This window comes from Sturnus vulgaris, chromosome 28 (genome assembly GCF_052056855.1).
Source record: "Sturnus vulgaris isolate bStuVul1 chromosome 28, bStuVul1.hap1, whole genome shotgun sequence".
Lineage (NCBI taxonomy): Eukaryota > Metazoa > Chordata > Aves > Passeriformes > Sturnidae > Sturnus > Sturnus vulgaris.
Window position 1 is genome coordinate 5,568,760 of NC_142270.1, and position 141,721 is coordinate 5,710,480.

Genomic DNA, 141,721 nt, shown 5'->3' on the forward strand with positions numbered 1-141,721 from the left:
TCTGCTTTGCCTGGGTGGGCAAAGAATTGGGTGAAACAACAGTGAAAACAGCAAAGAAATAATTCCTCTTGGAGGAGGAATAATAATAATAGTAATTATAATTAGTAATAGCAATAGTAATAGTAATAGAAGTAGCAATAGTAATATTAATTAGTAATAGTAAGAACAATAGAAATAGTAATAATAGTAATAATAGTAATACTAAATCACAATTGTAGCAATAATAGTAATAGTAGTAGTAACAGTAATAATAGTGGTAATAGTAATAATAATAACAACAACACAACTGTAGCAATAAATTTATTTTTATTTTTATTTTTACTTTTGTTTTTATTTTTATTGTTATTATTCTACAGAGGTTCAGGAACACCCCAGGCCGTTGCTGGAGGTCTGAGACACCTGCCCAGGTGAGTTCTGCCCCCCAGCCCCTTCCCCTGACCCCTCCCACACAAACCCAAGCCCGGCTTTATTCTCGTGCTGCACAGAAGCTGCTCCAGAGCCGAGCTCAGCGTTTGGTGCTGCCAGCCAGAGCCTGTGCCCATGTTTTATTCATGTGCCACTCTCCTGTTCATTGCTAAGGGTTTACAAATGCTTCATCAATTATTAACAGCCTGATACCTGCTCGGGGCTTGTTGTTGTTGTTGTGTCTCTTTTGCTTTTATTTTTTATTTTTTATTTATTTTTTTTTTATATATAAAGAGGTGTTGGGAGGGTGGGTGGGGGGAGGGAGCTACAAATGTAAGAAAACAAATGAAAATAGGAATTCAATAATTTAATAATTTACAGGCACTCCCTGCGTGCTTCCCAGCGAGTTTGTGTTTCAAGGAGAGCAGCTGCAGCTGAGATAATTGAATTAAGGGTTTGTCTGCAGAGTCTGTGGGATCTCAGCAAAGGGAAAACACCCACAGGTGTTTGGGGAGAAATCCAGGAGCGAGTCCTGGGTCTCGGGCTGGGGTGAAACTCCAGCGGGCTGCAGTCCTGGCATGGTCAGAGCTGCCCATCGTGACAAAAACAACCCCAAAAATGCCAAAATGCTGCGAGGTCCTGGCTGCTCCTAATGCTGGCAGAGCCCTGGGACAGAAATCCTGATTTTATTTGGATTTCTCCCCTTGGAGTTCAGTGAGTGATTCATTCCTGGGGTGTTCAGATCTTCCCATCCTGACAAAAACAACCCCAAAAATGCCAAAATGCTGCGAGGTCCTGGCTGCTCCCAGTGCTGGGAGACCCCTTGGAGCAGAAATCCTGATTTTATTTTATTTGGATTCTCCCTCTCAGAGCTCAGTGGCTGCTGTAATTCTGGGGTGTTCAGAGCTCCCATCCTGATTAAAACAATTCCAAAAATTGCAAACTGGGCCGTGCTGGAAGGTCCTGGCTGCTCCCTGGCTCTGAGCCCCCCTGGCCTCAGGGGTTTCCTTTTCCCTGGATTTCCCCTTTCCTGGATTTCCTTTTCCCTTGATTTCCTTTTCCCTGGATTTCCCTTTCCCTGGATTTCCTTTTCCCCAATTTCCTTTTCCCTGGATTTCCTTTCCCGGATTTCCCTTTCCCCAATTTCCTTTTCCCTGGATTTCTCCTTTCCTGGATTTCCTTTTCCCTGGATTTCCCTTTCCCCAATTTCCCTGTCCTGGATTTCCCAGCCCCGTGTCCCTGTGGGATTTTTGGGGTGCCCAAACCCCAGAGCTCTCCTGGAATTTCCCTGCCCTGGTAATTTCTGAGCTGGCAGCGTCTGTGGTGCCATTGCGCTAATTGCAGCAGCCAATTAGCAGCAGCTCATTAGGGGACACGTGAACCCCCCCCGGCCCCGGCCCCATCCCACTGATCCCATTTCCAGCTCCCACCTAAGCCTGGGTTATTTTTTATCTTTATTGCTTCCCTTACCGTGCCTGTCTCCAACTTTTAAAATCTGAATTTTTCATTTTAACTCGAATTGTGGTTTATGATGTATTTATATCGTTTTAAACGAACTTTTATACTTACAGGCAAGCAATTACTGCACCAGAGGAGCCCAGAGTTAATATTTTTGAGTTTGAAGCCTCACTTTATTTGAGACTATATAAATAAGGTTCTCATGAAGTATTTATACAGCCTGAGCCAGCTCTGGGAAGAAAACAAAAGCAATGAGTAAATAATGAAGAATCAGATTTGTGCTTTTTCATTTTCAGAACGATGTGAATCTCGAAGTTTTGAGAGGCAAAGCCGAGCTTGGTGCTGCTGGGGGCTTTCCCTCTGCCAGCCCTGCACTCCTGAGATTTTTGTGCCAAATTTTGCCACAATTTTTCCTCTTCCTGCCCTCATTTTGCAGAGTGCCCAACACCTCCAAGTCTTTGTGAGCCTTTCCAGAACGAGATTTAAAATAACCCAAATTCAGCAGTGTAAACAACTGCCACTCCAGGCCAGGTAATCTCGTCTTCTCGAGATAATGTCATTTGCATATGCATTTATACCTCCGTGAGTGTTCTCCGAGACTTTAATTAAAAATTAGGCTTTCATTTCCATGATTTCATCCCTTTCTGCTACTCCCACTGTTTTTTTTTTTTTAATTTCATTTCAGGGGCCCTTTCTGCACGGAGGGGTTTTTGATGACCCTTCAATGTCTCCTGAAGACATTTCTCCTGCAGGCACGGGGCGTGATTTGATTTAGCTCCCCCCCTCTTTCTGGGTGTAGCAATAAGCCATGATTCAGCACGTTGCCATCACCTAAAAAAATAAAAAAAAAATAAAAAAAAAATAAAAAAAAATCAAATTTCCGTGGCTCTGCTCCCTGCTGCTCGTGCTGGGATCGATATCTGGGAGCACCCCTGGAGCCAGGAGTGACCCCCACGTCCTCCAGGAGCAAATTCAAAGCAGCTCCTGGGCTGAGGGGCTGTTCATGCCTTGAATAGAATTATATTTTTTTTTTTTGTGGGATTTTTTTTTTTAAGGGTTTTTTTACCTCACTTGACACAGACTGGGCTCCTCAAAAGGCTCCGGGTCCTGCAGGGCTCGTTCTCTGTCACTGGGGGGGGTCTGCAGCCACATCCCTGACCCCAAACTGAAAAATCCTCAAAAAAACAAATTATCTTTTCATTTCTGCACACTCTGAGACCTGTGGGCACCCAGGCACTGCCCAGAGCTCAAAAAGGAAATTCTCTTTTAATTTCTGCCCACTCTGGAGCTCTGAGACCTGTGGGCATCTGGGCACTGACCAGTCCTCAAAAAACAAATTATCTTTTCATTTCTGCACACCCTGAGACCTGTGGGCACCCAGGCACTGCCCAGAGCTCAAAAATGAAATTCTCTTTTTTATTTCTGCACATCCTGGGGGCCGTGGGCACCCAGGCACTTCCCAGGGCTCAGAAAGGAAATGGCTGGAATTCTGGAATGCAGATAAAATTGGGAGTTAATGCATTTGCATTCATTGCTATTCCAGGTTTCAATAGCTTATTATTAAATATTATCTCATTATCACGTGGAAAATGAGAAAACAGTGAAATAATGAAATTAATTGACTTCAGTTCTCATTGCCCTTCAGACACTCCTGGATGTTCCCTCGCTGTTCTCCCCCTCCCCGGGGATTTTGGAGCCCTTGGTCACTGTGGGTTTCTCTGAGAAATGAGATTTGATCCCGGTTCTAAGCCCAGGGATGTTTGGTGTGGCACACTGAGCTGTGCAGTAACAGCTGTAAAATCTCCTTGGTGACATTTCTGCAGAGGGGAAAAAGGAAATCTGCCAGGGGAGAGATGCTCACAGGCAGCAGCTCTGCCCTGGCTGATCCCCCACGGCATCTTTGGGATCCCCAGGGCAGATCTTTTGGGATTTGGGAAGAGGAGACTTCTCCCTGTTCCCAAGGTGGATCTGCTGCTCCCTGGGAGAGCAAGGAGGGATTTGTCTTCCCAAACCAGCTCTGGGTCTGCTGGGACATAAAAACCAGCACTGAGAGAGAAAAAAACAACGGGAAGGATTCCACTGATTGATGGATGGAAAAATAAAAATATAAAAATTTGCCTTCACAAACAAACTGCAGGGTGGCTGATCAATGAAATTGGATATTGAAAGGTGGAAGAAGCAATGGGGGAAAACCATGAATTCTGTAAGAATTAAAAATGCCAAGGGAGGGCTGTACATTAGAGGGGAATCTCAGGGATCAGGGGTTTGGGAAGTCTGGGCCTCTCAATGATCTCAGCCCATGGGGAAAGAGAGAGGGAAATTGGGATAAAAAGGGAGGGGAGTCCTCCAAAAATGGGAGAGAGCCCAGGGGAATGTCCCATGGCCTCTGCCTTTATCCCAATAAAGCTCCAGGGCTCCTCTGGCTCCTTTTGGACACTCTGGGGTTTGTGGATTCATTTTCCTGCCCCTCCCTGGTGCAGAGCAAACCCTGCAGTCCTGGGGCTGCCTCTCCTCAGCCAGGACCTGGTGCTGCTTAAGGATTTCGAGATAAATTTCACCTCTGGGAAATCTCCAGGTATTCCATTCCAGCTCTGGAATAATTGTCCTCCCCTTTTGCTCATTTCTAGGGGGAAAGATAACACCTCTCCTTCATTAATGAGCCTCCTTTTATCTGAATTATTTCAACACCAGGCGAGGTCCCTGCTCATCCTGCTGCAGCGTGGGCAGCCCTAAACTCAGCTGAGGACACTTCTAAATGAGATTTAATAATCTAGCAGGACATTTAGCATATATTAATTAAATCTCAGCAGATGGTGAGGAGAGCCCTTGCTGGGAGTGAGCACAGAGGAATGGAAGTGCCACGAAATTACCCAGACCTGCAGAAACAATGCAGGTGCAATTACTTTTTTATTAACACATTACACCCGTGTGCAATGCCCAGGAATTTAATTACTGCCCAATTCTACTCCAGTTCTGTTCAGTGGCAGGGTTGGGGTGGAGAGGAGCAGTGGGGAAGGGATTGGGATCTCTGGAAGCCCAAGAACTGAGAAAAAAAGCTGGGAATGAAGTTGGGAATAAGGCTCTGGTGGCCCAAGGCTGCACTCGTGGAGTGAACCTGGAAATCGGTGGGAAATCTGGAAAATTCTGAGTGTATCAGCACAGAAATGTGAAATCTGGAAAATTCTGAGTGTATCAACACAGAAATGTGAAATCTGGAAAATTCTGAGTGCTACCAGCACAGAAATCCCTGTGTGACATCTGCAAAATTCTGATTGTATCAGAACAGAAATCCCTGTGTGACATCTGGAAATTTCTGATTGTATCAGAACAGAAATCCCTGTGGGAAATCTGGGAAAATTCTGAGTGCATCAGCATGGAAATGTGAAATCTGGAAAGCACAGGAATCCTTGTGTGAAATCTGGAAATTTCTGAGTGCCACCAGCACAGGAATCCCTGCTGGCCCCATGGTGGCAGCCACACACTGGAGTTTTTCCAAGCCAAAGGGGATTTTTTTCCTTCCCTCCAGCCTCCCCCTCCAAGCCCTTCCTGGGTGTTCCACCTCTGGCTGCACCACAAAACTTCTTCCCAGGATTAAAATCCAGCTCTTAGGAGCATTGGCACCAAACCCCTGCAGGTCTGGCAGGATTTGGGGTTTCCAGCCCATTTTTCCAGCTCATTTCCCAGCCCAGGGAGGCTCTGAGCACCAGGGAGTTCTCGTGGAGGTTTTGGGATCCAGGTTTGTGGGGCTGCTGCTCCGGGCTCGTGATTGCAGCAGAGCTGAGCTGCCTCCCCTGGGACAGCAGTGCTCACACAAAAATAAATTAAACCCTTAATCCTGCAGACCTCTTTCCCTGCAAAATCCTCATTTGTGCCTTTTTCCAGGGCAAAGCAATATTTAGTGGCAGAAGCAGCTCTGTTAACTTATGTTGGTGGAGTCCCTGTTATATTCAACCTGACATAAAATGCCAAGAAATGGCCAAGAATGACATTTAAATGCATGGAATCGACAGCCCTACCTCCAGGTGTGGGTTTGCTGGAGCTTTTTCCCCCCTAAATAATAATGTAAAGCTACATTTGCCATCCAGTCCTGCTACCTTAAAGTACCTTGTTTGACATTTTACTGTGATGAGTGAACCTTTAACAAGGTCATTAGCTTTGAAGGATTTTTCTCCTGGGGCTGTGGCAAGCAGTTTATTCTAAATAGCCAGGAAGAGAGAATAAAATATAAATAAAAATAGCACCGTGTAACTGTGAAAGATTTCATTTGTGGAGAACATAAAGTGGAAGTCTCCACGAAATAATCCGGCCCTTCAAGAAGCCAGCAGCCATTGAAAGGAATAAATCCAGGCAGAGCAGAATAACTCCATAAAAATAACAGCAAACTCCTCCAGGTTTATGGCACAGGAGGGGAGCTGGGGTAGCTCTGAGCTGGGAGCATTCCCAGAATTGCCACTCTGGAGAGGGAATGGGAGCAGGGTGATAACAGGAATAAAAATGGACAAATTCTCACTTAAAATGGCAGCGGGGTGAGATCCTAATCCGCGCTTTTCTTCAGTGTCTGGGTTGTGAGCTCCTCGGAGCTCCCGGTTCCCAATGACAGGCCAGATGTTCCAGCTGTGGGCTCACAGCTGCAGGGCTCCAGCCACCCCTGGCTGTGCGCAGGGACCCTCCAGCAGGGGCTGGAAATGAAATCGTGCAGGAAGGAGAGGAAAGGCCAGGGAATGAGGGGGGGGGATTCCTGCCAGCCCCCAGCCCCTGCTGGGACCAGTGGGATCCCAGTCCCGCAGCCCTGGCCTCGGCTTGCCCGGGGCTTCTGCCTTGGCCACAGCAGCCCTGGGTGGTTTGGGATTTGTGGGGCAGCAGAGGCACAGAGCTCGGGGGCAGCAGTGGATTCCAGGCAGGGATGAGGGCGGCGCTGGGAATTCCTCCTCGCCCAGGGGATGCTGGCACCGCTCCCGGCTGTCTCTGCCCTTACAGGACCTGCCGGGCCCTGGCAGCTGAGAGGGAGATCGGGGAAATGCTCCAGGTCGTGCTGCAGAGTCTCTGTCAGCTCCTCATCGTCCACAGCGAGGAGCTCAGCCTAATTGGCTGCTACCTCATTAATTGCACTGTTTAGCCGGTCTTTATCAATCAGCACGGGGAAGGAATTCTCAGATATTTATTTGCTGCCTGCAGGACAGGAAACATCTCCCGTTTAATACACAAATATGTTGGCTTATCTCGCCCCACAAGGGATTTGTTCAACCAAGGCTCTGGCTGATACGAGCAGGCTTTTAAATTGAAAAATTGCAATTCATTCCTCCCCCCCCAAACTTTGATACAAGTCTTATCAGCAGGAGGAAGTGACAAAAGCATATCTCTTCTCCAAGACAGAGGAAGGATTAGCTGAGCAGCAAAGGAGACTTCATTTGGTGTCTCAGGGAGGAGAAGAACGGCAGGGAAGCTCTGTCCTTCACCGAGACAAAGGGCGGCTGCTGGGCCTGGCTTTGCAGAGCCTTGGGCTCCTCCTCAGGCTGGAATTATTGCCACGGGAGCTGTGGAGTGATGGGGAGTGCAGAGGAAGGGCCGGGCAGGAGATCTGGGGACATTTGCTGTGCCCTGGAATGTCCCCGAGAGCCCCTCAGTTCCCTGGAGTCGGGGAACTGGGGACAGGAGTCCCCAAAAAATGGATTTTTGTTACTTTAACCCCTTCCTCCCAGAAACCCCCGCAGGGTTCCAGTGGTTTTAATGGGAGGAAAGTGGGAGGAGGAACAAAAGCCACGTTTGCTCCTTGCTCTGCTGTTTGATTGAGCCCCAGGCCCAATCAAGCCTAATTAAGCCCCTTTGCTGCCCTCCCTGAGCCCTGGGGCTCCGGAGTCGTGGTTTAATCATTCCAGGGATCGATGGGGGGGGATTTGTGGCTCAGCCCGATGGAAACCTGGCAGAATGATAATGTGAAATATTCCCTGATAATCAATATGTGATGGGAAAAGGGGCTTGAAAGTGCAGAGCTCTCCAGACCTGCTGCAGGAGCTGAATTTAGCAGCTTTTCAAAGGGATGGTGGTAAAGACTCAAATCAAGAAGAGGAGGCTCTGAACACGAGTTGCTATCTCAGATCTGTCAGTCTGAACTTGCTTGACATTATTTGGAGGTTTGAACTTAATTCCAGCTCCAAGGTGTTCCAGCTCCAGGGTGTAACATTTCTGGACAGAGTAAATTCAGAGTCTTAATTACCCAGACAGACTTTGAGGATGGAGGGAAATTTATGTGAGATCTCCATTTCCCCACTTAAAATTCCACGGCTGCACTTGCAGGGGAGTGGAATTATTCCCCAGCACGGAATTGCTTCAATCCATCCCAATCTGGATCAGTTTTGCTCTCGTTTAAGGGAAGAGCAGCAATAACTCAATTAAAGTGACACCGTGCTCATGGTGGCTCGTGCCAGCTAATAAATACTGAGAGCTGCCGGTGCCGGGTTTGAGGAGAGGCACAATTTGACATTTCCCGGGTGTTAAATCTTCCCTGGCAGCCGCCCTGAGCCCCGCGTGGAGACTGGAATGTGCGAGGAGGGATGCGGGACTGTAGATGGTTCTTAAATCGTTGATTGTACCCGGGTGATTCAGCGATTTGTTTGTTAATTAAAATGCTGTTTGTTGTGTCCAGATGATTCAGCAATTCACGGGTGGGTGACAGAGCCTGGCCTAAAGCTGCTCAGCCACAGCTGTAGCTTTGTCTGAAGCCACTCCGGTTTTATTTGCAATGCATTATATACTTTTCTTTACTGAGCATCTTAATACATAAAACCCCAAAAACAAAACAAAAAAAACCTAAACCAAACCAAAACAAAAAACCCCCAAGACAGCAACAACAACAAAAAAGATTGGTTAAATCTATTTCCTAAAAAAAAAAAAAAAAAAACATTCAAAAGTTTCCTCCCAAATTTACCCTAAACCAAACCAAATAAATATTGGCGCCCAATGTGGGGTGCAGTTCTTTCTTAGGTCAGGAAGGTTTTTCAGGGAGAATGCTGACATTACCATACCCACGTTACTATTTCCAATCACCCAAAGTCCCTTTGTCACAGTTGAAGCTAGAAGTTGTTTTTCAGGGTTTTTTTTTGCAGTGGAAAATTCTGAGACCTTTTTTTTTTCTGCTTGCCACATTGGCTTTCCTGTTTGCCTGTGGAATCTTTTTGCTTGGTTAAAACATCTTTTTTTTTGAGATGGGTTTATCCTTTGCTCTGAGCCATGAAAACCCTTTCTAACTCACACACCAACACACCCCTTGGCTTCTTAGTTACAGAAATTCTTTTTTTCTGTATCAAAATTTGCTTTGGTTTCTATTCCTTCTTCAGATTCTGCATTCAAAGATCTTTTTGCTGTGCACACACCTCTGAGAATTCCCTGTCCTGGGGAGGGTTGGGGCAAAACCCCCTTTGAGCACCACCCAGCAGAAGGAATTTGGAATTCCTCCCAAATCACTCTTCCTTCCAGAACAATCAGCATTATTTTATATTAATTACCAGCACCTCTGTGATTGAATAACCTGGCTGAGGAGGGACGTTCCCTTCCAGCTCCCCTCGCTCCTCCACGTGGAATTGCTTCACATCCCAAATCTTTTACACATCCAAAACGTTTTACACATCCCAAATGTTTCAATCCCCAAATGTTTTACACCTCCCAAATGTTTCAATCCCAAAATGTTTCAATCCCAAACGTTTTACACATCCCAAATCGTTTACACATCCCAAATGTTTCAATCCCAAAATGTTTTACACATCCCAAAATGTTTTACACATCCCAAATGTTTCAATCCCCAAATGTTTCAATCCCCAAATGTTCCCCAGGGCTCTGGCACGCACCTCCCCGTCTGTTTGGAATAATAATCAGCATTTCTATTCCGACTGTGCCCTTTGTGTGCCTGACAAAGAACTCACAACCATCTGCTCGCCATTGTCAGAATTCCAGGATTGGAATTCCGTGCCTTTGGAACCAGGGAGGTTTTTTTCCAGAGAATTCCTGGCTGGTTTTGCAAAGCAGGGGCTGGGAATGAGTTCCCCTGCCCCACGTGAAGGTCAGGGAGGGAAATCCCTGGATTAGAGGGGATCTTTGTTCTTCCTGCTGGTTTTTATCTCTTCTCCAGAGGGGGAAAAGCAAAGGGGAGATCTCCAGGGGCTGGTGCCAGGCAGGTGAGAGCAGAGTCCATGGAAGGAACTGTGTGGGTGAAGAATACAAATAAAAATAAAACCAATAAATATTATTATCATATCACTATCCTTGTTATTGTAATGATACTATAATGATGATAATCATTCTCTATTGATTATCATTAATGAATTATCATTATCTACTGTACTACTATGATCTATATTGATATGGTCTATTGTATTACTATTATTTTATAGTATAAAAGTAATTATAATATAGTTATAAAATAATTAATAATATAATTACTATCATCATCCTCCTCCTATGTACTGCCAGGCTTTCAGCAGATCTTCCTGTGGCTAAATCAAATTAATAATTAATTAAAACCCCCTGGATCTTCCCAGCTCCCCCTCTGTGCTCGAGGTCTCTGCTGTGGCAGCAGGGAGGAGGATTCACCCTGGGGGGTTTCAATTCTCCCCTCCCGGGTCTCCCATTCCTCTTCTGTGCCTTTCCTGCTGAGGGAAATGCAGAATTTTCACTGCAGCTCTCAGCAGATCCATCCAAAGCTTTAACCACAAACCCAAATTTCTGCTGTGACGTCAGGAGCTGAGAGACACAAAAGTGCCCCAAATTTCTGTGCCTGGAGGTCAAAGCCTGCACTCAGCATCCTTCACCCTAATCCTGACCCTGACCCTAACCCTGACCCTAATCGTGACCCTGACCCTAATCGTGACCCTGACCCTGATCCTAAACATAACCCTGACCCTAAATCCTGACCCTGACCCTGATCCTGACCCTGACCCTGACCCTAATCCTGACCCTGACCCTGACCCTAAGCCTGACCCTAATCCTGACCCTGACCCTAACCCTAACCCTGACCCTAAATCCTAAACATAACCCTGACCCTAAATCCTAACCCTGACCCTGACCCTGACCCTGACCCTGACCCAGCCCCAGGCTGGTCCTGCTCTCAGCAGGGATGGGACAAGGGGCTCTCCAGATCAAAGGAATTCTCAAAGGAATTATTGGATGGATTCTGGTAATTTGGGGTTTTGCTCCATCCAACCCTTCCCAAACCCTTTGGCCTTTGGGCTCTGCAGTTGGGGGAGGTGAAATCAGGGCTGAGCCTTCACTCCATTCCCTGTGCTGAGCTCTTGAAATGAAGAACAAATTCTCCTAATTGGGTTGTTGGTTTTTTTTTTCCGTTGGTTTGGTTTTTTTTTGTTTTTTTTTTTTTTTTTGGCAGATTTTCCGTGACAAATTATTCCCTGACTTTGCAGCTCCTTAACTCGGGGTTTTGCAGCGCTGTTTACAAACCCTCGGAAAGTGATGCCCGAGCAAACAGGCAATGAAAGGGATCCTGGAAAATGCATTTGTGTGGAATTGCTGCCTGGGAAGTGTCCACGGGGGAGACAAAAATCCTTTCCTGCTCTCCCACGTTTGACATTCAGAGCTCAATGTTTGCAGATCTGCCTCTTCCTTCCCTAATTATTTGTTTGTTTGTTGGCGCCGGGAGGGTTTGCAGGGTGTGACAGCAGCTCGGAGAATCTCTCCGGGTGTTCCTGGGAAATTTGGGATATTCCAGCCCATGGATGGATCAATATTTTGATGTTTTTGTGGTTTGTTTTTTTTTTTTTTTTTTCCCCCGAGCTCTGTTTTTGCTGAGTTCAATCCTCCCAGGCTGGAGCTGCCTCTGGCTCAGTTCTGCCCCTGCCAGCCTGGACCAACCCCACCCCATGGAACTCGAATTTCCGAAAACCATCCCAAAATTGGCCAATTCCCCCGGGATTCCCGTCCAGAACAAAGCCCAGCAGCTCCTGGATGTGCAGCTCAACCCAGCCCAGGACGCCTCTCCTGCGGGCACAGAGTGGCAGGGTTGGTAATTTTGTGAATTGTATCATTAATAAAAATATATTTTATTCTATTTGATGCTGGCTTTGGAAGGTTCCTGTATGATTATTGCATTTTTAAGCATGAGATTTTTTTTCCCCCCTTCTTTTCTAAAGGCTTTACCGGAGGCTAAATTGAGATCTAATACAAAATTCAAAGAGGTTCTGCTGAAATGCCATTAAAATTTTAACTTTATGTTCTTTCAGGGCTTTAAAAGTTATAGAGGCGAAGCAGCACGAGCCAAGAGGAATTTAACTACCAGATTTCTGCACTCTATTACGGGCAGAATGTCCAAAAAAAAAAAAGAGATAAATTTGGTAAAAAAAAAAACTGCTGAGGAGCGAGTCCTCGGCCCAACCCTGACTACAAATGACACAGAAATGTCTGCGGGTGTTTTGAGCCTCCCGGGATGGGTTTTAATTCCCAACCCCGAGGTATAAAAGCCTGGGGAGGGGAATCCTGGTGGGCACCATCGTTCCCATTTAACACCCGCGGCCCCGGCTGGAATTCTGGCTGGGGCAATTCTGCTCCATGCAGGGAAAGAAAAAAAAAATAAATAAATAAAAAAGAGAAATATCACAGCCTGCCGTGCCTCCCCGCAGTGCCTGCTCAGGGCTTTTAATTCCAGTGATAGCCGCTGAAAAATTCATGAAGGAGCTTTTTCTGCTGCCTCATGGAACGCGGGTGGTGGCGGGGAAACGTTCCCCGGCTCTGGGAGGGCTTTGGGTGAAGCCTCTCTGCTTTTAACTCTTATTTAAGGCAGCAAAAAAAAAGAATTTTACAGTGCCCTGGTGGTGCTGTGCTGTTGTTTTGGGTTGTTTTGGGGGGTGTGTATTCATTCCTGGTTTTTTTGGATGGAGGGAATCAGCACATCCAATGCTCCGGGTGGTGCTGTGCTGTTGTTTTTGGGGTGTTTTGGGTTGTTTTTGGGGTGTTTTGGGTTGTTTTGGGGGTGTTTTGGGTTGTTTTTGGGTTGTTTTGGGGTTTTTTGGAGGGGTGTTTATCCATTCCTGGTTTTTTGGATGGAGGGAACCAGCACATCCAGGAAATCCCAGATAAATGAGAGCAGTGGGAAGGGCAGGAGCCAGAGTGGGGATTTTGGCACACAGGTAAATCGGGATGTGCATCCATGTCCTCACATCCAAATTCCTGAATCCAGGGATTTTCTGGCTCGTTTTTGGAGCTCAAACACAATTTCCCTCTCTCCTGCTCGCTCTCCATGGGTTTTGTCCTACTTGTTCACACAACTGCTCCTTAAAAATCTCCGTGCCTTTGCTTTGACAGGGTCGAACATTCCCCAAGGGGGTTTCAGGCATTCGTGTGGAAAAGGGAAAAATCAGTTCCTTGCTGCAGCAGGAATGGCCCAAAATTCCTGTGTGCACCACAGAGCCCTGGGGTGCCTGGCCTGGCAATCAACAATCAACTGGTAAATAAAATTACCAGCTTTAATTGAATTATTGCCACGAGGTAACGGGCTGATCCTTGGAGTCGTTTTTAATCCTTTTGTTTTCATGACAATGAAATGGAACAGGCAGAAATCAAATCTATTTTGGATAAAGGGAGTGGGAGGGGAGCAGGGTCGCGGGCAGGGGGAACTGCTCAGGCTCCTTTGGGTTCATTCCTTTTGCAGCCTCACATCTGCATTTCTGGTAAAATTAAAACACAAAATTGTTGGTTTTTTTTTTTCCTGGCACAAAATGCTCTGGTGTCGAAGGCAGCGTTGGATGAGCTGAGGCATTAAATAGAAGATTTTGCAATATATAAATATATATAAATGTTACATCATACATCCAATATAGACACAGATCCCAAAACTGGAACTCCTGAAGCTCTGAACTCATTTCCTGTCCCTCTGCTCAATGACATTCAACTGCTTCACTTTGTCCTGCCCTTCAGCTGAGGCTCAGTGGATCCCTGGACCCAGAAGGGTGGGCTCAGGAGGGAATCGTCCTTCTCAGACCTTGGGGTTTTTTTTTTTTTGGGGAAATCATCAGCAAAATCCGTGGTGGGTGGCAGGGGAGGAATTGCATCCATGGAAGGACAAAGGGAGGGAGCAGGGCTGGGGCTGCAGGAGCTGGGGATTGAGGATGGACGAACTGAGCTGGTCCAGGCAGCAAATCCTGGGCTGTGACATCACCTGTGACATCACCTGTGACATCACCTGTGACCTGGGCTGTGACCTGGGCTGTGACATCACCTGTGACCTGGGCTGTGACCTGGGCTGTGACCTGGGCTGTGACCTGATTCCACCTCAGAGCTCATCCTGACATAACCCAGCTCCTGTTCACCCAGCTGGAAAGGAAAAGAAACTGGGAGAAGAAACTGGGAAAGGGAATTGGGAAAAGAAATTGGGAAAAGAAAGGAAACTGGAGCTGGTTCCAGGTGAGAGGCCACGGAGAGTCCCTGGTGCTGCTGGTGGCAATTTCAAGTCCCCAAATTTACAAACCCAACTTTCCAAACCCAACTTTTCCCAACCCAACTTTTCAAACCCAACTTTCCAGACCCAACTTTCCAGACCCAACTTTCCAAACCCAACTTTCCAAACCCACCTTTTCCCAACCCAGTTTTTCCTCACCCAACTTTTCCTCACTCATCTTTTTTTTTTATCATTCTATATATTCTTTATGTTATGTACATTATTTATGTTATTATGTATATTATTTATGTTATGATGTACAAATCCTCTGTTTTAGGGAAATTATTTTTGCAGGACCCCACTGCAGCCACGGCAGCAGAGGTGGAATGTGCTGAGCTCCCCTGGGAGGAGCAGAAAAGTCTGAATATCCTGGCTAATTATCCCTTGGGAATTGCGTTGATTTTCCAGAGGAACCCGCGTATTCTGCAAAATCTTCCTGCTGAAGGTGACTTGTTTTGTTTTTTTGGAGCACGAGCAGAATTCTCTCCTTTCCATAGCAACTGGAGTTTAGCAGCAGAAATGTCGGATGCCTGGGGAGATGTTCGGCTTTGCTGCAAGATTTCTGACAAGCAAGCGTGGTCGAAATGGAGAAGTTCCTTTTATTTGCGTCAAATAAAATTAAATATCACTTCGGGACAGCCCGAGAGGAAATCAGCAAATATTCCTTGTTGGATTTTCCGGGCGATACGAATTTAGGGGTGAGGGCAAAAGAGAGGAAAGGTTGCTGTAAGAAATGGCTGTTGAAAACAAAGGATGTGTGAAAGCAGGACATTCACAGCGTCCTGTGGTGCAGCTGCCACCAGGAAATCCCTGCCAGGCACGAAGCAGCCCCTGGCAGCCCTGAGCTCTGCTGCCCTGTCTTGCAATCTCGCACTTCTTTTGAGAAGATTTGGGAACCAAGTGTCTGGAGAACGCACGGCTTGTGAGCTCGTCTGAAGGGGATTTTTATTTATTTTTTTTTTTTTTTTGTTCTCTCTCCTGCGTGTGAAGTGAGAAGAAAATGCTGCCAATGGCAGGAGCTGGGGGTGCCAAAAAAAGGGATGAACTGCACTGGTGGGTTTGGGGTTTGGAGGGAAAGATTGCAGGGAAATATCCGTGGGGAAGGAGAACAAACCCAGAGCACCTCAGCAAACACACAGGGCCTCAATTCCTGAATTTAAAACAAACCCAGAGCACTCCAACAAACCCACAGCACCTCAATTCCCTCAAAAAAAAAAAAAAAAAACACAGCACCTCAACAAACCCACAGGGCCTTAATTCCCTCAAAAAAACCCCAAAACTCATAGAACTTCAATTCCTGAGTTTCAAACAAACCCACAGCTCCTCAATTCCTGTTTAAAACGAACCCAAAACACCTCAAATCCTCATTTAAGACAAACCCACAGCTCCTCAATTCCTCGTTTAAAACAAACCCAAAACACCTCAATTCCCTCAATCTAAAACAAACCCAGAGCTCCTCAATTCCTGTTCAAAGCAAACCCGGAGCACTCCTGTTCCCTCGGGGTCTGGATTTAGGGCACAAAGGCCACTGAGCTCCTCTCCCTCTCCCTGCTCTCCATCAATAGATGGAGCTGGCACCACACAAATCCTTGGGAAGGATCCTGGGAGGCTCCTGCTGCCCCCGGGATGAGAGGAAAACATCAAACAGAGCTGGCACCCCTTTCAAATTGGACGTGTAATTGTTATCCCATCGAGATACATATGCATGAGGAAGATAAGGGGACTTTTTAAGGACCAATTCATTAAATTCTGATGAATTTCCATCCTATACCTGCTACAGTGCTTGAGTTTATTGGGAATAACGTTTTTATCAGCTGTCAACTCCCTTTGGTGACTTTTCTTTCATGATTTTTTTTTTTTTTGTTTTTGTTTTGAGATAAAACAATGGATTTTAGAGGAGCTACTGATGACTGTGACATTTGCCCAGAAATTCTTCTCCCTTACAGCTGCAGTTTGAAATTTATTTGGGGTCTGGATTAATTCCTCCTCGTACAATCCCACCTTTTATTACTGATTTAACCATTATTACTGATCTGAAACGTTTTAGGTTCATTTGGAAGGGCTGAATTCCCAGAAATGTTGGGTTGGGGTGAGCAGGGATGGGAGGGATTTTTATTCTGCTGGTGGCTGAGATGGTTTTTGGGGGAGGACAGGAACAGCTGGGCACATCTGGGCCACTGAGAAATAAAAAGTTGGTTTGGTGAAAAAAAAACCACAGAAATGAGAGAATCACAGGCTGTGACAGCTCTGCTGGCCTGGAATTCTGCACAGAGCCCAGGAGCCACCTCGGGCAGCTTGGGATGGAGCATGGGATCAGGGCTGTGGAAATTCCCTGCCTGGAGTCTGCTCCACGGGAGATCATCAGCCCAAAAATGAGAAATCATCAGCCCAAAAATGGGAGATCACCGACCCAAAAATGAGAAATCATCAGCCCAAAAATGGGAGATCATCAGCCCAAAAACGGGAGAGGATGATCCCTTTGTTCCTGGCATCCTGGGAAAGGGTTTTCCCCTGCATTTGGGAAAGGTTTTTAATTTTTGGAAAGAGTGACAAAGGACTGGAACAGTCTGCCCAGGGAGGGCGTGGAGTCACCACCCCTGGGTGTGTTTGAGGAAGATTGGAGGAGGCGCTGGGGGCTGGGGGTTGGGGCTGGGTTGGACTCGATGATCTCAAAGGGCTCTTCCAACCCTGGGATTCTGGGATTCTGGGATTCTGATTCTCGGATTTCTGTGATTTCTGTGATTTCTGTGACTGTGTGATTGTGTGATTTCTGTGATTCTGTGAATTCTCTGAATTACTGACCCATCCAGGCAGGCACTCAGGAGTCCATCACCCCCCAGGAGTTAATTAATATTAAAATTGGTGTTTCTCCCCTAATAAATTGCAGCAGAGGAGCAGAACTTTCCCGGGCGAGGCAGGAGCAGCAGCTCCTCCTTTCCCCTGGGGGCGGGAAGGATCCACGGAGAGTGAGTGGTTTTCATCCCAAATCTAACGGGGGGATCTATTATTGGTTTAATTACATCCCTCTGTTGTGGCAGGTAATCATGGGCTGGCCCCGATAGCATCACAAACTCTGATAACGGGATCTTTATCAGGGCCGGCCCCTTCCAGGATGTGCCTTTAATTAAAATGACAATGGATGAGATTCCCTGGGCTGGCACCTCAGCACCAGCCCGGACAGCCAAATAAATGACTTTTATCTGGTACAGGGAGAGGGGAGAGAAGAGTTTGCTGAGACATTAATCAGCTTTGCTGGATGGAACTGGGAAAGGAAAGGAAAGGAAAGGAAAGGAAAGGAAAGGAAAGGAAAGGAAAGGAAAGGAAAGGAAAGGAAAGGAAAGGAAAGGAAAGGAAAGGAAAGGAAAGGAAAGGAAAGGAAAGGAAAGGAAAGGAAAGGAAAGGAAAGGAAAGGAAAGGAAAGGAAAGGAAAGGAAAGGAAAGGAAAGGAAAGGAAAGAAAGGAAAAGGAAATTGTGGCACCTGGGCTCAGGAGGGGTCTCTGAACTCCTCCCTGCCCCAAATCTCTTCAGACCTTTGCTTCCACAAAGGCAGGGGAAGGCTCCTCCTCATCTCCATGGTGCTGCCAGGGAAACCAGGGCGAGCCTGGCCTGATCAGGGGCTGCTGATCAAAACATCCCCACTCCTGCTCCCCAAATTCCCAACCCTGCCAAGAGCTCCCTGTGCCTCCCTTTTCCATCGGGGAGCAGCAGGGGCCGCGGGCTGGGGGGGGGATCAGGGCCATGGAAGGGCTGTGGGGGCGAGCTGGGACACCCAGGGGTGCATTGATGATGGAGGAGCTGCCAGCTCATGGGTGGCCTCAAAGGTGGCCAAACTCCTTCATGTGGCCACTGCCCTGCACAGAAAGGACAGGAAAAAAGGCCAATTTATTGTACAGCCAGCCCGGATTGAAAGTGTGTCAGTGCAGCCAGGACAGCACAGGAGCTCATGGGACAATTGGGAAAAACATCCTTGGGACAGCACCTCAGGATGTGTCCCACGGGAAAGACACCAGGGGTTAATGTTGGTGATGAATTCCACTCTGTTTGTCACCGTGTTGTCACCCTGGGAGACTCCTCCCTAACTGAAGCTGCAGTCAGCTTGTCAGCCTGGGAATGGAGCTGAGAGTCAGGAGAAATCCAGAATTCCCAAGCTGGGATTCCCCAGCTCTGTCAATGTGTGTGTCCACACCTTCACTCTGGGATTCTCTGAATTCCCTCCCCAGGGTTCCTTCCAGCAGCTCTCCAGGGAGCTCCAAACCTCGTTTCCCATTTTTTGAGGTTCCTCACCTCTCCTTTGGGACCTTTGAAGGTGTGGGGGGAACAATTCAAAGCAGGAGCTGCCCCCCAGCCAGTGCCAGAACTTTTCCAGCCCTTAAGCATCTTGGAAATTGGAATTGCATTCTCTGAGCTCCAGAACACAATCCCGGCCAGCTCTGGGAATATCCCAAAGAACCAGAGATGACAAAGGGTGCAAAGGCACCGGGATCAGCTGACTGCAGGGGGAATAATGACTTTTACTCAGCAGAGCTGAAGTCGATGTTTTTGCAGTGCTGAGCTGCCCGATGGAAACCCCCTCAGAGAAGTTTTTCTTTATTAATCTCGGCTTTTTCCCTGCTTTGTTTAATTGCTTTGCATGAATTTTGTCGCTTTTAGAAGCTAAATGGAAGTGTTTTATACCCTGCCATGACTGGCTTGGCAATGAGAGGGGAAATCTCTGCGTGGGTGGGAATTTGTGGGGTTTATTCCCTTGCTGGGGATCTCAAAGCTCTGCCTTGGTGATATTATGGGATGCACAGTGATGGGATTGGCTTTAATTTCTTTTTTCATATCAAGGTTGTGTCACTTGCAGTGCAGATTTCCCTGACACCACGCTGCAAGAATTGGGTTTGTGTCTTACTCTGCAAAATTCCCGGATTTATTAAAATATGGGTGTTGGCCAGCATGAGAAATACAAACTTCCTACTGAAAAATAAAAAAAAATCTGTATTTTGATCTGAAAGCCCCCAGTCCTGGAACCTGAGAGAATTTTATTGCAAGTTTCAGCCTGGCTCCAAATCCAAGAGCAATTTCCTGGCACATTCCCACCTTAAAATATAGCCCTGGCTTAGAAATGTGAGTGTGTCTTAGTTCATTACAGCCACCCTTTAAATAATCAGTAATTGCCAGCCTTTAACCTTGAGTTCCAACCTGAGACAGCAGTTCTTTAATATTATTTTACCTTAAGTGTTGAGGAAAGGGAAAAAAATCTGTATTTCAGAGCAATTTATTCTTACAGGTTTATCACAGGATCTGGGCTTTTAACAGCTTCAGAATTATTCTTACCTGGGCTGGCTCCTTCTGCCTCCCTTCCCCCAAATCTTCTTTAGAGCAGCACCAGGGAATTGTCTCCTGCAGCTCCCTGGGCACGGGGCAGGGAGGGGAACTGAGGAATAAAATGGGAATTGAGGAATTAAAGGGAAATTGAGACAGGAAGGGGAACTGAGGAAATAAAGGGGAATTGAGGAATTATATGGGAATTGGAGCAGGAAGGGGAATTGATGAATTAAATGGGAACTGAGGAATTAAATGGGAACTGAGGAATTAAATAGGAATTGAGGCAGGAAGGGGAATTGAGGAATTAAATGGGAATTGAGGAATTAAATGGGAATTGAGGCAGGAAGGGGAACTGAGGAAATAAAGGGGAATTGAGGAATTATATGGGAATTGGAGCAGGAGGGGGAATTGATGAATTAAATGGGAATTGAGGAATTAAATGGGAACTGAAGAATTAAATGAGAATTGAGGAATTAAATGGGAACTGGGGAATTAAATGGGAATTGAGGAATTAAATGAGAATTGAGGAATTAAATGGGAATTGGGGCAGGAAGGGGGGCCTGGCTCGAAGCTGAAGGGAAAATTCCCTGGAAAACGCTGGAATTCCCAAAGCTGTGGCCCTCAGCCCCTGCTCTGGGGTTTGCTGTGTCACACCTCTCACAAATCCATTGTGCTGAGCAGTGCAAACACAGCAGGGATGGCCTGGGATGATTTACCTGGGAATTCTGAGGAATTCTGGACCTCGAAGCCCTCCTGGAGAGGTGGGGTGGGAGCAGGGCAGGTAAATCCCAGCCTTTGGTCCAGGATTAAATCCAATTTCAGTGTCCCTGACCTGCCTGGGAGTTGTGCAGGAAACTCCTCTGGGGCTCTGTTGCCTCCTATAAATGTGAAAGGAGAATTAAATGAGAATTAAATGTGAAAGGAGAATTAAATGCATTTAATTCCTCTGGTTTTGGGGGATGACAAACACCGGAGCTGTGGCAGAAAAGGCTCCAAAGATGAGTTTAATGCAATGTTCGGTTGCTGTGGGAAGGTAAATCACAGCAAAACACAAAATCTTCATCTTTCAATACTTCAAATCTATTTTAGGCAAAACTCCCCCTCCTTTATCTGCCGGCAGGTGAAGCATTTCCATGTAGCAGAGCAGATTTATGGGTCCTTGCAGCGAGCCCCGAGTTTTGGGGTGAAATCCAAACATTTTCCTTTTAAACTTTTAAATCTTTTCCGTTTTCCATCCCGTTCCGGCGCCGGCTGCTTCCCTCTGCTGCCCGCAGCCAGAAGTGTCGGGAATGCCCAAATTCCGGCCGGGATTGGCAGCTTTGGGTTCCATAATTCCAATTTTTATTTATTTATTTTTTTTTTTTTTTTCTGTGAGATAAGATAGGATTAGGAGGAAGGCAAAGCAGGCTGAACTTTAAATGGTACAAAGAGAAACTTTATTACTAGAAGCTATAAGGGGGAAAAAAAAACAGAATAAAAATTTAGACTATTTTTCTTGTTGAACTTTAAATGGCACAAAGAGAAACTTTATTATTAGAAACTATAAGAAAAAAACCATAATAAAACTTTAGATTACTTTTCTTCCTCTCTCCCCTTACGCTTCTGTTTTTTTTTTTCCACACTGAAAACGTACAGAAAATAACTTAGTTTATTATCTTTGAAATAGATTTTTTACTAATTCACTTGGGAGAGGAAAATTTCTTTTTGAAATCCTGGTTGGGATGGAGATCGGGACAGGGAACCCCTCACTGCTCTCACCTGAAATGATCGAAATGAACCGAAATTGAAAATTTTGGCACTCCAGGAACACCCGGTGCCACCTCCAGGCCTTCCTGATCTGCCCAATTATCCACAGGATTGGGGAGCAAAGCAGGGATTTCCATGGACAAATCCAGAGAGGGCCTGGAATTAAAGAATAATTAAATAATCATTTGAAAATAATAATTAAAAATTTAAATAATAATTAAAAATAATTGAATAATAATAAAAATCATTAAATAAGAATTTTAAAATAATTAAATAAGAATTTTAAAATAATTAAATAATAATAATTGAATCATAATGAATGCTGGAGTCAGGATTCTGCCTTGCCCCAGCTGGAGGAAAAGCTGCAGGTGAAATTTCAAGTGTGGCTGATTTCCCCAGTTTACAAATCAAGGAGCAAATTAAGTAGGAAGATTTTGACATTTTCTCAATGCCTGGGTGTTCTGATTCCCAAAATCCAATGAGTGAAATTCAGATTTCAAATTTGTTGTCTCCCCCCCGGCAGGTTAATCCTGAGCCACTGCAGCATTTTATTTTTGTAAAATCATTTTACTTTTGTAAAATCATTTTATTTTTGTAAAATCATTTCACTTTTGTAAAATCATTTCACTTTTTATCAGATCCACTTTGCTCTGCGCTCCTTGCAATGAGCAAACACTGGGAAATGCAAATAATTGCCTTGTATTTCATCTTGGATTAATGAATTAAAAAATAATATCGATTTTCAGCTCATCAGAGCTGCTGGCTTGTGACAGATCAAATGGGGACTTCAGTTGAAAGCAAGTGGCTGGGAATTGTTTAGAGAAACATCAGGAGGGGTTTTAAAGAGTTTTTTTTTCTCATCTCTGAGGAGGATGAAGTTTATCCTTTGAAATAAAAGGGTTTCTATTTTTTTTTTTTTTTTTTAATTGATATGGGAACAACACAAAACTTGAGGGGACTTCAAAATGCAGATGGGGGCTGTTCCCAAGGGCAGCAGAGTTAAATTCTGGTTAAATTCTGGTTAAATTCTGGTTAAATTCTCTCTGCCAGGGCTCCTTTGGGGGCTGGATCCATTTCGTGTGCTGCTGCTCGGGGCAGTAATTCCTGATTTTGTGAGATTTGCAAAGTTTTTCAAGGACCCAGACTCACAGGAGCCCCTCCTGGAAAGGGGTGGGGAGGAGGGAGGGGCTGCACCGGAGGAGAAGAAAATGATAAAACTTTCCTTTGGTGCCGTGAATTTTGAAAATTCTGCGTTGTGAATTTCGAAATCCTGCCCTGGGAGCCGTGGGGATGCAGAGGCCTCACCTGGGAGGGGCAGAAAATTCGGGGGGAGGCTGTGGGAGCACAGAGCCCCTGGGCTGGGGGACACGGGACCCCCGGCCGGGGAGGAGATTCCAGAGGCAGCGATGGAGAAAGGCTGGAACAGAATATCCAAATATCAGAATATCCAAATATCCCAATATCCAAATATCCCAATATCCCAATATCCCAATATCCCAATATCCCAATATCCAAATATCCCAATATCCCAATATCCCAATATCCAAATATCCCAATATCCCAATATCCAAATATCCCAATATCCAAATATCCCAATATCCAAATATCCCTATATCCAAATATCCCAATATCCCATCTGGGCTTTTATTGTCAGCTTGGCAGAGCAGGATCCTGGGCAGGTCTGGGATGAGGAAATGTGTTCAGAACTGATTTCCAATCAATGTTTTTATTTCTGGCCTGGCAGAGCAGGATCCTGAACAGGACAGGGATGAAGGAATGTGCTCAGAACTGATCTCCAATGAATGTTTTTATTGTCATCGGGCAGAGCAGGATCCTGGATGGAACAGGGATGAAGGAATGTGTTCTATAAACACCAGGGGATCCTGAACTCCTCCAGCTCTGCGAGTCTGGGGCAGCGGGGGCGGCTGGAGCGTGTCCCGGACTCGAGGGCAGAGGAAGAAAAAGCCGAATTTCCGCGCTTTGGGATATTCCCGGTGTCCCGACGATCCCGACACTTCCATCTCCGCACGATCGGAGCCCGACGGCGGCTCCCGATGGCCGGGCTGGGTCCGGAGCCCTCGGCGCTCACGGAATTCCCGAATTCCTGTTCTTTGTCCTTGCCGGGGATGTTCTGCTCTCTCTGAACTCTTTACCTGCCGCCCAGGTGTGAACCCTGGCAGCTGCTCCCAGCCTGGTGCTGTCTGTGACGAACCGAAGGTTCAGGTGCGTTTATTCTCTTTTATTTCTGTTCACGGGAGGGTTCAGGTGCGTTTATTCTCTTTTATTTCTGTTCACGTGCAGAGCAGCTCTGTCACATCTCGGGGAATTTTACATTTGTGAGAGCAGCAGAAGGAGCAGCTGCCTCTCACCTGCGACCCCAGCCCTCCTCTGGTGGAAACCCCGGTGATGGGAATCCTGAATCCTGGTGATGGAAATCCTGAATTCTGGTGATGGAAACCTTGGGGATGGAAATCCTAAATCCTGGTTATGGAAACCTTGGGGATGGAAATCCTGAATTCTGGTGATGGAAACCCTGGTGATGGGAATCCTGAATTCTGGTGATGGAAATCCTAAATTCTGGTGATGGAAACCTTGGGGATGGAAATCCTGAATTCTGGTGATGGGAATCCTGGTGATGGAAACCTTGAGGATGGAAATCCTGGTGATGGAAATCCTGATTTATGGCACAGGTGGGGAGCTCCAAGGGCATCCACCAGACACTCTGTGCTCACCTGAGCAGAGCCAGAGCTTTGCAAGCTCAGCTGGAACGTTCTGCTGAGCCTCCAGCGTTTATTTTTTTTTTTTATTTCCCTCCCCTCCTGCACTCTCTTTATTGACAATGATCGAGGTCTTGGCGTCTCCTCTCCACAAAGATTTCCTTTCAGCTGGAACGTGTTCACTGAGCTCCCGGAGGCTGCAGGGATCTCTCCAGAGCCCAGCTGAGCAGCACAAGAACAAACCTGAGACGGGGAAAGGGAGCCCAGAAGTTCCTGTGGGGTGGAGATTTTGGGTTCTGGATCCTCCCTGCCCACTGGGATGTGGCAGCTGGGTCAAGGTGCTCCGGGAAGGCCAAACCAAAGCAACTCTCTCCTCTCGCATTTTTATTTTTTTGTGGGGTTTTGATGCAGCTGCCTGAAACTTCAGGCTTGGATTTTCCAGGAAATGCAGCTCCAGATGTGGAACGTGGGCCAGGCCTCCGTTCCTGGAATCACTGGAGTGCCCTGCTGTGCACGGAGCCTCATTTCTGATCTTGTTCTGCATTTTTATTTATCCTGCAGCAGCGCTTAAAGGACGGATAACTTCAGCTTGGGCTGCACTCCACCCGCTCACGAGAAGCTGCCTCACCCCGAGATTTTATTTTTGTGGAATATTCTGCTTATTTCCATTTCCAAGTGCGCTGATTGAAGCCACAGCTGCTGCCCTTATTTCTACTTCTGCTCTCTCCTTCCCCATCAGAGCTGTGTTATAAACTGGATATTTTTATCTGAAGCACCAAACACAGACTTTGTGGCGTAGGCAAAAATCCATAATTAGTGGGGCTGGAGGCACAAGTGGCTCCGTGTGCTGACGTGGGCAGGCTCGGGAGGACGCTCTGCCACGTGAAAACTTTCCTGTGCAGCTGCCCAGCTCTGCCCCTCCGAGGGGCTTTGGTTTGGTTTGGGGTTTTATTTTAATTGTTATTATTATTATTATTGTCATTATTTTTCTTTCCCTTGGCAGCGTGGAACACAGAGGAATGACCCAACAGGCTCTTGAAGGAAATGGATTTTTCATACATTTGCTCTGTGCCTTTGCAGCTCCACTCCTCGTTGTGAGCTCCAGCCTGGCAAACACTTTGGAGAGGGAATAAGGAATCTTCTGATGTGATGCACTCACATATTGATTTTCCTTTTCCCTCCTCTCTCTTAAAATTCTGTTTACAAATTCCTTTTGCTTTAATTATTTGTTTCCTCCTGCAGCCAGTCCAAAGCCAGCCTGCAGGACTGAGTGCCAGCCCTGGAACTGATCCTGCTGCATTGTCCCGGCCCCTTCCAGGCAGGGATCCCAAAAACTTTGGTACCTGAGCCCCCCCTAAACTTGGGAATGGGTTTGGAGCTGGGATGGGCCGAGCTCAGGGCATGGGTGGGCCTCGATGGAAACGGAGTTTATTTCCTAAAGGGGATGGAAATGGAATTGATTTCCTAAAGAAAGGGGATGAGCCCTGAGATCTGCTCAAAACCTGGTGGGAATGGAGTTGATTTCCAAAAAGGGGATGGAAATCGAATTGACTTCCTAAAGAGGGAAGCAAATGGAGTTTATTTCCAAAAAGAGGAAGGAAATGGAGTTCATTTCCAAAAGGGGGGAGATGAGCCCTGAGCTCTGCTCAACACCTGGTGGAAATGGAGTTGATTTCCAAAATAAAAGGGGAATGGACACAAAAATCGCAGCGTTTTGGCCAGGAATTCCACAGCCAGAATTCCTTGCAGGCACCACGATGCAGACACGGCCCAGCTGTTCCTGCCCTGTGTCCTTGGAATCTCCACTCCTCAATAGCAAATCTCATTTTGTGCCTTTCCTGCGGGGTTTGTGTCCCACCCAGCTCTGACACAGCAGGCTTTGCCCCTTTCCTCTCCCCACTGCAAAGAAAACACCACAAATTCCCCAAACCCTGTGCCCAGGCTGGATCCAAGGACAGAGCCTGGCTGCTCTTTACCAGCACAGCTCCTTCCCCAGCCTTGCCCTCTCCCCCTTTGCTTCCAGCCCTGTGGGATTGATCAGAGCAGAGCAGCCCTGGTTTCACTCGGGCAGAGTTTTGGGACCCTCGTGGTGTGTCCTGATCAGGCGTGTGATCAAAATATTGATGTGCAACGAGCTGGGGAAGGGAAACTGCTGCTGCTGCTGCTGCTGGCAAGAAACAGAATTTTAAATCACAGCCCGCTGCAATATTGATAACAACAGCCCAGGGTGGGCTTGGGGGGCTTTGGCATCCCCTTCCTGCTCGGAGCTCACCTGGGCGTGTCCCCAACCTGCACACCTGGGCATGTCCCTAAACCTCACACCTGCTTGTGTCCCTAAACCTCACACCTGGGCTTGTCCCCAACCTGCACACCTGGGCATGTCCCTAAACCTCACACCTGCGTGTGTCCCCAACCTGCACACCTAGGTGTGTCCCTAGACCTCACACCTGGGCGTATCCCAGCTTACCTGGGCATGTCCCAGCTCACCTGGTTGTGTCCCCATCCCGCACATCCAGGTGTGTCCCAGCTCCCCTGGGCTTGTCCCAGCTCACCTGGGCGTGTCCCCTCGCACCTGGCTGCCCGTCCCCCTCCTCACTTTGGGGGGGGGGGGGGGGGGTCTCTCGCGTGTCCCCATCCCCCCCCCATCCCCCCCACCTGTGCGCGCGCCGCCGGCAGGACCCGCCCCGCGCGCCGCTAATTGGCTGCGGGGGGAGGGGCGGCTCATTAGTGATGCGGGCGCGCGCCGCGGCCCCGGAGTCGGCGGCGGCCGGAGCGGAGAGCGGAGCCCGCACCGAACCCCCGGGCCCCGAACCCCCGGGACCCGCATCGGCAGCGAGGAGGAGCGGGGAAACCGCCCCGAAACCGCCCCAAACCCCGGCGAATTCTCTGGCTTGAGCCCGGCTCCATCCCCGGTTCCATCCCCGGGGCTCCGCATCCCGGGGCTCCATCCCCGGTTTTATCCACGGGGCTCCATCCCCGGTTTAATCCCTGGCTCCATCCCCGGGCTCCATCCTCGGTTTTATCCCCGGTTTTATCCTCGGCTCCGCATCCCGTGGCTCCATCCCCGGTTCCATCCCCGCGGCTGCGGGCTCACCATGGGCGGAGGAGCCCCGCGCCTGCTGCTGCTGCTGCTGTTGGGGCTGTGCAGCCGGACGGCCGCGCTGAGAGGTGAGCGGGGCTGGCTCTGCCCTCCCTGGGGCGAGTGAGGGGCGCGGGGGTCCCACCGGGTGCTCCGGGGCCGGGGGAGCGGGGATGGAGGGGCGGGAGCAGCGCGATGCGGGGGAATGGCGGGGACCCGCCGGGATAAACACCCGCATCCCAGCGCTGGAAAAATATCTGCTCTCCCACCTCCGGGAAAAATCTCCGCTATCCCAGCGCTGGGAAAAACATCCCTCAGTGCCGGGAGAAACGCCCGCATCCCACCTCCGATAAAAACATCCGCTAGCCCAGCGCCGGGAGAAAACACCCGCCCCGCCGTGGGCACCGGAGGCGACAGCGCTGGGCTGCGCTGCGGGGTCCCGGGCTGGTCCCAGGGTGGTCCCGGGCTGGTCCCGGCTCGTCCCGGGCTGGTCGCGGCCGTTCAGGTCCCCGGGGCGCAGCGCATCCCCCGCAGGCTGCGCTCTGGGCACGGAGCGCTCCGCGCTGCAGCAGCCCCGGGCATCCCGCGGGGCTCGGCACCGGGACTGGCTCCGGTTCTGGGCCCGGGCACCGCTCGGGCTGTCCCGGGACAGGGCTCGGGAGGCTCAGGGACCCCGCGGGCAGCGCGGTCTCATCCCCTGGATGGATCTGTTCTCTATGCGCGCACACTGGAGATGCTCCGAATCCTTTTTTGTTGGTAATTTTATGGAACTTTTCGCTGGTGAATCACCGGGGGGCAGTCACCTCCTCAGGGCACCCAGCCCCAGGATGTCACCAGCCCGAGGGTGTCACCAGCCCTGCTCGGTGTCCCGCAGGCTCGGCGGCGCCGCTGGCAGCGCGGGCTGTGCGGGCCGGGCTCTGCTCGCCCCTCGGAGGAGCCGCTCCGTGCCCGGGCTCTGCTCTGTTCATTCGCTCCCTCACAATCACAATCTGCGGCTCCTCACGGGTTCCTCTCCCTCCCCGCACCCGCCGTGTCTGCGCTTCCATTTTCCTCTGGATGGGATTTATGGGCTCTGCTCTCTGTAGCCACCGGCTCCTGCCAGCTCGCCACAGGTGCCGGAGCCTCCCTGGCCACCTCAACCTGCCCGGACCTCTCCCAGAACTGCGGCTCCAGCAGAGGCAGAGCCGGGAGGGTTTTGTGTAACAGAACAAAATGCGATGTTTTGGGGGAGGGAAAAACCCCAACCGACCCCCAGAACCCCCCAGCTCACAGGACAGTGAAATCAATGCAGAGAGGAGCATGGAAAATAACATCTCCTATTTTTTATTGTATTCTGATCGAGCAGCTTCGGTGCCTGCACTGGGAAACTGGTGCCCGAACCCGTGCTGGGGGTGCCCGAACCCGTGCTGGGGGTGCCCGAACCCGTGCTGGGGTTGCCCAGACCCGTGCTGGGGTTGCCCAGACCCGTGCTGGGGTTGCCCAGACCCGTGCTGGGGGTGCCCGAACCCGTGCTGGGGTTGCCCAGACCCGTGCTGGGGTTGCCCAGACCCGTGCTGGGGGTGCTCGGTGCCTCCCACCTGGGAACCTCTGGCAGCTCTGGCTCCGGGGGAAGCGTGGCCAGGATCTGGAATTTCACACCACGGAGCTGGAGGAAGCTTCTGCTGCTGCCAAGTGACAAATTCCAGCTCTGTAACTAAAACTGGCCCGGTTGGAGGTTTCAGATTCTGGGCTGGGGCAGAGTTTTGGGCAGAACAGCGGTTTTTTGGTGCTGCTGCCTGATGCTCACTGGCAGCTCTGGCTGGAGCAGTTAAAGCTCAGCTGAACCCCGGAGCTGTGAGGTTTTAGTTTATGAAGTTGTCCCAAAGCTGCCTCAGAGACAGATTGTGCTCAGATTTCTGTTCTGAGCGGGGATTAAAGACAAATGGAACGGTTGTAGAAACCCCTGGCATGGCATTTGAAATCTGCTGGAATGAATATACACAGATAGCTCCGGGCTTTTGTTTTCACAGGAAAAAAATTGCACAGACAGGCTGGGAATTGGAGGAGAGAGCCACTAATATTCAATATTTATTATCTGATGCCTCCAAACTGATTCTGAGTTGTGCATCTCCGAATGAAGAGCTGAACACGAGCCTTAATTCTCGGCTGCGTCTTGATCCCCGAGCCCGGAGCTGAGTCTGACACAGTGCTCAGAGATCCGAGTGGATTTGGTGCTAAACGAGCATTATTTGGGGATTTTCCAGCTCTGCTCGGGTTTGTGATGATAAAATGAAGCCACGCCAAGGATGGGGCTGCTCCGTGGAGCTGTTGGGGCAAAGATCTCCGAGCATTGCTGTGGGCTTGGGCAGTTTTTAATTGTTTTAATCGCTTTTTTTTTTTTTTTAATTTTTTTTTTGCCGTGATCACGCACTCGGAGAGCTGTGTGTGTACAGTGGTCTGCAGGAAGAACGCTCAGTTTGGGTAAAAACAGCGATTTCTGCTGATGTGGGGATGAGTGTGGCAGCGAGGGCAGCTCGCTGTGCCCAGGCTGGCCCTTGTGTTTTGTATTTAATGATGTAAATTAGATGAGCCCCCAATTAATTCAGCCTAAAGGGGCTGGGGTGTGCCTGGGGGGCAGCGCAGGAGCCACCAGGGCCACTGTGGCTGTGCCCATCTCTGCTCCAGGGCTCTGGGGACATCGAGCAGCTCTGGCTGGGACATTGCTGCAGTGCCAGCCCCAGCTGTGGGCACAGGTCGCATTGATTTATTGATTACTATTGATTTATTGATTATTATTGATTGATTTCTCTCCAGCCCCCACCCTGGGCTCGGCACGGGATAAACACAAACCCAGGCAGGACCCGGGTGCCGCTGGAGCCTCTCCCGCCTCTGCTCGAGTCTCTCCGTGCAAATCCTGTGTTCGGATCTCGTTAGGACAAAATGTTGATTAAAATAACGAGCACGCTCTGCTCCGAGCCGCCCTCCCACTCCCGCAGTGCCTCGTGTGGGCTCTGTCAATATTTATGTTATTTAATTTGTAACTTCCCAGGAAATGAATGAACTCCCTTCCCTGGTGGCTTTAGGAGCTGCTCGGGCTCCCGTTCCCGTTTTTCCAGGTGTGGGAGGTGCTGGAGCTTTGCCCTTTCCAGGCAGGGGGGTTGGAACAAGGATTGATTTCCCGGGGGGATTGGGGGGCTCTGCAGAGGACGCAGGAGTTCACGTTGGGAATTATTTCATCGGGGCTTCTCTCTCTGTGTTTTCCCTGCATTTCCCGCTGTGGCTGGAATCAGAATTTGGGAGAGAATTCCCAGGGAAAGTGGCAAAGCCCGGCGTGGGCAGGAGCGTGCTCCAGTCTGACCCTGGTGCTTTAATTCTCTGGGGCGTGTTCCGAACACAAATAATGTGATTTATGCTGAGATGGAGAATCCCAGAGCAGAGGAGGCCTGGGGGCCGCTGGCTGTGCCTGTTCCGGATTTTATTTTTTTATTTTTTGTGGTTTTTTTAGCGCTGCTCCTGGCTGGAGGGGGAGTGTGAGGGAAGGAGCAGGAGCTGACACCAGGGGCTGCTGCAGCAGCAGATGGTCACACTCATCTGCCTCCAGCACTGAATAAACTCTTCCTTTTCTGTTTCTACCATTTCTTTCTATTTATTCCATTTTTATTCTCCTCAATGGCCCCGGGCACGAGGGTTTGTGTCCCATCAGCTCCCACGGGATCAATAAATCACATTTTGGGAGAATTTACCTGCACAGAGGTGATGAAAGTTCCCAAAACCTTCCCCTCCCCACTCAGCCCCCTGGGGCCTTTTGAGCCACTCAAAAATGTTCCTAAAAAAAGAGATTTTTCTCAAGTCCAGTGACTTGCCCGATATTGTTTAGTGCCAAATACTTCTAGGAATTTCCATGCAGGGAATTGCACTTAATTACACCTTGCCATCATCATTTCTAATGAATTTTTTTCTTTGCTGGCTGCTGCTGTGGGTGGTTTTTGGCTCTTGCAGAGGACAGGGAGGTGTTGAGTTTCTTACACATGGCTTTATTGTGATTTGGAAAAAAATCAAAAAAAGGGATTTTTAACCAAACAAGGGTGCTGTGAGCTGGCTGCAGGTGGGGCTGATCTCACCCAGGGGAATTTAAACTTTGAAGAGCGTCAGGAAAATTCAGGTTCCACCAAAAGTTCCCTGAGCTGGGGGAAACCTCGGCTCCTGCTGAGGATTCCTGAGGCTGCAAAGCCTCGAGTCGGGGCAGGATTTGGGGGATTATTGCTGTGAGATTTCTTTAAGACCTGATTATTCTGCCAAGACTTTTTTTTTTTTTTTTCTCCTCTGTAAAATCACACACTAACTGCTTGGATTTTTTTTTTTTCTGTGTAAACATACCCAACGTGTCTTTTGTTCTATTTTGATTTATCTCAGCCCCAGAGAGTCCAACATAAATCATATTTCAGCAGGATGAATTCCACACCTGGAGGTGATGCCCTGAGTCCCTGCCCTTCACCTGGGGCTGTTTTTATCAGACTTTTCTCTGTGCCAGCCTGGCCCTGGCAGATAAAACCCCCGGAGCAGCTCTGAGCTCTCCAATTCCTTATCAGCAGCACAAATATCCTGTGCTTGGAAAGGGAACTTCAGAGAATATTCTTTGTCTTCTCTGGCCTCTCAGGAAGGGATGAAAAATCTCGTGTTGGAGCCTCCAGTCTGCCCTGGCAGTGTTTAATTATTATCAGTGTTTAATTATGATCAGTGTTTATTATCAATGTTTAATGGCATTATCAGCACATCTGGGCAGGGCTGAGCACTGGGAATTCTCCCCCCCCCGAGTTCAGGGAGTTCATCCTGCCCGGGAAACATCTGGATTTAGGGCTGAGCTCCTCTGGGAGAAATCCCCAGGGGCCAGGGCTGAGGAGGGGGTGGAATAAAAGGGTGCTGGGGGTGGAAAATTGGGAAATTTTCCTGGGGAAGGCTCAGTCCCCGTTTTCCTGCTCTCACCGAGCCTCTGCTCTCCTCACCCCAACTTTTGGGGAAGGGTTTTGGTGTTTGGGAGATGAGAGAGAAAAAGAAAAGTTTTCAACGCCCCAAAATGTGATTATTGAACTCATTCCCCCTCCTGGCCAGCAGCTGCAGGTCTGGCTTGGGGTGTTGGGAATAAAACACCCACAGCTGCTTCTGGGGGGATTCAGGATGGGAATTTATTTCAGCTTTTATGAAATAGCCTTAATTTAAATCAGCAGACACCTGTAAGTGGCCATCACTTGGTATAAAACAAAATAAAATCGGTTTAGAAGCCCCTGGCCAATGTTCCCGTGGCTGAATTAGGGCACAAAGGCAGAGGAGGAGCTGAAGGATTTTTTTTTCCTTTTTCCCAAAACCAATCCCTTGCACCCTCCAGGAAAGCTGTGGGATGTTCTTGCAGCTCCCTTTGTCTTTCCCCCGAAGGCAGAGGATATTTCTGGTTTTGCAGTGATGGCTCTGAGGGTTCACAAAGCCCCAGAATCCAGGGAAGTCGAGGCAGGGAGAAATGTCCCAGGCCTGGCTGTGCTGCTGCAGCCTCGGCAGGGATGGGATTGATGCTCCCAGGGGTGAAAACCACAGGAACAAAAATCCACCGTCCTGCAGACAACTCTCATTCATTTCCTAATAACCTAATCAGTGTCGGGGAAGGTGAAATGCATCAAACCCTAAATTAGGAATTTTTTAAATACAAATAATAAAACCTCAGCAGAGCCTCCCTGCAGGCTGAGGGGCTGGGATGGTGCAGAGAATCTCAGAGGGGCCCGTTCCAGTGGAAAATCTGAAATCTCATTAAAATCCGGGTGCAGGAGCAGCCTCTCCTCAGTGCCAGCTGCACCGTGTGGCTCCTCGGGGTGATTTCCTCATTTTATAAACCCTGCCCAGGCCGGGGCTGGGGGTGGCCGAGGCTTTTCTGTGATTTGGTGAGAGCTGCTGATGTCACGGGCTCAGCTGGGAACAAAAGGCATTTCTTGGGAGCGTTTGAGCAGAACTTTATCCAAAACTGGTGAATGAACACAAGAGATGGAGCCCAGGACTCTTCCCACTCGCTCTGCAGTGGAAATGCTGAACGGGCACATTTGTGTTTCTGTTTTCCTCCCTCCCCAGGGACTTTAATCCCTGTTTTCCATCATTCCCAGGGATTTCCATCCCTGTTTTTCCCCGTTTCCATCCCTGCTGATTTTCTTCCCTTCCCAGGGATTTCCATCTCTGTTTTCCTCCCTGTTTCCATCCCTGTTTTTCACCATTCCCAGGGATTTCCATCCCTGCTGATTTTCCTTCCCCCCCAGGGATTTCCATCCCTGTTTTTCCCCGTTTCCATCCCTGTTTTCCTCTCTTCTCAGGGATTTCCATCCCTGTTTTCTTCCCTTCCCAAGGATTTCCATCCCTGTTTTTCCTCTCTTCTCAGGGATTTCCATCCCTGTTTTCTTCCCTTCCCAAGGATTTCCATCCCTGTTTTTCCCCCTGTTTCCATCCCTGTTTTCCTCTCTTCCCAAGGATTTCCATCCCTGTTTTCCTGTTTTTCCTCCCTTCCCAAGGATTTCCATCCCTGTTTTCCACCATTCCCAGAGATTTCCATCCCTGTTTTTCCTCTCTTCCCAAGGATTTCCATCCCTGTTTTTCCCCCTGTTTCCATCCCTGTTTTTCCTCTCTTCCCAAGGATTTCCATCCCTGTTTTTCCTCTCTTCCCAAGGATTTCCATCCCTGTTTTTCCCCCTGTGTCCATCCCTGTTTTTCCTCTCTTCCCAAGGATTTCCATCCCTGTTTTTCCCCCTGTTTCCATCCCTGTTTTTCCTCCCTTCCCAAGGATTTCCATCCCTGTTTTTCCCCCTGTTTCCATCCCTGTTTTTCCTCCCTTCCCAAGGATTTCCATCCCTGTTTTCCTCCCCCTTCCCTGCCCGGAGCTGCAGGCCCAGGTCAGCCCTGGGGGATGGAAGTTTGGTTATCCCCAGGAGGCTTTGCCAGATGAAAAGCAGATTTTTATTTACAGAATGCTGCACAGACAGCAATCCTCTGTGGTTAATTAGGCTTTGGATAATTGGCACAAGAGTGCAGCTTCACCTGGAGGTGGAGGAGCTCGGGGTTTTCTTTGTTCACACACCCTCAGAATAATAAATTAATAAATGAAATCTGCTGCAGGTTCCTTCTGCCAGCAGCTGAGTGACTGCAGGAAGGGTCTGGGGGCTCTCAGTGCAGACAATTAACACACTCAAGGCTGGGAGGGATTGCCCAAACCCAATCACCTTCTGTTTAATTAGCCCCAGAAATTTAATTTCGTGCTTTTTATGGAAAAAAAAAAAACCCAAACCCTCAAAGGTTTGGGGTGAGCAGAGCCCTTCCTTTGCCAGCCAGGGAGGTGAGAGCACCTCTGAATTCAGCCAGGGGCAGGAACTCTGTGGGGGGAAATCATCAGGAATCTCCATCTGGAATATTCCAGAAGTTCCTGGTGGGATCTGCCTGTTCCCAGAGCTCTTCTGGAGCCCCTAAAATCAGATTTCCTGTCCTGGCTGTGTGTGTGTGCAGGACCCACCCTGTGCAGGAGTGGGATCGAGGAATTTGGGGGAGCTGAAGGGTGGCTGGGCTTTGGAACCTCAAAACACTGCGGCTGAAATTCCCAATTGTCTGGGGGAAGAATTCCCGAGCACAGCCCCAGGAATGAGGGAAACTTTGGGGTAAAGGAGCCCGGGGGGTGACCTCCTCCTTTGGGATCCGTGTGAGACCCTCAGAGGTTCCCCAGAACCCTCCTGGGGCTGGCAAGAAATCCTGCGGGGGCTCTGGAATGGGAAAAACTGTGAGGAAAACCGGGCAGGAATTTGGAATGGGAAAACATGAAAGGAGAACCTGGCAGAAATCTGGAATGGAAAACCTTCAAGGAAAACGTGTCAGGACTCTCTGTGGAACAGGAGAACCTGACAGGAATTTGGAATGGGAAAATCTAGCAGCAATCTGGAACAGCAAATCCTGCAAGGACTAAGAATGGGAAAACTTGAAAGGAAAACCTGTCAGGAATCTGGAATGGAAAACCTGCAAGGAAAATCTGGCAGGACTCATTGTGGAACAGGAAAACCTGGAAGGAAAACCTGGCGGGAATTTGGAATGGGAAAACATGAAAGGAAAACCTGTCAGGAATTTGGAACTGGAAACCTGGCAGGACTCACTGTGGAACAGGAAAACCTGCAAGGAAAATCTGGCAGGAATTTGGAATGGGAAAACATGAATGGAAAACATGAAAGGAAAACCTGTTGGGAATTTGGAATAGGAAACCTGGCAGGACTCACTCTGGAACAGGAAAACCTGGCAGGAATCTGGAACAGGAAAACCTGAAAGGAAAGCCTGGCAGGGCTCTGGAACAGAAAATCTGGCAGGAATCTGGAATGAAACCATCTGTCAGGACTCACTCTGGAACAGGAAAACCTGTCAGGAATTTGGAATGGGAAAACCTGAATGGAGAACCTGTCAGGATTCTGGACTGGGATAACCTGAAAGGAAAGCCTGGCAGGAATCTGGAACAGGAAAACGTGGCAGGAAAAATGCCAAGCACAGGCAGCTGGGATCGCTGGCTCTGCTGCCAGGACACAGCGAGGGGCTGAGCAGCACAGGGGGATTCTGGTGAGGTTTAGATGAAATAATTGAAATATTCCTGAGTGCCCGGGGACACGGGGGGACACGGGGGGACAGGGGGGGACACGGGGACAGGCTCAGTGCTCTGAGGGACAATCAGGATTTCCCCCGGTAATGCTCCAGGTCGGGGAGGGAAGAGGAGCAGAGAATTCCAGAGGAATTGCTCCCCACAATTGTCATGCGGGATGACATGATGGGGTTTTTTTTTCCCCTTTAAAGAGTGATTTAATCGCATGTGAACTGAGGGGTTTTTTCCGCTGGATTGGTGCTGTCAGTGGATTTCATCAGCCCCGACCTCTGCCCTGCTGTGCTCCCCGGGGCTGGCACAAACCCCGAACTCTTTAACCGTGACAGAATTGTCACCCGCGTCACTGTCCCTGTGCTGTGACTGCCCCCGGCGCTGCTGCCACTTGGAAATGTCACAAAGTGCCACCACGGCCCTGCATCCTCCACTGGGAAAAAAAACAAAATAAACCCAAAATAACCCTTCGGTGCCTCGTGTCCATCAGCGCCCAAACCCCTCTGAGGCAGCTCCAGAGCTCAGAATCCTTCAGAAATGATTCGGAATTATTCAAAATATTTCTGAGCTCCAGAGCTCGGAAATGATTCAGAATGGGCTCTGTCCTTACAAACAATTCGAAATAAAAATGTTCAGAGTGCTCTGGAGCTGGCAGTAATTCCATTTCCTCCAGATTGGGGGAGCAGCCCAGGAACTGTTCTGCAGGGTGAGAAATTCGGGATTTTATCTTTCCCCCTTTCATTGTGGTTCTGCCAGAGGATTGTGCCAAAGTTGCTGCTCTGCTGCTATCTGCTATTTTTCCCTGGCATTTTTGGGGTGGTTTTTGATGGCATTTTTGGTGTGGTAGCAGTGACTCTCGAGATGCCAAAGCTGAGGAGACTTTTCCAGGTTTATATTTTGGCTGGATCTGCCCTCTCTGCCTCCTTATTTTATTTAGGAATATTTCCTCCTTCCTGGCTTTTTTTTTTCTCCAGGAGGTTTTCTTTGCAGGCTGATTTCTGAAGGGTTTTGTGTCTTTTTAAGCTCTGGTTAAAATCTCCTCGCAGCTTCCAGCCCTGCAGTGGCACCCTGGGCTCCCGTGCTCTGCTCCCATTCCCTTTCCTCGCTTTTTAAACTCCCTTTCCCCCCCTCTATTTGTGACTTTCCCCCTTCTATTTTCAAGCAGAATTTTCAGATAATCCCGAAAATTAAAAAAAAAAAAAAAAAAAGTGTAAAAAAAGCCACTTTACAGGGTGGGTGCAGAAGGAGCATCGAAGTTTTGGGCTGAAATGCAGCAGGTTTGGGTTTGGTTTTAAAAAAATTGACAGAGACCTGAGGCAAGAGGCTTCCCTGGGCTGTGTCTGGGTGAATCTGAACCAGGAGAATCTGAATTTTTCTGGGGTAAATCTGCTTTTCCAGCAGCGTCCCGGCGAGCCGCGGGTGCCAAAGGTTGCGTTTAAATTGGAATTAAATTGGAATTAAAATGTTTTATGGGCGCTGGGCTGCGAGCCCCGGGGTTTGCTCTTTATTTAACCTGAGGTGTCCTGGAGCTCCCGGGGCAGTAAAAGCTGCGGGAAATGGGGAATTTGGGATTGATGGCCAGGCTGAGGGGATGGGCTTTGTGCTGGGAATTCTCCTTTTGCTGAGCACAGAGAGCACGCGGCTTTTCAGGATTTTTGGGTTCAAGATGCTCAGGAATTCTTGGTGGTCAGAGGGAGCAGAACATTTCAGAGCTCAGGGTTGGGCTCAGCTCTGAGAATCCCAATTCCTGCTGGAATATCCCAATTCCTGCTGAGAATCCCAGTTCCTGCTGGAAAAATCCCAATTCCTGATGGAATATCCCAATCCCTGCTGGAAAAATCCCAATTCCTGCTGGAATATCCCAATTCCTGCTGAGAATCCCAATTCCTGCTGGAAAAATCCCAATTCCTGCTGGAAAAATCCCAATTCCTGCTGGAATATCCCAATTCCTGCTGAGAATCCCAATTCCTGCTGAGAGAATCCAAATTCCTGAAGAGAGAATCCCAATTCCTGCTGGAAAAATCCCAATTCCTGCAGAGAATATCTCAATTCCTGCTGAGAGAATCCCAATTCCTGCAGAAATTCCCAATCCCTGCTGGAAAAATCCCAGTTCCTGCTGTGAAAATCCCAATTCCTCATGGGAAAATCCCAATTCCTGATGGGAAAATCCCAATTCCTGCAGAGAGAATCCCAATTCCTGCTGAGAGAATCCCAATTCCTGCAGAAATTCCCAATTCCTGCAGAAATTCCCAATCCCTGCAGCTGCTCTGGCCATGAACTCTTGGTTTTGTTGTGATTTTTTCCTCTCTCCGTGTTCCCATTCAGAGCAGTGATGCTGTGGGAGGGACGAGGGGGATGCTCACAGCTCTGAATGCAGAATTAATTCTTGTCCTTCAGGAAGATAAAAAGGGAAATCGAGTGCTGGTCCAGGCCCCCGTTATCTGCACCAGGAGCCAATTATTTAATTCCAGCTGAAATTGGGTCTGGGCAGTATCAGAGCAGGGAAAAGCTGCCCTGGTCACATCTGCTCTGAAAATTCACCTCTGGATCTGGATCCATTCTCTTCTCATTACTCTGAGAGGATATTTGGCAAATTCAAACCAATTAAAACACTTGTTGACCTCCCAAATTGTTATTTATTCATAACAATTGGAAATTGCCGTTGCCTGTAATTTAACTGATCATTCCATTTTAAATAATTGAAATAATCATTGAACTTAATTTCAAGTTGAATAATGCCTGTGGGAAGAAATTGCATGAAACAGTGGTTCCATCAATAATGTGTCAAAAGTCAATCAATATTTAAGTCTCAGAGCTCTGCTAATGGATGGTGATATTAAAAAAAAAAAAAAAATTAACAACCCTCTTGAAGCACTGAAATTTCCTCCTGGGACAGAGCTCTGGCAGGGAGGATTTGCCAGGAGCCTGGAAACAAAGTCCTTGATTTTCCACCTTTGGAGGAACAAAAGCATCTTTAATATTGAAGGATCAAATCGGGGAGAGATTGCAGAGTCGCTGGGATGGAGTTTGCTGATAAAAATGAAGTTTTTTGTGTTTCTCACCCAGGATTTCAGTGGAGCTTCCCCCTGGAGCACCCCAGGGTGGGCAAGGAGGTGTCAGGAAAATGAACCCACAAACTCCAGAGTGTCCAAAAAGGAGCCAGAGGAGCCCTGGAGCTTTATTGGGATAAAGGCAGAGGCCATGGGACATTCCCCTGGGCTCTCTCACATTTTTGGAGGACTCCCCTCCCTTTTTATCCCAATTTCCCTCTCTCTTTCCCCATGGGCTGAGATCATTGAGAGGCCCAGACTTCCCAAACCCCTGATCCCTGAGATTCCCCTCTAATGTACAACCCTCCCTTGGCATTTTTAATTCTTACACAATTCATGGTTTTCCCCCATTGCTTCTTCCAGCTTTCAATATCCAATTTCATTGATCAGCCACCCTGCAGTTTGTTTGTGAAGGCAAATTTTTATTTTTTTATTTTTCCCATTCATCAATCAGTGGAATCCTTCCCGTTGTTTTTTTCTCTCTCAGTGCTGGTTTTTATGTCCCAGCAGACCCAGAGCTGGTTTGGGAAGACAAATCCCTCCTTGCTCTCACTCTGGATTCCTCAGTGTCTGCCCCTGCCTTTGCCCCTCTGCCATGGGCAGAGAGCAAATGGGGAGGGATAATTCCATGTACACAGGGATCTGCTCCTGTGTCTGGAGAGTCCAGCACCCCCGTGCTCCAAATAAAGATTTTATTTTATTTTATTTTATTTTATTTTATTTTATTTTATTTTATTTTATTTTATTTTATTTTATTTTAATTTTATATTTTATTTTTTAATTTTATTTTTAATTATTTTTTATATTTTATTTTATTTTATTTTATTTTATTTTATTTTTATTTTATATTTTTTTTTTTTAATTTTATTTTTATTTTTTATATATTTTTTTATATTTTATTTTATTTTATTTTATTTTATTTTATTTTATTTTATTTTATTTTTATTTTATTTTTCTTTAATTGGGCTAGAACCGAAATCTCTGCCTCTCTCTCCTGGGTCACCAGGACTTCACTGAGCAGCAGCCTTGGAATATCAATGATTTTTTTGGTTTTTGGGGCTTTTTTGTTTTTTTTTTTTTTTTTTTTTTGGAGCTCTTCCCCCAACACCTCAGGGACAGCACCGGGTTCTTTGTAAACTCTTTAATGGCAACAATTTCCTAAATCAAAGCAATCTGCGTTCCCCCATTTACAATTTCATTTCCAAGCACTAAAGCCTCATAAAAGGGTTTTTACAGCACCGAGTCTGTGGCTGCTGTGAAGTTTCTCAGCACTGCTGCAGCAGCATAATCTTCAGTGGAGTATTTTATCTTTAAAATTATAAGTATTTGTTCTGCTCCCTTTTATGCAGAAATAGAATGCCAACAGATGCAAAGTTTATTTTTAAACTTGGCTAGGGGGGCTGAAAAAGCACATTTAGTGGAGGTGTCATTTGGTGCTCTGAATCTATTTTAGGTTTTAATAGTAAAATGTCTCAAAAAATTACAGAGCTGATGATTTCTGTGCTGGAGGTGACACCGAGGGTGGACAATGAGAATTTTGGTGCTAATAAGGGTGGGAAATTTCCTATTTTGAGGGTAAATAGTGGCTGGGAACAGGAGATTTTTTGGTGCTAATAAAAGTAGGAAATTTCCCATTTTGAAGGTAAATAATGGTGGGAACAGGAGATTTTTGGTGCCAATAAAAGTAGGACATTTCCTATTTTGAGAGTAAATAATGGTGGGAACTGGACAGCAGTGCTGGCTGTGGTGGAGAGGGGACAGTGAGGGACAAATTTCCCAATTCCAGCAGATTTCAGGAGGTTCTGGGATCATCCAGCCTGACAAGATAAAGCCTCGAGGGCGGATTAAGGAGGGAGCTTCGCTGTCCTTATCAATCCCTCACTTCCAGAATTTAACACTGCCAGGGCTGAACTCATCCTCAAGGAGAAAAATGAGATGGGTTTGGGCTGAGCCCCTCTTTGTGTCTGCTGAGAGCCCCTGAGCAGGATTTCAAACAGAAAATGAACAAAGCAGAAAGAAAAGAAAGAAAATGAACAAACCCCTGCGGTTTGTTGGTGAAGTTTTTAAGATTTTTTTTTTTTCTCCAGTCCAGGCTGTGTGGGTCTGGGGGATGCTCGGGGAGCTGGCTGTGCCCAAATCCTGGATTTGTGGGATTTTAGTGCAGAGTTCTGCTCTCTGCAGCCGGGGCTGCCTGAGATTTTCCTGCCTGTGCATCTCCAGCTGGGTCAGGGGCGGCTGTTCCCACCCTCCCGCCCTGAATCTTCATTTATTACATCTCAGTTAATTGGGAAATTCTCCATAAATCACAGGGAATCCAGCTCAGGTTCCTTGGAGGATGTCACAGAAACTTCAGCGACTCCAAATGAACTTTAATCACTGTGGATTCACAGAAATGATTTGTAATAAATTTCAGTGAGCCCAGCAAAGCAAGGAGTTCCCCACTCACCCTATGGGAATTATTATTTATTATTTTTATTTATTAAATCTCAGCACAGGGAATCCAGCTCAGGTTCCTTGGAGTATGTCACAGAAACTTCAGCGACTCCAGATGAACTTTAATCGTTGTGGATTCACAGAAATGATTTATAATAAATCTCAGTGAGCCCAGCAAAGCACGGGGAGCTGCAGGGGACGAGTGCAGGAGATTTTGCTGCCTTGGGATGATCCCAGCCTGGCAGGGAGTGCAGAGCGTGTGGGATGGTGATTAAAGCTCGGGGCTAATTGCGGATCCCGGACAGGCTCGGCAGGCAGGGAGCAGCTCTCGGTGTCGGCTCCCAGCCCCTGGCATATGGTTCCATGAGGAGACAGGAACAAAAGGTAATTTACGGGAACAGATGCGCTTGAACTCTTTCTGGAGCCGCTGAACACTTTTTAATTTTTAATTTACGGCGACTCTTTCGTGCAGCGCTGGGGCAACTCCTCTGCCGTGTTCTCTGAGAGCCCCCGAGCAGGGAGGGGACGAGCCGGGGACTGCAGGAGCTCTGTGAGAGCCGGGGATGGAATTCGGGGATGGAGCCGGGGATGGAATTCGGGGATGGAATTCGGGGATGGAATTCGGGGATGGAATTCGGGGATGGAATTCGGGGATGGAGCCGGGGATGGAATTCGGGGATGGAATTCGGGGATGGAATTCGGGGATGGAGCCGGGGATGGAATTCGGGGATGGAATTCGGGGATGGAGCCGGGGATGGAATTCGGGGATGGAGCCGGGGATGGAATTCGGGGATGGAGCCGGGGATGGAACTCGGGGATGGAGCTGGGGATGGAATTCGGGAGCTGCAGCCCAGGAGCGAGGCTGGGAGTGCAGAATCTGCGGGCAAAGCCCCAAACTCTCCCTCTCAGAGCACGGACGGGGCAGGAACGGGCTCAGGAATTCACCTGGCCGTGCTTGGGTCACCAAACCCCGCAGCTCTGGCTGCTCCCTGCGCAGAATTTGGGGATTCCACGCTGGAATCTCTGAGCCCCCAGCAGCCGGTGCCGCGTCCCAGAGCCAGACACGGGGACAGGGATTTAATGTCCCGTCTGTGGCTGGAATTGCCACCCAGCCCTGCCAGGGGACAGGAGAACCAGACTGGAGCTGGGTCTCCTCCCCTCGGGCTCTGCCAGGGGCTCCGGGACAGAGCAGAGCTGCTTGTTCCTTCCCTGAAAATGAAAAATAAACCTGGCCAGGGCTGGGGAAAGCCGAGCACGGGTGTGGGACTGGGGAGGGCTGGAGGGAGCTCTGCAGGTGGGGATGATTCCAGGGAAGGATTCCTGCAGAATTCCAGGGAATTCTGGGGCTCAGGGGATGCTCTGCAGGTGGAGATTCCTGGGAAGGATTCCTGCAGAATTCCAGGGAATTCTGGGGCTCAGGAGATGCTCTGCAGGTGGGAATGATACCTGGGAAGGATTCCTGGGCAATTCCAGGGAATTCTGGGGATGCTCTGCAGCTGCCCCTGCTCAGCTCAGGATGTTTGGCCCTTTCTGGAGGAATTCAGGTATATTCAGGGATGGTTTTGGGCTCTCTGTGTGCCGGGATTGTTGAGCTCAGGGTGGAAATGTTGGGGCACCAAAGCTGTCCCACACCTCAGGGCTCCCTTCTGGACGTTCCCTCGTGCCTGGCACAGGGATCCTGGAAACGCAGGAGCCCCTTCCCAAGGCCAGTGAAATTTAAGGATGAGAATGGGGGAGCAGGGGCAGGAACGTGGCACAGCAGGAGCTCTGCAGGGTGAATTAAACTGAATTTATTTGAGCCCTGGAAACGGGAGCTGCTTATCTGTCTGGGCCAGGGTTAGTGGGAGCTGGGATAATCGGGAACAGAAGGGAGCAGGGGAGGTAAAACCCTCCAGGACAGGGAGCTGCACCTGGCACAGGATCCCCTCCCAGCACAGGGAACCTTGGAAAAATCCCCAGTGCTGAGTGCAGGAGGGCAAAACCTGCAGGCTGTGCTGGGGCCTTTGTGGGCTACCCAAAAATACAGAGGCCAGGCAAAATTAAGGGAATAAAAAGCTTATATTTATATTTATATTTATATTTGTATTTGTATTTATATTTATATTTGTATTTACATCTATAGTATTTACATCTTTACATCTATATTTACATCTATATTTCTATAGCTATATTTACAGCTATAGCTATGTGATTTCTATCTATATTTATATTATTTATAACTATATTTATTTTATCAATTAATGTTTTAATTGATTGGGTACCCAACTGCCCTTGCAGTGTCCCCATGCCCTCAGCCAGCTTGGGACCAGCTTTGGCTGTTTCCAATCACCACCAGAATCCAGGAATGGGCTTTTTTCTGCCTTTGGGAGACAAAAAAATAAAACAAACAAAAAAACCAAACCAGGAATTGTGTGGATAGTTTGGGAAAAATGGGAAGTTTCCCAGCTGCTGCTGAGTTCATTGTGTGTTAGTGGGGCCCAGGAGAGCAGGCACCACCTCCTGCCGTTGATTATGCAAATGTGGATAAATATGTGAATACCTATTCCAACTTTTTATCCTCTGCAATCTAATGTCTCCCCTGACACAATACTCTCAAATTATCTTCAGTGAGTAATGACTTGCATTTAGCATTTTACACCAAACTGTCATATAGATCATTTTCTGTAATACTTTACATGAATTAGGAATCCTCCCCCATGGAAGGCGTGTGGCTGCTGGAGAGGGTTTTTACAGCATTAAAAGTGCAAACAACACAATTCCGGTGTCATTTGGAAATCTGTGAGAGGAGGGAAGTGGGAAACGTGGAGGTGACAGCAAATTCCAGTGACAGCAAATTCCAGTGACAGCAAATTCCAGTGACAGCAAATTCCAGTGCCATCAGTCAGGGCCCTGCAGGGATCCCTTTGGGAACTCCCAAAATTGGGATTATTGACCCTGCAGGGATCCCTCTGGCTTCTGTACTGGGCAGATTGGGGCTGTACTGGGCAGACTGGGGTTGTACTGGGCAGACTGGGGCTGTACTGGAGCTGTACTGGGCAGACTGGGGCCGTGCTGGTCAGACTGGGGCTGTAATGGTCAGACTGGGGCTGCTGTACTGGGCAGACTGGGGCCGTACTGGGCAGACTGGGGCCGTACTGGGCAGAGTGGGGCCGTACTGGTGCCGTACTGGGCAGAGTGGGGCCGTACTGGGGCCGTACTGGGCAGACTGGGGCCGTACTGGTGCCGTACTGGTGCCGTACTGGGCAGACTGGTGCCGCCAGCCTGCCATGGGAGCGTTGCTGGGCTGGGAACGGGACCCAGCAGCCGGTATTTTCCCCCAGCCCGGCTCCGTGTGGCTGAATCATCTGTTCCTCTCCGAGCAGTGGGATTTTTGTTTCCCGTAATTATCATTTTAGCAACTTTCCGTGCCAGCCTCAACTTTGCTGCTCATTTTCCCTGCCGGGATCCGCCCTGTGCTGAGTTTGGGGCCCCCCCAGCGCCGCTGGAACGGGATTGGGATTGTTCCAGGAACAATCTGGATTGTTCCATCCAAAAACTCCTTGACGTGCCTGGGTTTGGCACTAATGAATATTAAAGGCAGCAATTCTTGCTCCTGCCCTGTCCCTTAAGTGCTGTCCCGGAGCAGCAGGGCTTTATTGCCACCAGCACAGGTGATATTTCACAGGGACAATGCAGCGGCCATAAAAGAGGAATTTTAGCAAACAAACAGGGCCAGGCCATCCAAATCCTCCCCAGGGCGGCCGCGCTTTGCTTTCCCTGTTTATGTCGCTACAGAGGAAGAGATAAAATTTTTATATTGCTTTTAACAAGAGATAAAAAGTGCTGGGAGTGTGAGTGCTGTGCAGGGGACAGGGAAAAAGGGAATTTCAGGAGTTTTGGGTGATGCAGCTCCAGGGCTTGGGATGCTGTTCTGCAGCAGGGACAAGGTGAATTTCTCCTGGAATAAATTGAATTTATTCCTCCCCTGGAATAAGCCCTGCTCATATTTTATTAACCACAGTGCTGGCCCAGGTTCAGCTGCCAGGGGAGGGGAGAGCAGAGATCAAATCCCTGTTTGCAGGCAGGGATCACCCAGCACCCGGGGCCAGTGGCCACAAAGTGCAGGGGACAGGGGGAAATTTCTGATTTTTGGCACCCCCAGATCCCCTCTGGAGCTGCTGCTCCGTGGGATGGGGGTGAGGTTATCCAACACAGCCAGGAGCCACCACCAGGCTCCTCTTTAGCCTCCTTTTTATGTTTTCTTTTCCTTCAAAAATCACTTTTCCCTCTCCCCAGACGGGGCAGAGAGCCGTGCTCAGGAGGAAATTCCCGTTCTTGAGCCAAAGAAAGAGCAGACCAGAGTGAGACCGTATCCATCCCAAACAAAACCGATTTAAAACCCAGAGTTTCGAATTGAAACGGGATAAAAACGAGGAAGAGGAGATTTGTTACTCAGCCACTCTTTGACATCACAGTCCCTCCCAGAAGGAGCAGCCCATTGTTACCTTGAAAACCAGATTTGATCCGGTTTGTATTTGAGGATTTTTATTGCAATTAAGTGGAATTTCTCTGCCTTGCTCTCAGAAGCTCCAGCCAGGGACCAGCAGGACCTCATTAAAGATTGCTGAACAGGTTTTCTCTCCCCTCATTTGGCAACTTCCCCACTGCTCCTTTCATCCTTTCCCCCCGTGTTGTGCATTCCTGAGCGTGGCAGGGGAGCACGAGGGGAAAGCAAAGTTTCCCCTTGAAGCCTCCACCAGCTTTAATTTCTCCAGAACCAGGCAGAGCTGGATTTTCCAAGGCTTTGCTGCCTCCTGGTTATGCAATTCCAGACTGGGAATCTTTTCTCTCTGCTTGGAGGGGACACAGGAGCTCTTCCCTGGCCTGGGGGTGTCCATGGAAATCCCTTGGATTTGGGATCATTTTGCTGCTGTTCCCTCTTCCAGCCTGTTCCTTGTTCCACGAGGAACTGCCACCCCCACCCTGGAATTCCAGATGGAATTTTTCCACTAAGCTCTTTTACTGCCCACCGTGGTCTTGGAGTTTAATTCCAGGGGAAAATCAGGGATTTGCAAACCCAAAAGTCTGCTCCTCACCTCTGCAGGACACTGCAAAGCCCAGGCTTTGGGATTCCAGCACTGGGAATATTGGATGTGCCTGACAACGAATTCTTGCTTGGTTGGGCTTTTTGGGGTTTTGTTTGGTTTTTTTTCAAAGTTGGTTTATTTCGTTTTATTTGTGGCTGGTGAGATCCGGGTGGTGAATGGTGCTGCCTGTGCCCGTGGGTTGTGTGATGAGGAAAATGACTTTAAAATGTCACAGCACTGCCCTGATGATGGTAATCACATCATTGTTTTCTAACCTGGTGTATTTAAGCTCAATTTAGCCGTGGGCAAAGCAAAGACAATCTCATTTTTGCACTAAGTGTGTCTCATCCGTACCTGTTGATTTCTCAAGATCCAGAATGAAAGATATCTGGATGGAGTTGAAATGTTTTTGTATCTTCTCAATAATCTATAAACCACATGTTAAACACACGTGAGATCTGTCACTGCCCTGTTCCTTGATGCTTTCAGATCTTTTTAGTGAGTCTTTTTTAATGGAAATGCAGATTTTTATCTCCATATTGTTTATCTCCTCCTCGTTTCCAAACCAACCCTTGCCGTGATTTCGTCTATTTCCTGCAGCTCGTGATTTCATAAATTCCCGTTAAATTCAGGCCCTGCTGTTCGCTGCGAGGGGAGATCAGAGCTGTCAGACTTGACAAATAAATCTCCAAGTCTTGGAACAAAAGGGCTGCGAGTCCCCGAGCAGGCTGCGAGCGCGGGGTTAATAACGCTGCGAGAGGATGACTCAGGCGCCGGGGAGGGAACGAGAGATTTGATCATGCTGCAGATATGAAAAGGATATTGTTCACAGGGCACTGGAGCAGGGCTCCTGAATAATTCCCACTTCTTCCCAGAGCCTTTCCCGGGGATGAGCAGAGCGCGGGGGCAGAGCCTGGCTGGGGCTCTGCAGGGTCTGAGCGGGGCTGGCTCATCCCGGAGCTGCTGGAGCAGCAATTCCAGAGCTGGGAGCTTCTCAAAGGAACAGGTTGAGGTGGAGGGGAGCAGGTTTGCATCCGGGGGCAGTTCTGGGATGGAGCAAACGAGGGATGGATGGGAACAGTTTGTTGGGATGAGTTCTCAGTGTCAGCTCCTGGGACTGAGCTCAGGGGGTCTCTGGTGAGGATTCCTGCCCAGAAGCGTCCCCAAGGCTCTTTGGGATCAGTTCCTATCCAGGGGCAGTTTCTAGGACGGGGTAAATGAGGGATGGATGGATAAGAACTCAAGGGATGGGTGGGAGCAGCTCATTGGGATGAGCTCTTGGTGTCAGTTCCTGGGACTCTCAGGGAGTGTCTGTGGTGAGGATTCCTGCCCAGAAGCATTCCCAAGGCTCTTTGGGATCCGTTTCCATCCAGGGGCAGTTCTGGGATGGGATAAATGAGGGATGGATGGATCCATGGATCCATGGATGGAGCAGTTTGTTGGGATGAATTCTCGGTGTCAGCTCCTGGGACACTCGGGGTGTCTGTTGAGGGTTCCTGCTCCGCAGCCTGTCCCTGTCCAAGGCACGGCCCCAGCAGCGTTCCCGAGGCTCTTTAGGATCAGTTGGATCATTTAGAAGTGACATGAAACCCTCTCCACTTTGTTCTGCCTCGCAGCAAGGCGCGGGGCTGCCTTTGTCTCTGGCAGCCGTCTGTGCTGACGAGGGAGGGCTTTGTTCATTATTAATGACAAATTGTCACCGGCCTCGTTCCTCTCTGTTCTGCGCTCCCAACATGAAACACGGGACCGTGTGTCACTCTGGCAGAGCTGCTCCCACGAAAGAGTGACAGAACTCTCCAGCTGCAGCCCCAGAGCAGATTTTCCCCGTTTGTTGGAGGTGTTTGTGTCCCTCCCCTCGCTGCAGGTTCCGGGGATCCAGCTGGGAAGCAGCAGGGACTGGAAGTTTCCCAGCACGGCCACATTGCAGGGATCCTGCTCCATCGGGGGAGGCACAGGGAAGGGTGAGATTCCAGCTCTGCCTTGATGATGTTCAGAGCTCAATATCCTGCCAGGGCTGAGCCTGGGGGGCTCAGACACCCCAAACACTCCTGGGCTGCCGCCCCCAGAGGAACCAGAGCGAGACTAAACCTCTGGGTGCTCTTAGGCACCCGACGTGTTGGGTCGGTTTTGGTTTTTTTCCCCAATGAATCCAGCAGCTAATAGTTGTTATAAAGTAATTTATTGCATTAGAACATCAGTTTTAAAGCGAAAAGTGGGGAAGGAGCTGCAAGTCGAGCCTGTGCTTCAATGCCATTGACTCCTGAGCAGTCTGAGAGCTGCTGCAGCTAAACCAGAGCTGGCTGGGAGCTCAGGCTGCTGGCACCAGCTGGGGATTATTTTTAGCTGCTCCCACAGCACCAGGAGGGGAAGGTTCCAGACAGGGCTCGGAGGAGCTGAGCCAGCCTCACCTGCAGGAGCTGTGCTGGCACCTCCCAAGGGAAGCAGCAGCAAACGGAGAACCGGGAAAGCATCCAAAAAAAAAAAAAGCAGGGATGGGGTGGGAATGCAGCAGGGTGTAAACATGCACGTGGGGAGGGGTGGAACTGGGGGGAGGCTGCTGGAGCCACGTCCTGCTCTCCATCCTGAGACAGAGCCCGGCCGGGCTGGGCTGCAGGAGCACAATCCTCACCCATCACGGGGCTGACATTTATTACACCTAATAAACCCCACGTGTCCCAACAGCGAGCGACTCAACTCAAATATCATGTTCAGGGAGCTGGAAGGAGACGGATTTTAATGTCATACTCCATAATTTTTGACAAGCTGGGGAGGAAAAAAAAAAAAAAAAGAGGGAGTTCTGTGGGATGTTATTGCTGCTTTTTGTTCTGAGAGTGGCAGGTGAGTGGTGAGAGCACAGGGGTGGCCGCTCACCCTCTTCCCCTGCCCTGTTAGGGACAAAAAAAAAAAAAAAAAAGCAGATTTTCATCAGGTTTCCAGCTCTGGGTGTTTTAAACCCCCAGCATCGAGTCCCAAGGTTTGTATTTTGTGTTTCTGAGCCGTTCTGCATTCAGCCCGTGGGTTGCATTAGAGGGAGCGACCGTCAGCCTCCACTTCCAAATTGGAATATTCCCGCTCCTAATGGCACGAAAAGCCCTGCAAATGGGTGCTTGTTCAACATCAAAATTACCAGCAATTTGAGGATAAGTCATGGAGGATGTAATGACTTGTATTACAAGGTTCAGGAAAATTGAAGTGTGAATTGGGATCTGAAGGGGCGGCTTTGTTCTCTGCCAGGAGCTCAGTCCTGAGCAGGACCTGAGGAAAATCGCTGCCCTTCCCTCCCCAGAGCCTTTCATCCACTGGAAAAGCTGTTTGGGTCGTGGTGTTCCCTCTCCCACGCAGAAAAGAGAAATTGGGGTTGTTAACCGAGCAATAGCAGGGGAAATTCTGATTTCATGGAGGCCAAAAAAAAAAAAAAAAAAAAAGAAAAGCAAAAGATATTCCTTTAAAAATCAACCCAAAATCTCAAAGTCTCCTCCAGTCTTAGGGGATAAAGGAGGTGTTCTGGCCCTTCCTGAAATGCTGAAGCAAAAGGGGCTGGTGTTCCCTGACCCCACAGGAAGGAATTTTTCCCATCAGCAAATCCTGGAGATCCCAGAGCTGGTGTCACCTGCAGGCCCCTTGGAGGAGATCTGGAAAATTCCTTAGAACTTTGTAAAATCCGTAAAAAATTTGTCGTAAAAGCCTCGTAGAGATCCTGTAAGAGATCAGAAAGTGCAATATTGGGTAAGACTGCTCAAAGCCAGGCTGCAGATGGGGAAGGGGGAGCTGGGCCAGCGGGCAGGGCTTTGCTCTGAGGGGAGGCGGTGCCTTGGAGCTCTGCAAGGTGTGAGGGTGGCAGCCTGAGGGTTTCAGAGGGAATGAGGATCCCTTGGAATCCTTTAGAACCCTTTGGAACCCTTTGGAACCCTTTGGAACCCTTTGGGACCCTTTGGATCCCTTTGGAACCCTTTGGATCCTTTTGGAACCCTTTGGAACCCTTTGGAATCGTTTGGAAGCCTTTGGACTCCTTTGGGATCCTTTGGAACCCTTTGGACTCCTTTGGGATCCTTTGGAACCCTTTGGAATCCTTTGGATCCCTTTGGGACCCTTTGGATCCCTTTGGAACCCTTTGGAACCCTTTGGAATCCTTTGGATTCCTTTGGATCCCTTTGGAACCCTTTGGGACCCTTTGGAACCCTTTGGATCCTTTGGGACCCTCTGGCGTTGGCTCCTCTAGCTGGGAATCCGCCGGGTTTTCACCGTGACAAAAGCAGCCCCAGCCTGAACCGCCCCGAGTTCCGTGTGAGAAGCAGCACGGAGCAGGATGTGGAAAAGATTTCTCACAGAGTGGCTTGTGATTCAGATGGAAAATGTCAGGTTTTGAAAATTATTAATCTTTGTGCTGCACAAAACCGTCAGCTGTAGGGGCGTTGGGTGTGGGAGGTTCCTGCGGGAGAGCGTTTCCAAATGGGGTTTTTGGGGTTTTTTTTTTGGGGTTGTTTTTCTCTTTCCCTTTGTTTTTTTGGGGGGGATTCTTTTGTTCCTTCCCCCACAGGGGGCTGAGTAAACAGGATCCTGGTGGGGACAGGGAAGGGAGGTGAGGTGGTGACAGCAGAGTCAGGGGAGCGTCACCAGCCCGGGGTGTGATTCACACAGGGGGGAATGGGAATGGGGAATGGGAATGGGGAATGGGGAATGGGGAATGGGGAATGGGGAATGTGGAATGGGAATGGGGATGGGGAATGGGAATGGGGATGGGGAATGGGAATGGGAATGGGGAATGGGAATGGGGAATGGGAATGGGAATGGGGAATGGGAATGGGGAATGGGAATGGGGAATGGGAATGGGGATGGGGAATGGGAATGGGAAATGGGGAATGGGGAATGGGAATGGGGAATGGGAATGGGGAATGGGAATGGGGAATGGGAATGGGGAATGGGAATGGGGATGGGGAATGGGAATGGGAATGGGGAATGGGGAATGTGGAATGGGAATGGGGATGGGGAATGGGAATGGGGATGGGGAATGGGAATGGGAATGGGGAATGGGGAATGTGGAATGGGAATGGGGATGGGGAATGGGAATGGGGATGGGGAATGGGAATGGGAATGGGGAATGGGAATGGGGAATGGGAATGGGGAATGGGGAATGGGGAATGGGGAATGGGAATGGGAATGGGGAATGGGAATGGGGAATGGGGAATGGGAATGGGGATGGGGAATGGGAATGGGGATGGGGAATGGGAATGGGGAATGGGGAATGGGAAATGGGGAATGGGAATGGGGAATGGGGAATGGGGAATGGGGAATGGGAATGGGGATGGAGATGGGAAATGGAGAATAGGAAATGGGAATGGAGATGGGAAATGGGGAATGGGAAATGAGAATGGGAAATGGGGAATGGGGAATAGGAAATGGGAAATAGGAATGGAAATGGGAACGAGAATGGGAAGAGAAGTGAGAATGGGAAATGGGTATGGGGAATAGGGAATGGGAAATGGAAGTGGGGAATGGAAATGGGAACAGGAATGGGGATGGAGACAGAAATGGGAATGGAAATGGGAAATGTGAGTAGGAAAAAGAAACAACTGCCTGGGGGATGATTTTGGACACTTCAAAAACCGGACAGAAATCCCAAATTTGTTTCGTAAGAAAAAACATTATAAAATTTTACATCCCAAACTTTATTGTTTAACTGCAGATAAAATTTGTTTCCCCAACCACAATGAAATAAAAATTCACAATATGAAGATCCACCATTCAATTCAATTTGTGCAAAGTGCAACAAGGACAGGAAATTCCTGCAAATGCAGCCAAGTGGAGGATTTTACAGGAACTGGGAAATCTGAGATTTCCAAATCACCTCCTCTAAACTCCTGTTGAAATTGGGCACTGCACGTTGGAATTACGTCTATTAATACTTAAAGGGCTCAATTTTCTCAGCAATTGAGTCACCTGAAGGAGAGAAGGGGCTGCAGTTCCTCAGTCTGGTTTTAATGAGCTCATCAGGGATTTAAGGCTCCGCTGTTGAGAGTTGCTCTGTGATGTCTCACTCGGCCACTGAGTGTCCCTAAATTGTAATTTCATCATTTATTATTGTCTCGAGCTCTCAGCATGGGAAGGAAGCCCCGTTTTTAGAGCTTGGTTTCTCTCTCAGCCTGGGTGAAATGTTTGTTCCTAACTTGTTTTTTTCCCCCCTCCTCCTTTCTTTTTCATTTCTATTATTGTCATAAAAAGATTTAAAGTCCCTTTTGGCCTCGTGTGCAGAGCGTAAAACACAAAACCCTTCGTGAAAGGTAATTTTCCAGGAATGAAAAGCACAAGAATTGTGTGTCAGGCTTTGCTCTTCTGTCATTTGCTGCTGTTACAAAACAGCTTTTTGTGTGCAGCTCTGAAGGGCCAGAATCCCAAAAACTGAAGTGGAAAACCTCAGGGATTTGCAATCAGCCCCTGGGAAGGTTCCAGCAGCTCCTGTGTGAATCTGAGTTAGGGCACAGCAAAGGTGATCACGGGAGGAAGAGGCACTGAGGTAAAATCCTGAGTGTTAAGGGCACTTTAGGAGGTAAATGGGGAAAATGTGATTTATCCAGGAATGTTGTGCTGATTCCACCTGGAGCAGAAATGTCCAGGCAATTCCACGTGTAAAATACAGAAATATCTGTCTGTGAGGGGGGAGAGGATGGGGAATTATTTATATAATTAATATTATTAATATAATTATTCCCGGTTTTGTGTGCTGGGACCTCAGCTGCTTGGATTTTCAAAGGAAAATGTCGAAGGGAAAAGATGGATTTACCAGGTCATGGCAGAAGTTTTCATCACTGCCAGCCCCAAAACCTCCCTGACATCCCCCAAAAAAACCAGAGCACAAAATCCAGGCGCTGCCAGGAGAAATCCTCCCTGGATTTCAGCGGGGCTGGGATTCCTCCTCTGTGCCTTGCCCTAAATAGCAAATCCAGTGGAATAACTGGGGGTCACTGGGATTCTCCAGGCTGGGTGATCCTGCCGGGCTCAGCTGCTGCTCCAGGGCTGCTGGAGCCTCCATGGGAGCCCGGGATTTCCCAGCCTCTCCAAAATCCTGTGACACGTTTTTGTTATTTCCTATAAACCTGGGATTTAACAAAGCCTGCAGGGACGCAGCGCCGCTGAAGATTGACAGGATGGAAATTGGCATCAATGTTCAGGAGGAAAACGCTGGAAGTTGTGATAAAATTTTACAAAGCACCCTGAGAAGGGGCTGAAAGAGCTGCAGTGGTTTGGGGGTGGCTGTGATTTGCCAGCACAGCTCGGGGAGTGTTTGCACACACAGAGCTCCCCGGGTTTGATAGAAACAAAACAAAATTCTCGTTATTCTGTCACCTCCTGGACCCTGCAAGGGTTTGGTTTTCCTTCTCAGCACCACAGCTTCCCTCTGCTCTGCCTTGATTCCTCAGCTTTGGGTTCAGTCACCTCCATCCATCTCCCTCCATCCTCACCGTGTCCCCTTATCCCTGGCTGAGCTCCCTGCACAAATCCATCCCTTCTCACCCACATCTGCCTCCTTCCTCTGAATTTTCACCAAAAAAAACGAGCAGGTGCTGAAATAAATTCCAGCCTTGACAGAGATCGATGGGAATTTCCTGGGTGAGACAGTGGCCACGAGGATTTGGCTGGGTGGGATTTGTTCTAAAGTTCTGTTCCAAGGCTCTGGAATTCTGGAATGAGGATTTGGCTGGGTGGGATTTGTTCTAAAGGCAAATCTCTGCTCCAGAGCTCTGGAGTTCAGGAATGGGGGCACCTGGGCCCATCCCCTGGTGCAGGAATGCCCTCGGCCCCCCATGGCAGCTGGGGATCACCATTCTGAGAGGATGTGCTGGAAACTTCTCCACTCACACCCTGCAGCTTCTGGACCCTCAGTTCCCCACTTTGGGGCAGTTTCTGGTGATTTTGATGCTGTTTGGTGGCAGTTTGTCAGTTCTTACACTTAAATGATTTGATTTTTTTTTTTTTCTTTCAATGTGTGTGTGTCCCAGCTCTGCAGGCGCTCCCGGAGTAAAACCCACCCTAAATAAAACCCAAAATTGATTTTTCACTCCAGCAACAAAACGAGACGAGAGAAGAAACGTGAAAAACGTGACTTGTCCTTTGGTTTCCTCTCAGGCAATGAGAACAGCGAGGCCCTGCCCGAGTCCCTCCCCTCGGCCCCGGGGACCCTGCCCCATTTCCTGGAGGAGCCAGACGATTCCTACATCATCAAGAGCAACCCCATCGTGCTGCGCTGCAGGGCCGTGCCTGCCATGCAGATCTTCTTCAAATGCAACGGGGAGTGGGTGCACCAGAACGAGCACGTGTCCCACGAGAGCCTGGACGAGGCCACAGGTGAGCCAGGGGCTGATCCTGGGCACATCCCACTGGGAATCCCATCACTGACCCCTCCAGGAGCTGATCCTGGGCAGATCCCACTGGGAATCCCATCACTGACCCTGCCAGGAGCTGATCCTGGGCAGATCCCACTGGGAATCCCATCACTGACCCTGCCAGGAGCTGATCCTGGGCAGATCCCAATGGGAATCCCAGTGCTGACCCCACTCTGGAGCTGGAGCTCCTCTGAGTCCATTTGTAGCAGGAGCTGGAAATAGGTAACTCCCGTTTTTATGGGATTGTTCTCAGGTTGGACCCTGGGATTTGCCCCCAGCTCATTTTTATGGGATTCCTGCTGGGAGTTTGCCCCCAGGCAGTTTTTAATGGGAATTTTGTTGGGTTGGATCCTGGTGTTTGCCCCCAGCCCCAGCCAGGGCAGGAACAGGGGTGGGGAAAACCCGAGCAGGAGAAATGCACAGCATCCAGTGTGTGTGGAAGAGAAGAGAGGGAGAAGGGAGAGACCTGGGAGCGCTCAGGAGATTGGATCAGCTCCGGGCACAGCCTGGAGCCGCTCTCATTTGCCTGATGAGCATTGCAGACCAATTTAACGCCCTGGCTCCAGCACTGTGGCTGTTCTTGCCTTCTCCCCTCTCCCCTCCCAGCATTGCTAGGCAACCCCCAGCCTTGGCAGCAGCGCTCTGTGTACAACACCTTCTCCAGCAACACAAGAAATTCCTTTTTTAGAGGCAAAAATGCCATTTAAAAAGAAGTTGCACCTCCTAAAGTAGTGCTTGGCATTCTTTTGAAGTGACACATTCTGAAGAAATTTCGTATTAGAGGGTTTTTTTTTTTTTTTTGTAAATGCTAATCTGAATGAATTTTAATTTTTGCAGTTACCTTTTCAGAAATAATTTAATAGGCATAACCTTTACTTCTAAAGGCACTGCTGAATCAATATGGGAGAAATGTCGTCCTTAAAAGCTTTCCCTCCATATGGTTACAGAAAATCTCTCTGTGAGTGCTGCAATTATGTTTTCTAAGCTTTGGGTTAATAACAGAACAAACCAAGATGGGAAACACGAGGTGGGGTTTAAATGACATCGGTAACATCGAGGTTGGAGACGTGGAGCAGCAGGACTGGGATCGTGGAATGGTTTGGGTTGGGAGAAAATTCATCTGGTTCCAGCTCCCCTGTTTCCCACAGAAACGCTGCAGGGGTGGAGATGCCCCAAAAATCTGCACCCAAACCCCGGGCGGTGCAGGCAGGGCAGTGCCCAGGGGTCCCCAAGGTGCCACGATTGTCCTCAGGGCACCAAACTGCGGAGAGGGACAGCCCTGGGGGGAATTCTCTCACCACCATCCGTGTCCAGAGCCAGGGATTTGTTTGGAAATCTTCCTCAGCCTTCAGGGAGCAGCAGCTGCTGCGTTTTGGGTTTTGTTTTTTTGTGTGTGTGAATGTTCAGTGCCCTCGTTTCTGGAGTCACAGCTCAGGGTCTGCCGCCCTGGGGGCTCCAGCTGGGAAAAACAGCTCTGGGATTTGTGCCAAAAATGGAGATTTTGGTTAAAGGGGATTGTGCACTGACAGGCTCTGACCCTCTCCACCCTTCCACCGTGGGATCCAAGGGCTGAGAGGATGTGGAGGAGTGGGCAAGAGCAGGAGCCCAGGCTGGAGGGATGTGGTGCTGGGGGCAGGGAAGGTGTCAGAGCCTGGGGGTGCAGGGACACCCCAGGGCTGAGCTCTGTCACCCTGCTGGCCACCGAGCCCGGCTTTCCATGGCTTTGCTTCTATAGGAAAGGATTAAAATCCTCAGAGTGGCCCAGGGGTGTCTGTGAGGAGCAGCAGAGGACAGGGAGGGTTTTGCTGCTGCCTGGGGACATCTGGGAGGATTTTCCTGGAGCGTCCCCGTGGGTTTTCTGCTTTTCCTGTTTATTCCCAAGCCTGGCAGAGCAGGGAATTTGTTCTCTCCGTGCTCTGCCTCATGGAGGGAGAGCCGAGCTCGTGGATGCTGCTGTGATCAAAGCGTGGTAATTAGGGGCTGATTAATTCCCCTCTGCTGCATTTCCTGCACACTCCAGAACCTGCCTGGATATTTGGGGTGGGGGTTGAGCAGAGGCCCGGCCCCTCTCGCCGAGTTTCCTTGTCTGCTAACGGGAAGGATTACAGCAATAACTGCTGTCAGTGTTTTTCTCATTTAAACAAATAAAGCTGACAAATGCCGAAGTTCTCTGCAGCTCCGTTGTGTTTAGTACACGGAGAGCAATTATTCATCTGCTGCCAGCCTGGTCTGTGCAGCTCGAGCATCCAGCAGAGCCCATTAGCATTTCAGTGCCACAGCCAGCACTTGATATTCTGCACGGCTCTACTGTAAAACAAAAGATGATGGTTCTAATTTGCACAATAATTTAAAGGGCTGGGCTCGCGGCGCTCATTGGAGTTATTGGAGTTGCAGGTAAGATGTCGCTGTGGTTTATGGCGTGCCTGGTTTGATTTGGATGCGTTTTTCACCCGCTGTCGCTCCCCAGGAAGGATTTTCCTGGCGTTTCCCGAGGTGCAGAGGGGAGCTGGATGTGTTTGCTGCTGAAATAGCAGGTGATAAATGGAGAATATTCCTCTCCTCCCGGCGGGTTTGTTTCCTGGCGTTGTTCCTGTAACAAATGGAAGGAGCTGTCCTTTCTCCATAAACAAAGCATCACTTCCCCCAAAGATGCTGAGCTCTCCAGAGGTCCCGTCCAGCCCCAGCCATTCCGAGATTCTGCAGTTTTGGATGCATTTATTTTGTCTACAGCTGAACTGGGAGACCTTCAGGAGGTCCTGAATTCCTACCTGGCCCATTCTCAAAACGCTGAAGCACCAGCTTCCCCAAACTGTGCTCTTTGTTTGCCACATTAAATACAGGCTGATTTATAGATTAATTAAACGCCGTGTCAATGAAAGGAAGAGCTGGGCTGGAGAATATTCCTCCTTAATAAATCTGGAGCTGTAAATGCCTGAATCCACTGACGCCTGCTCAGAAATTTGCAGCACCCAGGAGCCAAGAAATGGCTTCAGCTTCTCCAAAATTCATCACCAAGTGATGACGTTTTGTTGTTTGGTATCAAAATCCATCGTTGTGAGCAGGGGCAGCTCCCACACCTCCGTGTGTCCCTGCTGCTTCCCAAAATCCCCCGAGCAGCTCAGGAGTGCAGGGAGCAGGACCTGGGTGTGTCAGTGGGGTCAGCACAGCTCTGGACAATCCAGGGAGAATTAAAATCTGGATCATTTTCCCCTCTGGGAGCTGCTCCTGGGAATGGGAATTTTGGGAATGGGATCCCAAACCCGCAGCCAGGGCAGCCCTGCCCTGTCCCCAGCGCCCTGATCCCCTCCGAGGGAACTCACTGGAGCTCCTCTTACCTCAAACCCACGCAGATCCCTGTGCAAAACATTTTCCTGCCAGGATCCGAGGATTTCTGGCTGGCAGAGCAGGGATGGCTCCGTTCAGGGGGTGCATTTTCCTGGCAGAGCCTTTGTTCCTCAGGGTTTGTTGTCACCGTGGCAGGAACTAAAGGGAGGCTTTGTAAACAGTTTTGTTGCAAACGGCATCGACACGGGGAAAAACAAAATGCAAATAACAGCAGCCAGGAAAGCTGGGCTTGTTTGTTGCAGAGGGGGGATAAACATTTGAGGGACTGAAGGGATTTTTGAGACAACGTGGGGAGCTGTCAAGGCTTTGCCCCTGTCTTTGGGTTTCATTGTAAGCCAGGCTTAATGAAGAGAAGTAAAATCCCCTTTTCCTGTTGCTGGAGAAGTGTCAAATATTCGGTGTTTTTGTGCAGGATTTAAAGGTGTCTGAGATTCCCCTTTTGGAGCATCCCCAGTGAGCCCCATCCCTCCTTTGCCAGAGGAGCAGTGACTTCCCAGGGCCTTTGAGCAGTGGCTGCCCAGCTGTTAATGATGCCTGAGATTAAGTGGAAGCCAATTTTTATGGAGTTCAGGTTTAGAATTCTTGCTGCTTTATAAACTCCACGGGCATGAAATACGGTGAGATTGGGTTTGCCTCCATTTCCAGTGGAGGGGAAATAACAGCCTGGGGACTGCACTGGAGGAGAGAGGAGCAAGAACAAGGCCTGGATGTTTTCTATTTCCATTTAATGTTTTTCTGACTCTTTCAAATGTCTCCCAGTGCCAGGTTTGGATTGGTTTGCGTTGGATTTCCTCTCCCAGGGCTGTCATGCCGAGGTGGCTGCAGGTCTGGGCAATATCCCAGGGGTGCCACACAAAAGGTGTTGGAGGATTCTGGAATTTACCCTCAGGTCTGGCTGGGGGGAATTCTCCTGGTCTGAGGCTGCTCAGCTCCCCCCTGTGCCTCAGGGAGGTTTGCAAGGGCACGGAGATGTCATTGAAACACATTTTTATTGATTGATTGATTGATTTTTATTGCCCCGTGATTGAATTCCAGGCAAACATCCTGGGTGAAGGAGGCAGCAGAGATGAGGAGGTGCAAAGATCACGCTGGGGGTAATTCCTGGAACTCGGTGCAGCGTGACCTGCTCACCTCACAGGATTTAATTATTGCCACTACATCCCCCTGCAAGTGATTAAAGCCTTGCCCTGATTGCAAACAGCGTTGTTGATTAAAGGGCAGGTCCGGGTCTCTCCCCCCTCGCCTGTCCCTGCTCATTCTGAGCCTCTCCCCCCAGGGCTGAAGGTGAGAGAGGTTTCCATCAACGTGACGAGGCAGCAGGTGGAGGATTTCCACGGCCCCGAGGATTATTGGTGCCAGTGCGTGGCCTGGAGCCACCTGGGCACCTCCAAGAGCAGGAAGGCGTCGGTGCGCATCGCCTGTGAGTAAAAAAAAAATCTGCTTTTCTCCAGGGCTGGGGTGGGTTTAAATGGCAGTGGGTGTGCTGAGGAGCACCCCGGGAACCGCAGGTAAAAATCACAGGGTGGCCAGGAACACCCGAGGAAACACAGGTAACAGTCCCAGGTAAAAATCACAGGTAAAATTTACAGGGTGGTCAGGAGCATCCTTGGAAGCACAGGTAAAAATCCCAGGGTTCTCAGGAACAGCCCAGGAAGAACAGGTAAAAATCCCAGGTAAAAATCACTTCCCCTCCTTTCTTGGGATGAACCCATCCCAGAGGTGCCACGGGAATCGTGCAGGGCTCTGAGCTGCTCCTGGCAGGGAACGAACCATGGAGATGCTGTCCCGTGTAGGGAAGGTGGGGATGATCTCCCACTCCTCGTGTCCTGGGTGGGCTGTGGGGTCTTCACTCACCACCCACAGACCCTGCTGGGAGCTGGGAAAGGGGAAATGTTCCAGATCCCTAAAGCCAGAGGGACGGCAGGGACACAACCCAAACACAGAACTGTCACTGGGAGCTGAAAAAGGGGGAAATTCCCAAATCCCCACAGAGGGACAGCAGGGACACAACCCCAAACACAGAACTGTCACCAGGGGCTGCTCCAAGCCCCATCCCATCCCTGGGATGTTTTCCTGGCAGAGGCAGAGCCCGACACTGCCCCTGCCAGAGGAGGATTCAGGGATTGTTTCCCCCAGTCTGTGGTGAATCCTTTCCCTCTGCTCCCCTGGGAAAGGAGGTGCAGCCTGCAGAGAGCTGGGGCAGGAGCAAAGGGAGAACCTGGAGGGAGAATTTCCAGCAGTTCCCGACAATACAAAAAGGTTTCTTTTACCAGGACAAACATTTAACAGGCTAAAACAAACATTTGTCAGAAGTAAAAGGACGGTGTAAGAAAACCTTCATTTCATTAATGGCGGATTTTTTTTTTTTTTTTTTTTTTTTTTTGTTGGCTGATTCAGTCTGAATGTCTAAATACGTGTAAATTCAATTTTTTATTTCACTGCATTAACTGTCATAACACTGAGCCAATAATTCCCCTGCACTGCCGTGCTGAAAGGACCTTTATCTGAATTGAATTTTTATTGACTTTTCTCTGCGCTGTGATTTCCCAGCCCCACAAAATGGCAATTTGAGCCAGGCTCAGCAGGAGCAGGAGGAGCTGTGCTGGGGCTTTTCAACCCTTCCCTGTGGGAGCAGCTCTTGTTGTCAGTGCCCCCGAGACCCCTTTAACCCCAGAGCGCCCTGGAGAGGCTCTGCAGCGTTCTGGGGGTGCCTGGAGCCTCTGAGAGGGAGCTGAGCTTAAAGCTGAGGGTTCTGGTGGGAAAAGCAGCAATTCCTCAGGGCAGAGGAGCCTCAGGAACAGCCTGGGGTGGGATTTACAGCTTGGGGATCACCCTGGAGAATCAGGGATGAGACCACACAGCTCCAATCTCTGACAGAACCCAGAACGTTCTCCCAGCACCTCTGGGACAGGCACTGAGGAACCAGCTGCTTTATTTCATCCTTTTTTTTTTTTTTTTTTTTGGTTTTGCACTAAAATCCCGAAGTTTCTGAATTGTGAGTCAAGTCCACAGTGTTGCAGCAGTTTATATTTCTCCAGAGAAGCAGGTGAGTATTTCTTTGTGGTAGTGGGGAAGGCAGAGCAGAGGGATCCTGCTCCATTTTTCACCCTAATAAAGGCATTTGTAGGCACAGGCACAGCCTGGCTGTTAATGAATGTGTTCTTAAAGAGAGCACTGGAAAAGAAATTCATTATCGGGGGGGGGGGAAATCACCATTAACAAAGAATCATGGAAAGGAGCGTGCAGGCACTGTGAGCATCTTCCTGCAGCAGCAGCTTGCTTGGGGTTTGGAAAACGCAGAGCCAGGGCTCTATTCCATCCGGGAATGGAGGGAATGGAGTCAGTGAATCCCCTCTGCAGAGGGAGCACGAGGAGCCCCTGATGGAGCATCCCCCAGCAGCCGGGCACGTCCCTCACCAGGAAACTCCAGGAATTCCTGGGCGTGTCTGGGATCCCGGCTGGGTCTGCTCTGCTCTGCCCACACCCCCTGGAATTCTCTGGAACATTCCTAACCTCAGTTATCACCCGGGCAGCGGTGGCAGGGGTGGAGCAGGCACAGGTTGGGCTTGGTGATCTCCAAGGTTTTTTCCACCTCGGTTCATTCTGGGATTCTGGGATTGCTCCCAGCCCCTTTCTCCTCTCCCTGCAGCTCTCAGGGTGACTCTGCCCAGATCAGGGTACCAGGCACTGCTCTCAGCCAGGCTGGGTTCACCCGGGCCAGTTCAGTTCCAACCCACCCAGTTCTCCCTGGGGATTCCTCGTGGTTCCAGCACTGAGCTCTGGAGATGGGATAATGGGATAATGGGATGGGATAATGGGATAATGGGATGGGGCTCGGGGATCCTGGCACTGCCCGTGTCAAACACAGAGTGGGGAGATGGGAACAGAGCTGAAGGTGATGGGATCTAGGATCCGGGGTGTCCTGGGGCTCTGGGCTGCCCAGTGCCACCCTGGGAGTGCCAGGGTCACCCACCCCGCAGCCCCCTGTGAGCTTTGGGGCAGGAATGCCAATGGTGATGAGATCTCAAATCCAAGGAATGCCAATCCTGATGAATTCTGGAATCCAAGGAATGCCAATTGTCAATAGTGATTAATTCTCGAATCCAAGGAATGACAACTGTGATCAATTCTTTCATCCAAGGAATGCCAATGGTGACGAATTCTCGAATCCAGGGAATGCCAGTTGTAATTAATTCCTGCATCCAACCCTGCAGATCTTCGGAAGAACTTCGAGCAAGACCCCCAGGGCAAGGAGGTTCCCATCGAGGGGATGATTGTCCTGCACTGCCGACCCCCCGAGGGCGTCCCTGCAGCCGAGGTGAGCTTTGGGATGGGCACAGGACACAAGGAAAAGCTTTGGGATGGGCACAGGACACAAGGAAAAGCTTTGGGATGGGCACAGGGACACAAGGAAAAGCTTTGGGATGGGGGAAGCAAAGAGCTCAGCTCCTCCGGTGCTCCTCTCCCCCAAGTGTCCTTTTGTGATTCTCTAGGTTTACAAAAGTGTGGCTTTTTATCCAAATTCGGGACTGTTTGCTGAGAAATCCCGGTTTTCAGGCAATTTTCAAGTCCTGTGCTTCCAAACTGAAAGCAGATTGTCGCACATTTTCTCGGGAATTACTTCTGTCCTCGAAAAACAAGACAAAGTAAAAAGCAAACCTAAAAATGTTATGATAAATGGTTGCTGGGGAGAGAAAATCTGCTGCAAGTAATAATTTGGCGGGGTTTGGCTTCACTTTGAACAGGTTTTTTGTGACAGAGCTGGATCCTAACAGGAAAACAACAGGGATGCCTTAAAATGGCAATAACCAGGCTGCTCTTGGAGGGAGAGGTTCGAAGTGGGTCGTGTTTAAAAATCCACTGCAGGGGCTTTAAAAACCCAAGGAAACACTGAATTTTCAATTGCACCCTGCAGTTCCCTCCAGCACCCCCCGGGGAATGAGAGCAGTTGGGTCAGGGTTGGTTTTGCCCCTCATCCCCAGCGTGGCTGGGCTTGGCAACAACTGAGGGAAGAAAAGGAAAATAAACCCCGGAGAAATGTGTGCTTTTGGTTAATGAGGGATTGGAGCAGATGTGCCTGGAAATAAAGAGGAGAAATGCAGGGATGCCAGCGGGGCAGTGCTGGAGGAGAGGGAGACGAGGCTGGGATGGGCTCAGGGAGGGCTGGGTTTGTGCCCAGGTTTCTGCTCTCTCATTCCAACCTCGGCTCCCACCTCCTCCTCATTTCACTCCTTACCAGGAAAATGGATTGAGGATTTCCAGGATTGCTGAATGTGTGCTCTGGAAAATGGTTTGGAGACAAAACAAACCTCCAACAGGTGTGGCTCCCCAAACATCCTTGCTCTGGTGGAATTTTTACTGACAATTTTGGATTTCTCTGAACTGGCAGCTTTACATTCCCCACTTAAGCAGGGAGTCTGTCTTCCATGGAAGGTAGGAATTATGTCCAATGAAAACCTGACATCTTAATTGCTTGCTCCAGATAAAAGTGGTGGAGTTCCCAATGAACCCTGATTTACTGCTGTTGACAGTAAAATTGTTATTGCTGCTAATAAAGCTGGCAAATCTCACCAGGTCGGATTTGCTTTGGCCAATAAAATGTCCCATAAAGGCTTGGGCTAATTCTGGGCTCATCAGGACAAAGAGTCTGCTGGAAATAATTCAGAGTCTTTAGAAAATGGGTTAAACCTGTTAAAGCAGCCTTGGCTCTGGGCTGCAGGATAAACTCGGGTTTATTTCCAGTTAAAGGACAGCCTGTCCTGCTTAAGTGGGGAATCCCTGAGCCACAAAGGCTCCCCCAGCCATGGTCTCTGGGTGCTGAGGGTTTCAAACCCCAGTGCTGGCAGCGAGTCCTGGTTCTGAGCCAGGATTCCTGATTCCAGGAATTGATTTCATTGGAGTTTGGATGGAAAGGCTGGAAATAACTCGGGACAAAGGAGCTCCTCTGGTGTCTCGTGAGATGTAAAGTGGGTGATGATTGTCCGGGTTTGTTCAACCCAAAGAGAACTGGAAATGAGGGGGAAGGAGGATCCAGCCCATCCCTGCTCCGGGCCAGAGCCCCTCCCTCGGGCAGGGCTCGGTTATCCAAGAGCAGAACTTCAGGAATTATATCAGAGTTTGGTTATTCCAGGAGCAGAACTTCAGGAATTATATCAGAGTTTGGTTATTCCAATTTCAGGGTTCCAGGAATGCTGTTTTCCCAAAATCCAGACATATTTCCTGTGCTGGCCACCACCCCGAGGGTGTGGAAGATATTTTCTAGTTTTGATATTTTCAGGGATATTTTCTAGTGCTGGCTGGCACGGATTCCTTGGAATTACCTGGGATTTACCTCCCCAGGAGGGAAGACTTTTCTTTCCCCCCGTTCCTCTCCACATTTCTGGTCACTGCTCAGATTCTCTGGGTGCTGACTCTGCCCTGGCCAGAACTCCATGAGTGGCTCCCAGCAGCTCCTGGTGCTCCTCAGGAAATTTCTCCTCCTCTCCCAGGGGTGCTGGTGTCACCCTCTGCCCTCGGGGCCACCCCTGGCTGTGCCTTTGGGCAGGAATTTAGGAATTTACCTGGGCAGCATCCCTGGGCCAGTGGTGCCAGTGCCATTATTTAGTGATTGATCTGTGGGGTGGGATACGACACAGTCAGAGCTCCCAGGAGGGATTTCAGGCAGAATTCCTGCACATGAAGTTTTGTTGGGTTCACTGTCTGTTCCTGCCATCTGTTCCAGAAGGAGGGAGCAGCAATGGGAGTGCCCACATTCGGTTTGGTTTTGTACTTGTTGTGTGCAGAAATGAACACGGGTAGAATCAACCAGGAGAACGTGGATTAAAGGGCTGGATCCGTGTCTGAAGTGAGAATGGCTCAAACCCAGCTCGTGTAAATGGATTTCCCAGCAATGCCAGCTCGTGGGGCTGCTCTGCTCACTCAGCTCAGTGTGGTAAATGTTCTTTAAGCCCAGTGGCACAGCAGAGAGAGCAAAACCCAGGGATTACAAACAGGGAGCAGCAACTTTGGGGTTCAGCCGTCCCAGAGCTGGCTGGGCAAGCTCAGGGTGAAGCTGCAGTGCCCTGGCTCCCTCAGCAGCACAGCGAGGAGAACTCTGAGCCTGCAGCCCCTTCCCTTCCAAACCCCTCCCAAATATTTGACTGCACCCACACGGAGCCAAAGTTCCCCTCTGGAGCTCTGGGAGCGCCTGGGTTTGGGAGCACCAAATCCCCCCGTGGCAGCAGCAGTGCAGGGAGCTCAGTGAGGTCTCACCTCTTGTTTTACCTCTTCAAATAATCTGGGAATGCTGAAACCACTCTGGATCCAGGGACAGGCACCTCCCTCTGATAACCCCAGGTACCAGATCCTGGAGCACCTGGCTCTGCTCCTGAAGCTGCTGCATCCCACCCTGGATTTATTTCTGCCCCTAAAACCCACCCTGGATTTATTTCTGCCCCTAAAACCCACCCTGGATTTATTTCTGCCCCTGTAACCCCACCCTGGATTTATTTCTGCCCCTATAACCCCACCGTGGATTTATTTCTGCCCCTGTAACCCCACCCTGGATTTATTTCTGCCCCTGTATTTTTTGGGAACAGGTTTCCCATCCCCAGAGTTCTCTACAAAGCAGGGATTGAGACTTTTTGACACAGCTCTGCTTTAGGTGTGCTGCATTTTGGGGCATCCTGGGTGCATCAGCACAGCAGTAAGAGAGGAAGAAAACCCAAATCCCAGTGCTGGGCAGGCTGGAAAAGGCTTTTAAATCCTCTTCTCATGCATTTACATAGCGAGCAGAGAGAGCTGGTGAGCAGCTGTGCTTGCAGGCATCAGCACCCAACCCAAATAAATTCAGTTTTTATGAGTTAAGCATCGAAATGAAAAAGAAAATTCAGCATTTCAATAGAGCAGCTGAAAATCCCCCGCTGAGGCAAATGTTGATTCAGCTCTGGAGAGTCTCTGCTGGCACGGGCTCAGTGGGACCTGAGCCTTTCTTTCACTATTGATGGGGCAGGAGTCAGCCCTGGCTTCTGGAGAGGTGCCTGGAGCAGAGGCTGGGCAGAGTTAAAGGAATAAAATGGGAATTATTAAACGGCTTTTAAAGGATTCACCTCGGGCAGTGCAAGAGCCTGGCCAGGATGGACTCCACGAGCTCTCACACTTGTGGAAGTTTTGTTCTGTTCATGTTTTGGGGTTAATGGTGCAATTCCAGGTTCTGCAGTCCCATCCTCCCAGATTCTCTCCTCGATTTGTGTTTTTACAAGTCCTGGAACCCTTCCCGTGCAGGGTCACAGAGTCCCTGGCAGTTCCCAGCTCAGAGCTCTCAGCAGTGAGGAACGAGGGGAGGGCTCCTAAATGACCCAAAACCCCTGAGCCCACGAAACCCGGGCTGTGTGTGCCGGGTGTCCCTGCAGAGCTGCTCCCTCCCAGCCCCACGGCCGGGATGTGACACGGGGATGTCACCCAGGGATGTGACCCAGGGATCTCACCCCGTCACCCCTGGCTGCTCCCTGCCGGGAGGGTTTTCCTCTCTCTGGGGCGGGTGACAGGAGCAGGGACAGCTCGGTTCTGTCACCCTGAGCAGCTCAGGAGCTCTCAGGCTGAGTGGCAGGTCCTGCAAACACAAAGAATTCCACGGCTGCTGATTCCTTCCAGCACCTCCTTCCCCAGCCCCGGGGCTGCTGTCAAAGCAGGGCTGAGCTGGAACCTGGAAAATCTGTGCTCAACACCCATTTAATGAAGTTTGGGATAATCTCTGGGCTGTGTGTTCGGCCTTATTAGTGCCTCAGAGTGTAAAATATTAATTCTGTCGGGTACAGCAGGAAGAAAAGGAGTGTTTTGGTAGCTGGTAATCCTTAGGCAGGTGTGCTGGGGAGTGTCACTGTTCTCTCCTCCGTCACTGACAAATGGGCTTTGGATTTCTCTGCTCTCAGGGCTGTTCCTGGTTCGTTCAGGGCCTTTGAAAATCGGGTTTTTAAATGTTCTCTCGACTGGACAGGGAGCTGGAGTGAAGCTCCAGGAGTGCTTTGGTCACTTCTTGTGGCCTGGCTGTGATGGAAATGGAAAATCTGAAATCTGCAGGTGTGGGACCGAGAAATGGAAATGGGGCTAAAGCTGCCCCAGGGGAGTTCATCAGTTCTGTCACCACTGCCCTGCTCTGTCCCTCAGAAACCTCCCTGCCCTGCTACTAAAGTGCCAAATAACCCTGATATTAGAGATAAAGAAACATTTATCTCTAATATTATTTATCTCTAATATTATTTAAACTCAGGCTTTCAAATTAATACACCCAACCCCAAATTCAGCTCGCTGGACTCTGCTTATCTTTACCTGAATGATGCTGAGGGGCTTTGGAGCTTCAGGAGCCAATTCCCACCTGGAAATCCTGGGATGGAGAAGGAGCAGCAGGAAATTCCAAACTGGAAATCCTGGGATGGAGAAGGAGCAGCAGGAAATTCCAAACTGGAAATCCTGGGATGGAGAAGGAGCAGCAGCAGGAAATTCCAAACTGGAAATCCTGGGATGGAGAAGGAGCAGCAGCCAAGGCCATGGTGAGGCACGAGGTGCAAACCTGAGCCTTAAAATTCCCTTTAAACCCCTTTGTAATGAGTGAACACTGAGAGCAAACTCAGCTCTCCCTGCACCTCCTGCCTGCTCTGCTCCTGCTGGAGCTCTCAGGAGTTTTGGGTTCTTTTTTGTTTGCTTTGCTTTTGGTTTGGGTTTGGGTTTCTTTTGTAATAAAAGGGCAGCTGTTGTGCTAAACCATTACTGATAGTTTACTGTTACTGAACTATTACTGCTGAGTGCTCTGCAGAGGTTTGTGAAATACTTTAAAATATCTTTATCACATAATATATGCATATATTTAAGATTTAAATGTGTTGTATCCACTGCTGCTTTTTCAAACGTTTAACACAGATTCTGACATTTTAATGGAGTGCTGTAGATGTTCCCAGGAATATCTGCCTGAGTTCCAAGGGTTTATTTACCGCCAGGGCTTTTAATGGAAATGTAAAATCATTTCTCTTCTGGGCAGCACACATTGCACTGCGAGCACATCAACACAACGTGAAACCCACATAAAATTCAGAAGCTGTGAGGGCTCCAGAAGCAGCCAGAGCCTGTTTTCCGTAGGTTTGTGTATTTATGGGGCTGGCACGGGCAGGATAATGGGGCTGCAGTAAAACAGCCCAGCAAAGCAGGCTGAGGATGCAGAGCCCTGGATCCTGCTGGGATCAGGGTGGGATTGCACAGGGTGGATTGTGAGCCTGCATTGCTCCAGGTGCTCATGGACCTGCAGCAGCAACGTTGGCTTTGCTTTTAAGGGATATCAGGTGCAAGTCCAATAAATGGGTTTCCATTTCACACTGCAGATGTTTCACTCTCAGGGTATGTGCAGTGTCTCGTTTGTGACTGATCTGGTATTTATATATTGGGGGTTTTTAGCTGCTTTTAAGAGTAAATTCATAATTTTTATAGTTTCCCACCCAGCAAAGATTGAGAGCTGTCATGGCTCGTACAGGACAGGCAGCTCTGGGCTGATTTTATGACGAGGGGCTCTAATGATGTGTCAGCTTTTCTGTTCTATCAAATCTCAGTTAAAGCTGGTTTGTTTGAGGTGTTTGCTGTGGACAGCACAAAACCAGTTCCATTTCCAAATTCCATTTATTTGATGCTGTTACACCTTCAGCCACGCCTTTCCCTTCCTCACCTGCTGCTCCAGGTGTTCCCACTCTGAGATTTATTCTGGCAGCAGAGGAATTTGGGGTGGTTTGAGCTCCAGGGGTGCTCAGGACTCTCTGGGGTCGGGGGCAGAGCTGCTCCAGCCCTGGGATTGCTCCAAGGCCCTGCAGGACACTCTGGGCTCTTCCACTGCCCTGGATGTGTTAAATCCATCACCCACTGTCCCCTCTTATTTAAATCCATCACCCACTGTCCCCTGTGTCCCTGCACCAGCCTGGGGCACTTCCAGCCCTGCTCCCATCCCCTCAGCCCCATCTCCAGCTGCTTCTCCTGCTGATTTTGTCCATTTTGCAGCCCCTGGGGGCTCTTCAGTCCCTTTATTGGGCACATCCCTCGGATGAGGGGGCTCTGCTGCCTCTCAGGCAGGCAGGGGAGCTGTGCACGGGCTTTTCTTCCAGCAGGAAAAAAAAAAAAAAAAAGTTTGTTTTCCTTCTGAGATTTGGCTCGTTGTGAATAAATCAATACAGCCAGGAGGTAGCGAGGTCATGAAATAGAAATGCTGGAGCGAAGCACTTCTGAATTAGATTGCTAAACTGAAAAGAAAAAAGAAGGGAGATAACTTTGTAGTTCCCCTGAATAGATAATTCCTTTTTATACAGACATGTGCTCTGGGGCCTCTCTGGGTTTGATGTGCTGCTTTGCAGCGGTGTCTGTTTTCTCTGGCTCTGTTGCCAGAAATGTTTTTAATTTTGAATGCTTGAACATGAAAGGAGAAGTTGTGAGACTTTATCATTGTGTTTGTAATGGTGGGGATGATTGTGTGAGCGAGTCCTGCAGGGACTGGGGGAGTTCAGAGTGATGGAGGTGGGGTCTGCAGCAGCTGGAGGCCCCAGCAGTGGTGACACTGAAATGTTTTAATGGTTCGGGGAATGTTCTGCCTCTGGGCACAGAGATCAACACCTTTTCCAATTGTAAACAGCATTAGAGGAGAAAGCAGGGACTCTTGATTCTGGTGCCTGTTGTATTTAGTACTCAGTGACAAGGCACACGTTTAAATAACAATTGCATTTCTGTGGAGTTTGGGGTTAAATGCTGTTTCCAATTTACAAAAAGATGATTCTTTAAAGAATCTAAATGTGTTCAGTGATCTCTGAGGTCCCTGCCAAGCCATTGGGAATGACCCCAGCTCATTCTGTGACTCCTGTAAGATCTCACAGTTCCATTCTTGACTCTATCCCACCTGGAGGCTGCTAACACAAAGGAACATCAGCAGGTATTGATGATCCCCCAGAACCGAGGTGAAATTCCAGCCCTGGAAGGCTTTGGTTTCAATTAGTGAAAGCTTCCTGTGATGATTTCCTTATCTCCGAGCATTTCCTACAGAAATGTGATCCTGCCTATCAGGACACCAGGTTGGCAAAACCCTGCAAACTTCAGCAGCAGCAGCAGCAGCAGCAGCAGCAGCCTTATCTACAGAGGGGTTCTCAGTGCCAGCAGCACTTTAATTACTGCCCAAAGATCCGTGCACTCAGAGCCGCTTTGGGATGAGATCCCTGCATTTCTCTGTATCTTCAGCAAACCAGAAGTGGGAGGCTCAGCTGCACTGCTGAGCTCTGCTGGGACAGGGATTGGAGCTGCAGGATCCTTTGTCTCTGCTCACCATCAATAGCTGAAGTCAGGCCATGAGTGTGCCCTGTGCACTGGGAAACTCCCATCCCCAGTGACCCGTGGGGTTATTAATGCTGATTTCTTCATCGTTTGTGCAAGGAGATAACAAACAGTGCTCCAGTTAATGGCAGACACTCCATAAATAGGAATAAAGATAAACTTATTTGGGACCTGGTGATGTCTTTACCAAGCAGACAAGGTACCATTAGCAGTGGCATTTTTAGCAGTGGCTCCTTATCCCAGGGATCCAAAATAGCCTGGCTGAGTCAGCTCCTTGCCCACCTCTAGCTCTATAAATTGATGCACACGTCCAGGCTGTCACCTCTCCCTGTACACTGATTCCAAATCATATTTTAATTGCATTTTGAGTCGCCCCCTCCCTCCCATGCTGGCCTGCATCCCCTCCTCTGGATCTTCCAGCAGTGGGAAGGTTTGGTTGGGATTTCAGAGGAGCTCAGAGCAGCAGCTGTGACCTGGGGTGGCCACAAACGAGGATTTCTCCTCTTGCTGGTGGAGGTTTGTGCAGCAACCACCAGCCCAGAAATGGGCAGGAGCAGCTCTGGAGGTCCCAGCTGGTCCCTGTGGCCACCACCAAGAGCATCCCTCAGAGCTGAGCCTCCCCCAGCTCCCCCAGCCCTGATTTATGGGTTAGTCAGCGTGTCACATCCCTGCAATGAGATTATAAATTCAATCTAATGAAGGGAAAATATGCTTACCAGCCCGGTGTGACAGTGCTGTGATTAAATGATTCCAGAACAGAGTTCCCTCGGTGGATTAATTTAAAACAAAAATGCAGCAGGTCCAGCTGACCTGCTCGGGGCTTCTGAGGGGTTCTGGTGCAGGAGTAATGGCTTGTGATGGTGTTGATAAAACAGAGCAGTGTGTGCAGCCCTCGGCTTTGTGTTAAACCCTCAGAGATTCGTGCTGGTGGAGCTTCCCCTCCTGCTTTGAGTCTCAGGGTGGGAAGGGAAATAAAAGAGTGAGAAAGGAACGGGGGCACCTGCCCTGCCCTGCCCAGCTGGAACACCGAGGAAGATTCCTCCAGTTCGGATTTTTAGGAGCAGGAGTTCCGTGGTAGTGGGAGGTCAGGAGGTTTTTGCTGCTTCTCCACCTGAGAGATAAAACCTCGGACTGTGCTACAGGAACCCTTGAGCCGTCCTGAGCCATTCCCCATCTCAAACCCTGGAGCTTTGATCCGGCTCAGGAAGCCCCCGGTTGTCCCCCGAGGAGGAGCTGGCACTGCCACTGAGCTGTCTGAGGTGTGGAAGTGTCTGGGAATGGCCAGGGGGGCACAGGGAAATCCCACGGCAGGGACAGGAGCCCCTTGGGCTGCTGCCCTCCCGAATTATCCCTGTGCCCGCAGGGACTGGGAGCTGCCTCGGGGCTTAAATCTGCTTGGAACCTCAAACAAGGTCACCAAAAAGAGCCAAAAATTCAGCCCCAGGTCTTGGGATGTTTGAATGTCCATCAGAGGCCGGTGAGGAGCTCTTAGTGGATGAGTTGGGATAAGCTTTGTTTTTCAGGGAGAAGAATTCTCTAACTCCCACAATCTGCCCAGGCTCTGGGGTGTTGAGCTGATTTTACTCTGATAATGCCATAAGCTGGTCTGTGATAATTGCTTTCTGTAATTGGGACGAGTTTCTGATGATGCTAATTGTGCTGCTGCCACCCAGAGAGGGGCTGAGCTAATCCGTGCCTGCCCCGGAGCTGCAGGTCCTGATGTGATCAGCCCTCCTTGGAAACCGACGGACGGGGGGTTAATTCTGAGCAGATTGAATTGCAGAGGAGAGGGAAAAAAAAAAACAACCCGATCTTTTTCTACAAACCTGCAGCATTTTATATCAGGTTTAAAGTCTGGTTCCAGACTAATTCTTAAAAGGCCAAGGATTTAATTCTGTTAAAAGCAATTTTGTGACCTCCACGGTGAGGGAAGTGAAACTGGGAGGAGTTTTGAGTTTGTTCTTCAGGCGCTGCAGTCCAGACCCCACAGCTCATCCCAGCAGGGAGATGTTTCAGGTTCTTGGCTGCTTTTATTTTCCCTGGTTGCTTTGTGAGTGTTTGTGCGGGGGCTGAAGTTTCCCAAAGGTTACATCCCTGCCAGTGACAAACATCTTTTGTCATCACGACTCCTTTCAATGTATTTTTATCCCATAAATCCATCCCTTGGCTCTCCATCTTCGAAAGCCTCCATCTGCTGAGGGAGAGCAGGGGATGGCCTTGGATAAACCCGATTTTCTTCAGGGGAGGGGGGCTGCAGTGAGGGGAGCACTGGCAGTGCCGCCCCCCCTGACAAATCCGGGCTGGATTTCACGTCCCGACACTTTGGTGTTTATGTCCCGTCTGTTTAATGCTCTCCCTTCGCTGGGATCATCATTCTTTTAAACGCTCTGCTTTAATGTAAATGTTGTAATGTTTTCTGCTCACCAAAGCCCAAAGCATTCCCAGACTCAGCAAACACAGCATCAGTGTCTGCTCCTTCCAGAGCTGAGGGGGGGATCTGGAGCCCCTCTCACCACCCCAAAAATCCCCGGGCCCGAGGAGAGTCAAAATTTATAAACACACTTGTGAAATAATGGACTCTGGGAATGCTGGCCGTGTTTGTCATTTCTCTGCCCATTCCACTGCACATAAAGTGTGCTCACCATCGAACTCCTGTCACTTGATTTATGCCCGTGTGGCTGCTCCATAATTTAAATTGAATTCCTAATTTCTTTGCTGAAAACCCCTCAGATAATTACTGTTAAGGTTAACTGCAGAAGGGGAACTGAATAGTGAGTGGATTAGATGGTTATTGTATGTCTTAGACCACAGGAAAAGGGAGCCCAATCCGGGGGATATTGTCCAGGGAAGGGTCTGGAATGGCTGGAACAGGTCTGGAATGGCTGGAACTCACTCCCAGGAATATTGTCCAGGGAAAGGTTTGGCATGGCTGGAACTCACTCCCAGGGATATTATCCAAGGAAAGGTTTGGCAAGGCTGGATTTAGCACGGCTGCTTGGTCCCTGCTCCCAGGCTGTGCCCAGGCTCCTGGGAAGTGTCCCCTGGCTGGGAGGGAGGGTGGGACACAGGAGGACTGAGAGGTGGCAAAGGGATCCCAGAGCTCAGATCTCTTCCCCATTCTCAGTATAAAAGTTGTGATGCTGAACCTCGCCCCCAGCTAAGCCACACGTGCACAGGGCTGTCCATTAAACCATGATTTAATTCCGTAGGCACCGTGTAGGATGAGGTGCCCCAGACCTGGAGCCTTTTCCAGGTGAGTTTGCAGCCCCTGGCCGGGATGTGCAGGGCTGGATCTGTCCCAGCAAAGCCGGGAGTGCTGCTGTGGAGGGAATCTGCTGCCTGGCACCAAACGTAATTGGCTTTGATGGTCAGCGTTTGCAGATTTGTTTAGGAACTGGAAAATGTACAAATTGCAGCCCATCTGCGCAGAGCTGAGTGCTAATGAGTGCCTGCAGCTACCACAGCCATAAGCTCATTACCACAAAGTTCCAAGTCCTTCCACAAGTTGCTAAACAAGGTTATTCATCTGAAGGGAGTGGAGAAGGGAGTTTGACTGCAGGGCACAGCCAGAGCTCCTCCAGATCTGGAAAAGCTGTTAAAGCAACCGCCCCCCCCGCCTTGTTCTTTGCTCTTTTAATAGAATCCGTTGATTTTATTTCTATTTTTAATTTTGCTCTCCTGTGACAGCAGCTTGCCATGCCTTAACTATTTTCTGTTAATGTTTGGAGTGGAAAGGCGCCTGGCGGGTGATTCCTGGGTGTGCTCGGAGACATTGGCTGTGAACTGGAGAAGATGGATTGGAACTCATCACACGCAGCATTTCAGGGGCTTTATGGGCCGTGGCAGCAAACACTAATGGCCTCTGTTCCCAGGGTGTTTGTGTCAGCTGGGAATCTGCTGTGATGACTCGGCTCTTCCTCCGTGTGCCATGTCAGGCGATTTCATCTTCCTGTTTCTCCACAAAAAAAGTGGAATTTATAATACTTACTGTCTATTTTATAGAGCTGGTAGTTGTCCAAGTGTTTGAACATCCAATGCATGGTGCAGCAGGAGAAATGTGTAAAAATATTTCCTATTCTCTCTCAGCTGAGATTTTATTCCATGTTCCTTGAGGGAAAATCAGCTTTTCTCAGTTAGCAGCCAAAGGAAGCATTTCCCCATCCAGTTAATGAGGTCACGAGGTGCCTCTGGCCTGCTCCACGTTCTGCTGTGCTCCTCCCTGCCAGGTGGAGTGGCTGAAGAACGAGGAGCCCATCGACTCCAACCTGGACGAGAACATCGACACCAGGGCCGACCACAACCTCATCATCCGCCAGGCGCGCCTCTCCGACTCGGGCAACTACACCTGCATGGCTGCCAACATCGTGGCCAAGAGGAGGAGCCTGTCGGCCACCGTGGTGGTCTATGGTCAGTGACAGGGGCTGGGGGCCACGAGAATGAGCCTGTCAGCCACCGTGGGGGGCTGTGGCCAGTGACAGGGGCAGGGGGACAACAGGAGGGGGCTGTCAGTCACCATGGCCAGTGAGAGGGGCTGGGGGCCAAGAGGAGGAGCCTGTTAGCCACCGTGGGGGGCTGTGGCCAGTGAGAGGGGCTGGGGGCAGAGGTGGCTGTGCCTGCCTTGCTGCCCTGCTTTGATTCGTGCTGTTGTTGCTGCGCTGATTCAAACCTGGCACACGCAGGATCCCCCAGCCAAGCCCTTCCCACTGGCACGGGTTGGGTTTGGGTTGGGGTTTGGGTTTGGGTTTGGTTTGAGTTGGGGTTCGGGTTTGAGTTTGGGTTTGGGTTTGGGTTTGAGTTTGGTTTTGGGTTTGGGTTGGGGTTTGGTTTGGGTTTGGGTTTGGTTTGGGGCTGGAGTTTGGGTTGGTGTTTCAGTTTGGGTTTGGGTTGGGGTTTGAGTTTGGGTTTTAGTTGGGGTTTGGGTTGGGGTTTGGCACTGAGGGGCTCTGTCACAGCCCCCCAGACCCCACATGTTGGTGTTTTGCAGTGAATGGGGGCTGGTCCTCGTGGACAGAGTGGTCGAGCTGCAACGCTCGCTGCGGCCGGGGCTGGCAGAAACGCTCGCGCACCTGCACCAACCCCGCGCCCCTCAACGGGGGAGCCTTCTGTGAGGGCATGTCCGTGCAGAAAATCACCTGCACCTCCCTCTGCCCCGGTGAGTGCCCCAGGAGGGCTCTGGGGGCCACACTCGGGAGAGCTTTCAGGGGAAGCGCCAGGCAGGGAGTTGGGACAGGACTGGGAAGTGCAGTTGTTGTTTAGGCTGAGCTTGGTGTGGGTGAGAGCGCAGTGTCAGGCACCTGTGACCAGGCTGAACTTACCTGGCACCACCAAAACCCTGCCAGGACAGTGCAGGGGGAGAAATCAAGGACAGCCACTGGCTCAGGGGGAGAAATCAAACACAGCCACCGGCTCAGGGGGCACAATCAGGGGCAGTCAGTGGCTCATGGAGCAAAATCAGGGGTGACCACTGACTCAGGAAGAGAAATCAGGGGTGACCACTGACTCAGGAAGAGAAATCAGGGACCTGGGTGTGGGTCTGGGCTTAGTTTAGCGGGGGGAGCTGATGTTAACACCACCAGCACTAGAAAAGCACCCTTCACCTCGCCAAAGTTTGCCCTGAAGTCCATTAGGCACGGAATTACGGAGGGCAGAGACGAAACAGAGGCTGCTGCGGGACGTCCCTGGCGGGGCAGCAGAGCTGACCGTGCTCCCCCCCGGCAGTGGACGGCGGCTGGGAGGCGTGGAGCGAGTGGTCGGTGTGCAGCCCCGAGTGCGAGCACCTGCGCGTGCGGGAGTGCGCGGCCCCCGCGCCCCGCAACGGCGGCAAGAGCTGCGAGGGCCTGGGCCAGGAGTCCGAGAACTGCACCGAGGGGCTCTGCATCCAAGGTGAGCTGCCACGGCTTCGGGGGAGCCGCTGCGGGTGGGGCTCGCGCGGCCCAGCCCTGCGCGTGGAAAGGGAGCTGGGTTTCCACGTGGAGTTTGGAGTTTTCCATGTGGAGTTTGGAGTTTTCTGGTTTTCCACATGGAGTTTGGAGTTTTCCACTTTTCTATATGGAGTTTGGAGTTCTCTGGTTTTCCACATGGAGTTTGGAGTTTGTCCAGTTTTCTATGTGGAGTTTGGAGTTTTCCACGTGGAGTTTGGAGTTTTCCAGTTTTCCATGTGGAGTTTGGAGTTTTCCATGTGGAGTTTGGAGTTTTCTGGTTTTCCATGTAGAGTTTGGAGTTTTCCAGGCTGCCGGGTTTGTGTTGTGCATTCTTTGCCTGTGGATGATCAGATGATGCTAAAATCCCAAATGCTGGGGGTTTGCAGGGTGTAACTCCGACCTCCGTGGCCAAATTCACTCCTCAGCCTCTGCCTTTCCAGCAAACGGGCAAAGCCCCCCAGGAGAATTGCGGGTGCAGGAGCCAAGGTCGGAGTTTGTTCCTTTTGCTGCCTTTAGCAGGAGTCAAACTCAGACCCGCAGCTCCCTGGGAAAGGCTTTGCCCTTCACCAGTGCCTGGGAGGCTGCTGGGGACCCAGCACGGGGAGCTGGGCAGAGCAGCCCTGCAGCTGCACAGGATCTGCACAGGGACAGATCCGGGAGATCATCCCTGCCCTGAAGGATCCGGGAGATCATCCCTGAGGGATCCGGGAATTCATCCCTGAGGGGTCCGGGAGTTCATCCCTGAGGGGTCCGGGAATTTATCCCTGAGGGGTCCGGGAGATCATCCCTGCCCTGAGGGATCCGGGAATTTATCCCTGAGGGATCTGGGAGTTCATCCCTGAGGGATCCGGGAATTCATCCCTGCCCTGAGGGATCCGGGAATTCATCCCTGAGGGATCCGGGAGATCATCCCAGAGCTGTCACCTGGTCAGGTGGAGCCGCAGCCCTGGGAGCCATCAGGAGAGCCAGGGCTGGGAGGTGTAAACAAGGATGGGTCTGGTTTCTGTAATGTTGTGTTTAAGCAGCTCTCCGTCCTTGTTTCTATGGTTCTGCATTGCCTTTTCTCTTCTAAACAAAATGAACTCTCTTTCTTTTTTTTTTTTTTTTTTCCTGAGATTTTAATACTTTCCCAGTGGCAGAGAGCATCTTGTGTATTTATTCAGGCTTCAGAGATACCTGAGCTGAGACCTTCAATCAGATTTTGCTGGGGTTTTGTGGGAGGGAGCACTCAGCACTTTAAAATTCCCAGGGCTGCAGAACAGCTGGGCCACTGGGGAGGCTTTGGGGCTCACACAGAACCATCCCCTCCTCCCGCAGTGGTTTGGGGCTGCAGCCCCCAGCCCCCAGCCCCGCTCTCCTCCATGGAAACGCCTCCCACGGGCACCTTCCCCTGGCCCAGGTGGCTCCAAGCCCTGCCCAGCACCCCCGGGCTCTGCTCCCAGGGCTGCATTCCCGTCTGGGTGCAGCTCCACTGCAGTTTCCGTGGCTCCTTCATCTCCAGGTGTGACCCTGTCCCTCCTCCACGCCTCGAGCTGTCCCCGTGTCCCCGTGTCCTCATGTCACGTTGTTTTTTAGGGCTGTAATTGCTTTCTCAGCTAACAGGGATTGATGCAATTAGCCTATTTTTTATAAAACTCTTCTCCCCTGTTCATCTTCCAGTCTGTGCCTTTCCTGCTCCGCTTCTCCTCCCGTGGGGAATTGTGGAGGAAATGCAGCCCCGAGCCACAGCAAACCAATCTCTGGGAGGTTTTTTATCAGGCACAACTCGTTAACTTTGCTCCTTCTGTGAGGCAAAAATAGAAACATTCCTTTGGTTAACAAATAAGGACTGAGCTGAAAGGGAGGATGGGAATGGAGGTGCCAGGGAAGAGCCAGCCTGAATCTGGCTGGGAAAATCCTGATCCTTGGGATGAGGCAGCGAATGAAACAGGGATCAAATGGATCAGCTCTGGGGTTCTTTACTCAGTCCCTGACCAGACAGTTTGGGAATAACCCCAAGACACCTCAGGGGAACATCCCAGTGCTCCCTTTGGCCTTAGATTCCCTGGGTGGATCCCAATGGTCCAGTCCTTACTGGGGAGCAACTGGAAGAGCTTTTCCTGCAGGGAATTTCTCCTGGGACTTGTGACACTTGTGCAGATGCAAACTTGGATGCAGGAGGAAGATCAGTGTGGGGTTTGATGGAGAGGAAGAGTTCCCAGGGCTGCCACAATGAGGCAAAGGTCACTTGGACCCCAGACAATCCCAGTTCCTCACTGGTTTCCTGTCCATTTGTTCTGCCAGTCTTTATTCCTCCCAGTATTCCCAGTTGGATGCTCGGCCAGGGTGGATTTCTCTCTCTCTCTCTCTCTCCTGCAGAGGTGAAAGCTTTCTCTTTGCTCAATAAAAGAGAGGGAGGGTTTGGAGAGCTTTTTGTTTTACTTTTATCTGTTTGCTTTAAACTTATTTTTCCTGACTTCAAAACCTATTGATTTCTTCTCCCAGTGCCCAAAACCAAAACAAACAAGTAGGGCCACAAGGACTGACCTGCAAACATGTTTTTACTAATGCACCCGGAATAATCACAAAGCAATCACAAATCATTTTATTTTCCATTTTCCAAGCAGCGCTGCTGCTGTTGCCAGGAGGCTCCTGGATGCAGGAATCTCCATTTTCATGGGAAATGCTTTTTGCTCTGCAGTTTGGTGCAGACAGCCCCTGCCAGCAGCAGGGAAGGGTTTGCTCCACTGCAGACTCGAGCCTGACCCTCCTCTCTGGCTGTTTTTGTGCCTCATTTTCCTGCAAAACCCACACCAGCCTTGGACAGGGGAAAAAAAACCAGCCCATCCCAACAGGTTTTTGGCAAAGCCAAAATCCAACAATCTTCTGGGTTAAGAATTTCTAAACTGAGCATCTTCACAAACATTAAAATGAAGAGAAGGAGCCTTGTAATCCAGCTGAGTCTCCCAGTTTTAGGGATTACTTTGGCAGGTTTTAGGTTGTAAATGGTGACTCAGGTGCTTGGCACGAGGGAGGCAGAGAAGGTTCAGTTTTGGGAGCTGCAGTCCCATAGAAATCCCCTTTAATCCCATATTTCCATCTGTTGGGGGCACATGGATGTGTGTTCATACACACACAGAGAGGTGCCATGATTTGGGGTGTATAGGTACAAAAATGTGAATAAACTGGGCATTTTTATATCTTCTAACTAATTCAAGTGCCCATCACCAGCCTTTCCATGCATCAAACACACAAAGGGATCATTAATTCTGACCTGAGTCTCTTTGCCAATGATCCACTGCAAGGTATTGAACTTCCTTCTTTCTGAGGTGTAAATAAACAACAGCATCCAATAGAGCCAACAAATAACCTGAATTAACCAAGTGAGAAATTGCTGCCAAGGAACTTCCTGAAAGGGATTTAGGGAAAAAAAAAAAAAAAAAAGGAAAAAAAAAAGAAGATTAAGAGAAAAACACGGACAACATAAAATATTCATATTGTCAGCAAACGAGGAGAAAATGTTTCATTTATAGAGTGAGACAGAAGCAATATAGGAAATAGATATGCTCCATGTAAATTTATTAAGTGCAACTTTCTCTCTTTCTCTCTCTCTCTCTCTCTCTCCCTCTCAGATAAAAAACCTCTTCATGAAATAAAATCCCAAAGTAAGTTCTTTTTTTCCTCTTGTAAATATGATTTTCCTCATCTTCCCTGCCATTTGGGTTATTTGTTTAGGAGCTAGGTGGGAGCCGAGGTTTTATGAGAGGCTTTAGGAGCTGCTGGAAGCATCTTTGGAGCAGTTCAGTGATCCCAGGTTCAGTGTGGGAGCTCCTCCTCAGCAATTTCTGACAGGGAGCCCTGGCTCCGGGCATGCCCAGCCTGGAGCTCTGGAGCACCTGGAATTAGGAAAAAAAAGAAAAGAATTCATGCAAGAGTCTGGGGGTCTTGGTGCAGACGTGGTTGTGCTGCTGGCTCTGGGCTCGCTCACCTCCCTCCTGTCTCACCTGGAAGGTGTTTCTGGGCTTTTCCCGGTGCCTGGGCATCCTCTGGGGCTGCACCTGCAGCGGGGAGACGAGGGCCAGGGTGAGAGGGACGGCCTGGAGCTGTGCCGGGATTGGAACCAGCAGGAATTTCCCCTGGAAAGGGCTGGAGAGCCTTGGCAGGGAGTGCCCAGCCCGGAGGGGGCCCCTGGGGCTGTGGCCGGTGCTTGGTGATCTCTGAGGGCTCTTCCACCCTCGGTCATTCTGTCATTTCTACTTTCCTGGCTCGTAGCTTTTTCTCAGGATGCTCAGAATCAGTTCGGGGTGCTGAGGGTGCCTTGAACCCTTCGGGTTTGTCTGGGTGTCCCCAGAATCTCCCTGGCCGTGTCCCCAGCCCTGTGCCAGGCTGGGCTCAGGCCGTGCCTTCACTTCCTTGTGCAGTTCCATTTCAGAGAGAAAATGGAGATTTTCTGGTTTACCCCAGAAACGAGAGGCAGTGGGGTTGGTTTGGGCTCTGAGGGGCTGGAGATGGAGAGGGCTCAGTTCCAGCCTGGGGCAGGGACAGAGCTCAGCTGAACTGCTCAGGAACTGCTCCACGACCTCCTGACTCATCAGGGACGAACCCAAAGCCAATTAGGAAGATAATTGAGGGACAAACTGCTCCACTGAATGATCTCTCACCCCAGTCCCTGACTTGGGACGTCTCCAAGGTGAGAACTTTGGATCGTGGCAGTGATGGGAGCTTGGGAAGGGGAGCTGGGAGAAAATCTGGGATCTCCTGTCCTGATCCCAGATCTCCCCTCCCTGCTGAGCTGGGGATGTGGGTCCAGCCCAGCCCCTGCAAAGCACTCCTTGTAAATGAGATAATTTAATCAATTACGGCTCCTAATGCACTAAACCAAATGTTTCATTTTCTGCTCCTGCACATCTTAAATTATCTTCAGGTGCTTTATGAAACTTAATCATAGTTAATAGAAACTTCATTACCATCAAATGTGCTTTCAATAAATGTTGTGTAACAGTGGCAGGAGGTGGAGTGAAAAATGGGCTGCAATTAGCACAAACATGGATCTTGGAGCAGAAAGGGATAAAAATTGTGGTGCCTGCCAGGGTCCCTCCCGCCCCTGGGCCAGGAGGATGCAGCTCATTAAGGAATAATTGGTGGACTATAAATGTTTGCTTTTCTACTTTGTTTGGTCGGTTTCCACTTTGTTCTCTTCTGGGAAAAAAAAAAAAATCAAAGCAGAACCTCACCCTGCTCTCCCAGATTTCCCATGCCTTCCTCCTTGCCTTAATTTCTGATCTCCCATGGAAGAAATTCTCCAAAAGAAAAAGATCAGAAGGTGAAGAGGCAAAAATTACTTTACAAAAACCAAACAAGCAGTGGTTGTTTCTGAAGAAACACCGAAATCTTAAACCAAGAAGAAAATCTCCTTTCTCATGGAGCTGTGTTCAATGGGAATAATTCAAACTGAATCACTCTGGGTTTGCCCTTTTAGCATAAAGCTGTTTAAAACCCCACTAAATCCTGGAAAGGCTCCCCTGCCTGTGAGCTCCGTGTTCCCCTGAGGTTTGGGGTGGCTTTTCCTGGCACTGGGGCAGTTCTGGGATCACCTGGGTGACTCTGGCAGCTGCTCCATGGAACAGAGCAGGGACCGATTTATTCCAGGGAAGGAACCTCAGGAAGAATTCCTGTGAGAGGTTTTAATCATCAAATTTATAGACCAGTGTCCAATTCAGGCTCTGGAGATACTTTGGAGTCAATGAAAAGAAAATTCTTCTCCTCAGAAAGATTTTGCTTGAGTCAAACCTCTCCCATTATTTTTTTTAATTCTATGCCCTCCCTCTCATCTTTAACCCATGTACAACAGTTTAAAAGTGGGAAAGTGGAATTGCCTGACCTGGGAATCGATGGGAAAGGAGATGCTGAAGCACTCGAGGAGATTTAGGGTCAGAAATTGCAGCTCCAGTGAGCACCTGAGGAGTGGCTCATGCAGGGAGGGCAGGACATCAGCTCTGGGATTCTCCCCCATTGCTGCCCTGGGGGCTGGAAGTTTTTCCTGCCAGGATATTTCTGCATCTCTCAGACTCGATGATTTATCCTCCCAGAAAGGCAGGAGGGATAATTCACATTTCCAGCACCTTCCTTTTTTAAAGCAGAGATCCAAAGGGAGGAGGTGAAGATGCTTTGTGGTGCAATAACCACGAGCTCCCGATGGCTCCCTGGGAAGGGAAAGACCCCGAATTGTTCCTGGGTTTCTGGAGATCCATCCCCTCCCTCCTCCTGCCTCATTCATTGCTCTAATTACCCACAGAAATTAAGTCAACAATAGCGTTTCATAATTAATTCCCTGTAACAACAAAGCAACTTGGGAATAGGAAATTGGAAGAAATAGAAATGTAATTATTGTCTGCACTTCCCTTCCTGCACCTGGTGCTGGGGAACAAACCAGAGCTGTGCCAGGGGGGCTTTGGACTGGGGTTTGTGTTGTTCTGGTCTGGACTGAGACGATTCCAGTTTGCCTTGGTGACCCTGGGGCTTTGCATTTGCTTTTTCTGTCTGGCTTCTCCCATTGTTACATTGCCAGCCAGGATCTCACTCTCTGCAATCCCTGAGCCCACAGTGCTCAAAACTCCCTTTACAGCATTTTTCAAGGGGGGAATCTCATGGGAAAAAAACAACCAACAAACAAAAGCTTCTGTTCTAGTGATTGATTTGGTAGAACTGCATGGCAGTGGAATTGTTCTGGGAAGTTGGATTTTGTCACCTCACCAGTTTGTTCAGTGTGGCTTCCTGACCTGCCACAGAAGGCAGATTGGAAATGGGTTAACTGCACCACTTAATTAGTGGCTTGTTTTTATTTTTCCTGTCTTTACTTAGAGTTAGGATTAAAATCATGAAGGAGACGAATTTCTATTTGTATTTGGTTGTTTATTAAATCTTACCTAAAGTACAGAGAATTCTGTAATATTTCTAGCTACCAGCTAAAAGCGAAGAAAATGGAGACTCAGAAATACAATTTAATAGGAAAAAAAGAGAAAAATAAAATACATGCAATAGTACAAAGGAAAAAGCACGGATAGAATCAGAATACAGCCTGACACCCCACTGGTTCTGGAGGTGGTGGCAGTCCGGGTGAGGTGCTCTTGTTGAAGGAGTGATGCCACAGAAAGCTCTGGTAGCTCCTGTCCTCTGCAGACCAGTGGGTAAGGGACTGCTGTTCCAAATCTCAGTTTTTATCCAGGTAGGAAATGCTCGGCTCCTGCCCTGGCTGGAGCATCTCCCCATGGGATGATGGAATTTGATCAGCCCTGCCCTGGGACTGCACGGCCATGAACAGGAGAGATCTCCTGGAGGGAGGATGGGTCCTGGAAGGGATAAAAACCCTGTCCCAGCTGGTTTATAAAATATGGCCCGTTAGCAGGAGGTCTCCCCCTGCACACAGGATGGATTTAGAGATCAGCATCTCTGCCCCACCCGGTCCCCACAGCTGCCCAGAGAATCCACACTCGTGGGCACATCTTTACACTGTAGCCCAGGACACCAGCGTGAGAATTGATAAAAGATTGCTGTCAATCACAAAAGCGTTGGGGTTTGTGTAAACCAGAGTACTAAGCTCTGAAGTGAAGCATGGACACTGGATAAAGGAAATTATATGATTAAATCATTCTGTTTAAAATCACCCTGTTATGTTGTATTATGTTACATTGTATTATGTTTTGTGATGTTTTCCAAATAAGTTGTATCGGCTACCAGCTTGCAAGATCAGACTTCCCAAAAAGCCCTTCCTGCCTTTGTCTGATCAATACTGATCAATGATTTTCCAATAGCCCTTCCTGCCTTTGTCTGATCAATGCTGATCAATGATTTTCCAATAGCCCTTCCTGCCTTTGTCTGATCAATGCTGATCAATGATTTCCCAATAGCCCTTCCTGCCTTTGTCTGATCAGTGATTTCCCAATAGCCCTTCCTGCCTTTGTCTGATCAATGCTGATCAATGATTTCCCAATAGCCCTTCCTGCCTTTGTCTGATCAATGCTGCCAATCCCAAAAACCAGACTCCAGAATTTCTCTGGAGGTTCTCTCCAAGGCCCAGCTGGCTGTGACTGATCATCACCCAAAGGCTTTGTGAATTTGTGTGAGGGTGTTCATTCAACCACCACTGCTTATGACAACAAAAAAAACCCCCAAAAATTATTGATTACAAGGAGAACCCACAGTGTAAGAAGAGGCTGCAAACCGAGGTTTGGTGGAGTGGGCGCTGCTCGCTCTGTCCGTATCAAACCAAACAACCTAAATTTTGCTCAATATCGACCCTTTTGCCTCTCATTTATCACACCCGGCGAGCGAAACCTCCTTTTTCACGCTGACCTTTCCACTCGAAGACGGTGATTTTTATTTTTTTTTTCTCATTTTTCCCTTTCCCCGCAGGCGTGGAGCGCGGCGGGGACATCGCGCTGTACTCGGGGCTGGCGGCGGCGGTGCTGGCGGTGGCCGTGCTGGCGCTGGGGGTGACCCTGTACCGGCGCAGTCAGAGTGAGTACGGCGTGGATGTCATTGATTCCTCTGCACTCACGGGAGGCTTCCAGACTTTTAATTTTAAAACAGTCAGACAAGGTTAGTGCGGCGATTTCCTTTCCGTTCTCGGCAGAGCTGCCCCTGCTCGGGAGCTCGCCTGGATTTTGGGGAGGGGGGGGTTTGGGGCAGCCAGGGGAGGGACGGGGAGCCCGGGGTTGGCTCTGCTCTGTCCCACAAACACAGAATCCTCCTGGGCCACGCTACAGGTGCTTTAGAAACGCTGTGCCCAGCCCCTGCCCTGATAGAGGAGAAGCTCAAATTAAAGCAGAGCGGCCAAATCAGAGCAAGCCCAGGCACCAGAGCTGTAGTTCCTCCTGCTCTCTGTTGCAGAGCTCTCCCTCACTCCAATAAAAGGAATTATTCTTCTCCTGATAATCTCAGACCCCCAGCTGGAAGTGTTTTGTAACCTGCTGTAACACACCAGCGCTGAGGTGGGAAATAAATGTGTGCAAGACTGGACCCCTAAAGCTCTAAAAAAACCCCACCAGTGCCATAAAACACGGACAAAGATTTACCGAGAGCAGCCCTCAGGTTTTCAGGAACGTTATTTCCTTTGAACAGGAGGGTGGGGAGGGAGAGGATCAGGGATGAAAGCAGAATGTTTATTGATTCCGAGCTGCCATTCTACCTCAGACCTGCCTGATTGTGGGTGGGTGGGAGCGTGGGTGGGCTGTGAAAGCGTCCCCATGTCTCTGTTCTGTCTTCAGAGAAGGGAAATATGTTGCAGAGTTTGTTTGGGGGGGTTTTGTGGTGTTGTTTTTACAGTTTCTTTATTTCCTGGAGATGTTCCTCACCAGGCATGACTTGCAAGAAATTGGGAAAAGGGCTTGGCAGGCAAGGACGTTTGAAGGAGGTTCATTCATCCATTTCTAAATCCAAACCCTTAATTAGGGCTGTGTAAATCTCAATGACTGTCTCAAACAGAGCATTTTCCTTTGTGGTTCAGAGTTTGAATCTTGTTTTGAGTCTGGGGAATTGTTTGCTTGGCTCAATGCCTAAAACCTTTCATTCTTGATGCTCTGAAATGCCCAACTAATCAACCAAAGAAAAAGACCCCACCACAAAACCAAGCAGCCAGAGGATTCAGGCCCTAAATCCATCCACTCCTCGTTTTTCAGTGTTTTCTGAGGTAAAACACCTCAAAATGAATAACTGTGGTGTCTTCCCATCTATCACTCTTGTCCCACTTCCCTTTCAGCCCAGTTTCCCTCAGGCATGAAGTTGTGGGTTTGTGTAAAAGGTCTGCAGGAAGATGTTGTCACCCAGTGGGGTTTAATGTAAGGAAAGAAAACAACAGGAGAGGAGAAAGGGCAAACACACAAACGTGAATCCAAAACAAAGGAGGCTCCTCCTCGGGCTCCTGAGCTCTGGAGCTGCCTGAGGAGTGAAAAACACGAAGTGTCAGATCTTTGCAGCAGTTCTCTGTTCTCTGCCAGGGAGCACAGCTGGATCTGGGTGTGATTTGGGGTTCTGAGAGCTCAGGGAGGGTCCCCAGAGGGGACAGGGAAAGTTTGGGAAGGGATGGCACACCAAACCCCAGAGGGGACAGGGAAAGTTTGGGGTTTGTGGTTTGGGAAGGGATGGCTGAGGTGTCCCCTCCCTGCACACCAAACCCCAGAGGGGACAGGGAAAGTTTGGGGTTTGGGGTTTGGGAAGGGATGGCTGAGGTGTCCCCTCCATGCCCACCCAGCCCTGCTGCTGTCCCCACAGGTAACTCCCTGCTCCTGAACTCGTCCCTGCAGCCCGAGCTGACGGTCAGCAGGACCTACAGCGGCCCCATCTGCCTGCAGGACCCCCTGGACAAGGAGCTGATGACAGAATCGTCCCTGTTCAACCCCCTGGCCGACATCAAGGTCAAGGTGCAGAGCTCCTTCATGGTGTCCCTGGGTGTCAGCGACAGGGCCGAGTTCCACGGCAAGGCCCCCCCCAGGCCCTTCGGGACCATCCAGGGCAGGAACAAAGCCATGTTCATCCAGAGCCTGGCCTCCATCTCCAGCAGCAGCGAGATGAGGAGCACGGCCCTGTTCGGGCACCTGGGCGGCCGCCTGGTGATCCCAAACACAGGTGGGGGCTCCTTTCTCACCGAAGAATTGCAGGTCAGGCTGCCTGGAGCGTTGTTTTATAGATAAATTAAAATAAAAAAAGCCAGGAAAGAAGGAGTAGGGCCCCGTTGATGCAAATGTTGGGAAGTAGGGCACGTTGCCCACACAGGACACGAGTGATCAGAGGGAGGCCTGGGCTGAGCACTGAAGAGGCATTATGCCTGTTTGAACTGTTTTCAATTACTGCCTCTCTTGATGTCTTCAGCATGAAAGTCGCATTAATCAAAGCTGTGCCTTGCTTGGATGCTGCTCCGAAGGAGAGGCTCCCCGGGAGGGGTGGGTGCTGGATTTCCGTAAGGGGCTCCTGGGGGCACAGAGGGACAGCAGCCAGGCCTGGGGACATCCCCGCTGCCCTCCAGGCTCCTGCCCCCTCCTGCCTGCCTGTTTTCCCCTTTCTCGGAGCAAAAAGCTCCCCAGATTCCCCCGTGGGGCCCTTCCCATCAGGCTGGGTGTTGGGATGCTCCCCCTGCTCCCTCTGCTTTGCTCACGGCTTTTGTGACCTCGGGGTTCTCTGGGATGTGTTCCAGAGCTGCAGGATTGTTTGGGAAACGAGCTGAGCAGCAGATCAGAGCCCAGCAAAGGCTGTGATCAGGGTCACACCCAGCGCTGTGTTTGTATCACCCCAAATCCCAGCCCTTGCTTTGGGCATTTCCTCTCCCCAAAAGGCAGCACAAAAAATCCAGATCCCGCACTGCCAGCTCAGGGTTATCATCCTTCAGCTCCAGTGATATTTATTCCCTTTAAATTCAGCTCTGTTTTCGTTTGACCAGTGGCTCCAGGATTATCTGCTGCTCTCTGGTTGAACTGGATGATTTAGAGCTTTATCCTTCATGTCCCACAAAACGGGTGCTTTAAAGGTTACCATCAAAAACGTGGTTTGTGTTCAGAGAGGGTTGATAGGAGAGCCAAGCCAGGCATGCACAACGTGTGCAATGTTTTCATTTCTCCACAGAGCGGTTTTGTGCTGAGGAAGGAGCATTGCAGAGGCACTGAGCTGAGGCATGAATTAAGAATTCCCTCATACTGTATATTTAGCTCCTTTATGTAATGATAGCCCCATCAATTAGATTATTAAAATATGTATTTGGTCCACTTGCAATTTATGTAATTCTTGCAGCCTTTATGTAAGATCAGCTGTGCCCAGCAGTTGTGAACTCCAGTGTGATCGAGCCAGTGCCTCAATATCGTGTCACAGATGCAAAGCAGACACGTTCCCCTCTCCTGGGATAAAGTTGAAATCCAGGGTGCCTTGTTAAGTTCTGATCCGGCCTGGTGGTGTAGAAGGAGTGGGATCAGTGTGTGGAACACAGGGGGGATTGCCCTGCAGCTCTCTCTGCATGGGGACAGTCCCTGGCCTGCCACAAGGATCAGGTTTGAGCTCAAAAACCAAAGAGCTTTGGGAAATATCTTTTCCTTGAATGGGAAAGCAACAGCTTGATATCCTTTGATAATTTCTGTGTCTTTCATGTGCTGGCATTGCCGTGAGGAGCAGGAATTGAGAGGAGCATTCCCAGGGCTGCTCCCTCGGGGTCTGCTCCCTGTCCCTGTCCCCCCATCCCATCCCTGCCCTTGCTCTTTCCCAGGGGTCAGTCTCTTGATTCCACACGGAGCCATTCCAGAGGAGAGTTCCTGGGAGATTTACCTGGCCATCACCCAGAAGGAGTCCAGGTGAGAGCTCCAGGGTCAGGGATCTGCCTCCCTCCATGGGTTTGGGGTGGGACGTGCAGGGGTCACTCCTGGTCCCCCCTGCAGGGCTGTGACCCTGACAGGGACACAGAAATGTGCTGGGACACTGAAATGTGCTGGGACACAGAAATGTGCTGGGACACTGAAATGTGCTGGGACACAGAAATGTGCTGGGACACAGAAATGTGCTGGGACACTGAAATGTGCTGGGACACAGAAATGTGCTGGGACACAGAAATGTGCTGCTCCCGTGAAACCCATGGAATTCTTGTGCCTGCTGCTCCCTTCTCCTCTCCCTGCTCAGGAGGAACTCAGCAGCTGCACCTGGGGCTCTGGGGGTGCTTTGATTTATTTTTTTCTAACCTGAGAATCCCACAGACACTTGGGAGCACCGAGGCTTCAGCAGAATTTATTACTGTGGAACTTGAGAAAGGAAAAGAAAAGAAATGGGCCTTTTTTTGTTACCCTGTTGTGTCTTTTTTCTATATTCCCCTGCAGTCTCCCTCTCACCAAGACTGCACACACAGACTGAGGGGAGGGCTGGGACGTTCCAGCCCCTCTTTAGCAGGAATGGTGTTTGGAAAATGCATTTTCTGAGCACCCACAGCTACAGCTCCCTGTCAGGGTGTCAGCACAGCCACTGGAATGGGGTATCCAAGTCAGCTGTAGCTTTTCCCCTTTTTATACCCTGCTTTTATAATTGTATCTTCTTATTTTTATCTTGGTTGAGGTTCCTCCTCTCATTTTTTTTATCTTGGAAACACAATTTACTTTCATTTGAAGAGGGAACCGCATGCCCAGTTATTTAGAAGCCAATGATGGGGATCACACGGCCCAAATGAACTAAAATCCAACCAAACAGCAACAAAAGCAGCAGGCAAGAGGCTTCAACTGCTGGTTCAGTGTCCAAGGGAGTCTCCTCCACTCTGGTACTGCTCCAGCCCAGGGATTTATTCCAAGAGATACAGAAAACACATGGATGTGGGGGTGGGCTCGGTTTGTCGGAGGGGGAGAGGAGAAAAGCAGATTACACATCTCTGGAAGTCAGCAGGCAGAGGAAGCAGCCGGGAAGGGAGGCCAGGTGAATCCCTGGAGCTCGGCTGTGCCACAGCCACGGCTCCACCTGGCCCTGAGTCTGTAAAAGTCACCGAGCTCCTTCCTCCTGCAGAATACGAACAGGTTTTCAAAGCAGGGAGATCACACTCAATCTGGGGGGAAAAAAAAAAAAAAATTACGAGCCTGTGTTTTTTAAACCATAATTTGTTTTATCTTGGCTCCTGTGAAAATGTTGTTGATGGCAGCGTTTGAAGGCAGAGCACGGTGGGGCTGGGAGCAGCTGGGGCTGGCTGGCACACAGCAATTGCAGGGCTGCATTTGGGTTCAACAAATTGAAATGGATTTTAAATACCAGAGTCCTAAAGTGACCAGGCGCTGATTGGAGTTAGATGGGGTCTAATGGGTTTGTTTCATCTCCAGCTGCTGCTTCCACGTGAAACAGAAAAGAGCAGATGAGGGAGGTGCTTTGGATTTGAGCTGAAATGTTTTCAGGGAGTTCTCAGTGCTGACAGCCACTCTTGTCTTTGCTGCCCCAAGCCTGGAGCCCGAGGGCCCCGAGGTGCTGCTGGGGCCCGAGGTGAGCTGTGGGCCCCCCGAGCTGGCCGTGAGCACCCCCTGTGCCCTGAGCATCCCCCACTGCGCCCACGCCGACCCCCAGCACTGGAGCATCCACCTCAAAAGGAGGACGCAGCAGGGGAAGTGGGAGGTAAGCCCAGCCCCAGGGAGATGGAAATAACCCTCTGCCCATCCCCAGGGAGATGGAAATAACCCTGTGCCCAGCCCCAGGGAGATGGAAATAACCCTGTGCCCAGCCCCAGGGAAATTGAATTTACCCTGTGCCCACCAGGGAAATGGAATTTACCCTGTGCCCAGAGGGAAGTAGAATTTACCCTGTGCCCAGCCCCAGGGAAATGGAATTTACCCTGTGCCCACCAGGGAAATTGAATTTACCCTGTGCCCATCCCCAGGGAAATGGAATTTACCCTGTGCCTACCAGGGAAGTAGAATTTACCCTGTGCCCAGCCCCAGGGAAATGGAATTACCCTGTGCCCAGCAGGGAAATGGAAATAACCCTGTGGCCAGCAAGGAAATGGAATTTACCCTGTGCCCATCCCCAGGGAAATTGAATTTACCCTATGCCCATCAGGGAAATTGAATTTACCCTATGCCCATCAGGGAAATGGAAATAACCCTGTGCCCATCAGGGAAATGGAATTTACCCTGTGCCCAGCAGGGAAATGGAATTTACCCTATGCCCATCAGGGAAATGGAATTTACCCTTGGTCATGCAGAGGTTCTGGCAGGGACAGGCACAGGGAGGCATCTGGGAGAAGCAAAGACAGGAAAGGGATGTTGGGTTTTGTGAAGAAGCAGAAGAATTGTTTTGGGGTGTTTTACCAAGGTGTGCAGAAGTTTGTGGCTACAAAGGCCAGCCATGGCTGCAGCCTGTCCTTCTGTCCTGTCCCTCCCTGAGCCCCTGCCTGGCTTTTGCTCTGCTTTCAACCATTCCCGGGGTAAAATTCCCATTTTCCTAATTCAGATTTACTCAGTCCTTGGGCAGCTCCAGCAGTGCTGGCCTCAAACAGCCTGGGGCAGTGAGGAGAGGGACAGAGGGACACAGGGATAGAGGGACAGAGGGTCACAGGACACAGGAATAAAGGGACACAGGGCAGGACAGAGCAGCAGAGGCAGAGCAGAGGCAGTTTTTGAGGGAGGCCAACGTGGCTGTAATGGGTGTTCTGGAACGAAGTCAAACCCCAGCCATTGTTCAAGGTTTGCTTATTGACTTTAACCTTCAAGGTAATTTTTTAACTTGACATTGTGGGGGGGAAAATTAGCCAGAAAGTCAAGAGCACTCGAAAAAAAGCTGCTAAAATTGCTTAGGCATCATCATTATGATTGTATGTACACAGCGAGCTCTGCACAGGGCATGGCCATAAATCCTCCTGCTGACTCAGGGCTAAATTGGGAATATTTACTCAGGGAAGCATTTCCCCTTGTCCCCTTCCCCGGGAGTGCAGCCTGGCTCTCAGCACCACTCTGCATTTGAATAAAAATAAAGAATTCATGCCATGACTGCTATTGTCGAGGCCTATTGATTCGACTTCGCTTTATTCTTTTTAAACCTGAATTTCATTTTGCAGGAAGTGATGTCTGTGGAAGAGGAAACTACTTCTTGCTACTGCCTGTTGGATCCTTATGCCTGTCACATTCTCTTAAACAGCTTTGGAACTTATGCCCTAATTGGGGAACCCATCTCTGACTGCGCCGTTCGACAGCTGAAAGTCGCCGTTTTTGGCTGCCTGTCTTGCAATTCTCTGGATTACAATCTGAGGGTTTATTGTGTGGATAACACCCCTTGTGCATTCCAGGTAAATGGCTTCGCTTTGCTCCTCTGGGCTTGGTTTGTTTTCCCATCAAATGCTGATGTTTTTTACAGCCCCAAGCTTAACCCAGTGAGAATAGGGGGTTTTTTAAGCACTGCTGCAGCAGATTTATTCTGATAAATCCCTTGATTTCCCTGCAGTTGTGGATTTCCACTGAGAGCTTTAGGGCAGCCAAACTCTCTTGTTGGCTCTCCCATTTTTTTCCACATTCTCAACTACCCAAACTCACCCAGCCCCGATTTACAAAAATTCAATTATCCTGCATTTCCTCATAAAAAAAAAAAAAAAAAGCCCAATCCCCACATGGCAATTGAGACGAGAATGATTCTCCTGCACCGTGTTCCAGGACAGAGCAGTGACAATCTCTGGCTCTTGGTAAACCCAGGAGCTTCCACAAAATGCTGTTCTTTGGGGAACTGAAATGCAAACAGTTGTGAGATGAATTTTTCCCTTCCTTTTGCTGTGGCACAGGAATGGGAACAGGGCTCTGAGCAAAGCACACGCTGCTGTCTCTGTGCTCCTAATAAGGGATTGTTAGAGGCTCACAATGGCTTTGTAATTATCCTCTTTATAACACTTAGACAATTAGTGGGTACCGGTGTCTTCCTGATGAGTGTGGAGGAAATGATCAGAAGAATAATTACCAGTTCTGTGCGCTCCCAGGAGCGAGAGCAGGGCTCTGTGGATACTGAGACAACCGTGCCAGTGTGCAGTGATGCAGCCCCTAAAAGCAAGTCAGAATAAATGGGGAACACGGCAATTCCAGAGGTTTTGGGAGCTGGGGTGGCCAAGTTGTGTCTGACAGATAATCCTGCACAGTGCAGGTTTATGTAAGAGACAAAATTCCCTTGGTTTTGATTTTTTTTTTTCCATGTGTGGAAACTCTCCTTGCTCCTCCAGCAGCTGAGTTGGGCCTCTGTGAAGTTCAGAGTGTGCTGGGAAACTCCTGGCTCTCAAAACCGAAGACACCCAGGTCCTTTTGCCCAATTTTTTTTTGTCCAAATGCTGCTGGAGGACCCCCGGGTCTGTCACTGAAGGCAGGGTGGCAAAAACACCCAACATGCTCAAGGAATTTTGAGGATGGTTAAGAAATAATCTGCTCCCTTTGTGGCTGGAAACCAAAAACTGAACTCTCCCAATTCCTCCCTCCACGTGAACCCAACCACCAGGGGTTAAACCAGCCTAAATGCCTGCAAAAATTGGTTTATAATACAAATCCATTAGTGCAGTTTCAGGGAGCTCGAGCATTGAATTTTCAGAAGGTCACAACGATTCCAGGAGCTCCTCTAATGACGACTTTGGTCCTGACAAGCACTAAACCCCTCCGATGACACAGATTTGATATAATTTATGTGGATTAAGAAAGGTAATTTGGAAGCACTGCTTGCCTGCTGAGTTTTAAAGACTTCTGCAACCTTTCCTCCCCCACTGGTGTTTTCACTGCAGCAGCACAGGAATAAACATTGCTTAAGTGCAGGCAGGGGTGAATTTTTTTTTTTTTTAGCCATTATGTTTTAAATTCATAGAATTACGTACAAATTTCTCTTGGAACAGAGCCCTGGAGGGCTGTAGTGCAAACCCCTGCCCAGAGCCTGCCCTTCACGCTGCTCAGGGTCGTGGCCAGTGGTTCTCAAAGTGCCCCAGAGGTGGGAAATGGAAGTGAACGATTTCACCTGAAGTGCTGGAGGGCTCTGAACAGCCCTGAGAGAAGTTCCAGCCCAGCTGCTCCTGAATCCAGCTGAGCTGGGGGTGCCAGAGAGGGGAGACAGCCAAAAATTCAGTGTCCAGAAATGGGGCTGGCAGTGCCCAAACCCAGCCCTTAGGGAAACACAAATTTCAAACCCATCGGCTGCCCACGGGAGAATCCCCACTGTGCACTCAGCCCCGGGACCCCCACAGAGAGGGGTTTTCATGGGGTTTGGGGCTTCTTCCCAATACTGAAAATATTCTCGGTCCTCCCTTGCAGGAAGTGGTTTCAGATGAGCGGCTCCAAGGGGGGCAATTGCTGGAGGAACCCAAACTTTTGCATTTCAAAGGCAACACCTGCAGCCTGCAGATCTCGGTGCTGGACGTCCCTCCGTTCCTGTGGAGAATCAAACCCTTCACTGCCTGCCAGGTACCTGCATTTCCCTGCCAGGTCCCTGCATTTCCCTGCCAGGTCCCTGCATTTCCCTGCCAGGTCCCTGCATTTCCCTGCCAGGTACCTGCATTTCCCTGCCTCCCTCTGCCCGGGGGCAGAGCCCCAGTGAACCAAGGTTCCTTTTGTTTAAACAGCTTTAAACCTCCCCAGCGTTTAACACAAACATGTTGCCTTTGGATTCTGACAAACACAGATTTCGTTTATACCAGAACGCCGTGAATTTGTCATTTTACAGAAATGCTTGTGCTTCCCCTCGTTTCAGTTGCCTCCAACAGAAGGCAAATATTCCTGCTCAAACTTTACTCCTCAAGATGTTTCTAATATCTGTCATTGCAGTTTTGATATAGCTATGGAAATACGGCTACAAATGACATTTAAATGTAACCATGAGTTCAAATCACGGCACACAGAGACCAAGCATTAGAACTGAAGAGCAGCAAATTGGTTTTTCTCTTCTCCATTAATTAAGGAGGCTGTTGAAAACCGCAAAGGAAAAATCAAAACAAAAGAAGGATTTCCAAGGATTCTGATGGCTGGAAATCCTAAGGAATGTGCTGGCACATGGAGTGGGCTGGTTTTAAAATACAGAACTCAATTAGAATGTACAATCTCCCTTCTCCCAGAAGCAGAGACACAGTTATTCATCCTCCAGGATTTTGGCAAAAACCCTGTTTTAAATGTGTTGCCACGTTCCCCAAAACATGAGGGTAATGGGCTCTGGAAGTTATAAACACAGAGCCAGAGCCAGAGCCAGCCTCTCCTCGTTAACAACGTGGGGAAAATTGGGGCTACAGCTCCGGAAATGAAATAAATTAATCCTTTTCAGCTTCTGAGGGAGAAGAGCTTCTCGGTGTTTTGTTTGCTCTTCTCACTCACCTGTATTTTAGAAGCCAACCCAAGCAGGGTTGGGATGTCCCCGTTCTCAGCAGAGACCTGCCAGTGTGTGCCCAAAAGAAAATCAAATCAGAGGAGTTTCCTCTTAATGCCACAAATTCACTTCTGCCCTCAGCAGATTATAGAGCTCCGTACTCTGATTAATTTATTGTCTCCTAATCCCTTGTCCAAACACGAAGAATAAATGTCTGGAATTCAACCTCCAAGTGCCACTTAGAGCCTGATCAGAGCAGGGACTCAGGGCTGGAAAAAAGCCTGAGCAAAACCTCTGCTGCCAGAAGGGGCCGAGCCAGGGCTGCCCTGCCCCGAAGGAATATTTACATTTTATAGCTGAGTGTGACTGGGATGGCTTGGACAGCTCGGAAACACAAGCACTGCTCCGGAGAGGAGCTGCAGAACCTCCCCTGGCTCGGTGCTTCCCTCGCACTGAAAAGTCTGGTGACAGCTCTGGTTTGGTTCCAGCCTCTTTATAGAGAAAAGAATCTATTTTTGCACGTGGAGTTTCTTCCAGTGTTCCCTGGGTTCCTCTCCTACGTCCCACCCTGTGAGAGCAGCTGCTTGTGCTGCCTGGCAGGAACAACTGAGCACAGCCTGTTCCAGGAATGTCTCTGGTCCAGCACCAGCACCTCCCCGGGCAGCGTGGGGAGGGAAGATTTATGGAAATGATGTCTGAGACAAGCAGCAGTGCTGCTCCAGGGCCGGGGCAGTGAATAAATCACGCTGAGGAGCTGCTGGAAGGCGGCTGATGGCAGGTGGCACCAGCATTCCTGCAGACTCTGCTCAGAGCCTGTGTTTGTCCTGGCCTGGCAGGAGCAGCTGCCCAGGGCTTGGCTCCCTGCCCACCCTGCATCCCCGGAGGATCCAGAGCAGGATGGGCAGGGCAGGAGCTGGGCAGGCACTTCTGGGTGCTCAGAGCAGCTCTTTGCTCCCCTCCTGCCTCTCCTGCAGGATCCAGCTCTGCCTGGGGCCATGAGATGATTTACAGCCCCTCTGTCTGCAAGGAGCTTAATTACAAATGCAGAATGGAGCTGAAATCATCTCTGGAATACTCCAGCCACTCATTGTTCCAGCACTCCTTGCTGCTCTGCATTGTTTCACACAGCTCCTTTCAGCTGAGTGAAAGCAGAGACGATCACCCTGAAAAAAAATCTAATTACACTTGCTCCACTTCTAACATTTTGCTAATGTTTCCTTTATCACTGTGAGCATCTTACAACTGCTGCTGCTGCTCCCAGCTCGGGATCCAGCCTGGGCTGGGGACAGGCAGGGGCTGGGGGGCAGGAGGGGAGGGTGGCAGGGCAAGGGAAGCTGCCAGTGGGAAATTCCTTTGGGATAGAGGAGGGAAGGGTAGCAGGGCCAGGGCAGCTCCAGGGAAATTCCTTTCCTTGGATTCTGGTTCCAAGGTGATTCCAAGGAGACCCAGAGAGGAATCCTGATCCTGGCAAGGGGGAGGAAGTGCAGTGCATATTTTCTGAGTGTCTTTAAGCATCCTTTTAAGAGTCTCCCATTCCTTGTTCCCCTGGGTGAACCCCGAGCTCCGGCTCCCTGCAGCACCTCACCGTTCATCAATGCAATCCCCATTTTTGGGCTCGCAGCTGGAGGGGACGTTACCGAGCCGGCCCAGCAGAGCGGGCCGTGGCTGTTTGTCCCTCTGGCCGTGTGCCCTGTCCCTGAGGTGTCCCTGTCCCCCAGGAGGTGCCGTTCTCCCGCGTGTGGCGCGGCAGCCCCCGGCCCCTGCTCGGCACCTTCTCCCTGGAGCGCTTCAGCGCCGCCACCAGCCAGCTGTGCTGCACCGTCAGCGTCCGGCAGCTGCAGGGCCACGAGCAGCTGCTGCACGTCCAGACCTCCGTCCTCGAGGTAAAACCTTCAGCACCCCCTGCTCCACAGGGAGAGGTGGTCATGGAGCAGAACCTTGGGGGGGGGGGGGGTTGGGTTGGGTTGGGTTGGGTTGGGTTGGGTTTGGTTCAGTTGAGTTGGGTTCAGCTGGAGTGGAGTGGGTTGGGTTGATTTGGGTTGGATTGAGTTGAGTTGATTTGGGTTGGGTTGATTTGGGTTGGATTGAGTTGAGCTGAGCTGATTTGGGTTGGATTGAGTTGGGTTGATTTGGGTTGGGTTTAGTTGGGTTAGGTTGGGTTGGATTTTGTTGGGTTGGGTTGAGTTGGGTTGAGTTGGGTTGAGTTGGGTTGAGGTGAGTGGAGTTGGGTTGATTTGAGTTGGGGGTGGGTTGGGTTTAGTTGGGTTTAGTTGGGTTTGGTTGGGTTTAATTGGGTTGGGTTTAAGGACCTTAAAGCCTATCCAGGCCCATTTGCCATCTCAGGTGGCTTTAAAAAGCAGCATGGCCACCCTTTGATTTGTGGGCTTGTCACAGGTGGAAAAAAAAGACAGGAAAGATCTCTCACTGTTTTCTGCCATGAAACATCAGGGTTTACATCAGGGCTTTTAGAAAGCCAAGGGTGTAAGGATAAAGCTGATTTTCATTGGCTTTAAAATCTTGACTGCAGAGGGGACAAATGTGGCTTCTGCCCATCTTGGCTCCAGCTTCCCTGCCCTTACCAAATAATGCTGCTTTCCTTCAAAGTGTTTGCTCAGAGGAGTAAATGTCGTTGAGCAGACAGTGTTTGATGTGCAGGGGTTTGAGATTCAAAGGACAGAGACTGGCCATGGGCAGGGCCACCTTCCACCCTGCCAGGTTGCCCCAAGCCCCTTGGACCCTTCCAGGGATGGGCCCCACCTCTCTGCACACCCTCTTTTGCCCTCTCCTCATGTGGTTTTTGCTCAAAGCTGGAACTAATCTTTAAAGCCTTGCAGATCCCATTTCCAGCAGAAATCAGGGTGCAGAGACTAATAATAATTTATCAATAATGTAATAATTTACTGTGTGGGTTGGTGGCTGCAGGTTTCTAGCAAGAGGCTCTTGCAGAGCACTGAGGGTTGGGGACAGGGCTGCAAACTGTGCCCAGGGACTGGGCCCTGCTCGTGGCTAAAGAAATCGTGGCTGCAGCTGAGCAAGCTGCTGGTCTGTCCCACCAGAATTTCAGCAGATTTTTTTTATAGATTATTGAGCATGTTTGTTGATTAATCCAGATTAATGCTTCTGGATTAGAGCTCTACACCCATAAATGCTCTGAGCAGGGAGAGCAGCAGCTGGACAAGAGCACAAACCCCATCCTGTGTGGAAACTCCTCCGAGTGTTTTCTCTCCTTCATTGTTATTTCATCAAACCCCTCTGTCGCTTTCTCTGTGCTCCAGCCCCTGTTGCTGCTGCCTTGTTCTCCCTCTCTGCTGAGTTTTTAAGGGCCCTGTCTGTACCCAAGTCCCCAGAGCATGTTCCTGCTCTGCTCCAAGCAGATTTTCTGCTGTGGAAGGCTTCCTCGTGCCTATCTCCAGCAGTGATTGAAGAGGGAGGATAATTTGGCTGCAGAATAAATCTATAAGTGACAAGTCCCCCCCGGAGGTCGCTGAGCTTATCTCACACGTGCAGGGCAGGAGCATCTCCTGCTCTGCATCCTGAGCAGGGCCCAGGGCGGGGCTGCAGCCCCCAGAGCTGAGCCTGCCTGGCCCCGGGGATGTGTCACAAACGCTGGATGGAGGCTGCACCCTCGCTGCTGGTTAATATTGATGCTGTGTCACTCTCGGATGAGTAATGCGCTGAAATTTGACTCTGTTATGCAAGACTGGTGGGATTCCATGGGAAAAGAGGGGCCAGATCCACAAAGGACCTGGATTCCAGAGTGGTGGGAGAGCTGAGGTGCTTATGGAATTCAGGTGTTTAAAAAAACCCAAAGAAAGAGAGAGACAAACACAAAATCTGTGTGTCCATGTTTCGGGTTTGAGCAATCAAAGATTCAGAAACCCAGCACTGCTGTGTAACACAAAAACAACGAAAAAAGCAAACCCGTGGAAGGAAAACAACACCATTTTAAAGCTTTTTATGCACGAGTCCTTGTGATGTTCTAGGTGTCCTCTCACAAATCACAAAAGCACTTCTCCTGTCGATTCAAGCAGCGGGAGGAATCCGAGGCCGGCTTTGATTCTCCCTTCACCTGCTCTGCTTTTCACCTACTCTGCTTTCCCGTTCCCTGCAGGCTGAGAGAGAAAACATCACCTTCTTTGCCCACGAGGACAGCGCCTTCCCCGCCCAGCTGGGCCCCAAGGCGTTCAAGATCCCGCGCTCCATCCGGCAGCGCATCTGCGCCACCTTCGACTCGCCCGGGGCCAAGGGCAAGGACTGGCAGATGCTGGCCCAGAAAAACAGCATCAGCAGGTGAGGCTGCTTGACGTGGAGCTTTTGTGCTGTCCGGACTCTGCTCTGCATCGGTGTGTAACTCGGAATTTCGTATGAAGTGTTAGCAAGCTCTCCTCGCAGTGCAGGCAGGGAAAATCCTTTTCCAGCCCCAGAACCAAGGATGCTGCTGCAGCTTCAGGCCCAGAAAGTGCAAACAGCACAAACTGAGGAGAGCAGTCTGGGAGGATGGAACTGGAATTGGACAATTAGCCCCAATATATAAATAGGCAAAAAAAAAAAAAAAAAAAAAGTGTGAAAATTCCTGACCCGGGGTCCATCTTGGGCAGAGCCACAGCTGAGTTTTGCACTGCCCAAGGTGAATCCTTTAAAAGCTTTTTAATAAATCCCATTTTATTCCCTTAACTCTGCCCCAGGCACCTGTCCAGCCGTGCCCTGGGGGCTCTGGCAGCTGGAATGGGAATTTTTGGCTGTTCAGGGGTTGCTTGGTTTGTTCCCTGGTGGCAGGGCTGTGGGATCCAGGGCTCCCAGGGCTGGGTGGGGCTCACTCCTCATTTCTCCTGCTCTCCTGGCCACCCTCAGGAGTCCAAGGCTGCAGAAGGATTTTGTCCATCATGGGAACAGTTCAGAGCTCTTAGGAGGCTGCACATTCCCCCAGACAAATCCCCTTGGCTCTCATGGGTGCATTTCCTATTCCAAAATGAATCCTGCAGATTTTTTCTTTTTTCAAGGGAAAGACATCTTTAAAAGAGACAGTCATGCTCTACTGTTGGGAGTAATAATATTATGATTATTAAAACTGAAAGATGCTGTAAAAACCAATTTACTTCTTACTTTGCTTTTTCCGCTTGGCTAAATTAAATTGGCGGAGGCAGCTCCCTCACAAAAATATTTTCTGATTGTCACAAACTCTATAAATGTGTTCCCAGGGGAGCAGAGGAATACTTAAATCAAGCAAAGTAACTTTCCATTGGCTCCTTGCTTTGCGTGGGAACCTCAGTAAACCACATCTGAGCCAAAGGAAAAAAGAGTTTTGGATAAACACTTTGTTTTACCAAATTCTGTGTAAATCACCCCTGCAGGGTCCTAAAAACAGCACATTCACAAAACAGGAAATCCCAGGTAAAAGGTGTTGTGTCTTTGCATTACCACGAGCATCAAGTGCTGGGAATTCTCTCCCTGGCAAATCCTGGCTGTGTTTCCTGAAGGGATTTGTTTGCCCGTGCCAGGGGCAGCACTGCTGGGCCTGGGGACACCCTGGGCTGGTGGTCATGGTCCTGTGGCTAGCTGGGCCTGGGGACATCTCAGGCTGGTAGTCACTGTCCTAGTGCTGGGCCTGGGGACACCTCGGGCTGCTGGTCACTGTCCTTGTGCTGGGGTTGGCTTGGGGACACTCTGGGCTTGTGGTCACTGTCCCTGTGCTGGGCTGGGCAGGTGCCACACCCCAGGCTCATGGTCACCGTCCCTGGGCTCGTGGTCACCATCCCTGGGCTCATGGTCACCGTCCCTGGGCTCGTGGTCACCATCCCTGGGCTCGTGGTCACCGTCCCTGGGCTCGTGGTCACCATCCCTGGGCTCATGGTCACCGTCCCTGGGCTCGTGGTCACCATCCCTGGGCTCGTGGTCACCATCCCTGGGTTCATGGCCACTGTCCCTGGGCTCATGGTCACCATCCCTGGGTTCATGGTCACTGTCCCTGGGCTCGTGGTCACCATCCCTGGGTTCATGGTCACCATCCCTGGGCTCGTGGTCACCATCCCTGGGCTCGTGGTCACCGTCCCTGGGCAGTTCCACAGGAGGAACCACCACCCCTGGGGTGTCCCCAGCTCATGGCCCCGGCTCTGCTGCAGAGTTTTTCTTCCCCTGAGCCGTGGATGGTGCTGGGCACGGGCTCACAGGGCACAGGTGCAGTTGCTCATCCCTTGCCCTCCGTTCCCCGCAGGAACCTGTCGTTCTTTGCTGCCCAGAGCAGCCCCTCCTCCGTCATCCTGGACCTGTGGGAGGCGCGGCACCAGCACGACGGGGACCTGGACTCGCTGGCCTGTGCCCTGGAGGAGATTGGAAGGACACACTCCCAGCTCCCAGACGTGGCAGAGCCCGAGCTCGAGGAGCCCGAGTTCCCCTGCAGCAGGAAGGGGCTTTAGTGCCTCTGCCCAGGACACACAGCCCAGCCCTGGGCCAGGGGACAGGAGGCTCAGTGGCCCCGGGGATGGAACTCACGCCATCAGTGGCCGTGGGAGGAGCAGAAGCAGCCCTGCTAAAAACCCCTCTGGTGATGAGGAAAACGAGCTTCTCCCTGTCCTCCCCCACTGAACATCCATCTTTTGGGTGTCCCAGACAAACCTGCACTTGTGTCAGTCCCGGGGCAAAGGGGACAGAGACACAGAGCCATAAGAGGTAAATGTTGTTGTGTATTTAGGAACAGTCATGTTCATGTGATGCCTAGTGAAAATCGACAGATAATGGTGGATATTCGGAGGTTGGTCCTGGTTAAAAGGTTTCTCACTTCGAGAGTGGTTTTAAAACCCCATCACGTTGTCACTTTATGCCTGCTACAGGAAAACTGAAAATTTGGCCTTATCCTGTTCAGATGTTAGAGGAATTAGAAGGTCTCATAATTATTTCATATCATGTGTGTTCCAAATAATTTGTTTGAAAAATTCAGCCCCTTAATGAATGTACATTTGCTGCGGAGCTTTGCTGCCTGCTCTGTTACCAAAATTCCAGAACAAACCCCTTCTCTCTGAGGCTGGGGGGTGTGCACACGCAAGAGGAATTTTCTAATTTTCTACGTCTGCAAACTTTCTTAGTCAAAAACTGTCTTTGGGGGTGGATTTAAATAACCAAATAGCACACGGGAAATTTCCAGCCCTGTTTTAGCAAGCTGAGATATTTATTTTTATTACTTCATGCTCTGTGGCTGAGCTGAAGGTGGAGGCAATCAGCACAGCTTCATTTGGGTTGGGTTTCAGACTGAAACCACAAACCCCACACGGCACTGCCAACCCTGCCCTTGATTTCCTTGCACAATTTGGGAATCTCACAGGATCCTGTGTTACCCTGCTTTAATTACAAATTGCATTTATCCCCAAAATCAGAATCTAACTGGAGAATTCGCCTCATTTTTTACCTATTCCATACAAATATGATTTTTGCCTTCAGCCAAACCAAAAAAGCTGTCACTGTGAGCGAGGGCCTGGTGGAGCTGGCACTGTCACCATTGCTTTGAGCATTCTTTTCACTCCCATCCTTCACCACAGCCGAGGTGCTCCTCAGGAATGAGGCTTTGGGAGCTTTGTGGAAATGCAGGAAACCCAGAACAAGGATTTGGGGGCTGGTTTAGCCTCGAGAGCAGCAGGACAGCCCCCAGAGCAGGTCCAGTCTGGAATTATTCCTTCACCAGGACTGCAGGGTGAAAATCTGAATAACAACAACAACAGCAACAGAAAAAACAGCTCTGTCCCTGCTCCTGAAATCACCAATGTCACTGCTCAGGGACAGGCTGAGACTTGGAAATCCTGAGAGCTCTGCAAACATTTCCTGCAGCTCAGCAGCTCCTGCAGCCTGGCAGGAGGCTCCTGCTGCCCTGCAGGTTTTTGGGGCAGACAGAAATGCAGGCTGCAAGCTGTCACTCCTCGTGGGGCTGGCATTGTGTCTCCAGTGGCTGCCAGTCCTCCTCCTCAGAAAGCTGCTCTTCACTGGGCACAATGTCAGGCATTAGAAAAAACAAAACAAGGAACGGCATCCAGGGAAAAGCAGAGCTGCCGTTGTCGGGGAAACCAGGAGCAGAGTGTGAGTGAGCAGGGAATTTGTTGTGAGAGCCCCGGAGCAGCTCTGCTCCTGCAGCAGCCTGGGCTGGTCCCCAAAGCTGAGCTCAGACAGATCCCAGCCTGGGCTGGTCCCCAAAGCTCAGCTCAGACAGATCCCAGCCTGGGCTGGTCCCCAGAGCTTAGCTCAGACAGATCCCAGCCTGGGCTGGTCCCCAGAGCTTAGCTCAGACAGATCCCAGCCTGGGCTGAGTCTCCCAAAGCTCAGCTCAGACAGATCCCAGCCTGGGCTGAGTCTCCCAAAGCTCAGCTCAGACAGATCCCAGCCTGGGCTGAGTCTCCCAAAGCTCAGCTCAGACAGATCCCAGCCTGGGCTGAGTCTCCCAAAGCTCAGCTCAATGGGACCCCAGCCCAGAATCCCAGTTCCATCCACAATCCCACAGAGTTCGTGCCCTGAAAGGGAATAAATGTCCAAACTGGACAATTCCAGAAGGAAAATGTTCCCCCAGGGCAGGGCTCTGTTGGATTTTGCCCTTTAGGTTTTGCTCCCTGGTTTTAATTCCCTTTGCAGTTTAATTTCCCTAAAGCAGTTCTTGGTTGCTGATCTCACTCTTTGAGAACCTGAATCAACAACTCTCATTTTCCTTCCTATTCCTGACTGTTCTGATGCTCTTGTGTTCTTCAAATGAACCAGAAAAGCCACAAATATTTATTTCCTTTTTCCCTTTCTCTTAAATACACCTTTTGGAAATCTGTGCATGTATTTATATGATTTGACCCAAAACACAAATGTGGAGGAGCACCTGGAAAAGGATTAGAGGCCAGAAATTAAAAATTCATTCCTTTCTTCTGTTGTATAAATTATGATATTTGAAAAACAATTCTCAGTAGAAACTAAAAGAAAGAGAAATGTGATTTTCCCCCCTGTAGATTCCACGTGGCTGCCCTGGCTCTGCTCAGGGGAAGGAGCCATTCTGATTTTACATCACCAAAGAATCTGCTTTAATAGATTTTCATCTTCCTGAGCACTCTGCCCAGGTATTTCAGTGCCATGAGTCATTGCAGACTAATGGCTGCATTTTTAAAATGACTCCCAGCTCCGCCAGCACCATAAAGCTCATTTCCATTCTGTACCGCCCTGCACTCCCACAGAAATTTTATTGGGATTTTTGTAATAGATGAAAAGGTACCAACACGATTCTCTAAAAATCCAGGGAGCTGCTTTTGTCCTTGTTTTTATCTCTGGCTGCAGCTGCTCTCCCCCTCTCTGGCCTGGGCACTGCTGGCTTTTGGAGAATCTTATCCAGCACAAATCACCAGAAAGGATCCTGCAGGGCCAGGATGTTCACATCACACCCCAACCCATTCTCCTTTTGCACCTGCAAGCAGGGCTGGATGAGTTCTAAAGCATTCAATAACTGATCAATTCCAGGCAATATTTCCCACCAAAGGAAGGCACAGCTCAGGCCCACGGGGAGTTAAACAAGGCAGGGACTGGGCTGAGCTTTGCTCACCACCTGAATCTTCTTTTTTCAGGCTGGCTCTGCCTGCAAAACACGGAGTGCAGCAAAGAGCTGGGTTAGTTCTTGGCTGCAATTAACTGAGTGGAAATCAGGAAATGAGATTTGAAGTCCTTGACAACCATGGATGGTGTCCATGGCCACAAACCCGGATTTGGGGACACCAACCTGCCCTGAGCTGGGCAGGGCACACACAAAGCCTGGCTCACAAACCCGGGTTTAACCTGCCCTGAGCTGGGCAGGGCACACACAAAGCCTGGCTCACAAACCCGGGTTTAACCTGCCCTGAGCTGGGCAGGGCACACACAAAGCCTGGCTCACAAACCCGGGTTTAAGCTGCCACCAGCTCACCTGCCACTGTGACTCCAATCCCAGCTGGTAAATGGCTACAGAACCGTGGAGTGTGCACCTCCTGTGGCTTTGGGGCAGGTAAAATGTGATGCTGCTCAGTCCTGTGAGACTCTGAGCAGTGGCAGACAAAATTCCCATTGCATTTTCCACTTCCCAAACCTCACACCGGCTCTTGGGTGAAAACGAGAGGATGAACTTCAACCCAACCCAACCCAAAATAGAAATAATTCCTAAAAAGAGAGAAAAAAAAACCCCCTCACGAGTATTCCCCTAGAGATGTGTTTTCTCTTCTGCTCCTTTGTTTTTGCAGTGGTTGGCTCGGGGAGGGGTCGGTCCCTGGCTGCCCTGCCCCGGGCTGGGCGTGTTTGGGGTGAGGGAGGGCAGAGCTCCGAGCCCCCCCTGTGCCCATGGAGCTGCAGGGCTGGGGGAGGCAGGCAGAACTCGGGACCTAAAGCATGGCCTTGGCTTCACACCACACTTTCTGTGCCTTGTTCTATCGATGTAAATTCTGAATGTTGTACAGTGAAAATACTTGGGGAAGACTCCTTGGGAAAAGGCTGCACTGGCTTTTTTTTTTTTTTTTTTTTTTTTTCCAGCACATGTACATATATAAATATCTATAATATATATATATATTTGGTAATGCCAGGCAGCTGTGCTCTGTTGTCCTGGACGAGTCCAAGTGGACACTTTGGATGTTTTCTGTCGAGTTTCAGAGCTGTGTGGCCCCGGCCTTTGGACAGAGATGTACAGATGGGAATTCTGGAGATCAGCTATTTATGAATAAAGAGTCTTTTACTGAGCCCTGAGCTGCTGTGCTGTCACTGCTGGGGCCAGGCACTGGGAATGGGCTCCAGGGAGCTTTGGGGGTGGATTTCTGGGTCTCATTATTTCCATTCTCAAGAAGAGCCCCCAAAGCCCATCCTGAGCCACCCCAGAGGCTGGAGGAGGGACAGAGCCCCCAGCACCCACCAGGAGCCCCAGTGGGGTCCTGGCCATGGCACTCACCCTCACAGTAAAATGTGTCATTGATCCTCACACAGCAAATAGCAATTCCAATTTGTCTCCTTCAAGCCTAAATACACCAGCAATAATTAAACTGACACCTCTTAAACGAGACCTGGAGCATCAAACTAGAAAGTTTTGCTTTTTTGCCTTCCCCCCCCCCCCTACTCCTGGGATATTGGTTGGATTTTATTTATTTATTATTTTATTTATTTTATTCCAATATTTACCATCACTTCAAGGCTATCTTTCCTTATTTTGTTCTGTTTTCCTCTTTTTTCCCCTTAATTCACTAAATACAAACAGATTGAAATTTTAACTCAGTGCCCCAAGTCCCACAGGAAGCATTGTTAGAAAAACACACAAATAAATCCCAGGCTCTTAACAATGCATGCAGAGTTCAAAACCAGCTTTAAAGCAGTTTAAGTTTAAAGGTCTTTCAAAGATCTGGTTCCAAAATCCTGAGTTTTGTCTGGGCTCTCGTGGTGGGGCTGGGCACGAGGGTTCCCCATCACCTGCTCCAAGGGGGATCTTCCTACAGAATTCGGGAGAAGGGCAATGAGGAGCAGCCAGGAAATCAGAGAGACAGCTGAGAAATTAAAAAGATAAAATAAAATAAAATAAAATAAAATAAAATAAAATAAAATAAAATAAAATAAAATAAAATAAAATAAAATAAAATAAAATAAAATACCCTCGGCTTTGGGCGAGCTGAAAAAATCAAATCTTGGTGTTTAGTGCCCTGCAGGGAGGGCAGAGCCTGCACCTGGGGATATCCCAGGATATTCCAGGGACACATCCCACGACATTCCAGGATTTCCCAGAACATTCTACGATATCCCAGGACATTCCAGGATATCCCAGGACATCCCAGGGACGCGTCCCAGGACATCCCAGGAAATCCCAGGGACACATTCCAGGATATCCCAAGGCATTCCAGGACACCCCAGGATATTCTAGGATATTCCAGGATATTCTAGGATATTCCAGGGACACATCCCAGGACATTCCAGGATTTCCCAGGATATTCCAGGACATTCCAGGGACACATTCCAGGATATCCCAGGAAATCCCAGTACATTTTAGGATATTCCAGGATATCCCAGGGACACATCCCAGGACATTCCAGGATTTCCCAGAACATTCTAAGATATCCCAGGACATTCCAGGATATCTCAGGATATCCCAGTACATTCTAGGACATTCCAGGACATCCCAGGATATTCCAGGGACACATCCCAGGACATTCCAGGATTTCCCAGGACATCCCAGGATATTCCAGGACATCCCAGGGACACATCCCGCTGTGCCCAGAGCCCACCCCGAGCCCCGGGATCAGCGCCCCCCCCTCCCGGAGCTCATTAAATCTCCGTCCAAGGTGATTTTATTCCGGGCTGCCAGAGCCGGGATTTATGGCCCCATTCCTCACCTGCCCTCCCCCTGCCGCTCATTCCTTTGGATTTGTTAATGGCCTTTTCTCTTGTTATATAATCCTGTCAGGAGTGTAAAAATGTCTCCCAGGACTGGCGAGGGGTGTAAATCTCGCGGCCCCCGGAGCTGCCAGCGCTGGGTTTGGTGGCAGCAGCGCTGGCCTGTCCTGCAGTAATTGTCACCACATGATAGCAAAGTGCGAGACTTAATAAGGTCATAAAGCAGAATGGCAGGAGCCGGGCTGATGGGGAATTTTTTTTCATTAACATTCGGAAGGTCTGGGTTCGGTGGGACAATAAATTACAGCGGCGAGCAGAAATGACCCATTTGATTATTCAAGGCTTTCCAGGAATGTGGGGAGAGAGGCAGGGCCCGGACAAAATTCCCACAGTAAAAAAAAAAAAAAAAAAAAAAAATTCTTCTGTGCCCTCCAAGCTCAGCTCTGCAGAGGGAGAGGCTTTGCAGATAATTTAGCTTTGAGTGGAGAAAAATCAAATATTCCCATCAAACCTGGTGCACGTTGGTGGCAAAGAGCTCCGTGCTGATTGCAAGCTTCCAGTGCAGAGCCCTAAATCAACACCAGGGAAGTCAAATTAAAAAAAAAAAAGAAAAAAAAAAAAGAAAAAAAAAGAAAAAAAAAGAAATAGTACCTTCTCCACCCAAGTGTTCTCCCTTTGTTTGATCCCGTCGTGTCCTGGAGCTCTGGGCAGCTCCTGAAGCTGCACCTGGAGCACAAAGTGACCTCAGAGCCCTTCCCAAAGCCCAGACCCCAGAAACACCTGAGAAATACCTGAGAAATACCTGAGCCACTGCTGCCACTCCTGGGGGAGCTGCTGGGCTAAAAAAAAAAAAAAAAAAAAAAAAAAAAAAAAAAAAAATCTGATTTTTAAAGGTGCTAATTAGCAGGCGAGCTCCTGTGAGAAATGTCAGCCTGTTTGTGGGTGACAGAGCCTCTGGGAGCAGGGCCCTGCATTTCCTCGGCCCCTCGTGCTGGATGCAGGGATGAATTTCCCCCCTCATTACCTGGAATCCTCGCCTTTCCTGCTCAGACACTTGCCCACGGCTAGCAATTATTTACCGCTCATTATCACGGGCTCCTGTCACATTCAGGGAGCTGGGGCTGAGCAGGAAACAAGGAACGGAGATCCTGGGCTTGTGGAAACACCAAGAACATTAAAATGCAAGGGAAGGAAAAGTACCTTAAGCTCCTGCTCGATTTACAAACTTGCCGTGGAGTGACAAGCGTTCCCGAAAGGATTTGTCACCATCAGACCAATTTAAAGGGCTGTGACAGAGCTGAAACCTCGCGGTGGGGAGAGAACTTCACAGTTTTGCTTCGTAAAAGTCAATTAAAACCCAGGCTTTGGGAAAGGTGCTGTGGTTTCCTTCCCTGCACCCCTGGCTGATTATTTCTGTTGAATTCCCCGTGCTAAGGGAGGCACCGCGGGCTCTCTGCAAACACGGGGTTCATTAAAGCCCTGCCCCGGAGTTCACGGAAATTACAGCAAAATGTTTGCACCAAAAAAAAAAAAAAAAATAAAAAAAAAAAAAAAGGATGGTGCTCTTTAAAAAGTGCATTTCCCCCTGGCTCTCCTTGAAGGGTGAGTTCCACTCTGGCTCGTTCTCCCAAACATCTGCCGGGTCCTTTAGAAATATCCCGGACAAGCAGAGCCTGGTTCCCCCTCGTTTATTTTAACCCCAGTACCTGGTGCTATTCCAGGTAAAAAATGGAAATGAGGGAGCACAGGCTGCGATCGGGGATGGTCAATTGTTCCAGTCCCTAACCCAGCCTGGAAATTTCAGGGTTAATTGTTCCTATCCCAAATCCACCCTGGAAATCCCAATGTTTATTGTTAATATCCCAAACCCACCCTGAAAATCCCAGTGTTTATTTTTCATATCCTGAGCTCCTGCAATTTGGAGCGATGAGGAGCTGAGATTGGGGCTGGCAGGAATGAAGGGCAGTGCAGGAATTAAATGCAATGCAGGAATTAATTAAAGGCATTGCAGGAATTAATTAAAGGCAATGCAGGAATGAAGGGCAGTGCAGGAATTAAAGGCTGTGCAGGAATTATTAAATGCAATGCAATGCAAGAATTAGAGAAAATGCAAGAATCTTTAAAGGCAATACAGGAGTTATTAAAGGCAATGCAGGAATTAATTAAAGGCAGTGCAGGAATTAAATGCAATGCAGGGATTAATTAAATGCAGTGCAGGAATTAAATACAATGCAGGAATTAATTAAATGCAGTGCAGGAATTAAAGGCACTGAGCAGAGCCCAGAGAGGTGATTCTCACACCCAGAGCCAGACCTGCATTCCTGATGGCCTTTCCATCCCTCCGGGCAGCTCGAGGCTGTCCAAAATCTGCTTTGGAAGATTTGGGGAGGGCTTTGGGCTCCCCGGAGCCATCAGCTCTGCCTGAGGCGTTGCCAGAGCAACCTCGGTGCCAAAATAAATCCATCCCTGCCTGGGGGGCACTCAGGGCACTGCGGGAGGAGCTGGGGCACTGCAGGGGCATCCTCTGCATCCTCTGCATCCTCTCCACCCTCTTCATCCTCTGCATCCTCTGCATCCTCTTCATCCTCTCCATCCTCTCCATCCTCTCCCTGCTCTCCAGGTCTGACTCTGAGCAGCTCCTCCTGCCCTTCCCTGGCACTGCAGCGTTCCTGGAGCTGCAGCTCGGCCAGGGAGAGGGGAAAACTCTTCCCAGAGATAAACTCACTGCAGAGGGAAAGAGGAGAAGGAAAAAAGGGCCAGGAGAGAAAGGGGGAAAGGAAAAAAGGGCCAGGAGAGAAAGGGGGAAAGGAAAAAAGGGCCAGGAGAGAAAGGGGGGAAGGAAAAAAGGGCCAGGAGAGAAAGAGAAGGAAAAAAAGGGAAGGAAAGAAAGGGGGAAAGGAAAAAAGGGCCAGGAGAGAAAGAGAAGGAAAAAAGGGCCAGGAGAGAAAGAGAAGGAAAAAAGGGCCAGGAGAGAAAGGGGGAAAGGGAAAAAGGGCCAGGAGAGAAAGAGGAGAAGGAAAAAAGGGCCAGGAGAGAATGGGGGAAAGGAAAAAAGGGCCAGGAGAGGCCACCAGGCTGCTCTGAGCCCTGACTTTTCCCAGGCAGGGCTGTGTCCTGGGGTAAGCCCCGGGCTGTTTTCCCAGGACATTTCCCTTTCCCTTTTCCCAGGAAAGCTGTGCTCATCCCCAGCACACCCCAAGGACGAGCAGCAGCATGGCCCCGGCCCAGGCGGGAGGGGCTGGCAGCCCTGGGGCCAGCTCAGCGCTTTGCAGAGCCGTTCATTGAGCCGAGCGCGCCCGGCGAGTGCAGACACGGAGATGCTCTGGGTCACCGACTGCCCAAAGTCAGCTCGGAGCTGAGACCCGAGCTCGGCGATTTTCTGAGGGGCTGCAGCAGCACCAAGCCCTGCCTGGCTGCCCCTCTGCTCCCTCCTGCCCCAAATTCTGCCGCTCAGAAAAGCCCCGAGAGCGCCCAGTGCTGGGCTGGCAACCGGAGAGCTGCTCCTGAAATATCCCAAATGCCAGGGACAGAAAATCCCTGGAGCCAGAACAGGGCTCAGCTTTAACCTGAGAACCAGACCAAGGCTCGGGTTTAACCCTGAGAGCCAGAACAAGGCTCGGCTTTAACCCAGAGAGCGACAACAAGGCTCGGGTTTAACCCTGGAACCAGAACAGGGCTCAGCTTTAACCCAGAACCAGAACAGCTCCTGCTTTAACCCAGACACAGGGAAGCTCCATTCCTGCTCCTGCAAACATTTCTCACTCCCGTGTCCCCCGGGGATGCCACAGCTGCTCCAGGCTGGCATCCAGCACAGGGGGAGGCAGAGGAGACGGAGGAAGCTGCCAAGGAGAGGCAATAAATTCAATTTTCCAACCCAGGACCGAGCTGGGCGTTAAATGTCAAGTGCTGGGTTAGCAGCTGAGGGGGGAACAAATCTCTGAAATTCAGAGTTGATTGGGCCAAGTAAAAGGCTGGGAGTGAACACAGCCAGGATTGCAGGGGTGGCATCTTCTCCCTGCCCCAAAATTCGGGTTAAAACCTTGCCCTGCAGAGGCTCAGCTGGGTCCCTTCCCTGCCCTTGAATTTGTCCTTCCAGGTGAGAGTGAAGGGCCTGGCAGAGGCTGAGCTCTGCAGGGTTTTTGGGGTTTTTTTTTTGAGTGCTGCTGTTCCCAGGCAGCCCGGCCCGAGGCAATGCTGCTCCACACGCAGCAAATGCCAAGAAAATTAAAACTTTCTTCCTTTCCTCCTTAATTTTTTATTCTTTTTTTTTTTTTTTTTTTTTTCCCTCCCCATTGAAATTCAGCATCCACTCCAGCAGAGCTCTCTGCTGCTGAGTGACCTTTGGGTGACATTTGCTTTGCTGGGAGGGCAGGACTGGGGGAGCTGGTCCAGGGGGCAGGGAGGGAACTGAAATCAAGCCCTGGGCACAGCAGCGAGGGCAGAACTCCGAGTTTTACTGATTATTTTTTACCTCACCAGCACAATTTCCCCCTGCAGAGCCCCTGGCATCAGGGCACCTCCCTGGTGGCACCAAATAAAAGTGACAATGGGCCAAAAAAAAAGTTACTTTAGAGCCTGTCAGCTTTAATATATTTAACCTCTATTCTTTAATAGATTTTTATATATTAATATATTTAATATATTCTATGTATCAATATATTTAATATATTCTATGTATCAATATATTTAATATATTCTATATATTAATATATTTATATATATATATTATCTATTTAATATATTTAAGCTCTAAATTTAATATATTTCACCTCTATTTATTCTGCTTCCAAACCCTGAATGCCAATAAGGGATTCCTCCTGCTTAAAACAGGAAAGAGGTAAAAAGCACACGAGTGAAACCACAGAGAGGAGAATAATCCACTTTCCAAACTTCTAAAGTCATAAAAGGCTTGGTGTTTGCACAGCTTCTGCAGGATTCTTGATTTAAAAAATATATAATTAGAAAATGAAACCTTTCTAGCAGCGAGCTCCCCCAGTTTGGAGGTTTAAAACACTTTTGTAAATAGAATTATCTGCTTCAGAGACATTAAAGCCACCAGTGGAATCTCTTGCGTTACCACATCGTGAACATCTGACCTCCAAGACGGGGAAATAATGAAAAATTAATGGATCCAGATGTGCCAGCCCTGCCAGTGGCAGATGTTCGTTTTACACACCATTTAGAAATCCCCAGTGCCCTGGAGAACATGAGGATAAAAGGATGGAATAATGGGAAGGAAGGGAATAAAGGTGGGGAGGGAAATCTGCTCCTTCCCGGGGTGGGAAGGCAGGGAAGGGCAGGAGATGACACCGAGAACGTGTCCCTGTCGTGGCAGCAATTTTAATTTTTAAATTTTAATTTTAATTCAGGGATTTCTCCCAGGACACTGCTGGGGCTGCCCCAACAACTTCACTCAAGCCTTCCCAAAGGTTCCAGCACGAAGAACAGGGGCAGGGTTTGAAGGCACAAAACTCCATCCAAGCTCAGCCCCAGCAGGAATTTGCCAGCCTGGATCCATCCCTGTGCCATGAACAGCCACCCACCTTTTTGGCTCCTTTTCCATCTGGGGTTTTTGTCCTCCTGGGGATTCTTTTTGCCTCTTTCCTGCCTGTCCCACCTCCATGAGGCCCAGGTGGAGCTGAGCTGTCCCCCCTCAGCTCTGCCCGGGGCTTTCACTGCATCACAACCCCAAAACCAGCCCAAATTAAACAGAGTCAGCATCCCTGTCCCACCCTGAGCTCCTGCACTGAGCTCCTGCAGGGACACTGGGGTGGGCACAGGGACACTGGGGTGGGTTCAGGGACACTGGGGTGGGTTCAGGGACACTGGGGTGGGCACAGGGACACTGGGGTGGGCACAGGGACACTGGGATGGGTAAAAGGACACTGGGATGGATAAAGGGACACTGGGATGGATAAAGGGACACTGGGGTGGGCACAGGGACACTGGGATGGATAAAGGGACACTGGGATGGGCACAGGGACACTGGGATGGGCACAGGGACACTGGGGTGGGTTCAGGGACACTGGGATGGGCACAGGGACACTGGGATGGGTAAAGGGACACTGGGGTGGGCACAGGGACACTGGGATGGGTAAAGGGACACTGGGATGGGCACAGGGACACTGGGATGGGTAAAGGGACACTGGGGTGGGCACAGGGACACTGGGATGGACTCAGGGACACTGGGATGGGTAAAAGGACACTGGGATGGGCACAGGGACACTGGGGTGGGCTCGGGGACACTGGGATGGACTCAGGGACACTGGGATGGGCACAGGGACACTGGGGTGGGTTCAGGGACACTGGGATGGGTAAAGGGACACTGGGATGGGCTCAAGGACACTGGGATGGGTAAAGGGACACTGGGATGGGTAAAGGGACACTGATCTGGGCTCAGGGACACTGCCCTGCCTTGCTCTGTGGTTTTCCCCTATAAAGCAGCCCCCAAAGAGCCCCTAAGGCAGGGCACAGCTGGGCTGGGCTCTCAGGGGGCAGCAGGTGCTGGCCACAGAGCCCTGGGCTGTCCTGCAATGCTCATCCCCATCCTGTGCTGCTCACTCAGCATTCAGCAGGTGGACACGACCTGCAGGACTTTATTTATCCACTTTATGGGCAATAACTCAGTGATTTATCAACCCCTAGAGGGAAAAAAAAAAAAAAACAAAACAAAACAGAAAAAAGGAAAAAAGAAAAACAGCAAAAAAAAAAGCAAAAAAAAAAAGCCAAACTTCTGAGCTGAGATTAGAGGAGAAACAGGGAAGGGGCAAATCCTGGGAGCACAAACAGATTGCACTATTTATATATGAAAATGTTTTCTGCATCTATAAACTTACCAAGCCCAGGCACTTTAATTAATTGCAGGGGTTGCCATGGTAACTGCCTGCCTCAATTACAGCTCTCCGAGAGGTGAGCGTGCCCCTGGCACGGCAGGTGCAGCCTGCACGGGCACGGCAGCACGGGGGGCTCGGACCCCCCAGAACCCCCAAAACTGGAATTATCCAAATTCCCCGCGGTGGCACAACACGGGCACAGCGTCACACGTTGGTGCCACACGGCCCGGACATCGCTGGGCTCCTGGGGAGGGGGCTCTGGGGAGGGGGCTCTGGGGAGGGGATCCTGGGGAGGGGATTTTGGGGAGGGGATTTTTGGGGAGGGGGCTCTGGGGAGGGGGCTCTGGGGAAGGGGATTCTGGAGAAGGAGATTTTGGGGAGGGGATTTTTGGGGAGGGGATTCTGGGGAAGGGATTCTGGGGGGAGGATTTTGGGGAGGGGATTTTGGGGACGGGATTTTTGGGGAGGGGGTTCTGGGGAAGGGGTTCTGGGGAGGGGGATTTTGGGAGGGGATTCTGGGGAGGGGGATTCTGGGGAGGGGATTTTGGGGAGGGGATTCTGGGGAAGGGGATTCTGGGGAGGGGATTCTGGGGAGGGGGATTTTGGGAGGGTTTTTGGGGAGGGGATTTTTGGGGAGGGGATTTTTGGGGAGGGGGGTTCTGGGGAGGGGGTTCTGGGGAGGGGATTCTGGGGAGGGGGACACTGCCATTCCAGCTCCTGTGACTGCCAGCCCCTGTCCTGAGCCCCAGGCTGCTCCTCTGCCCCTCTCCGGCTCCTGTCACTCCAGTTCCGTGTCCTTTTCTCCCCATTTCCATGGAAAGCCTTGCTGGGCTCTTCTGGAGCTGTCCCTGGTGTGACGCTGTGACATTTCCTCCCCTCTCTGCCCCCACCCTCCAAGGTCACGGGCGGACCCTTCAGCTCCTCTCTTAAAGGTTAAACTCGACTTCCAGAAGAGGAGCTTGAACTGTGGAGAGCGAAGGCTCGGGAAAAGCGGCGTCCGCAGCGAGCACAAAGCGCAGCGTGAGCAGCAGCTGGACTCGAGCCCGCAGCTCCATCCCGAGCAGCATCCTCAGGACTCTGAGCCTCCCTGCCGAGCAGGAACCTGCCCGAGGCTTTTCCTGCCGGCAGAGCCCCCGGCCTGCACTGCCTGGGCTCCTCAGAGCTGCCACCCCCAGCCTGCCGGGCCAGGGCAGCCAAAGTCACTCCCTCAAATTCTGCCCTGCCCTTCACCTTCAGTCAATTCCTGCTCGGCTCCCTGCGCCCCTCTCGTCCTCCCAGGGCTCCCCCAGCTCAAAGGATCTCGCTCTTTAGGGAAGGATTTTACTTTCTTTTTCATTCTCTCCCCCTTTTTTTTTTTTTTTTTTTCCTCCTTGTGCCCGTCCAGGTTTTTTGGGTTTACAACAGAGAACGGCATCAATTTCCTGCAATTCCAGCTCAGGGATGTGTTTTCCCCTGGCTGATGTTCTTCCACACTAAGGGAATCCTGCCCACAGCCCCAGTTTGTGCCAAAGCCCCCTCAAATGAGAGCCTGGAACGACAGAAACCCCAAACTTTAACCAGTTAAATCATGAACAGGTTTTCTGGGGAGGAATTGGCCAAGCAGCTCCCTGAGTGGGCTGCCCTGAGCTGAGGCTGGGTTTGAAACACATCCAGAATTTTCTTCAGTCTATCGAGGCTCCATCTTTAAAAGCTTTTTTTTTTTGGTTGTTTTTTTAGGCTGTTTTTTTTATTTTTCTCCTCAGGCCTGTGCTGACCAAGTGGAGGTAAGTGGATGTGATTTCTGCCTTGGCAGGGTTTGTGGAGGCCAGGGCTGGCAGGAATGAATCCCTGGCAGAGCAGCAGCCCCTGGGGGCTGGGATTATCAAGGTTGGTTTAGCAGCAAGCTCTGCTCGAGCACATCAGACATGACTGGACATCTCCAAGGGGCAGCCAGCACTGCTGAGGAATTCCAAAAACATCCTCCTGCAAAGGCAGAAGCTCTCTGCTCTCTCCATCCCAGTTTAACCAGTTAAAGGCACGGCAAAGCTGTGCTGGGTGCCCAGCGTGGTGTGCAGTTGTTTCTGAAAATTTAGGGTTTACAATTTCATTACATTGAATGAAATCGTTTAATTATATTAAATTATATTAAATTTCTCCTTATCTCCAACTGATGTCTGCACTGGAATCACGGGTGAAAAGGTGCAGGATGTTTCCATGTGTGTTTTATATCTATTTCTAGCAGTGTCAAAGAGACACTGGGTTAAAACAGGTGCAAAAGTGGCAAATCAGACACTTCCCTCTGCTGTTCTCATTATTCAGGAGCGAGGCAGAGCAGTGGACCAGAAACAAAACTCACAAACCCCAGGACGTGCTCTGTGCCATTTGCTGAGCAGCAGCGATCAGACATCAAAATTCCAAACAGATAAAAAAGCAAAATCCAGCTCACACACTGAGAAAGCTCCACCTTTGCGTGGTTCTAAGGAAGGAAAAGAAGAATTGACCTTGCTTCAAGGCATAAATCGACCTGTAATGGATTAGGATTTTTCCTGCGAGCAGCTCTTAATTAAGAAGAGCAGAAAATCACTTTGGAACGTGGCTGTGAGTGAGAGCCACTGCTGGGGAGTTGTGAAATTCAAGCCCTGCTGCTGGATTGGCCATCGCAGGGCACGGAGGGGCTCAGCTCCTCACAGCCACAGCTCCAGTGTCACATCCCCGGGGGCTTGGAAAAACCCGGGACAAACCTGTCCTGGCTGCCCTGCCCATCCAGGGCTGAGCACCCCCGGGAATGGGCACCCATGGGGTGGGGGAGGCGGGAATGAGGGGGGCAGGGTGGGGTGGTCTGGGTTGGGTTTGGCTGCAGAGCCACCCAACAGCTGGGATCCAACGGGACACACCTGGAACCGGGGATCCAACGGGACACACCTGGAACGGGACACACCTGGAACCGGGGATCCAATGGGACACACCTGGAACAGGACACATCTGGAACGGGACACACCTGGAACGGGACACATCTGGAACGGGACATGCCCAGCACAAGAAACAAAACTCACAAACCCCAGGACGTGCTCTGTGCCATTTGCTGAGCAACAGCGATCAGACATCAAAATTCCAAACAGATAAAAAAAGCAAAAATCAACAGGACACACCCAGCCCGGGACACACCTGGCACTGGACAGGACACACCTGGCACGGGACACACCTGGCACGGGACACACCTGGCACGGGACAGAGCCCCCAGCCCTGCCCTCCCTCTCGTCGCGTTGCCCTCCCGGGAGATCAGAGGAGGAATCCGTGCTCACCTGTCCCCCCCGGTGCTGCAGAGCCCGTCCTGCTCCCCCGAGCACCCCGAGCACCCCGGCAGGGCTCAGAGCAGCCACGCCAGGCTCTGCCCTCGGCACAGAGCAGGTCAGGGCCACGCCGGCTCCCTGTGCACAATTACTGCCACAATTAGTGCCTGCAGCAGGAGCAGCCTTCATCTTCCGCCGGGAAATTCGGAGGAGGAAGCACAAAGCTGCTGAGAATCCGGCTAATGCCACAGGAAAAGGTCACAGAGGCAGCTGAGATCACAGCAGTGTCAGGATTATCCCTCTTCCATCTCTATTTCAGCTCGGGTTTTTTATAAAAAGCCGAGTCTGTGGAAACTCGAAGCTTAATACTGAAAGGTGGCTGATGCTCGTCTCCATCAACACCGCCCTTGGAGCAGCAATCTCTGCATCTAAACCTCTCTGTGAACCTCACACTTGATCCCACACTTTGATTCAGTAAAGAATGAGATGCACAGCATCGTCTGTGGCTCTAAAGAGGCTCTGAGGAGGGATTTGAGCCAAGGCTCTGCAGGAATTGTCTCCCCTTGAACAAAAGCAGCGGTGGCAGGATCAGTGACCAGTGCCAAAAACCCCAGAGCTGACCCTGTCAGGGTCACACCAACCTGTGAATGCATTTACCCTCATTTCCAGGACCTTTCCCATAAGCTGCTAGCAAACACTAAGGACGGGGCACTGAAGGAAAACAGAAGTGGCTGAGCTCAGGGGAGGAGGGAATCTCAAAATCCAGATGGGAGGTGTTTGCATTTTCCATTCCAAAGGAGCCTCCTGCCCTCCTGAGCACATACCTGAGTTCCAAACCAAGACAAAAGGAAGAGTGAGAGAACTGCAGGCAGGTGGATGGAGGTGTATTTATAGCAGGCATTGATTGCACGGTTTATTCCTGCTCTTTCTGGCAAATCAAATCAGCCCCATGTCCTTAAGGGGCTCCATTCCCTCCTCACTGATCACCTGGAGCCTTTTCCCGAACTCTCTGAGCAGATTTTGGGATTGATTGAGACCTTCATCCCAGTCAGGCTCCTGAGCAGGCCTTGAGCTTCCTCCAGGAGATCTGAAAGGATTTTGGGGTGCTGTGCTCAGAGCCTCCCCCAGCCCACAGGGAATGGCTGGTGGCAGGTTCTGGGTTCCTGGATAATTCCCAGCTCAGATTAAAGCCACACCAGCCCCTTTTCCCTGTCCCTGTCCCACATTTTCCAGAAGCCCCTGGGATGTTTCCCAAGCAGAGAGGGCTGATGGCTCCTGGTGACACAAAGGTGGCCGTGCCTGCACTGCCCCCTCCCCTGAGAACAAAACCCATTTTCTTCATCTCCCAAGGCCTGAACCAGCAAATATTCTGTCCAGTTCAGAGCTGGAGGGCTGCAGCTCAGTGCCAGGGGCTCTTCTGTCCCACCTGGATCCCCCAGGAACCCTCAGAGCTCCTGGAGCCCATCCTCATCATCCTCCCATGAGCTGTGGGTTTGTGTTTGTGCTGCTGTTCAGGTAACACTCAGCCCGCAGCTTTCAGCAAACTTTCAGAGCTGCCATTATTATTTTTATTTATTTATTTATTATTTTTAACCTGCTGCCAGAGGCAAACCTTGCAGGAGGAGGCAGCTCAGGGAGCCCCCGGGTTCCTCCTGGCAAACAGGCTCAGTGTCCTCTGCAAAGTGCAAACCAGTGCAAACCAGTACAAACCAGTGCAGGACCATTCCCATCCCAGTGCCACCAGTGCAGGGCTTTGGTGACCAGCACGGATCTGCCAAAATCAACTTTCAGGGAGGAAAATGCCAGCAGGGTGTCCCAGCTCCCCAGGTAACAGGGATGGTTTTTATCCATCCTGGGTTAATATCTCCTGCTCGTGTTGTGAGCCACACTCAGATCCTGCAAATTCGTCATTTAATTCCAATTGCCCTGCAGAAATAGCAGGCTCTTTTGAAAACTCAATTTGAAAGATCATTAAAATGTACAAAATACTTTATCTGTTGCGGGGAAAAAAAACAAACCTGTGTGTAGAGAGGAGGGGGGAGAGGAGATCTCAGAAATGACAGCGCTCTGTACCTGAACTCCTCAGCTGGAGTTGCTAAGTAACCGTGGCACACACTGAGCATCGTCTGCTCCATCTCCGAGTGCCCCACCTGCACCTGGGGCCTCTGAAATACTCCGGCGTTTACCTGGACAGGAGGGGACGGGGGGGGGGGGGGTCGGGACGCAGGAGCAACAAAGAGAAATGAACAACAAAACCCACAAAGAAAAGCCCAAACCCATCTATAATTCATGAATTAAGTTTGATTACCAGGCTGCCATATTTAGACAGAAACCAAACTCCTCTTGCACAGAAGATGATTTATGGAGTGGTTTCTCCCTCTAATATCCGTGCCTCCCACACCCGTAAATCCATCTGCCCAGCCCGCAGAGGATGCACATTTAATTACAGATCCTGTTTGGAAGGAGACAAAGCCTCCAGTGCCCTCCTCAGAATCCCCAGCCCGGGCAGGAGGTGGAAGGAGCCGGCAGGGATCACCCCTGGGTCAGGGAACACCTGGAGGAAAATTCTCTGGGTCTCTGTTTGTACTTCAGCGGTTCCCCAGCCTTGGGACGGCTGAGCAGAGGAATTAACACATTAATTAACACAGAGAGCAATAATCACCGGGTCATTATTCACCATCCCAACAGGGCAGAGCCAGGCAGGGCTCCCGGTGTGACTTCACTCGGAGGAATCCCGGGAAAAAGAAAAGGAAAAAGAAAAAGAAAAAGAAAAGGAAAAAGAAAACTCACAGACCCAAACCTCATTAATGCAGGCAGGACCAAGAACTGGTCTGAGAGCTCCCAGCTCACCTTTCCCAAAGAAATCCTCGTGTTTCCCAAAAAAACCCTCTGTGATTCCCAAAGAAACCCCATTTCCCCAAAGAAATCCTTGTGTTTCCCAAAAAAAACCCAAAAAACAAACAAACCAAAACTCTTGTGATTCTCCAAAGAAACGCTCGTGATTCCCAGACTCCTGCGTTTCCAAAGAAATCCTCGTGATTCCCAGAGATTCCCTCTCCCCCTCCCCTTTGTGTTGCCATTGTCACTGTGCCGGCTTTGCCAAGTGCAATTTGCCTTGATTGACTAATTAGGCTCGCAGATCGCCCGTCCCGGAGCAATCAATCTGCCTGGTCGCATTCCATGTTTCCTCCTGTCACCCTGGGGAACTTTTGGGGAGAGCAGAGGCTCCCCTGGAGGGTCCCCACACGGCCCAGGGACAGCAGGGGACGGTGCCAGCTTGGGGCTGAGCTCTGGCTCTCAGTGTTTGTGTTCTCCTTCACCTCCACAAATTCCCGTCAGGCACCCACAAAAACCAAGGAAAATGTTCTCCCTCCTCACCCCGAGAGGTTCCCAGGCTCTTCCTCTACTGCCTGACTCGTTTTCCCCCCACGTTTTATCCTCCCTGCGCATCACCTGAGCTGGCCCGAGCTTTGTGCCTCTCCTGGGCCAGGGAAGGAGCTCAGGGAAGGAATAATTCACGTCCAGGTGAGAGCACAAGGTGCCTTTAACTCAGCAGAGCTGGGGGTGCACGCAGGTACTGCAGCCCTGGCCTGCCTTAACGTTAAATTAATTAATCAGGAGATAATTAAACACCCTGGACATACTGGTGTTCAGTAAGTGGGACATGCCTGCTTTCCCTGCACGGGAATTGCTCCTGATGAAGCAATTCTGTGCCACAGAATAAAACCAGCTCTCTTGGTGGCTCAGTGCAGAGCCTGCAATTAGCTCCTCTTCTCCCAGATTTTGTTTCAGAAGTTCAGTTTCACAAAGAAAAAAAAAAAAACCAAAAAACCGTAATTGAAATCTCTGTGTGATAACTGATGATGATTTTATTTCACTCCCACTGGGGCAGGATGGGAAGTGAATTTTAGGCCAAACCCAGGGGGGTTTATCTAAATTCCTTCAGAGCTTCAGTGAAGGTTGCAGATGAAGGGGGGTGGCTGCTCCCTCTTTATCCCCTTCACCTCCACATAAATCACATTTCTGGGGGCCCTTGGTGGCTGCAGAGCTCTCCCAGCTTCTCCCCAGGCTGGAACACACTCCTGGCTGCCCTCACCTGTCTGACACCCCCTAGGACACATTTTCCTTTACTCTGGATTTAAAAAGGGAATAGTTGCAAACCAGCAAAGCTTAAGTGGAGGGAGATTAACCCAGGGAAGTTTCAGTGGGAGCAGGCAGGTGGGAATGGATCCAAAGCAGTTTAGGGAGGAAAAGGGATGTGAAAGGAGCATCTGGGGCAGCTCTGACCCCTCTGTTGGGGTTGTCCTGATTTTCCCCCTGACTCTTCACCATTAACCCAAGCACAGCCCTGGGTTCTCCTGTAAGTCCCAGCTCCCCTGGGACTGCTCCAGGCTGGGATGAAGCAGCTGGGGCTGTAAATATGAAATCTGTGTGCCTGGGGGTGGCCCTGGGCTGCAGCTCAGAGTGTGAGGGGTGGTCAGTGTCCCCCCAGCCCCGGCGAGGGGAGAAGCCCCTGAGCTGATCCTGAGCCCTGCACACTTTGCTGCTCTCCCCTCTGCTGTGCCTGAGCTTTACAGCATCAGCAAACGACCCACTCCACGTCTGGTGCCACTTCACTGATAAATTTTTAAACCAGACACAAATTTTACACCTGTTTTCATTTCATCCATAAAAAAAGAAAAAAAAAAACTTCTGTGATGTTAATGCAACTTCAGGCATGACTGAGATGTGCTGTGCTCCCTGCTCTGCACGTTTACATTTGACATTCTCTGGAAAGGTGAATTAAAATAGCTCAGGAAAAAAAAAAACCACTGTAAAAAAAATATGAACAACATTCCATCGTTAGCTGCAATAACACATTCTACATTAACTGCACCCTGCAATCAAAAATAAATTAAAAGTTGGTGCTGCCCATTCTGAGACAAGGTGCAGTCAAACAGAAGTGTCAGTAATTCTGTATATTAATTGATATAACAGAAATAGCCAAGAATAGGAGTCAGGGAACCTTGGTGAATTCCCAGAGCCTGTATTTTATTAATTGGCACAACCAGAATGGTCTCTGCAGGTCACAGTTCCAGTCTGCACCAAAGCTGCCCTGCAAAAACAGAAGCAGCACAGCCAGGTCCTCAGGCTGCTGCAGATCTCTGCATCAGCACAGCCCCACTCCGTGTAAAACTTGTACAAAAGGCGTTTGAAAATCATCCTGGAGCTCCAAGATAAATCTGTGTGCTCTTCAGTTCAAATCCTCCTGGTACTGGTATTAAAGGAGAATTAGGTTTGCATTAATTGGAGCTTGAAAGATGCTCTGATAATGTTATTACAGTGAAAATGCAATTACATGTAAGAATGTTTGAAGAGCAGAGTATTTCTCGTTTGAGTTTGATTTGTAACACTTACAAACATTCCCAAACATTGTTGGGAATATATTAAAATAAATCCAGACTCATTTCCTGTGCTGAGCCCTCTGCAGATGTGGTGGGGATCATCAAAGGGCTGCAGAATCACCAGTGCCACCCCTGGGTGTCCCTGTGCTTCTCCCTCTGTGCTGCAGAGCTGCCCCAGCCGAAGGGCTGCAATTGGAGCACTAAAACTTCATTAATTCTGGGCTTTAATTGGGCCAGGACAGTGCCAGGGCTCTGCAGTCCCAGCAGCAGCTCTGGGGAGGTTTTGAGCCCCAGCAGCTCCAGTTTGAAGGAACCAAACTGGGATTACCCAAACTGGGATCACCCAAACTGGGATCACCCAAGCTGGGATCACCCAAGCTGGGATCACCCAAGCTGGGATCACCCAACTCCAGCTCTTCTCCCCTCCATCAATAAAAAGGGAACTCAAAATGCTTCTCACAGTCAGGGATTGACCTGGGGAGTGACAATGAGCTGAAGTTTTCTTTAAGGGAGAACCAAAACTTAAATTTCTGTCCTGGGGATACAATGGGGACTGCTGGGATTTCCCTGGGAAAGTCAAGGGTGGGGGGAAAAACAACTTCTCCACACAGAAAATCTCCTTACCATGAGGAAAACACCTCGGAGGTCAGTGTACAGGAAAGAACAAAACCAAACCAAACCAAACCAAACCAGAAAACCAACCAACCAAACCAAACAAAAAAAAAAAAAAAAAAAAAAAAAAAAGAAAAGGCATGAAAACCAAAAAAAAAAATCCACTTGGCAATAATTGCAGCCTTGAGCAAACTGGGCTGGAGTGGATTCCAGCTCCTGCTGCCTTCCCTGTTCCCATCTTCCAGCAGTTGAGTCGAGTGCTCCACCAGCAGCTAACGAGCCTGTGCCAGGGGATTCATAATTAATGAACGTGTGAGGTGGTGTCAGCTCTAATGATCTCTGACTTCCTCATCTCTATTTATTTTCTGAGCCTTCCCCTGTTCGGTGGCTGCTGCCATCCCCCTGCAGCCCCAGTTTGTAAATGGGATGTGACAGGGGGAAATGGAGCCTGCCTGGCTCTGTGTGTGAGAGCAGGGAACCCTGAGAGAGCCCAGAATGTGTGCTGGGAGAGCCCAGAAATGAACCCTGAGAGAGCCCAGAAATAGCCCTGAGAGAGCCCAGAAATAGCCCTGATAGATCCCAGAAATGTGTGCTGGGAGAACCCAGAAATAAATCCTGAGAGAACCCAGAAATGTGTACTGGGAGAACCCAGAAAAAGCCCTGAGAGAGCCCAGAAATGTTTGCTGAGAGAACCTAGAAATGAATCCTGAGAGAGCCCAGAAATGTTTGCTGGGAGAATCCAGAAAGAGCCCTGAGAGAACTCAGGAATAACCCTGGGAGAACCCAGAAAAGAACCCTGAGAGAGCCTAGAAATAGCCCTGATAGATCCCAGAAATGTGTGCTGAGAGAACCCAGAAATGAATCCTGAGAGAACCCAGAAATGAATCCTGAGAGAACCCAGAAATGAATCCTGAGCCCAAGCCTGCCTGGCCTAAACTCCTAAACCCTGCAAAATAAATCTCCATTTACAAGCACAGAGAGGTCTCCTAATTAAGCCCATTCCGAGGGTTTTTCCTAAATAGATTTTCATTGCTTTTCCTTTCTTTTTGGGATTTGAAGGGATTAGAATGCTCTGTGTACGAAATACAAATGTGCAGCTCAGCTGGTGAGAGTGGGGTTTTCTTTTCCCTGCCATCAGATTTTTTTACCCTCAAAGGTCATCAAAATACTCCCCTTTGCACAAACCAAGAAACCAGAGAAATTTTTGGGCTGCTGTGGAAACAACAGGAGGTTTTCCCACACTGCAGTCAGAAAAATCAGCAAAACAACAAAATCCTCAGCACGGCCAGAGTAACCCTGCTGGTGTGAGCAGTCAATAGCTGAGCACACACAGCTCTCCAAAAATGACAATTCCACCCCAAAAGCCCAGCTGCTGCTCCTTGAGAAGCCCCGGAACAGCAGCACAGCCAGCTGAACCTGCCAGGACCCTGCCAGGTCCTGCAAGGGGACGCTCATGAAAGGATCCGGGCAGGACACGGCTCCTCCAAGCAGATTTGCTTCCAGCAGCACTGGATTGATCCCAGCAGGGTTTGGAGTGGGGATTGAGCGGCTCCTGGTCCGGGCACAGCAGCAGCCTCCAGTCGAATGGAAGGAGAAAATCCCTCTGCAAAATCCCCCTGCCCAAGTCTCTTCAGAATTCAGAATTGTGCTGGACGTGATGGGGCTGCAGAAAACAGGGAGGAAATGAGGGGAAAACAGAGGGGAAATGAGGGGAAAACAGAGGGGAAATGAGGGAGGAACCTCCCAGCCTGTGGGGAGGGGGACTAAAGGACACGGGCTAATTATTGTAATTATTGTAATTATTGTAATTAATTATTGCCCTCAGAAACGAGGGCAAGGTGGGAGGTTCATGGCCTGAGGTGCTGCTGCCCCTGGGCAGGGTCCTGGGGGGTTCCACATTTGTCTCAGACTCCCAAAAGCCTCAACTCAGATAATTAATTAGAGAGTTTCCCTCTGGCCCCTGATTTCACTGGTCACACTCAGCTTTGTGTTCCAGGCCCTGCAATCCTGCAATCCTGAAACCCTGAAATCTTGCAATCCTGCAGTCCTGAAATCCTGCAATCCTGCAATCCTGCAATCCTGGAATCCTGCAATCCTGGAATCCTGCAATCCTGCAATCCTGGAATCCAGGAATCCTGCAGGTCAGGGGTTCCAAAGTGAGGATTTGCATTTTTGACAAGGTGTGCAAAGCTGCCCTGGGACATCCCAGGCACTCCCAGCTCTCACACCTCGAGATTGTTCCTGCCCTGACTCTTTGTGAGAAAAACCCATCACATCTCACTAAACAACCTCGTTCTACCTCCTCATCAGCTCATTAGAACTCGTGATTATTAATTATTTATGCCATTATTACCCATTATTATTTCAGGGGGTACTCAGGCTTTAACAACAGATCAAGGAGAATTTTACACTCACAGCATTGGGATTTTTTTAGTTTGTCTTCAGCAAAATAATTGGGGGAAAAAAAAACCAACAAAACCTCTGACATCAAATCAATAAAGAGGGGGGGACTTCAGAACTATGTGGAAATTCTTCTTGAAGCTTAAAAACACAGGAGCCCCCTTCTTTTGCTCTTCATGTCATTAACTCTGAATAGGAATTAATAGACCAGCAAAATGAAAAATCAGAGGTTTGGTTGTGTGTGTGCCAGTGGTGAGGGAGCAGCACTTCTGCCCAGCCCCAGGGAAATGAAATAAAGGGAAATTCTCGCTGTGCAGGAGCCCCTGGTGCCTCAGTGCCCAGGCTGAGATTTGCACCACAAACACATCCCAGCACCACGGGGTGACAGCAGAGAAGGAGAAACAACACAGGGCAGGATTTCCACGTGTGAGGGCACAGGATTCCAACTCTCTCAGGGCTACTTTGGGAATCTTTCTGGGGCTCCAGGAGCACAAAGATCCTCAACAAACCCAGTGAGCTCTGGCTGGGAGTGCCTCGTGCTCAGGCTGCTTCTCACTGTCTGCCCAAGGATGGATTTCCCATCCCATCCCATAAATCCCATTATCCCATCCCATAAATCCCATCCCATTATCCCATCCCATAAATCCCATTATCCCATCCCATAAATCTCATCCCATCCCATTATCCCATCCCAATATCCCATCCCATCTCCATCCCATCCCCATCCTCCACTCCATTCACGAGGGACACACAGGGGGGTTGGAGGTTCCTGTGTCCGTCTGTCCAGAGCAGAGGGACAGACAGGGGGGTCCCAGCCTCCCTCCCTCAGAGCAGCAGCACTCACAGGGACTGGCAAAGCCAGGTTTAATTTGCCAGGATATTTATTTATTGGCCTGACTATCATGCAGTGCTGTCACCCTGGCAACCGGGCATTTATTTACAAGTCTGGGAGCTCAGAACGGCACCAGGACATGGCCAGGGACAGGAACAGTCTGGGAAACAAACAGGAACAGTCTGGGAAAGAAACAGGAACAGTCTGGGGAAAAAACAGGAACAGTCTGGGAAACAGGAACAGTCTGGGAAACGAACAGGAACAGTCTGGGAAACGAACAGGAACAGTCTGGGAAACAAACAGGAACAGTCTGGGAAAGAAACAGGAACAGTCTGGGAAAGAAACAGGAACAGTCTGACAGGAACAGTCTGGGAAACGAACAGGAACAGTCTGGGAAACAGGAACAGTCTGGGAAAGAAACAGGAACAGTCTGGGAAATGAACAGGAACAGTCTGGGGAAAAAACAGGAACAGTCTGGGAAACAAACAGGAACAGTCTGGGAAACAGGAACAGTCTGGGAAACAAACAGGAACAGTCTGGGAAAGAAACAGGAACAGTCTGGGAAACAGGAACAGTCTGGGAAACGAACAGGAACAGTCTGGGGAAAAAACAGGAACAGTCTGGGAAACAAACAGGAACAGTCTGGGAAACAGGAACAGTCTGGGAAACAAACAGGAACAGTCTGGGAAAGAAACAGGAACAGTCTGGGAAACAGGAACAGTCTGGGAAACGAACAGGAACAGTCTGGGAAACAAACAGGAACAGTCTGGAAACAAACAGGAACAGTCTGGGAAACAGGAACAGTCTGGGAAACAAACAGGAACAGTCTGGGAAACAAACAGGAACAGTCTGGAAACAAACAGGAACAGTCTGGGAAACAGGAACAGTCTGGGAAACAAACAGGAACAGTCTGGGAAAGAAACAGGAACAGTCTGGGAAAGAAACAGGAACAGTCTGGGAAACCAACAGGAACAGTCTGGGAAACAGGAACACTCTGGGAAAGAAACAGGAACAGTCTGGGAAACAGGAACAGTCTGGGAAATGGCTGCCAGGCTCTGGCAGGAGAGGAAGGAACTCCAGAAGAGGAAAGCAGGGAGGCACGGGAAGGCAGAGCATCGCCCAGGAGAGTCTGAGGCATTTATTAATGAATTCATGTATTCATTATTTATTTAATTTATTTATTTTCATTTCTTGCCTCTCGCCATGGTAGGCGTCTGTTGTTTCTATTTGTGAGCGTGGGAACCTTCTGCAGTTAATCAGGAACGAGCTCCTCGGGAACCCCCGGGATGGCAGAGGGTGCAGCAGGGCTGAGGGGATGGAGAACACTGCTGTGAATATTGCATTGGGGATGGGGAACACTGCAGTGAACATTGCATTGGGGATGGAGAACACTGCAGTGAATATTGCATTGGGGATGGAGAACACTGCAGTGAATATTGCATTGGGGATGGAGAACACTGCAGTGAATATTGCATTGGGGATGGAGAACACTGCAGTGAATATTGCTGAGGATGGAGAAGATTGCAGTGAACATTGCAGTGAGTGAGGAGAACACTGCAGTGAATATTGCAATGGGGATGGAGAACACTGCAGTGAATATTGCAATGGGGATGGAGAACACTGCAGTGAATATTGCATTGGGGATGGAGAACACTGCAGTGAATATTGCAGTGAGGATGGAGAACACTGCAGTGAATATTGCAGTGAGTGAGAACACTGCAGTGAATGTTGCAGTGAGTGAGAACACTGCAGTGAATATTGCAGTGAGTGAGGAGAACACTGCAGTGATCCCTGCTGGAGGAGGAAGAGGAGGGAAGTCCAGCCCAGGCTCTGTCCTGCAGGGTTGCAGCTGCAGATGAGGGCAGGGCTGATCTGCTCTGCCCAGGACAATCCTTTTGTTCCCTTGGGTCTGAATTTACCCTCCCTAGACCCAGCCTAGGACAGAGCTGGAGGAAACCTGAGCTGCCCTGAGCCAGAGCCAGGCTTGTTCAGAGGCACCAAAAATCAACAGAAAAACCCAGGTTCCCTTTCCAATGGCAATTTCATTTTTTCCAAAATGAGAACAATTGATGCTGATGAGAGCAAATGAGACCTGGAAGCTTTGCTGTGTGTGAAGAACGTGGACACACCCGGGGGGTTTGGAACAAGGCACTCACACCCTGACTCTGCTCAGCCTTTCCTCCAGAACAAACAGGAATCGCTCCATCCACCCTCCCAAAAAACACACCAGTGGTTTTAGGCCTTTATTTCACATTTGTGAAACGTAGGGCATCAACAGCTGCTTTTTCTTTTCTTTTTAAAAGTCTTTTTACAGAATATTATTAACAAAAACCCCGATCAACTCCCCAGACTACACCATTAAAAAATAAAGATGAAATTCGGGACATTCGCAGGAGGCATTTCATTCAATCCCTGCGATCTCCCTATATCAAAACAGAAATAAAAATGCAGAGAATTGGCGAGCTTGAAGGGACACCTGCTGCCAGAGGGTGACATTACAGCTGCGGGGATGCCAGAGCCCGGCACCCCAAGGATCTGCAGCGTTTGGGACCTCGGGATCCTGCCCGGCAGGAAACATCAGGAGGGGGAAAAGGGATGGGCAATTCCAGGGCTGAGAGCAGAGCGAGTCCCCTGGGGGGTTTGGGGGGAAAAAAGGGAAAAATGGGATCTCAAACAGCAGCGGGAATTTGGGGAGATTCCTGCCGTGAATTATTGAGAGTGGGTCCCACAGCACGGCACGAGTGGAAGGACAGGTCCTTTGTCATGGACGCTCCCCCCTCTCCTTTCCCCCCATAAATACAAAACTTGTCGAGCCCGTTTGCTTCAAGCTGGCCTTTGTAATTAAAGAACTGATAAAACCCCTTCGTTAACGGGATCTGCACATATTAGAGTTCATTAAAATGTAATTCCCACAGAACAAGATGTTTTTTAATCTATCCATACTTGGAAAAAGAGGGAGGAAAATGAGATACATCCTCCCTGCCCTCCCCTCCCACCCTGCATGTATCCCTAGGCCATGTGTGTTAATTACAACTTACTTGCCTAAATGAGAAAATTATACATTAGCAAATGTTAACCAGTTATTAACTCAATTGCACTTCAGAGATTTGGGAGAAGCTGCATTCCCAGGCAAGGGTCCACTATATGTTATTATTGTCCATGTCCTTCAGTCCACAGAGAAGTTGTTGAAAGGATTTAAATCCCATTAAATCCTCTCTGAGGGATGGGAAGTGACACAGAGCAATACTCCAAAAGCATTTTACAGCAAGTGCCAGGGGCTCCGTGATGCTCTGCATTCACACACCCCCAAAATCCACTTTGGCAACCAGAGGAGCCCAAATTGCTCAGGGAATAAACCCCAGAGCCATCGAGGCTGCTGCCACATCCTGCCCAGGCAAGGGACATTTGGCAAACACCTCAGCAACCTGGCAGAGGAGTTGTGGAGAAATGAACTTTTAAGGGGGATGATGCAGGGTGAGAGGAGGAATAAAACTCTGTTTTAATTCTGCCTCACATGCCCAGTGCAGGGCTGAGTTGGGCTCCAGAATCTTCACACCCAGGGATTGGCTCTGGAAACCAGTCCCTGCACCAGCTCCTGGGGAATGTCTGGGATTTATCCTGCACCCCACATCTCCCTGAGGCAGGGAATGGCACAGGGAGCATTTCCAGGTCACCCCAGGCTCTGATCCTCCAGCAGGTCCCCAAAGCCCAGACCCAGGAGAGAGCCCCAGGGTTATGGGCTGAGCCTCTGCCAGTCTGGGAATTCTGGATTCACCCTCCCCCCTCTGCACTGAACCACATAAAACTCACTGGGAATTAGGAAAAATTTGCCTCCCACTGTTTGTATTGAATCTTAGATGATGGAAATAAATAAATAAAGAAGCCCTCGAGTTTCCCTCTGAACTGCAGTGCAAATTCTTCTTAAGAGTCAACCAAGTGGTTTGAAGAGCTTGTTTCACTTGTTCCATGCAAATATCAAGATTAACACAGAGATTAATTATGTCCCATTTTTCTTCTTACAAAGGATACAGGCAGATTTAGAATAACAAAAATAAACCCTCTGGATTAATATTCATAACACAATGCTGAGCGCTACAAAAGCAACTCATTTTTTATGTAGAAAGGGGGAGCAAACAAACCCGTCAAGAGTGCTCCAGAAGCATAAATCCATATTAACGAAGGAAGGCTCACAGGATGCTCTTCCCCAGCCTGCTGGAGGAGGGCTGGAGGTTCAGGAGGGCGTGCAACATGTCCTGGGCTGAGGGAATAAAACCCAGCTCAAAGAGCCAGGCTGGAAACTCCATCTGGGTCATGTCAGAGCTCTGCTCCTGTCTGAGTCTCCTGCTCCTCCTGATGGGAGCTGAAGTTTTTGGTTCAGGCTCTGTTTGAGAGCTGAATTTTAGGTTCAGGTTCTGTTTGAGAGCTGAAGTTTTTGGTTCAGGTTCCATTTGAAAGCTGAACTCTGGTTCAGGTTCTGTTTGAAAGCTGAACTCTGGTTCAGGCTCTATTTGAGAGCTGAACTCTTTGGTTCAGGTTCTATTTGAGAGCTGAAGTTTTTGGTTCAGGCTCTGCTCTGAGGTTGTGGCAGTTCCCAGCCAGGCCAGTGAATCCCAGCTCTGGGCAAGCAAAGGAAGTGTCACCATCCCTGCCCTCCCACCTCGGTGACAAACACGATTTTCAAACCCTGCATGAGGAGAATTTAAAGCTGCCTGAGGAACGAGCCAAGGTCCCAGTGCCAATTCCAGAGAACTTTCTGAGCATTTCCAAGTTCTCACTTGGCCCAAACCTGCACTCAGCCAGGAGCTGAGTGAAATGCACGACTCAAACATTGTCAAAATTACACAAATAAAACATTTCCATGCTGGAACTGCTCGTCTGTGGCAGCACTGCCAGGTCTTGGAGTTCTTTGACAAGCCTGGAATGATTTCATTCAGCATTTCCAGCTCCCCACCTATTTATGAATTTTATCAAGAAAATTTTGAGAAGACACTTATTTAGACAAGCTTTTTGTTTCACCCTTCACTGGTGATCAGAAAAATCAAGAAGTCAGTCCTTTAGTGACATTTTGACTTCTTTTTTGGAGCACTCCAAGGTAACAGCCCATTTCATACATTGGATGCAACAGAGACAGCACTTAATACATATAATTACACAGTTTGCAAATGTGACAGCTCTGATGTTGCTGCAATACAAGTCTATGCCGTTAAATTAGAATTATAATGACAGTAATTACGCTAATTAGCCTTTTTTTTCCCCCCAGTTTGTTACCAGCAAAGTTTTGCATATTTACTTGAGTAACAGCTCCTTCTGCTTTCCCCAAAAATCCACCAGAGCCAGTGCACGGGGAAGCTCATTTATCCCAGCCCTGCTGGGAATGCAGGTGCCAAAAGGGCAAGGCTTAAAACCCAGGGGGTGCTCGCCATAAATGACTGACCCAGTGAAATGGCCAGTGCAAAGCTGGGGCAGGGTTTGGGTGCCAGGGCTGCTCTGCAGGGCCACGGGAAAAGATTTCCCTGGCACAGAATCGAGGTCTGGAGCTGCCCAGCAGAACGTTCCCAAATCCATGGCCCTGCTGGCTCTGCATGCACATCAACCCCAGCTGCAGCCCCAGCTCTGCAGTGCCCAGAGCAGCTGGGGATGGGAGCTCTGCACAGACCAAACCTTCCTGCCCCTCAGCCTTGCTGCTGCCTTCATCCAGGGAATGGAACCGGGATTAAAGCAGGGCTGGAGTGGCCCCAGGATGTGCAGGACAGAGACAGGGACACCAGGACAGAGACAGGGACACCAGGACAGAGACAAGAGCACCAGGACAGAGACAGGGTCACCAGGACAGCAAGAGGGACACCAGGACAGCAAGAGGGACACCAGGACAGTGGCAGGGTCACCAGGACAGTGTCACCAGTCCAGGGTGACCAGTCCAGGGTCACCAGTCCAGGGTCACCAGTCCAGGGTCACCAGTCCAGCACCTTGACTGCTCTGGTGCTGACCACCCCAAAGCCAGAGCTGTCCCCATGTCCTGAATACAGAGCTCTCAGTTATCAGGTGTGACAAACTGAGCTCCTAAAGGCCAGGAAAAGCCGTGGGGTGAGGAGTTAAATTTAACTCTGACTGTGAAACCTTTAACCCATCCCTGTCCCTGTGGAAAGCATTCAGCTGGGGCTGAATGGGGAAGGGGAAGCAGCAAACCAGAGTAAATCACTTTTATCCCAACCTCATTGCAGCCACCAAGGAGTTCAGAGCAGCATAAGTCTTTCCTAAAAAATATCCTCCCCCTTAGCAGCATTATTATTCCAGTAAAATGACACCAGTGTGGCACCAGTGTCCCTGAGCTGGCCTCACTGGGATTCCACTTTCATCCCCTAAGGCAGATCCCCACACGCTGCTCCAGGTGCTGGAACTTTCCCTTTTCACCCAACTCCCACGAGGGACTGACTAAACCTTAGCACGGGAATCTCCTCGGAAAGAGCCTGGAAATGAGAGAAAACAGGAAAGGGCTTTGCAAGGGAAACAGCAAAGAAACGACACTGAAAATTTCCACCTGTTCCAGAAGGATCACAAATAAGAAGAGGGAAAAAAAAAATGCACCAAATAATGTGCTTATCCTTGAAATTGTAGGGGAAAATTGGACAGAGCCAGAAGTTGAGGTCTGGCTCATATTTTATACAAGAGCCCTGATTACCCCAAGGTGCTGCAGAGCCCAGAACATTCCCGTGAATGTCACACAGCCCCAGGAACAGCTGCTCTGCCTTTTGATAACTCCATTACTCGAGTTCAGGGAAGGTTTATGGACCGGAAAGCCTCAGATACGGGCAGGGATGTTTGATGGCTGCACACGCAGCGCTGTGGCTGGAACTGCTCTCCCTGCAGGAATTGTGACATTCCCGCAGCCCGGGGTCACTGCAGGCCACCGGTGATGATGGACTTCGCCTCTGCTGAGGGGCTCCTTTTGTGCTGAGAGCTTTGCTGCCTCGTTCAGGGTGGTTTTTTCCAGAGATAAAAGTGTGAGCGTGGCGTTTGAAGCCGCACAGGGAACTGCAGCTCTCGTGTTTGTGCCGTGCCAGAGCGTGAGGTCCCTTCAGATCCCGTGCACTGTGTTCAGAAGCGCTGCAAGAAGGGGCAATGCCAGGAATGCACGGGGTTATTTGAATGCTGTGATCAATTTGCCATTCCCCCTGAACAGAGCAGCGACCATTTCACACGGCCCAGAGTAGGCAGAGCTCATTTTCTGCCCTGTCCTGGGGGAGCAGCTCACAAATGCCATCAGCAGCAAGGATTTAACACGGGAGAGCAGCCACAGCAACTTCCACTCTGAAAGCAAACGCAAATCCTGCCTGGGAGCTTCACCTGGCTGCCAGAGCAGCCCCTGAGCATCCCCCAGAGCCCTCCCAGGGGTGGGCTTTAGTTTTTGTTGCAGCATCTCCTGAGAAACACTTCCATCATCTCCTGTCGTGCCCTGGTCTCCCCTCGGTTCTTCACTGCCACCCTCAGCCGTGCCCATCCCGGACAGGAGAGGAGGAGGAGGAGGAGGAGGAGAAGGAGAAGGAGAAGGAGAAGGAGAAGGAGAAGGAGAAGGAGAAGGAGAAGAATTCCCATCCCCAATCCCTGCTGGGCAGCTCCAGCCCGATTCTCCAGTTGTGATCCCAGAATCTCCTCCTGCTTCATGGCCTGCAGCAACTCGTGCTGTAATCCTTTTCTTTTGTCTTTATTCTGGGGGATGAAAAGTCCCCACAGCTCTTCACCCCTGCACTCACCTTCTGCAGCCCTAAATCAGGCTGCACATTAATTGGGAATTGTTCGAGGTGCAGAAAACATCATTTGCATTTTATCTTTATTCAAGCACTTGTTGGCCATGGGTTTTAATCTCGGCTGGTGCTGAGGAACTTAATCAGATTAAAGCAAACAAAAATAGGATTATCTGAATGCTCAGGGTCGCATCCAACCTCACAGATGGGCACAGCCAGCAGAGCAGTTAGAACAGACCTGAAAACAAACAACAAAAACAAACAAATAGCAACAACAAAACAAACAGCAAAAAGAAACAAAGCACCAAAGCCAAAAACAAAGCACCAAAAACAAACACCAAAAACAAAGCACCAAAAAGAAACAAAGCACCAAAGCCAAACCAAACACCAAAAACAAAGCACCAAAAACCAACCAAAGAGCCAAAACAAAGGACCAAAACCAAAGCAAACACCAAAAACACAGCACCAAAAAAAACCCCAAAAACCCCAAAAACAAAGCACCAAAAAAAGTCAAGCACTAAAACCAACACCAAAACCAAACCAAACCCGTGGCCAAGTGCAGTCTCCTCTCCAAGAGACAAGGCTCAGCACCAATTAATGCAAGTGCTCCCTCTTGGCCCTAATTGTGCATTTCCCGAGCTGATCCTCCCACAGGGGCCGTTTCATTTCTCCTTTTAACAGCAGTAATTGTTTTTTTTTTCCCCCCCACAGGACCTGACTGCATTTTACCTTCTCTCAGTCACAGCAGCCCAGCTCCTGCTGTGCCGTTTCCAGCTGTTCCGCTTTTTCCCCAGGACTGGAAGAAGTTCTGGGATTCTCTTACCAGGGCAGTTTGATGGCAGAGTTTTATGGATCTGCTGCGGAGCTTTAAGGGTTAAATGGCTCTGGTGTCCATTGTAAAGAAAATCAGTTTAGCCCCTCACTGCTGCCGATCCCGTTTCCTAAAAGGGAGCCCCATCAATGTGTTTTTTTCAGCGCTGTGGGAGTCTTTTATTACTGCTGTAATGCAAATGGAGCAGTCACTCCCCACAAAGCCGAGATGAAAGCCCCAGGGACAGAATTATCTCCTGATGAATTCACCCAAATGGGTTCTGGGGACTCTGCCCGTCCTGCCTGTGTGTGCATGTGGCATTTTCCTCCGGCAGAATTTACACGAAGACAAATGAAGAATGAAGGAATAAACCCCGATTGTGGATATGATTGTGTCAGCATAAACATACTTTATAATTAGATCGCTATTAGCACGGAGCAGGGGAAGCAGCAAACCAGAGTAAATCACTTTTATTCCAACCTCATTGCAGCCACCGAGGAGTTCAGAGCAGCATAAGTCTTTTCTAAAAAATATCCTCCCCCTTAGCACCATTATTATTCCAGTAAAATGTAAATGCACACTAGGCCTTAGATACCAATTAAACTGCACTTGACAGAGATGTTATTGTCTAAATCAAATCAATGTAACAGCAAAAAGCAAAATGAGTAATGGAAGAAGAAAAACCAGCAGCAGATCTCTGTGCTCTGGTCAGATTGTCCAGTGAGCCAAAGAGGAGGTGTGAGGGGAAATAATAATAGTAATAATAATAAATTTTTTATATATTTATTTATTTATTTATATTTTTATATTATAATATAATAATAGTAATAATTATTATTATTATTTAATAATATAATATATTTTATATATATTTATATATATTTTTATATAATTTTATATTATAATATAATAATAGTAATAATAATAATAATAATTCTGTAGTTAGAACCTTAATAATGAAAATTAAAGTAGTGGGAGCTCAGAGAATAGGTGAAGAGTAAATTATTTAAGCAAGGAGGGACCATAGATGTTCTTTTAGGGAGAATCTGGGGTTTTTCCTCACAGACAATTGGTGGGAAAAGAAAACTCCTTAGATCTTCTTTAGCAGAGTATTTGCTTTTCCAGCACACTCACACAAACTCACTGAAAGGCTCCTGAACTGGATTTTAGTTCCCCCTTCCTTTGGTTCCCTGCTCAGGTGAGATGTTCCAACCTGCCAGAGGGGCTGGGAGGATTTACCACACTCAGGATTCACCAACTTGAGGGAATTCATCCCAAAATAAAGCCCCTGGACACAATAAATGCCAAAGCTGGTGAGTCCCAGGTCAGGAGAGCTGAGAGCAGGAGCTGTGTGAGCACAAACCTCCCCAGCAGGATCCTGCACAGGGAGGGAAGGGGCAGGGCTGGAAACAGAGCAGCAAACCCCAAATCCTCCTTTAGCCAAATAATTCCTTCATGAACTGGGGCAATCACAGCCACAGCCCGGGCACAGCCCCTGCTCCCCCAAGGGATCCTCTGCCCTGATCCTCCCTGGTGCTGAATGAACACTGCAGGGTGAAATCCTCATGGAAAGGTTTGTTCTGCACATTTCGGGGTGAAATCCTCATGGAAAGGTTTGTTCTGAACATCTCAAGGTGAATTCCTGGTGGAAAGGTTTGGTCTGAACATCTCAAGGTGAATTCCTGGTGGAAAGGTTTGGTCTGAACATCTCAAGGTGAATTCCTGGTGGAAAGGTTTGCTCTGCACAGCCTGGTGCTCGGGGATGAAATGAGACAGAAGCAGAAATGTTCTGCCACGTTGGTGGTTTGAGTCTTCCCCCCCTCTTTGTTCTGGAGAGCAGAGCTAAAATCTCCAGGTTCTGTTCCAGCTCCAGCTTTTCTTTTCCTGGAATTCAGGTTTTTTTTTTTCCTCTCTGCCTCTTCTCCCCTGTCTGTCCAGCCCATGAATATTCCAAGTGCCTGAGAGCAGAGGCTTTGCTGAGCAGCTCTCGATGCAGGGGCTGCTCGAGCATTCTCTAAAATCCCATTTATTTGCTGCTTCAGTGTGGAAGTGAGCTGGTTGTGAGTTGAAAGCAGAGGGGAGGGTTTGTGGTGAGCCTGGCTGTGCTCTGAGATCTCCTAATCACTTCCCCAGCTTCTGGGGCGGGGGGGAGTGAGATGCTGCATTCATATTCAGGCACTCTCTCAAGCTTTACATTTGTCTTTCAATAAAGGCTGGATTTCAGAGCCTTCCACAACACACAATTACAGAAAAACAGAGCTGAAGGGAATCTCTGGAGGTCGTGTTCAAAGGCAGCACCAGCCAGACTTGGCACTCCTCCCGTGTTCCTCTAATCTCTCCTTAAAAATCTCCAGTGGGACCGAGATCCAACAGATTAAGCATTACTGCCTGGGTATTGTATTCTGCTTTTTAACGACTCCAGCCATTAGAGCACGAACTCCCCAAGTTTTTATCTTTACAAGTTTACAGCTCTTTCTCTAATTAACATTTCACCAGCGGCTCCTCAGCCTGGAGCAGGAGAGGGGCTGAGGCTCCTGGCTCGTGGTTTTCTGATAACTCAGGTGAGTGCTGCCTGTACCTGCTGCCTTTGTCCTTCCTGCTCTGCTGCACTGGAGCAGAGCTCGTGGTGCCAGTGCAGGAGCTCAAACAGCAGAAAAAAAATGAAAATTCTCCCCCATGGAAAGGGCAATGCCCTGGCAGCACCTCCCTGGTTCCCACATGGGTCTGCCTGCATCCATCACAGCCACGGCCTGGATTAAAAATCATTAATTACATCTATCATAATAATAATTAAAAATCATGAATTCTGTGCTGTTAGCTGGGCTGTGCAGTGCTGGACGGCTCAGTCAGGTCACTGATCACTCCAGATTCCCTCCCCAAGCCCTGGAAGTCCCAGGCCAGTCTCATCTCTTGCTTTTCTCCTTCCTTTCTTCCTCCCTGTGTGTTCCTTGTGCCCTCCCTGTCCGTGTCCCCCTGGCCAGCCTGCACCTCTCTTGTCCCAGCTGTAGGAACAGCAGCACCACAAAATCCCAAAGCTCTGCATTCCCCCAGCCCACTGCTGCTCACACCCTGTGGCTCCAGCACAATTCTCTTTTCGGAGTGGAGTTTAACAAACAAAGCCTCCCCTCCAGCTCTCTCAGGTACCCCAGTGCAAGTCCCCAGGCCCTGCAATTATTGGAGTGCTCCTGGAGAAAATTGCAGGAGTCTCCATGAAAGGGCTCCCCGCAGGAACTCACACAGCCAGTGACCAATTCCTCTTTACATAAAAGGCTCCTGGAGCAGGCAGGAGCTTAAAACAAGGCAGGGAGAAGGAACAAACAGGATTGGGAGGAGCAGCAGGATGGTTTGCAGGTCAGGAACAGAGCCTCGGCGAATTCTCGGGGTAATTAGTCTTCATTATCAAACTGCAGCAAATGATGTTGTAGTGCCGAGGCTGGATGAGTCTGAGTTGGGGTTTTTAAATCTGGTGCTGCCCAGTTTGGAACAACACAGCTCGTGGGTTTGAATGGGCTGCAGGTCAGGTCACAACAAACCCAAAACACAAACCAGGGAACGCTCCAGGGCAAGAGGGTAAAGGCTGGGGGAGCTGAAAGTCCTCGGCAGCTGCAGCAAACCAGGAAAATCCAGAAAAACTCCGTTCTCCACACCCGTTAACAGGTGGGAGGAACAGGGCACAAACTGCAGGGGCTCCTGTGGGTTTGCAGCTTCCACACCTGGTGCACAGCCCGAGCTGGAGCCTTTGCACCCCCTGTTCTCTGCAGCCCCCAATTCCTCCTCCTGAACCCCCCCAAAAAAAACCTCTTTGCCTTCTCCTTCCTGCCTGCAAGTGTAACCGTGAAAGGGTTAATGAGCCCAGCAAAGTTAACAAGGGATGGGCAATAAATGGCTCCAGCTGTGTATAATTAACTGTAAAACTGTGAAGTAAATGACTTTTATTGGCAAGCATGTCATAACTTCATTAAAAGTCATATTTACAGCCCTCTCACATGGAATGAGTACTTGTGTAGTCTGCAATTTAATGAGCACTCATTTTCACCTTGTTTCAATTATTTTCCACCCACCCTTTGTCTCAGTGTGGGGAGCAGGAAGATAAAATACAATGGGAGTGCAATTAAGGCTGGCACAGATTCTTTCAGGAAATGTTTTTCTATTCCAGAACAATCACTTCTACTGCTTACTACTAATAATACTTTAATGTTTAAAATACATAGTTTTCCTTGGTCCCTAAAGGATTCTTTAAATAAGGTTATTAAAGAACGGCTGTGGGAAAGCTTTTCCCCAGCCCAGCGCCCCCAGTTGCACACAGAACCAAATTTGTATCACTCAGGAGTGGAAATTTGCAATTGAGCCTCGTTACCAATGAGGGATTTTGGCTCTGGGATGAAGGCAGAGGTGCTCAGGGTGTCCCTGGCACCTGCTCCAAGCTCCAGGGGGGAAGGAGGGTCAGGGGACACGAATTGTGGAGGTGACACAGCCACAACCTCGGGATAATAAACATCATTTATTTCTGTTTCTTTGTTGGATCTCAAAAATCTGGAGTTTTGGAGCTTTCTGTGCTCCCAGGCACAGAGCCCCTGGCAAACACTGCTCTGGAGCTGGAACCTTGGAGAAGGCTTGGAAATGTGAATAATGAGTTAGAAATCCCCAATGTGCAGTGGGTCAGGTGTGTGTGTTTGCACTGGGGGATGGGGTTTAAATTTGAGGGTTTTACAGTACAGGGGTGGATGTGGGACAGGATGGAGAATTTGGGGTGGTGTCTTTTTCTTTGTTCATCTTCTTCTCTTCCTTCTTCTGCACAGAACTCAGGCAGTGACCTTTGGTTGGTCAAATGTCACTCTAAGGGTGCTGGGAATCCATGATTGGGTCAAAAGGATCAATAATGGAGGTGTTCAACTTTTATTGGTTTGTTTGGCTTTAAAAGGCCTTGGAGCAGCCTCAGCTGGAGCCTTTTCCCCACTTCCAGCAAGGAGCTGGAGGTGCTGTCACACTTTGTGTAATTTCTGATCAGATACAATAAACATCCAACCCCAGCACGAGAATCCTGTCCCAAGGGAAGGATCCAAGATTTGGGATATTGGGGTGGATTTCCAGCCAAGCTTTGGGGTTGGGGTGGATTTCCATCCAATCTTTGGGGTGTTGGGGTGGATTTCCAGCCAAGCTTTGGGGTTGGGGTGGATTTCCATCCAATCTTTGGGGTGTTGGGGTGGATTTCCATCCAAGCTTTGGGATTGGGGTGGATTTCCATCCAAGCTTTGGGATTGGGGTGGATTTCCATCCAAGATTTGAGGTGCTTTGAGGAGCTGGAGGTGCTGTCACACTTTCAGTAATTTCTGATAAGATCCAATAAACATCCAACCTCACTCGTGTTTCCATTAATCCTGGCTCTAAAACAAAAACCAGACAAGCTAATAAGGAACCACTAATGAGTGCTGCAAGCCCAGCTTACAGCCCCACGGTTTTTTTTCCATTTCTCCCTGCAGCAGCTCCCAGGGAGCCTTGTCCTGGCAGTGTCGGTGTCCCTGGGCTCCAGCAGGGCAGTTTTCCCTCCCCGGGCTCTGTGGGTGGGCACAGCCTCATTTCCTAATGAAGATGCTCCCCTGCATGTTCTGCATCCCGGGGATGCAGTCACTGGAGGCAGAGTGATTAATCCCTGAGATAAAATTCATCCTCGGAACAATTGATTTCACTGCCAGAAATGCACAAACTTCCCGATGGCAACACTTCCATGTAATTATTGTTACTAGTTTGAGCTTGTTTGGGGGAGGGAGGAGACGGGGGAAAAAAAATCAATTACTTTGTATTTATCACTAATCTGTTATGATCACTTTAATACAGGGGGGTTATAACTCAGGGCATGGTTTTGCTAATTCAGTGTAAAAGTTTCCAGAAACTCTGAGGGCTGGAGGGATGTGGGAGGTGATTGCAACTATTGGGCTGGGGGAATTTTCTAAAAATGTTAAAATTAACTATATTTTTAGTGCCCTGATGTTGTCAGATCAGTGCTGGACAAGGCTGGGCCCCGGGAGCTCACTGTGTGTGTCCAGAACTGCAATCGTTCTGCTCTTGTGCTGCTTCCTGCACGTGCTGGAGGCTCCCAGAGGAAACCCCATTTCCGAGAAGCCCCAAAAGTCAGGATTTTGTCACTCAAAGTGCAAAGGGAGCTGCTGGAATCACTGCCGGGAGGTTTTACAGAACCTGAATTGCTGGGAGAGTGAAATCCATTCCTTTGGGATGGGGGGAGCTGAAGGAATTCGGGAATTCAGGAATTCGGGAATTCCCTCTGGCTGTGCCTGATCTCCTGTTCCTGCACTGACCAAAGTGCCAGAGGTGCCCCCAAGGACGTGCTGGCATCAGCTCCAGGTGCCACACACCTGTCAGCCAGGTGAGGGGCGGCTCCTGCTCTGCTTTTGGAGCTGGCACTCAGCCC

The 141,721-nt window shown here is 49.7% G+C and overlaps 1 protein-coding gene and 1 long non-coding RNA gene across 6 annotated transcripts; both read left to right on the forward strand.

Annotated features, from left to right (window-relative positions):
* The first annotated feature begins 26,862 nt into the window (after window positions 1-26,862).
* On the forward strand, window positions 26,863-105,778 carry UNC5D (unc-5 netrin receptor D). Of its 5 annotated transcripts, XM_088179825.1 has the most exons (17): window positions 51,763-52,599; window positions 52,693-52,832; window positions 54,443-54,661; window positions 59,321-59,464; window positions 62,259-62,362; window positions 74,598-74,778; window positions 75,356-75,523; window positions 76,090-76,254; window positions 84,684-84,869; window positions 86,541-86,894; window positions 88,516-88,600; window positions 90,212-90,380; window positions 91,819-92,046; window positions 94,028-94,177; window positions 96,788-96,952; window positions 99,181-99,359; window positions 101,281-105,778. In XM_088179825.1, exons 3-17 carry the CDS (start codon window positions 54,580-54,582, stop codon window positions 101,480-101,482), a joined length of 2,562 nt encoding a protein of 853 aa, XP_088035951.1. In that variant the 5' UTR covers window positions 51,763-52,599; window positions 52,693-52,832; window positions 54,443-54,579; the 3' UTR covers window positions 101,483-105,778. The 5 variants fall into 5 exon arrangements, with proteins under 5 accessions (XP_088035949.1, XP_088035952.1, XP_088035948.1 ...); XM_088179823.1 differs by lacking the exons at window positions 51,763-52,599; window positions 52,693-52,832 and adding an exon at window positions 26,863-27,238 and having other exon boundaries at window positions 84,684-84,788; XM_088179822.1 differs by lacking the exons at window positions 51,763-52,599; window positions 52,693-52,832 and adding an exon at window positions 26,864-27,238.
* Window positions 41,117-43,655, forward strand: LOC148221003 (uncharacterized). The gene is made up of 2 exons (XR_015808647.1): window positions 41,117-42,620; window positions 42,689-43,655. It is a non-coding gene; the product is annotated as an uncharacterized LOC148221003 (long non-coding RNA).
* Window positions 105,779-141,721: the final 35,943 nt, after the last annotated feature.

Coding starts and splice junctions, on each gene's coding strand:
- UNC5D (XM_088179822.1), top strand. CDS start 27,166: ATGGGCGGAGGAGCCCCGCGCCTGCTGCTGCTGCTGCTGTTGGGGCTG. Junction 86,895..88,515: donor CCTGGTGATCCCAAACACAG/GTGGGGGCTCCT, acceptor GCTCTTTCCCAG/GGGTCAGTCTCTTGATTCCA. Junction 88,601..90,211: donor ATCACCCAGAAGGAGTCCAG/GTGAGAGCTCCA, acceptor TGCTGCCCCAAG/CCTGGAGCCCGAGGGCCCCG.